The sequence below is a fragment of the Epinephelus lanceolatus genome, chromosome 1 (genome assembly GCF_041903045.1).
Source record: "Epinephelus lanceolatus isolate andai-2023 chromosome 1, ASM4190304v1, whole genome shotgun sequence".
Taxonomy (NCBI): Eukaryota; Metazoa; Chordata; class Actinopteri; order Perciformes; family Serranidae; genus Epinephelus; species Epinephelus lanceolatus.
In genome coordinates, this window is record NC_135734.1 from 43,634,686 (window position 1) to 43,745,126 (window position 110,441).

Consider the following 110,441-nt stretch of genomic DNA (forward strand, 5'->3'; position numbering starts at 1 on the left):
ACATCCACCAAACCAGAGTCATTCCATGAAAACTGTTAAGTTTGGGTTTATTGATTATTTAAGGGGGAAAACAAGACAGTATAAAATCTGTCAATATATTTTTTTACTGGCTGAAGACAGAAGTTCAAGTGTGCTTATTAGCATTAAGTAAAATAAAATAAAATAAAATAATACTTAAATAATAAAATTGTGATTTTAATTTTTTTGATGGTTTTGTTAAACCCAAGTGATTGTCTCATTTCCAATCTGACAATTTCTCAATAAATGTTTCATAAATCTCAGACTTCTTAGTTTTGAAGAATATCAAGGCCTCCCTCTTCAAGGGAAATGTGCAAATAAATTCAAATATATATTTTGGTTAAAATACCAATTTATCTGTGTCCATAAGTTTAATGTTCCACCCTGTCATGCAAATGTACCAAAACATCATCCTGTACCCTAAATTGACTGCTCACTACGAGGAAGAATTTTTTTAGAGATTTTCCTTTTCAATTTTTTTTGCAATATTTTTCTTTCAAAACCTTCTGTCAAGCATAACATAGCCACCATATTTTTAAATTAAATATTATTAAAAAATCAAAGATAAAAAATATATATAGTGCCTAAGCTTGCAAAATGTTTAATTGCAAGTTTAACATATTCTTCATGATATGAAATACAACATTCTACATTTGGTTATGACCAAAAATCTTATGTTCCAAGGTCCGATCTGAACAGTTTACATGAAGTGACCTTTCTACTATCAGCGTGTGAGAGGTCAAAGTGTTAAATAATTAACACGTTTAAAGGCGGCAAATGTGACGATAAAAAAAGTCCACATGCTGATTTGGACTTTCTTAATTAGGGAAAAATAAGGTGAGACAAAGTCACCAATGACAGCACCTGTTGAGGAACTACAGCCATTTTCAAAATTCATACATTATTCCTATGTTCTAAGACTGTCCAAAAATATAAGTAAACATGAACAACTCTCTCCTAAGTCCAAAAACTAGAGCGCTAAAACACAAATTTATGATGTCATAGGGTATCAAGTCTGGAGCTGCTCCACAAACAATGAATAGTGAAAGATATTCTAGATGACATTGAGAGCACTCAGAGGAATGTTCTGAGGATACGGGAACATCTTCTGTTTCAGAACTGAGGACTCTACCATAGAAATAAAGCTCATTTGGGTATAAAAAAAGAAAGCAAACATTCTGTGAATCCACAAAATCAGTCTCCCATTCATTGTCTGTGGAGCAGCTTCAGACTTTATACTTGAGGACATCACAGGTTTGAGACTTCTCTGGTTTCTGGCTTCCAGACAGTTCATGGCTCATGGTCACAAATATTGATTACACTTTACCAGGCCATGGAAAGTGTAGTGGAAGTGAAATTAAAGACCAGTAGACACAGGTAGCAGTGGGTAACATGAGAAAAGTATTGAATTAATCACTGCTGAATTTCTAGTGTGACAAAACGTGAATGGTTGATAATTGATAAATTCAACAATAAAACTGATCATTTGGAGTTTTTATTCCACACTTTACACAAACTACAGAGCAGATCTGACAAATTAAACATCTTAAAAATAAATCTCTGAGTGACTAACACGTCTCTCTGTTAGCTGCTCTGTCCAGCCGCACTTTTTGTTGTCAGCATTCAACTACGCGTTAAAATAAAAATCACAACTTAAAGCTAATTCCATTGTGTAAGCGCTGCAGCAGCCATTTTGTAACCACATCTGTCACTTCAGAGTGTCACTGCCCTCCTCATCTCCTCCTCCTCTCACTCCTTGTTCTGCTGGTCCTCGGGCATCATCACCATCACGTCCCCCTCCATCACCACCTTGTCCTTGACAGAGCACGTCACGGCAATGAAGGCGAACGACATCTTGATCTTGCGAACCTCAGCTTCAGCCAGCACCTCCTCGCCAATGTAGAGTGGTGCCGGGAAGCGTATCTCCTGGTACAGGAAGACACAGCCACGGCCAGGCATCTTGGTGCCGAGCACAGCTGAGATCAGGCCGTTGATGAGGACACCGTGGACGATGGGTGTCTCGAAGGCGGTGGTGCTGGCATAGGCCGGGTCAAGGTGGAGGGGGTTGGTGTCGCCCGTCAGCTTGGCGAACAGCTCCACATCCTGGGAGGAGAACGCTTTGGTGAGGGAGGCTTTCTGGCCGATGTGGAGCAGCCGGCAGGAGGGAGGGGAGAGGCGCAGCCCCGGATTATTAAAGATGCTGCTCCACATGAACCTCATCCTGAAGAAAATGAAGGTCCTCCTCTTTCAGTCCAGCTGAAGCTCCCGACTGTTTCCTGTCAGTGCAAGGAGATACGGAGACACCTGAAGAGACATGAGAGAAAGGAGGATGGTCTTTAGTATCTCAGAGAGAGATTTGTTTATACAGTTTGTACATAGTCTGCTGGTCATCTACAGCCAATCAGCTTGTAGTGAAAACAGCTGGTCAAGTCAAAATGACCAAAGACAGCGTGTTTGCTTGCCGCAGCAGGTGCTCCTTTCCTGCCAAGCCCTCTGTTTCCGTCCTCACAGTGTGCCGGTGTCGGACGGTGGTGCACTGTTGCTACTCGCTGTATGTGCTTATGCCTCCCTAACACACACACATTCTCATTGACTGATTAAATGACAATGGTTACTTCTATTATTGTAGTATATATATTACGAATACAGTCCATCTGACGATCATTTTGTTTCTGTTTTTCACCATTTCATCACTAATACAAATGCAGCTGTAGCCAGTATCTCACTATCACTATCCTCATTCATATTTTAAGAAGCTACAAATTATATCCAGCCACAAAATAAGCATGAAAAGCTGAAAATCAGAATTAAAGTACAGAGAGCTGTTGCATAGAGATGATACACTGTCTCATCTAGTTGCATTGGTGTGAACCGGGAGGTTTTTAGAACGTTGCAGAACTTTCAAAATCAAACACTCGGTCAAACTTCCAGCAGTGACAAGTCATACATTTAGAGGTGAGCCTCTGAACTGAGACACAGACATCAGTCAGAGTTAAACGGTCCCTCAGCAGCTGATACAAAACATGAAATGAAGTCTGCTGACCTGCAGCACTCTGAAGGCACAGGCCTGGTTCTGGTAGGAGCCCAGCAGAGTCAGGGAGCTCCACAGCTTCACTAAGCCCCTGAAAACACACACACAGATATACAAATTAAAAAAACATGTAGTGTAGGAGGAGTGAAACTTTTCTTTCCCATCCTGAAGCTGCTGAACTCACTTGCTGTAAACACGCAGAAGAGCAGTGAGGGTGTCTTCATCATACTTCAACAGGTCAAAGTTCAAAGCTGCTCCCACCTGAAACACGAATAATGACAAAACAAACAAAACAAACAAAACAAACCTTACTTTTACATTTTATATAATTTTGGAGACAAAAACATGACCTCTTCAATTCCAATAAACTAGGGCTTAAATTAGTGATTATTATTATATATAGTATATTGAATAATCTGCTGATTACTTGTGTATTTGTCTAAATGTTTAAATGTTAGGAAGTAGTGAAAATGTCCTTTATTAGGTCCTAAATTCCACTGTGATGTCATCAAGTTTCTTCTTTTGTCTGACAATTCAGTTGAGTTTTAATCTGCTATTACTACTACGTATTTTCAGAACTATCTTGGCATTTTCTGGTGGCTCCCATTCACAGGTCCTCACAGCCTCAGAGCAGATCACAGTGTGGGAATCAAACCATCAATACCCGGCTTTATTAATGATCTCACCTCTCCATACAGACTGTTCAGACCTGTGATGATGAACTGCTTCAGTTCGACTGCACTCAGTCTGGTAGACTCATCCTCCAGCACACTGAAAACACACAGAAGTATCACGCTGGATGGACGTACAGGTGTCGCAGTGATTGACAGACATGTACAGATATTGTGAATAAACCACAAAATCAATTTGAATAAAAAGATTTTATACACAAAAAGAAACAATAAATGGTGACTTACAGACAAACTTTCATGTAGTGGTACGGCGAGGCGTTCTTGGACACGACCCGTTGGTAAACTGCAGGTTCGTTCTTCCCTTCGACGCAGCTCATTATATCAAAGCATCAGCGACTCGGACTCCGACAGGTGACAAGCAGCAGGTCGATCAGCTGACTTCAGACTATAAAAACAAACCACTGAGGGTTAAACAGACATCACCTCAACTCGATATGATTTAAACCACACACTGTGTGTAACAAGGCTCAGACAAGTCAAATGTGATGGTGGGTGTGTTGTTATAAGTTTGATGCATTATTTATTTTGACTCAATCCCACACATACTGCCCCTTTTCCCCCCTTGTACTCATTAAAGCATCAAATGTGGATTAATCCACCGCTGAAAGTAGTCCCTAACAAATGCACTGTTGTCTTCTGTATGAGTAACGTTTGCTGGAAGTTACAGCCACCAGCTGTTTGAGGAAATGAATGATACTTTATATTTATATAATATAATACATATATATATATATATATATATATATATTTATTTATTTATATTTATATATTTATATTTAATTTATATTCATGAACCTGTCTAAAGATTTATGACATCATAAGTTCACTTGGTGCTACTCGGTGCTGCAGATAGAGAAGAGAAGTCTTTAAGTATTAAGAGAAGTGTTGCGAAACAGACGAACACATTGTTGCTTTTGGTATTTTCATGAAATTTGTTGGCGATAAGAAAAATAAAGAAAAACACCACTTTAAATTTGTGAAAAAAGGATCAGTGCAGTTACATCAGTGCATCCCTATACTAAACTCCCAACTAATATTTTGTGCCAAAACAATTAATCAATTAGTTGATTAATAGGAATTATTTAACAACATTCTTGATGACTGATCACTGATCACTTTAGTTGTTTATAAAAGGAAAAAAAATAAATCAAACACTGGTTACAACTACTAAAATGTGAGGATTTGTTGCACCTCTTTTCATCACTGCAAACTGAATATCTTTGTGTTTTGGGCTGTTGATTGTAAGGATGCAATGATCCAAAATGCTATATTGATATTGGTGCCTATACAGATCTATTGAGCGGATCAGGTAGGCTGTTGGCCATGATGGTGACTGTTCCACATCAAATATTGTTTCTTTGTTATTATACACAAATGATTATTGTCACACATGTATACTGCCAGATATTAATATATACAGTCAGGTCCATAATTATTTGGACAATGATACACTTGTCATCATTTTGGCTCTGTACACCACCACAATGGGTTTTAAATGAAACAATGAATACCTGCTTAAAGTGCAGACTCTCAGCTTTCATTTAAGGCTTTTTTCCAAAAATGTAGTATGAACCGTGTAGGAATGACAACCATTTCTTCACACAGTCCTCCAACTTTAAGGGCTCATAAGTATTTGGACAAACTAACATAATCATCAATTAAACAGTCAGTTTTAATACTTGGTTGCAAATCCTTTACAGTCAATGACTGCCTGAAGTGTTGGACAAATAGGCATCATCAGATGCTGGGTTTCTTCCCTGGTGATGCTCTGCCAGCCCTTTACTGTAGCCATCTGCACTTCCTGCTTGTGCTTTGGGTGTTTTGCCCTCAGTTTTGGCTTCAGCAAGAGAAACGCATGCTCAATTGGATTCAAGTCAGATGATATGACTTGGCCATTGCAGAACATTCCACTTCTTTGCCTTAAAAATGTCTTTGGTTGCTTTTGCAGTATGCTTCAGGTCAATGTCCATCTGCACTGTGAAGCATCGTCCAATGAGTTTTGAAGCATTTGGTTGAATCTGAGCAGATAATGGTGCCCCAAACACTTCAGCTTTCATCCTGCTGCTCTTGTCAGCAGTCACATCATCAATAAATACAAGAGAACCAGTTCCACTGGCAGCCATACATGGCCATGACATAACAGTACCTCCACCATGCTTCACTGATGAGGTGGTGTGCTTTGGATCATGAGCAGTTCCTTCCCTTCTTCCTTCTCGTCTTCCCATCATTCTGGTAGCTGATCTTTGTTTTATCTGTCCATAGTATGCTATTCCACAACTGTACAGGCTTTTTTGATGGTTTTTGACAAACTCTAATCTGGCCTTCCATTTTTAAGGCTAACCAATGGTTTGCATCTTGTGATAAACCCTCTGTATTTATTCTAGTGAAGTCTTGTCTTGCTTACAAGAGCAGCAGGATGAAAGCTGAAGTGTTTGGGGCACCATTATCTGCTCAGATTCAACCAAATGCTTCAAAACTCATTGGACGATGCTTCACAGTGCAGATGGACATTGACCTGAAGCATACTGCAAAAGCCACCAAAAACATTTTTAAGGCAAAGAAGTGGAATGTTCTGCAATGGCCAAGTCATATCATCTGACTTGAATCCAATTGAGCATGCGTTTCTCTTGCTGAAGCCAAAACTGAGGGCAAAACACCCAAAGCACAAGCAGGAAGTGCAGATGGCTACAGTAAAGGGCTGGCAGAGCATCACCAGGGAAGAAACCCAGCATCTGATGATGCCTATTTGTCCAACACTTCAGGCAGTCATTGACTGTAAAGGATTTGCAACCAAGTATTAAAACTGACTGTTTAATTGATGATTATGTTAGTTTGTCCAAATACTTATGAGCCCTTAAAGTTGGGGGACTGTGTGAAGAAATGGTTGTCATTCCTACATGGTTCATACTACATTTTTGGAAAAAAGCCTTAAATGAAAGCTGAGAGTCTGCACTTTAAGCAGGTATTCATTGTTTCATTTAAAACCCATTGTGGTGGTGTACAGAGCCAAAATGATGACAAGTGTATCATTGTCCAAATAATTATGGACCTGACTGTACTTTCAACATATTGTACCACAATAGCCAGAACTATAACTATAACATTATTACTTTCATTAATGTTGTTGTAAGCTACTGTCATTACCGTCTGTCCTGCATATCTCTCTCTCTCTCTCTCTCTCTCTCTCTCTCTCTCTCTCTCTCTCTCTCTCTCTCTCTCTGAAACCTAAACATCTTCTGCCCATCGTGACTGATAAATATTTAATACAATGAGTCTCAACAAGAATGCAGCCTTAAACACATTTCACAAGCTTCATTATGGGTCTCAATAGTGTGTAAGAAAATTGAGATGTGTTTTTATTCATTGCACTTTGTACTCAAAAGGTAGGATGATGGGCTTTAAATTTAGTGCACAAAACAAAGTGACCCGCCCCCTTTTTTGGGCGGTCTTTGGAAGACCTGTCTTCATTGGGACAGAACAAAACATGAGCGGGGTGTTTGAAGGGGTCACTGGGTGTCTTTGGATTTGAGACTGGTGGGGCAGAAAGTGATTTTAGGGGTCCTGCGTAAAAGAAATTTAGGATTAAAGAATTCAACCCTCGTTTAATTTATTTTCATTATTTACAAGATTGAAATAAAAACACGATAAAACTGGTAGTCCACAGACAGACAATGTGAGATTATCAACTTACTGTGTGTAAGAACTAAAGTATTTCAGGCGTGGAGCTTCCTTTAGTTTTAAATCTAGAGACTATTAGTGTGTCGAGTACATCAGAAAGACAATATGAGATTGAAGAATTAAAGTGACCTTTTAAAAGAAGCAGCAAACATAATGTCCCTCAAAGACATCTCTCTCTCTCTCTCTCTCTCACATACAGATTACTGTTAATTTATTATGTTGATCTGTTCTGTACATCATTTATTGCACGTCTGTCCGTCCTGGAAGAGGGATCCCTCCTCAGTTGCTCTTCCTGAGGTTTCTACCGTTTTTTTCCCCGTTAAAGGGTTTTTTGGGGAGTTTTTCCTTATCCGCTGTGAGAGTCATAAGGACAGAGGGATGTCGTATGCTGTAAAGCAAATTGTGATTTGTGATATTGGGCTTTATAAATAAAATTGAATTGAATTGAATTGTTAATGTCACTACAAAATTCAGTGTTTCCATGAGCAGTTATTTTTTAAGACGTCACGTTAGGCTCTGGCAGACTGTGCTGAACCATTTTACTGAACTGTCTGCCCTTTGATAGATTACACAAGTGATGTAATATTCAGAAAAGATAACAACAGTAATCACTAGTTGCAGCTAGGGGTGGGAATCACCAGAGGCTCCATGCAGTATAATCACAAAACTTAAGTCATGACATAATATTATTGCAATTTTAAATATGTTGTAATATGCTGAGTATTTCAATAAAATAGATTATGATTTGTTACCTTTTTCAAATGCAAATTATGTCCTTAAATGAAAACTTTGTCAGCATCCCTTTTATCTAGTTAGATAAAGTTTTAAGTCTTTTCATCTCACTGAAATTTTTTGAAGCAGCAAAATGTATCTAGTGGATTGAAAAAGCAATTGATCATATTCTTCTAGTAAGCTACCTAAAGTGTAACTTGTATTTGTCAGGGCTTGACGCTAACTTTTTTCCCAAGGAGCACATGTGCTCTTAAGTTGAAAAAGTAAGGAGCGCACAAAGAACTTAGGGGCACAATGTAAATTGATCAAATAATGTGTTTTCCGTAATAAACGTGATGCAAATAGACATTTACAAGCAAAATTATTTAATGAATTTGTATACAAAATGTACAGAAAGGTAAAATCATCAAGTTTTGAAAAAGTATTGCAATCTAATTTTGTCTTTAATGTTATCTTATATATATTATCTTTGCAATATGATTATCTTATATAATGTTATTACTATCCTAAAACATTCTCCAGGTCCTCTGAAACTCTGCAAGACTTATTTCCACCCTGCCCAGCAGCGGTACCGTGGCGAACGGTCCCTAACTGCAGGGAGAACGGAGCAGGCTTCCCTGGAGGTCCGCCGCTTTTCCCGGTCCCTCTTCTCCTCCACACTTTGACTTATTCCCACCCTGACGACAGTGGGACTTATATTCATTGTGCCGACAGTGGCTTGGAAAACCGCCCATAACCGTGGCACACGAGGAAGAGGGAAGAGGGAAGGCGGCTGGAGTTCCTCCAACATTTGCAGTAAGATTATCATATTTTTTACTGACAAAAACATAGGCTGCTTCGGCTGATTTTTTGATGTGCACGTGCCCCTAAATATTTTTTACAGTTTGCACACACCTATTTTTAGTCGCAAATGCGAGTGAAATGCTTGCACTGTTGAGCGCTGTTTGTAATAATAAAAACTTATATAATAAAAAAAAATCAATACTTGGCACCATGTGACGATATGATACTGCCACACAAAAATATCGCGATACCATCCTGTATCGATATGTCCCAGTTGCAACCCTAGATTCTACTCGGTGTTTATTGTTGTCCAAAACAAGTTCTTTGGTACCAGACCCAGCTTAAGATGCTGAACAACAACTAAACAGAGAAAAGTATATATATTTGTAAGAGAATGGTTTACAAATCCTCTACTTTTTAAAACTTTTCATTCAACTCACAGGTCAAAACCATTATGGCAGCAGTCTCACATATACATGGTATTTATGAGGTGGACCATAGCCACAATACATACATATGTATATTTTGGCTTAATAAAAATGAATGGTTATCCATTACAAATATCATCAGTGTTCAGTTAAAACAAACATGCTGTCTGTTTTCTAATAAGACCTTAACAAGAGGATTTAAGTCTCTCCAGTATTTTTGTATTTGAAGGTCACTGGAACAAAACAAATTAATTTAAACCTCCTCTGGTCAAATTTACATTTACAACAAAGAGGTCAAACATAGTCATTTAAAATTATTGATGTTTTGTTGCTGCACACTGACAGCAGAACATTGTTTTGACACTCAAACTTAGCTAGCAAGACACAGCTAACAGCCAGGCTACATCTGATAACTTGCTGCTATAGTCGGTCGACAAACGTCTCAGATATTACACTTTCATTTCACAGGCTCGACACGTCCGAGAGAATAACTGCTCCTCATAAAATATCAGATACAAACCTGAAACTAAAACTAGCTCACAGGAGGTCAAGCTGTAAACTAACGTTAGCTAACTGAAGCTAAGCTAGCTCGTAGCTGCTACACTGACAGCTAAAAACAGCGAACTGTAAATTAACTGCGCGTCGTTGTTGTTAAAATATTACAAACAGGTGGAGTTTTCCAGCATCTTACTCACCAACTGCATCAACGTAGAGAAATGTCAGCGTGTTTGTTGTGAACTGTTCAGCTTCAACTTTGAGACGAGCATGGCAATGGAGCCAGCGCATGCGCAGTCACTACAGCAAAGAGGGGTAAAATAGTGTGATGCATCACTCTGTCACAAGATCGAACATCCAGGAATCACAAGGTAACAAGGGAAAATAGAAGTCTTTGGACAGAATAAAGGCAGAAATAATTACACATAGACTGAGAAGGCATTTTTAAAAAGTCAATAACCGAAAGTGTACGTAAAAATAATGATAGAAATAAAAACTGAAACTATAAAAGAGCAATTAAACACATTACAAGAAAATTACAAGTTAGACCCAGTTTGTTTCTGTCATGTAGTTCTCTATTCAAAACTTGAAAATTGGTATTGATAACATTTTAGTCACAGAAACAATCTCTTGTTTTCTATATACACAACATAAGTCAAATTAAAATGTGGTAGGCAATTCGACAGCACTTTCTATTTTTGAAAACACGTTCAAATTTGAGTCTCCCATATGGAGGCCCATTTCCATCAAGAAAAGAAAATACAGCAAAAAGTTAGGTATGCTTTAAACAATAAATGCTTTGTATAAGAGTTAACAAAAATGCAGTTAAAGGAAAACATTATGTGAAATCGACATGAGAAGCAGAACTGAAGATGAATCTGTCAGAAGATGATACGCAGCAAACCTCCACCAGCTCTATAAAGATGTAGAATTTGGCAGGAAGAATATAATTCAATATTTTATCACACCATATACAATATATAAACAATCAGGTGAACAACAGCATTGCTGGAGACTCTGTGGGCAGGCGAATGCCAATCACTCACATGTATTTTGGTCATGTATAAAACTACATTCTGGGATCGAGTTATTGTAATTCTTGAGAGTTTTAGGTTACAAGATCCCAAAGGACCCACGATTTCAGTACTTGGGATTAACACCTGAGGATATTATTCATAAGACGGACATTTATCTGTTCAAAATCCCGATACTGGCCAGCAAAAAGGTCATTACTAGGAACTGAAACATAACCCTCCAACTCCAGGACAACCATGAATTAATTCAACTTTTGTCACACCTAACATTTTTATTGATTTCAAACTCAATAAAACCACTCTTTATTTCTGTATAAGATTTATTTCTGCAGTCCATAAACAGTCTCTGTGTCACAGTTACAGGTGCTCATTCACCTACAGTACATGATTTATTCCTTATTTCATTCTGCATGTGTTTTTATGAACTTAAATATGCAGTTAATTCACAGCAGGACACTTCACACACAAACGCCTGTAGTCACATGAAATAAGAGACTGAAATACAGTTGTTTTTTTTTTCAAAGAGAGAAATGTGCAACAATCCCAACGTGGAATGTTTTCATTCAACATTAACATCAAAAACAGAGACCACAGCCTCCTGCAGGGTGCCATGTGTCTAAAAACTTCAGGGACATCTGACTTCCTGTCCCACTTTGTGCTTTGAATCAATTTTCAATGAAGTAAGCTCTGGTAAAAATAAACTCTATCGACCTATAAAAGATTGTCATCACCACAATCAATGTAATTTCCTTCACTGTTTACATCATCATCATCATCATCATCATCATCATAATCTTCATGCTCCTTGCCTTCATCCTCCATCATGATGTCAAACAGATCAAAAGTTTTCTTCATGAAAGTTTCTTAGAGCTTTCACCATTGACTGCCTGTGCAGACATGAAGTTCATGATGAGCGAGGCAGCCTTCCTCGGCCGCTCCAACGCCACAGAGTGACCACAGTTTTCCAACACTGCCACCTGACAGTTTGGCAGCGCTGCCTGCACCACTGTTGCCCCCGACACATCCACTACCTGAGAGAGGAGACAGGTTTAATACCAGCTCAATATAACAACATCTGGTAGAGACATTCATGGTACCCAGAGGATAAATCCTGATGAGTTTGGTGATCTCCCGACTTTTCACAGGTTCATATTTGTGTTTTTATTTCCCATTTAGAGCCCTAGTCGGTTCAAAATCTTAATTTGTCTGATGCTTTATGACCAAACACCTGCAAAACTAATGAAACTCCATCAGCCTCAGCTCAGCTTTGTGTTTAAAAGCCCAAAGGACGACATCCTGAAGATGGATTTAGGGGTTCGGGCACAAATAAAATAATATGAAGCTGCTCTAATGATTAAAATGTGATCAGTATATCAAATATGACTCACTTTTATTGATTAACACTTTTAAACCTGAGCAACTTGGCTTGATTTCTTTCAAAAACATGGAAAGATGGCAGTGAGCAATGAAAGAAGAAATTATCCAAAAAGTTTACAAGAAATTAGTAAAGAGAGAAAATTAAAAACAAGAAGATTAGTTCAAAAAGAGAAAGTTAAAAACAAACAAACGAGGAAATGACCTGGAAAAGTGCTTAAAAATTATAGTAATTCTGTACCATAATTTAAAAAATGTAATAATAATTTTTATAAATGTAAATTTTCATAAGTTTTTTTCCCCTATTTTAAAAAATAATTCTTTATTTTTTTGCAATTTGTGGGACATTCCTTACCAGGTTTCTTATTGCCCTTTTTCCCCTGTTATGTGAAAGAAATTACACCAATGTGCTCAGCGTTCAAAGGTTTAAATACTTGCGAAAGGCACCTGAAAGCAGTACAAGAAAAGTGATGTCACTCGAGGTTTCAAAGGGTTAAACTACCAAAAAATATATAATAAAATAAAATAAAATGTGCTCCATCTTAACCAGCTATAACATTAAAGTACTGCTCCTGATGCATCAATAACAGAGATTCATTAATATAATGATATATGACTGTGACTACTTTTACTTTTGACTCTTCACCTACGTCATATTTTGAATGCTGTTTTGCATAACAACATTTTTTTTTTAATCTACTTTTACTGCACATGCACTCAGGTGAAATCCATATATGGAACTTGACGGTCACATGATGAGTGTTACCTGGAAAACAATACTCAATATACACAATAAATCTCTTAACAGGAAAATCTATTCAGCTATTTCCTTGAAAGGACTTTTTAAAATGACCACTGCTGTATCGCTGTGATTCAGTCATACCTGGTCCTCCTTCCCCCAGATGACTTGGATGGGTGATTTGATCAGATGTAAGTTTTCCTGCAGCGAGTGACGAGACTTTTCCCCGATAATCTCCATGAACACTGAGCAACAACAACAATAAATTTAAGGAGCATATTACAAACACATACAGTAATTGTGATATTTAAATAATGGACACGTCTTAAATTTAAAAAGGGGAAATGGATGAGGAGAGAAGGAGGAGGTCATAGAGGAGGAGAGCGTGCTGGTAATGTGATATGAGCAGACTGACGTTCTTTATAGAAACCATTATTGGGGATCCTGTTGGCAAGAAGACCTCGCAGGACCTGACAACACACACACACATTAGAATTACTAACAGTAACTAGACTGATATATTGAAAGTGTTGTTGTATGACGAGTCTAAATTTGGATTAAACACCAGGTAGCACGGCATGTACCTGTCGGGGGAGGTTGAGGGGGGTGTAGCAGCAGAGTCTCAACATGTCCTCCAGCTCCTGAGGAGTTGAGGGGATCAGAGGGATCGAGTCATCCTGCTGAGTCTTCTCAATCTCCCTCAGGCGACTGATGAACTCAGAGTCTGTGGGATAAACCAGACCTGGAGGACAGAGAGGAAGAGGAGAATATCTGTCAGTCTGCTTCATCAAACAGTCTCAGGTTTGAATCCTTGAGCGTCTGCTGAGTTTACCTGCCGGACAGACCAAGGTGACGCTGGACAGATTTGTCGGGTAATGGGCGGCGTACACTCCAGCGACATTCCCACCCATCGATGTCCCGACCAGGTGGAAGGGTCTTTTGTCCAGACCGATGCTCTGCACAAACTGCACAGAGACAGAGAGAGGGGTTATCCGTCCGCTCAGTGATTCTGTGCAGCGTCTCCGGCTGTAGCATCATTAGCCAGATACTGTGGTGAGCACTGGGCTGGTCATGGTCTCTGTTGGCCCTTTGCATACATCATTCCATACTTGGTTTGACTCAGTTTGACTGGGCTGCTTTGAAGACGTGTTTGTATGACATCTGTATGACAGGTGGTGCCAAAGACAGACTCCATGATGAGGAGTGAAACTTTAAAGATTTAAAACTAGAACAGAAATAGCAAAAAGCTTTCTGACATGCTCGTTTTTCATCGGGGACTTTGGTCCTGGCGTTATAAATAAGGAGAGGTTTCAGCACACACACATCTACACACACACACACACACACACACACACACACATCTTTACAGACCTGGTGGATTCGGGTGACCTGTCCCTGAATGCTGTAGTCATCTGCACAGGTGCGACTCGTCCCCCCGTGTCCCGGCATGTCCACACACACCACATGCAGGCTTTTGGGGAGATACTGGAGGAGAAAACAAACAGACCCAAGACTCATTGAAACGAAATGTGCTCCGTATTACTCACTAACTCTGGGAAGGTTTTAAGAAGGAAAAGTGACAAAATGAAATATATATTTAAAGCAGATAGTTTGCAGAGCTCACAAAGCTTGAATTAAAACAGCTCGAGGAACATCTCCGAAAACAAATCCAAAAACATTTGCATTCATTAAAACATATTTATTCAAAGCTGAAACCTTAACCACTCATTTGCTGCTGATAAGAATATTCTAACATAATTTACGCCAAAGAAATATGGCAGAGAGGGAAAAATGTGCCAACCAACCCCAGTCTCCCCTATTAAGACGATTAATAGTACATGATGTATAGAATTAGTAGAATGGATTTGATATGAAGACACTGACACCTTAACATCCTTTCCTATGTGTTTCACTCATCCCTCCTCGGTTTCTTCCATCCATCTTGCCTTTGATCATTTCCACCATCTTTAATACTCTCCTTTAATCATATTTAGTCTCTCTATACCTTCTGTCCTTTCCTCCTCCACTTGTTCCTTTCCTCCTTCCTACCTCTCTTCTATGTCTATGTCATTCTCTGAATTTAATTTCCATCTTCTGTCTTTCCACTGTCCATCCAACTACCTCTTCACTATGTTTGACAAAGACACTAATCATGCATACACGTGTATGTGAGAAAAACTGTGTCTGTCCCTGTATGCATGCGTTACCTTAATGACAGGCAGCCACATGTCCTTGGTGGCGGAGAAGCCGTGCAGCAGCAGCAGTGATGGCGTGGTGCCATTTGGCGTCCCGCGGCTACAATAACAGAAGCGGTAACATCCACTCTGGGAGTAGCGGACCACCAGGCCCAGACTGCGCCGCCAGTACCTGAGGAGGATCACAGCGAGATCACCAGGAGTCATTATGTGCACGTGACATCTGGATAATGTGTTCAAGAATTATGATTCATGCCAACATCACAGAGGGATGGGTGCAGTGATTATCACACTCCACAGCACATGAAGCAGGATTTAAAGTAGTGTATTATAAGGTTACAGAGTCAAAGATGTAGCTTCTGTCAACCCCTTGTACACAGTGTAAATCCATCCTGAGTATTTAACAGACACATAGTGGTGACTTAAATGTTTACAGAGCTGTAACAGTTCGTGCAAAATCAACAATAGCTGTATCTAAACATAACTGTGCACACAGACTTGTTGGTTGACTTCTGCTTCACATAAGACTCTACACTGCAGCTGTTTTTTATGAGACAACACATTTATAATTTCATATGTGACTCTTTAAATGTAAAGATTGTCCTGAGGGTGGTGCTACAGGAAAGGTCAAGGGGGTCATTAAAATTGAAATTGTTGATCCCGTGGAGAGCAGGAATGTGAAAAACTTGGAAATCTTGTTGAAATTTGCTCAGTGCTGCTCCTGGGGCTAAAATGCAACTCATTTCTCTGAGAACACAGTCGACCACACTTTCAAAATACCTGATTAACCTCTCAGAAAAACTTGTGAGAGACCATGTGCCTCTTTCATACTGGTAAATGTTCAACATTTGCTTCTCGTGAACATTTTCAGTTCTGTCTTTAGCGTTTCTTGTAAATTTTTATTTTTCCTAATTCAATTTCAATCTTCTTTCATGTGATGCTTCTGACTGACATTTTATGGACATCACTGAGCTGCTGACAAAACCACGATTACATCACACTGACTCAGCACTGTGCGAGAGTGAAATAGCAACAATAATCTGCCAAGTGGTCAACATGTAGCTCTTTTTTACAGCTTAGACAAAGTCCAGAAGGTCAGGTCACACACACAGTCCTGCTCCTTCACAACAAAACTGTATTTTAAAACTGTAAATTACAGCACAGCAACATGCTGTAACACACAGCTGAACACAAACCTGATAGTCTGTCACAAAAATATTATCATCTAAAAATTTAAAATAAGGCAGCACGGTGATGCAGTGGTTAGCATTGTCGCCTCACAGCAAGAGGGTTCCTGGTTCGACCCTGGGAATGGGGGAGCCCTCTGTGCAAAGTTTGCATGTTCTCCCTGTGTCAGCGTGGGTTTTCTCCAGGTGCTCCAGTTTCCTCCCACAGTCCAAAGACATGCAGGTTAACTGGTGACTCTAAATTGTCCATAGGTGTGAATGTGAGTGTGAATGGTTGTCTGTCTCTATGTGTCAGCCCTGTGATAGTCTACTGACCTGTACAGCATGTACCCTGCCTCTGTCCTAATGTCAGTTGGGATGGACACAGCGGACACTGCAAATTAAAATTTAATGTTTATTATTTAAACTTTGACTGACTAGACTAAAAAACACACATTACTCGATGATGACTAATGTTTTTTTTTAATCTAAATATCCACGTTCGTTTTCCCTGGACAGAGCCATGATCTGTTTGGATACCAATGACAAGGAAAACAAACAGGCATATTTAGATTTTAAAAAATGTCAGTAAGCATCACCTGTATGTGTCTTTTTTAATCCAGTGAAAGGATTTTTCAGTTAAAGTTAAAGGCTCTCGGGAAGTGACGCAGTAACTCAGTGCGCCCAAAAAAGTACATACTACTGTTTTACACAAAGGTATGTTGAGCGATGGTACACGTTTTGGTAATGTAGTGCTTAGTGTGTGATTTTGGATGCAGCGATACAGATTTGAGTTAAATATGTTCACCACAGCAGGACATTTTGTTTGGAGCACAACTTGAGGTCCTGACAGATAATTTAAAAAACCCTACAGGACACCTGACACTGTGCTGCTGATGAAGGAGGTGTAATGTCTAGTTTGTCCTAAGGGTGGCACCAGGGCAGGGGTAGGCACCGTGCAGCTCTTTAGCCCCTCTCCGGTGTCTCCATGTAGCTTTGACAAAAAAGTCAAATGGAAATGAATAATGGTTGGGTTTTTTAAAACATATTAATTGTTATTTATCAATGTCATAAGCCTAAAGAAATTCTTATATTCTCTAAAAGTAAAAAAAAAAATCCCAACAGTGTTCATATGAACTCTTTTCAAGAACACAAATAAACACAACTGATATTACCAGAATGTTTTAAATACCACTCCCCAGTCTAACCAGTCTTTTGTTACAGTATGAGCGTATTTACCAGTTGTAGACGTTGACGAGCACTCCAGGCCAGAACAGGAAGGAGGTGATGAAGGCGAGGACAGGGAGAACCAGAATACCTCCTGATAGCATAATCAGCTCCATTGCTGCAAATGCCTTTCAAAATAAAACACACAGACTCTCAGATCAGTTTCTGAAGTGTAGATGCTAAAGCAGTGACCCATCAGCCCTGCTGCATCTGACTTCACACCAGTGCACTCAGTACAGAAGTGGTGCTGTGATCTGATTTTAGCCTAGCTTAGCACAAAGTCTGAAGGCAGAGTGAAACTCACCCAGCAGGTTAATCTGGCCCAAATTTTCCAAAATGTCTGACTTCAGAATTGATTTTAATCCCGCTCATCAATTTTTGGGCCTTTATGTGTCCTTATAAATAAGTAATACAAGCTAACAGTTTATTACACATCAGCAAAAAAAAAATCAGCTTCTCACAGTTTTATTGACAAAAACAGATCACCTTATGTCATGATGCATTAAAGTAGCGTACCACCAAGTTTACACAAAAACTGTAACTGTAATAATTGGTGTTCAGTAACCCAAATATTCTCAGTGTGTGCTTGAGACTTTTATGTCTTTAACACAAGCATGTCCAAAGTCCAGCTCAGTGGCCAGTTGTGGCCCACGAACCGATTTCAAACAGCCCTTGGCTTGTCTTTCAAAATATACGATATGTGGCCCACTACACAATATCGGTTAATCAAGCAAGATCACTTTGCATTTGCTCCTTTAACCTCACAATGGCAGGACTACTATTCAGTTGGTCGGCAGGCACCAAGTAGGAACTACACAGGTAGAACTAATGTGTTTTCATGTACAGATGGTAAACGAGCTTTTCTAACAGCAGTTACTTCCTGCTAGGTGTCAGACACGACCAAAGCTAAGAAGCATTAAGTCAACAGTGAAGACAAATGCTTGAAGGAGCAGTGGAAAGCTGTCGCATTTGTATGTGATTATTTTTATAATAACACATATGATGTGAGAAGCAAATTCACATTACCTAATGTGGCCCCCAATCAAAAAAGTTTGGACACCCCTGCTTAAACAGGAAGCCTGCGTTAAATGCTGGAAGTATGGAGAGTTGAACAGGTAGTGAGGGTCTGTAAAGTTGCATTATGGGAAATACAGGCTCCAGTGTTTTTTGGAGTTTGACCCATACTAGGAGAGTAAAAGTCAGGATATCTCAGCTTGCGATGATTTATCTGCCACATTATGGAAGTGTAATATTAAATCACTGGACCAGCCCTTTAACCCTTTGAAACCTGGAGCGACATCACTTTTCTTTTGCTGCTTTCAGACGCCTTTCGCAAGTATTTAAACCTTTGAACCCTGAGCAAACTGGTGTGATGTCTTTCAAAAACATGGGGAAAAAGGCAATGAGCAACTTGGAAAGAAATGTCCCACAAATTATAAAACAATTATAAGATTTAGAAAATTATTTTAAATTATGTTACAGAATTAATATAATTTTTTTTAGCATTCTTCCAGGTTATTCTCTTGTTTGTTTGCTTTTTCTAAATTTTGTATTTATTTTTACAATTTTTTCTCTTTTTACTAGTTTCTTTCAAATTTTTGGGGGGCTTCTTCCCATGTTTTTAAAAGACAATTTGCTCAGGTTTTAAGGGGTTAAGCAGACTAACTTTTAGCTTCAGTCCACATGATCACAACTTTAACTATTTCACAATAATGTTAATAGTCTTTAAACAATGTACAGCTTGTTTTTAGAAAAAATGCATAACTGATAGAGTTAAATTTTTGTCAAATGATGACTTGCTTTAAACATGTAATATGCGCACTATCCTCATAAATATATATGAATTCATTAACAGTGGAGTTGAAAACTCTGAGACCACATTTAAAGTCTCATATTTTCATGTAAACCTGAAAATAATAAGAAAATTTGAGGATTTAGAAACATTTAACACCACAAGAAGTTATGACATGTAAAATGAAGAAGAAATATTTAACATCCTGCTCTATTTCTAGGTAAGTAATCAAATCTAAGCAAATATGTGACATTGGTCAATGTCACTCCTTTGTGCAATAGGTCAGATTTCCTTGAGTTGTCTCCCTTCTACTGAAACACGTGCTCAGATGACACACAGGTGGACTTTATCTACTCACCCGAGGCTCATTCAAGTTACCTAACTTGCAGCCAGTGTTCACTTGTTATACGTAAATATGGCTGTGCCTCATGTTTCCAGCTGATCGTTGACGAAGTAGCATTGTGATGGTGAGAAACATGGCATCAGGATTAAGACAAAGTGTCAGAAGTCAAACTGTTATTCTAAACAAATAAATATTTACTCAACCTCAAATCATGGCTACACTGAAGGTTTCTAAGGAGAAAGTGCATTGAACTCTAAAACGCTTTGCAACCCTGGATCAGCAGTTTGATCCCCAGCTACTCAAGTCCACGTCAACTGGACCCCAAATTGCTCCTGATGGCTGTGACGTCACTGTGTGAGTGTGTGTCAACATGTAACTGACTTGCAGGTAGCCCCCCTGTATGACAGCCTTTGGCGCCAGCACATAAATGAGCATAAACGAGAGAATGTGGTATGTAGAGTTAAAGCACTTTGATGGGTCGTAAGACTTGAAAGGCTCTATACAAGTGCAAGTCTATTCACCATGAAGACCAAAGAAGATGGAGAAGTCCTGACTGTCATGGACTTTCCTCCTGACCGCAGCTCCATTGAACGTTAAAGGGAGCACTTGAAGACTGAGAAAACCTTCCACTTTGTAACCTCACAAGGAGCTCTTTGTCAAATCATGCCGGGATAACTCGGGTCACCAGGTTTTCCACACACTTGTGGAGTCCATGCCAGCTCGCGTGCACGCTGCTATTAAAGCAAAATGGGGACAAACCAGATACTAAGATTTGTATGTACATCTCTAAAAGAAGTTTTTATTTGAACTGTTAAACCTATATTATAATTTGTGATGAATGAAGCAGCATTACATTTGAAACAAATGCAAAAGTATCCTGGCCAGTGGTCTCATGTATTGTAAAACTTCAATTAAACGCCCAGCCCAGTTTACTGGCCCAGTGTGGCTACACATTTTGACAAATAAACGCCTGTCTCAATTAGACACCTGGTCTGGTTGCCAAGCAGTTCATTTCTTTTTTATAGAAGTTCTTGGAAGTATAAAAGCAGGGTGTTGGCTGCCTCAAATTATGTGTCCATTCCTTTATTACCCTCATATTCCTTTAGTCCATAACAGTCCTCAGATCAAAAGAATTAAAAGGGATTTTCATAAAAATTAACCAAAGTTGTGAGAATTGTTTTAACAGGATAAAGTGTTGTGTCAGTATGCCAGGTGCTGTAATCTCTGAGTGCCGTAACGCTCTCTGATGCTCCGTCTGTGGCAGCTAGATCAAATGAAGGATTTATAATTACTACGTTATCTGAAGCCTAAATTTTTTTACAACTAATGTTCATAGAGGTTCGAATAAATAAATTGTATTTCTTGGTCTGTGCTGGTGAACGAAATTAAAGGCCTGTCCCAAATATAGGCCTGTTGAGTTCAGTGATGTAAGCAAATAATAGGCTATTAATTTTCAGTTTTACGGTATTTTTTAAATTGATCTATTTTTAACTTTTGGTATCACAGATTTCATTTAGTTATTTGTTGTCTGTAAAAAACTGTAATGGAGTTCAGTGTGTCTGTGTGTATGATTAATTATGTATATGAATAAGTAGACTAGGTTACATATAAGGTTGGGAATGATGAAGACCATGTGACGCAGCTGAAAGCACCTAAAAGTAAGTAGATACTGATTTGTAATTGTTTTGCCAGAATAACAAAGTTGCATAAAATGACAAATATCTATTCATGCTGGATCACAGTGAGCCGTCTGGACCAACCGGGAGGTGTTTAAAGGACTGTAAAGAAGCGGAAAACGGAACTTCCTTAAACCGGATCACCGCTTGTTTCCTGTTAGTTTAGAATAAATATTATATTTTATACTGAATGTTTAGAGGTAGAGATTAGCGTTGTGCACCGGCAGAGAAACACATTACATTTCACAGACACATGTGTCCTGGTTATGACTGTATAAGGCGAAAACATCACATCTCAAACATGAGCACAACAAGGACACAGTGGGTTACATAAACACACTGACTGGATCATACAGTCAGATGATGAAGTGAAGACATGTTAATGTCCATTAAAGCGTGTTTATTATCACGTGTACAGAAATAAACGTACCTGTCCGGGTCCTCTTCGATCTGTCACCGCAAGGTGTCCACCATTCAATCCACTCCTCCTCTTCCTTCTCCTCTTCCTCCTCCTCTTTCACCCAAATTACACAACAGCCTTTCATCTGCACTTAAAGGGGAAGTACAATGGCAGGACCGCGTTCAGGTACTGTCGGAAATATCAAACACATACAGACCTTTTCATTGCAATTCTGTTGCTAGGGCAACAGATTTGGTCCCATTTGGCACATGGGAGTGTTTTCCCCTGTAGGCTTTCTCCATGAAACCCTTTTCTGGCAGAAATCTATTTATTTTTATCCCCAAACAGGAGTTTTGTCCACACTTTAACCAAATGATCCCTTTCTGATAGAAAGCTCTGGAGAAGACTCCCAACTACCTGTTTACATCCCTTGACAACTGCTTTAACAAACCTGTCTACAAGAAATAATAAGGGACCCATTTAGGGACTGTTCATTACTTATGAGTTATAGTTTTTACATTTTGGCCTAGGAGAGAGATTTCTAGTTAAAATAGACTTATTTTGCATTTGTTTTAAATACCCTCTGAACCTGAACCCCAAAACTCACAAGTAGGTCTGAAAAGCATGTTTTCTTTAATGAAATATGTGTGATGTGTAGGCTTACTTCATTTTGTTGGTTTTCTGTGTGGCTGTCATGCACCCATATTCCACTGAAGTGCACACACAGCTTGTGTGATGATGTCATTTTTAAGGAGGATTTGCATTTTGTTGAATAAATTAGCTGTTTGTCTTGGTGATAAATCTCACTCCCATGCTGTTTGCTCATTTGCTCCATACCATTTGGTGTGAATATAGAAAAATATGGTTGTAAATGGTGGAGGGAGGGTCATGAACTTTCCCCCAGTCACTCAGGGAGGCTTAAGGGGAAAATATTTTATAGCTCCAGGGAGGGTCATGATAAAAAGTTAAAAAGGAAGTCAAACCCCAGCCAGTCCCTCCTCTGATAAGTAAAGTACAGTCCCTTAGAAACGTGTGTGCGAAAGTACAACATGTGTGTAGCGCCTCCACATGAGGGCGTCATCACCTCAGGTCTGTGTTGTATCCACACAGCTTCACATTTAAACATCACTGTTGATGCTGCAGCAGTTCAGGCAGCAACATCCAGCAGTGGAATATAACTGAGTACATTTACTCAAGTTCTGTACTTAAGTACAGTTTGGAGGTACTTTTATTTTACGTCAGTTTCTCTAATTTATGCTAATTTACACTTCTACTCCACTACATTTCAGTAGAAAATATTGTAGTTTTTACTGAGCTATATTTACTAGGGCCCTAAAACAAAACTAAATTCAACAATAAACCTAATAAATCATGATGCACTATTATAGATTACACTACCCAGCAGTGTATAAAGTAATTAAAATGAGCTCCATCTTTACCAGCTGCAACATTAAAGGGACAAACACATTAATGCATCAAAAATTATAATCCAGAAATGGGCTATTTAGCATAATGAGTACTTTTACTTTTGGTACAAAGTATGTTTTGATGCTAATACTTTTTACTTTTACTTCAGTTAAATTTTGAATAAAGGACTTTTACTTGTAGCAGAGTATTTCAACAATGTGGTATCGCTACTTCTATTTCAATAACACATCTGAATACTTCTTTCACCACTGGCCACATCTGTATATCTTAACTACAAATACATAAACAACTTAAACAATATCAGAGAGTGGAGATGAGATGAGACGAGACGAGATGAGATAAGATAAACCTTTGTTGATGCTCAGAGGAGGAACAAAGTTGCAGCAGCACAAGGACAGAAATAAGTTGCCTATAGATAAATATAAAAAGTAAAAATAACACCAAGATGCACTAACATATGTGTAATGTAACTATACAAGAGCAATTAGAGACAGAATTACAAGGCAAAAGTGAAAGTGATGTGATGTGATTAATAGCAGCAGAGCCAGCAGGTAAACAGCACACGTGTATATAACATGATTAAATGATTAAGTAATAATCCTCTGTGTTTGTCTGTTTGGGTAATCTGTATGGAATCAGAGGAAATACTGAGTAAGTCATACGGATCCTCTTTAAACCCTTCCTGATTACGCTGGGTGCTGTGAAAGGCCATAAAGCTCCACAAACCAAATAAATTTGTCTCAGTTTGGGACTAAAAATATCCTTTTCTGGGTTTTTTTCATGGTTCAGGAAGCGGCTGTCAGACGGTCAGTTGTATGATGCAACTGCGCAGGAACGCTGGCCGAGAAACCACAGGAATACTTAACATTCCTGCTGGGAGTAGGTAAGCACACACACACACACACACACACACACACACACACACACACACACACATCAATCCTTGTTCTAAAACCTTAAATAAATCCGACCTCTGCCACAAATCTGTTAAACGTTTTTACATTTCATTTATTTTTGGACCTCAGTCTTCGGCTGGCATTTTAACTCTGAAACAAGGCAACTTTCTGCAACTATTGATAATGAAGTAGGGAAAATTGTGTATTGTGTATTGAATATTTTACAACTACATTTAAGCTTATTGAATATTGTTTATTTTTGTGTATAAATGCTAAATGGAAGGGTTTATAACAGATCCAAAAGGGTTTCTATGTTTGAAGTCAATCATGTATCATTCATTTTTTGAGTGGCAGTGGTTAGCATTGTCACCTCAAAGCAAGAAGGTTCCTGGTTCCTGGTTCGAACCAAGCATGGGGGAGCCCTTCTGTGTGACCTTAGCATGTTCTCTCTGTCAGTGTGGGTTTTGTCTGGGTACTCCAGCTTCGTCCCACAGTCCAAAGACATGCAGGTTAATTGGTGACTCTAAATGGCCGTAGGTGTGAATGTGAGTGTGAATGGTTGTCTGTCTCTATGTTTCAGCCCTGTGATAGTCTGATGACCTGTCCACGGTGTTCCCCGCCTCTCGCCCAATGTCACCTGGGTGAAAGGCTCCTGCAAGAGAGTCAGCACCTCCAAATCTGAGGTCATGGTTCTCTGCCAGAAAGTTACTGCCCCAAGCAAGGGAGTTCAAGTATCTTGGGGTCTTGTTCACAAGTGAGGGTAGAATGGAGCGTGAGATGGATCGGCAGTTTGGCGCAGAGTCTGCAGGGATGTTGGCACTGTGCCGAACCATCATGGTGAAGAGAGAGCTGAGCCAGAAGGCAAAGCTTTCGATTTATTAGTACATCTATGTCCCAACCCTCACCTATGGTCATGAGCTCTGGATAGTGACCGAAAGAATGAGATCGCAGATACAAGCAGTAGAAATGAGTTTCCTCTGTGGGGTGTCTGGGCTCAGCCTTAGAGATAAGGTAAGGAGCTCAGACACCTTTGCGTCAAAAGGTACGGTGTGTGACTTGGTATGGTCATGTGATCACGAATCCTCTTGGGCGCCTATATTGGAGGTGGATCCCACTGGTAGGAGGCCCCGGGGCAGACCCAGAATATTATGGAGGTATTACATATTTCGTCTGGCCTGGGAACACCTCGGGGTCCCCCGGGAGGAGCTGGAAAGCATTGCTGGGGAGAGGGATATCTGGAATGCTTTGCTTGGCCTGCTGCCCCCGCAGCCCGACTTCTGATAAGTGGTTGAAAATGGATGGATGGATGGAATATTGCAACAGTTGGCATCTTAACTGTTGAAAATCAAGATAGTTTTGCTGATACTGTTCAAAGATACACCAGCAAAGCGCTCACTGTAAGTTCATCTCTCTCCAACTGTCTTTCCAAAAGATGTTCGACAACAGGGAGTTCAATCAGAAGTGACTTTAATTCCAACCAAACAGCTTTCAAAACATTATCAGCATACAAATACTTTCTTTGACATGTTATGATTTTCCATTGAAGAAAATGCTGATGCACAGACAAACATATAAACCATATCTTGGTGTGGGATTATCATTAACCCCTGCAGGTGAAGACATCATCACATTAAAACCTCTCATCTACATAAAAACATCATCACATCTGATTTAAAACAGTAAAATCTGACAAAGCCACATCATTTACTATTCACTGTGGAATTCAGTAAATAGTAGACCTATAATTTCATTGCGCTGTGATATATCCCACAGTGCAGTGGAAAAAGCACTGAACAAGTGATGGTTTCCTTCAAATCACTAAAACACCATCTGCATCCACAACTGTTACTGAAAACAGCACACAGTTAATTGTTTAACTGGGAATTCCTTATTGTGAATAATGACAGAACGAACACAGTACGAAATTGAAGTCCAAGAAGGTCCTGATTCTGGCAGTCTGTCAGTTTCTGATGTTTTTACAAAAACTTTGTGTCTCTCACAGAGCAGATTTTTTAGAAATCATTGTTTATCATGTTACCCAGACAAAGATTAATAACTCATCTCAGTGTAGTCATTTCAGACATGCTTTATTTAATAACTGACTGAGCTAGGCTAGCATTTGCCCAGGTCCATGTCATTGGTTCAACAGCCCATTGGTTCGACATCCCATTAGTCTGACTGTCCGCGGTGCTGAATGGCTCGTGGCAGGCGTATGGTGCGCCGCGACCAGCTTAGGCGGAGCAGGCTCACGGCTTATGTGTTTGTCACTTTCTTTTTCATTTTAACCCACACCATGATCTTTTCCTGACCCTAACCAAGTGCTTTTTGTGCCTAAACCTAACCAGACCTTAACCACAGGGCATCATGATGATTTCGGAACAGACTTCGGAACAATGGGTTTAATATGGTCAGACCAATGGGATGTCAAACCAATGGGCTGTCGAACCAATGGGCAGTTCCCCATTTGCCCTCACTTCCAGTTTCTGTGCTAAGCTAGGCTAAACATGTCGTAGGCCTACTGACACAAAGATGACACTATTATCAATATTCAAGTTAATACTGCTATATATGACACAAGTATAGCCACAGATAACATTAAACCATATTGTTGTCTTTAAGCTACATATTTAGCTGAACACGTCAAACAGTATTGCTAGCTACAATGTTGTTCTTGTTTGTAAAAGAACTAGCGTTTTGCTAACAGCAATCATTCAAAAAGTAACCCAGGGATTAAAAAGCATAGGCAAATATTAGCTGATGCTATGCTAGCTGCTTGATTTGATCAATTTTATTTCAGGGAACAAAAGTAAGCTAAAGCTAATTTTCCTGCCAGAAAACTTTGTGTAAATCACTTAACAGTTGGCCAACTCTCCTCTTGGTTGACTGGCATTTACCTAAATACAAAACTTTATCAGATAACCATGTGCTACATTTAGCTAGCTGATCAAGTCAAACAGTCTGCCTATTGCTAGCTAAAATATTGTTTTTGTTTTTTAACAGTTTACATTTTACTAACCGCATTCAATTCAAAAAGTAACTGAAAGATTACAAAACATCAGCTTGTATTGTTTGATTTTATTTCAGGGAGCAAAAGTAGGCTAAAGCTAAAAGCTTTCACCTACCGCACATTTTTATTTCTGACTAACCTTTTACAAGATTTTTTACAGCCTATTTCAAAGAAATATTTCAGAAAACGTTTTGTAGGTTACTTAACAGTAGGCCTACTTTCCTCTTGGTTGACATACATACATTTACCTTATTTAGGTGTGACAAAATACAATACTTTATCAGATATGTAACTATATGCTACTTAGCTAGCTGATCAAGTCAAACAAGGCCTATTGCTAACTAAAAAAGGTTTTGCTTCTAAACAGTTTGCATTTTGCTAACTGCAGTCAATCCAAAAAGTAGCTAAAGGATTAAAAAAAAACACAAGAAAATATTAGCTGTTATGCTTGCTGCTGTATTGATTAATTTGATTTCAGGGAATAAAAGTAGGCTAAAGCTTATTAGCGTCCATCTAGTACACATTTTTATTTCTGTCTTTTATTGCTAGCTAAAATGTTTTTGTTTCTAAACAGTTTGCATTTTGCTAACCTGAAGAATGAAAAAACGTGCTAATATTAGCTGATGTTATGCTAGCTGCTGTATTGACTGGCTTTATTTCAGGGAATAAAAGTAGGCTAAAGCTAATTAGCTTACATCAATGACACGTTTTTATTTCTGGCCAACTTTTTAAAGGGGCTTTTTTATATCATGTTGCAAAAATACAATGCAGCCAGTAAACTTTGTGTGGCTACTTCACAGTACTCTCCTCTTGGGTGACAAACATCTTTGTTAACTGTAGCAAAATACAAAACTTTATCAGGAGTATAACTAACATAAAGCAGCATTTAGCAGCAGCAGAGATCCATGTTTATCTAAGAGGTTAACTGCAAAATGGATCCACAAAAATAACACGTCAAAAAGAAAATTAAGAAAATTAAGAAAATTACATAATCTCTGCTTCTGTTTATAGCCTACAGTTAGTACAAAAACACGACCCAACTTCAAATGATGAGTATTAAAAGCAGATGGTTAAAATCTACTGCAGCAAAAACAAAAACAAAACAAACAAAAAATCCAGCAGAGTATTATTCATTTCTAATTAGTTACACGCCTTTTCCAGCCTTCTGGCTGTCCAGTTCTCTGATGTTAAAGTCAAATATCTAGTTATTTCTGCCTGAAATAAAAGTGATACACAAATGTGCACAGACTCAAACCTGACATGGTAATTAATTACAACTGCGTTAATATTTAGTAAAGTCTTCCGAGATATTTTCTGTGTTAAGATTACAACAACACAGTGTGACCCTTCAAAATCTAGACCTAATCTATGACAGTATGTTAAAATGCAATGTTAAAAAACTTTAACATCTACAGTTCCATGATTACTGAGCCCACTCCATCTGCTGATGAAGACTGTGTGATGTGATTGAAAGCTCTGAAACCAGTGAGTAAGTGGGCCTTTTTCTATCCTAGTTTACTAATAAATGTATTTGTAGTTTTATCTAATTAACTAATTTCTTCTCTAAACTGTCGGGTCTGATCCTCCGTCCTGTAGGCTGCTGTATGTATCTGAAACATCTGGCTCCAGTCACTGTCAGCGCTAAGTGCTAATAAATCCACCAAATGTTTCTAAGTACTTTAAACACTTTTGTGTCAACTAAACATTTCCTTAAGTACTTGAAACACCAGTAGGCTCAACTGAACAAGTCTTAAAGTACTTCAATGTCAGTTAGATGTCTTAAGTATTTTAAACATCAATATATCAGCCAGCCCTGTAGGATACAGTTTTTTTAAATACTAAATGTCAACTAAACATATAATTTAAAGACGTTAAGCACTAGTTATTAAGGATTATTTATCTTTCATGTATTTCTTTTGTTTATAGAAAAAAAGAGAATCAACATTTTTTTGTCTTGTCTGACCTTGTTATTCTGTTTTCTAGCAGTGCTAAAACTTCTTTAAACTGAACACCATATTGTGTTGAACACTGTGTTGCATGAGCGTCTCAGTGCTGACAGGGTGTATCCAGGTTTTGCCCGCACTTCCAGCAGCAGTAATGATGAGGATGCCACGTCTGTCCATCTTTAGCCGTGTGAAAAGACTGACAGAAGATCAGCTGAGGAAGAGAACAGGACAAAGGGGAGAACAGGTAATTAAATAAATAATGATGAATAAACGTGGTTTTTAAAGGATAACATTTCTAACAACAGATAATGTTACAGTATTCTGTGTGGTTACATTGATAGACAGACCTAGTCTTCACTTGTTGTACTCATCCTGTGTGACTTGTGTACACACTGTATACACTGTATACTGATGGTCTATGCAGCCATGCATCTTAATGAGATGCACCAGGCTTTCAACTAACTATCAAATATCAAAATATCAACATGTATCCCTACACAGGACGCACCCCTTCTTATTGTACTTTAGACAGCACAAAAACTGCAAAATATCACCCTTGACACACCACAACGTTCCTCTGTCTGATACTGATCAGTCTACTGTGATGTCTTCTCACCTCATCGCAGCCTGAGCATCGTGGCCGGACCGTCTGACAGTAGTGTCGTCCACAGAACAGCTTCTTATTGGACCAGAAGTAGACCAGGTCCACCAGACCCTGGCCACACTCTGAACATACGAAGCAGGTGGGATGCCACAGGGCGCTATGGTAACCTGCACGCTCGGCGTAAACAGCTGGACTCTCCTTGGCAACCTCACCTTGGCAACCAGTGCACAGCTAGAAGAGACAGAGAGGACAGAATATTACAGTGAGACAAGGTTGTGAACGAAACTACTGCAACAAAGTGTGAGTTTGAAATGAGTGAGGTCAGGAACATTACAGCCTGCTGGGAGTAAAACAGGCCCATACCACATGGTGTGACTAAAAAGGGGCACAGTGGGCGGGGTTTGTAACAGGGGGGTCTAAAGCCAAGCTATAAATCCCATAAAACTGACAGTATATGCTACATTATGTATACTTTTACTTGTGAAAATTTAAGTACATTTTGTTGATAGTAATTGATTAAATGCTTACATGAATTTTGAGGGCAGGACTTTGGCTTATAATGGCAAATCGATGGGTGACGTAACTGTGGCTATGTTCATTATTTTTATAAAGTGTATGGTCTGGTGCTTTGTCGGAGCAAAAGTGGTTTTCTTGAGTCTGTAACCAACATTACCAGGCATTAACCTTTTAAGATGTCGGATGCCTCATTTACTTACATGTACAGTCTTGGTGTTGTCATCTGTTCCGTTAGTGGAGCCAGAGACAGTGGCAGTGCTGCTGTCGGTCAAGCCGTGGTGCTGCTGCTCCAGAGCACCTTTCTTGTCGCTGTTACTACGGTCCTTGGCTTCCTTGGCTGTCCTCTGAATGGCTGCTTCCCTCAGAGCACCGCCCTCACCAGGTAGGGCCACCTCTCCGACTCCCAGCACCTCCTGTTTGTAGCTCTTCACAAACAGCAGCATGGAGGAAATCTGCAGGAGGACGTAGGAGAAGTAAGAGATCAGAGTCAACTTGTAACAAGGAAACACTTTTTTTTTAGACTTATGAATAAGTCTGATAAGAGTTATAAAACTTAATAGTGTTTGGTTGTGGCAGAGTACCTCCTCCTCACTGGCCAGGCTCTGACACTTCATGGGGTCCTGATCGTAGGCTGGGAGCTGACTGAAGAGCTGCCTGCGTCGCTCCAACGCTCCAACTGTCCCTGAGAGGGGACGTCGACTCTCTGGGATGAGCTCCATGTACTGCATAGCCTGAAAGGGATCAGGGGCATTTTACTTCTGTTTACTTCAACAGAAACTTGTTATATTTACAGCTTCTTAAATTTGTCATTGATTATGTTTGGGTGTGAAGCTGACATGTGAACTGTCTGATTTAACCTTTAACCACAAACTGACAAATTCACTTATTCACGTTTATCAGGCTGCAGATTCATTGGTCATTATCAGATCAGTTGCAACGTACACCAAAACAAGAAAGGAAAATAACTGCAGCAGTTTAGACCTGCAGATATAGACGTGCTGATGATTCCACCTTCAAAAAAAAAGAAAGAAAGAAACAGCTGCTACAGTTTTAACATGTAATGGGACAGGTGGAAACTGATGGGGTTGAATTACTGTTTCATTTGGTGATATTAGTTAAGCCTGGTTTAAGGTGCTTTTTAGATTTATTTTTTGTGTTATAATTTTTTAAGTCTTGCCATCAAATTTTTACTTATTATCTTATCAGTATTATTAATGTTATCAGCAAAGTCTGATGCTTGCTGTCACCTGCTAGTCACACTCATGTTTTTCTCATGTCCAAGGCTGGGTTCATTCTAGTCGTCTTTCTATGATACAACCTTAAAAGCCCTCAGCAAACCTGTGGTTCCTAGCCACTTCTATTTTTAGTGTTATTGAAGAATTTACATGTTTCACTGCCAAGGAGAGCAATATTATTGCTTTGCCTTTCTTGTACCCCACAGGCATATTTTACTCAGCCTGTATGACATGTTTTCGTGTTGTCATAACACTGTAAAATTAGGTAACATATACTTTCAGATATATTCATATTGTGTATTGATAATCCAATCAGAGATACTGTGAGAACTAGAATTACAACCCAGTGGTTGTCAAGCTTCTCTTACAGTTTACATCCATGTCTGTAAAAACATGGATGCTTCACACCCAGAGGATCTATACAATTAGCACAATTTCAAGGTGGACACCCAAGATTAGTGTCACCAATTCAGTATCTGACCAAATGTCTCCCCTTCTGTTTCTGAGATATGTTGTTGAGTAATGGCCAGAAAAGTAATTTATGCAGAGCATTATGATGTCACAGTGAAGTTGACCTTTGTTTGATCTTTAAGATATAAAATGTTATCACTTATCCTATTAGACATTTGTGTGAAGTTTTGTTATAATGGCCAAAAACATGCTTTGTGAGGTTACACTGACCTTGTCCTTTGATCTTCAACCACCAAATTCTAATCAATTTATTTTTCAGTCCAAGTGGATGTTTGTGTCAAATCTGAATAAATTCCTTTAAGGTATACTTAAGATATCGTGTTCACAAAAATGAGGCAGACAAGGTCACAGTGACCTTGACCTTTGACCACCAAAATCTAGTCAGTTCGTCACTGAATCCAAGTAAATGTTTGTGCCAAATTTGAAGAAAATCCCTTGAGCTTTTCTTGAGATATCACAAGAATGAGATAGATGCAAGGTCATAGTGACCTTTGACCACCAAAATCTAATCACTTCATTGTTCAGTCCAAATAAATGTTTGCGCCAAATTTACAGAAATTCCTTCAAGATCTTCTTGAGATATCGCGTTCACAAGAATGAAACAGACAAGGTGACAATGACCTTGACCTTTGACCTATGACTGCCAAAAACTAATCAGTTCATCATTTCATCCAAGTGGACATTTGTGCCAAATTTAATGAACTTCCTTTGAGGTATTCTTGATATCATATCACAAGTGTGTTCACATCAGTTCTCAACATAGAGGTGGCTGAGCCGGCGGCTAGTGGCTAACAGTGCTAAGTCCATACACAGGGCTTAACAACAGCCATGGGATGAGAGCTACACTTGCGTGATTACTCTACCCCAACATCAACGCAACAGTCAAATGAAAGCAGTGACAATGAACCAGCCAGTGGGATACACACATGCACTAACATGCACATGCAGCTGTACTAGTTTACCACAGAGAAGCTCAGATTACAGTACACAAAGAGGTAGCATGACTTCATCCTCTGCTCAAGACGCCATAACTCCACTTTACATAGTAAATAGTGCTGCTGCTATATTAATGTCCTGAATGCCACACAGAGAACATTTAAAGAATCAAAAGTAGAAGTAGTCATTATGCAGAATGCCTGCAGTGTGTAACGTGATTTTCTACCACTCGTTAACATGGTTGGATGACTCAGTTCAGAAGACTGTCTGAGTCTGAGTTTCGGTTGTCATCACGTTGTCCAGGTGTTGTCAGTGACACAGCTGTGTGTCGTCAGATGACTGCACCACTAACAGTCTGCACCGGCACACTCCACACTCAAGCTTTGGATGAAACAAACAACATGCTTAAGACTTTGGAGACAGATCCGGAGAACAGTCCCAGTTTTGGATCTGGATCTGTCTCCACAAGTTCAACCACAGTAACGTCCCCCACCGCACTGAAGTGCTCAATAATCACTGTCATCCTTATAATTATGGGTTGTGAAACCTAAAACATACTGTTCTTGTTTTAATGGAAACCAGATGGTGTAGACTGTTCGACACACAGAGGGGCTGCAGAAACTACAATATTATAAAATAAATAAAATGAGTACAGTGGTAAATCAAAATGGTGAACCTTAAGGATAAGAACAGAACTTTGTTTTTCATGTTGCCGACATAATCTACGATGCAGTCATCATATTTAAGAACGTACTGTGAGCTGAACACACACTCAGTTTCTTTGTTAATGAGAATGTGCATGAGAGAGAGGAGGTTAAAAACAAATACAGCAGAAAAACTAGGAATGGGTACAGATGACTGGTCTTAAATTGGTTCCAGTTACTGAGAGCCTGAATACCAGTAAACTCCTGGGCAGTCGATGCTGCTGTCAGTATTGTGTTTATCAGCATGTGTAACTTTGTGTCTGTGCTACATGTATGTGTTTTACAGGTTGTTGTTTTTTTTGGTGGTAATACTAATGAGACAATACGCCACATATGCTGTGTTTTGGATTGGGCTCCAGTTGGTGAGTGTGTCAGATGCCCAAAATAAAGATAGCACCAGTTTTCAGATAAAATAACTCAAAAGTTACTAACCTTAGAAATGAACAACAAGAACTTTATCTATCTATCTATCTATCTATCTATCTATCTATCTTGACTGTGCAGGCTGACACAGACCAACACACTGCAGCTCCACACTAACAACCAACCTCCTGCACTTCACACTGATCCTCACCAGTGTCTGGTTGAGGCCGGCCGGCGCCCAGTCGTATGTCGTAGTGTTGAAGGTCGGGTCTTTACGCGACACCACGGGATTGGTCACGATCATGCGGTTCCTCTTGTACATGCGAAGGCCGCCGCCTCCTTTGACCTTCGCTGTCAAATGGGAGCAGGGTGAGTCTGCGAGCAGGCGTCCCATTTGCTGGTCATCTTCGGCGTCACCTCCAGGAGCGTGGTCAACCGTGCTGCAGCCGCAGGCGATGCAAGCTTTCCTGCACAAGAAGGTCAACGAGAATGGTAGAAAAGAAAATAGATACAAAAATATGTCAAGACTTTAGGAGAATTAAAGGCTGTGTTGCCAGATTTGGCGTTTTCTGCCTGATTGAGGTGCTTTATTGCATATGTATATAATAAATGTATATACATTTATTATGAACATATTTGTATATGTCCTTTCAAGAGCAGAGAATAGTTGAGAGAGGGAGAAGAGGAGAAACCACTTGGACTGTATCCAGCACTTTGGTTTTCTCTTTCTTTTCCTTTCATTTTTCAGGCAGAGAGAAATAATAATAAAATGAAAAACAGGGAAGAGGCGTACCTCCAAGAATGTGGCTGGAATCCAGAGCAGCTCTCCTTACATGCATGACACTGTACCGCAACTCCTGCACGCTGCTTCACAGACATCTGAGAGGAGACAAGAATACAGCAAAAACACAGTGATGTTATACCTTCAAATCATTGATTTAACTCTGACCCTGTGAGGTATAGTCCATTTAAGTTTCTAAATTATAACCAGCTTAACAATGAGAGCGTAAAAAGATCCGAGGTCACAATAGAACAAGTGTAAATATAGCCACCATGAAGTCACCCAGTAGTTAGTGTACTTCCATTTTGAAGCTTCATGTTTGACATTTTTGCCATTGCTACCTTTTATTTGGAGCCAGAGGTGACCACATTTGGATGAGAGGGCGGAGCTCATGGATGTATAAAGAGAAGAAGAGATGATTGGTGATTGATGATCTGCATCTTTGGGCCCACAGAGCAGGCACACTAGAGACTACCATCGGTTGAGCTGGCTACTTTTAGTTTAGCCCTCTTCTAATGTGAATGGAGATAAACTGATTTAATCTTGTGGCTCTTCTAAACTTTCCAAATGTTATTGGACCGAATGGATCAAATCTCGATAGTGACACAAGTCATTTTATGAGGGTTGTGACACTTAAAAAACATGTATCCACTGATTTACAGACGTCTCTTTCCAAATGTAAGTCAGTGGGAAAAGTCTTTTGGGTCTTGATGGCATCATGTGGTGGTCTCGAGAGTTGCAATTCCACTGTTTGGCCACTATGAAAATTGACTTCAAAGCCTGATGCACTTCCTGGGGGTCTGTTGGAGCTGGAGAGGATACAAATTGCTGCGTTGCTATCCTGACTGGCAAGTCACTGTGTTAGCAACTAGTCAATTACCAGGTAGCCCCACCCCATACCCTGCTTTATCTATCTTTATCTATCTATTTTGCTTAAAATGGTACCTTAATTTACAAAATGAACATCCCGCTGTATTAAAGAGGACTTAAAACTAATGATTGAGGCCATGAAGTCATTAGGAAAATGTTTGCTGAGGTCATAAATTAGTGAGAGGTAGAGTCGCTTTCTCACAGATTTCTATACTATCAGATTTCTTTGTGTAACCAGTCACCTTCTGCTGGTCATCAGAAAGAATGCAGGTTTAAGGCGCTTCTGCTTGAATTTGACTTTTCAGACCCCGAGCCTACCTCCACTTCTTTTATAAAGTCTACGGTGTGCACATGCACATTTTGTAACCACAAAAAAATGTTAAGGAAGTTGGTCAGAGTAATTTGTTTACCACAACCCAATGTTACCTGCATCATACCAGCTGTGTCATGACTGGCTGTAGGCTGAGTAACCTGTTTATTTTCTGTTAAATTACAGGAACACTTGAGTCATGTCTGCTCTTACTGTGACTTCCACTGGAGTCACAATTAGTATAGTCACGGAAAAGAACATCATTAAACAAAATGTTGCCAAATTAGATTTCATTGGGTGTCTACTGTCTCCTTTTTCTGTCAGTTAAAATACTAAACTGAGACAAAGATGTCAAGCTCATTACCAACAGCAGAGGAATGTTCCTTTAAATTGGGTGTTTTCATACCTGGTGGTGTCAGCTCAGTAACATAATAATAAATACACACACACACACACACACACACACACACACACACACACATACTCTGTCCGTCAGTGTATTCCAGAGGGGTGTAATGAAGTCTTGTTCTTCATCAGCTGTTTCTGTTGCAGCCGTCATCGCTGTGACCTTTGCAACATGGGCCAATCAACAGCCTCTTTACTGTCACACACACTTACACACACTCACTCTTCACACCTCTAAACACACTCGTCTGTCCTCTCACAGCTAATGACTGCTCTGGTCTGGGTCCATTTTTCCTGCTGTGACTTCCAGTGAAGGAAAATCTCACAGGAATAGTTCGACACTTTGGGAAACATGCTTATTTGCTTTCTTGTTTAGAGTTAAACAAGAAGAATGGGCCTCATCCATCAACATCTAATTTTTTTTCTCTTAATTTTGTCCTTAAGAAAAGCCTATGTCGAATTCATGACATTTCCTTAAACCACAGAAACAGGGCGAGGGTTTCTTGAGCAACCTTGCTCACTTACAAGGTGCATGGAGAAGGGAGATAAATTAAAGACAAACTCCAAACTCCAGCGACACTTTTGGCATTTAGAATAACCTTAATGCAAGAACAACACATTTCGACTTGTGGCCTGGATGACCCTGATGATGGCCATGACTCATGAGCCAAAACATATTGGTCTGGCAATAAAGCTGTTCTACGTGTTGCTGGAGTTTTTATACCTTTGTTTTCTTAGACCGCAGACCTGTTCGCATCTGTGTTCCTTATATTGACAAATCCTGTTCCTCTGTAAGCTGAAAGTGTGTGCCAGTTGAGCCTTATTAATATCGGTAAACGCCCCACCAATCCCCGTAAAAGGGAATAAGACGGCAGGGCCTTGTGCACAGAAAAAGAAGGAGAGGAAGAAGAAGAAGAAGAAGAAGAAGGAGGAGAAGTGGAAGAAGTTGAGAGAATTAAGTTGAGAATGTCCAAATGAAGGTCTAAAGAGGGTGGAGCACCAGACTCCAACGCAAAGAAACCCCACTTCAAAAATTCTGAAGTGGAGGTACTTGTGAAGAAAGTGAGCGCCAAACAAGCTGCCAAATTTAGTGGTGCCAGTAGAGGATATAAAATAGCACAGAAAGATGCACTGTTTTGTTTTTTTTGTTTTTTTTCCCCGTTACAGGGTTTTTTTTGGGGAGTTTTTCCTTATCCGCTGCGAGGGTCATAAGGACAGAGGGATGTCGTATGCTGTAAAGCCCTGTGAGGCAGATTGTGATTTGTGATATTGGGCTTTATAAATAAAATTGATTGATTGATTGATTGGTTGCTAAACACACATTAATAAATCACCTAATTTGCAAAGCATGCTTTATAGTAGCACCATTGTCAGGACTGGGGACAGAAACAAACCTTGACATTTTAGACAATAGCGTTCTTCCAGCTTTGTTTGGACCTGCACTTGTTTAGCACTTTTGTAGTCATCTGACGACTCAAAGTGCTTTTTACACTACGAGTCACATTCACCCATTCACAAACACATTTGAACACTGGTGGCTGAGGCTACCATACAAGGTGCCACCTGCTACTTAGAGTTCAATATCTTGCCCAAGGATACTTTGAAATGAAGACTGGAGGAGCCGGGGATTAAGACACTGATCTTCTGATTAGTGGATGACCCACTCTACCTCTGAGCCACAGCCACCCCTAAGAGAACTTTGCTTTCCTCTGTCGTCTTGCACACATTAGCCCTTTTTAAATAGGAATTGTGCAAATTTGCAGGAAAGCCCAATCGGTCTTTTTTCAGCATTGGCAGTATAAAAACAAAATTGGGGAATGCAGCAAAATGCCGCCTACCTACATGTGTTCATACAGAATGTGCCTTTTTCGGGGCAATGGGGGGCGTGAGCAAGTAACAAAACATGTAGCTCAGCGTGTGACGTAAACAGTGACGTGGGAGGGAAGCTGCGGCTGGTCAGTCCTTCGGCAATTTTTTCATAAGTCAGCTCGTCCTTCACCGTCCCCGTCATTTGACGGTAAATGGCCTCTTCATTTGCGAGGACAAGGAGGGCACGCAATTCCTTGTCTCCCCAGTTGCTCATCTTTACTGTAGTGTCTGTCACGTTTGTGTTTCCCTCTTGCTACTAGTACTAGCTGCTCATTCCTGCTATCAGCTGTTTCCTGTTTATCCACCGTCAGTGGATCGCACGTGCAGCATCATCAACAGCTCCTCCCACAAGTCATCAACAGCCCCTGCCGTTGCGGAAGGGCGCCTCGTTCTTTTTAAACCAAAAAGGTTCCACCAATATGACTACCCTACGAGGCGGAAAATTGGGCACCTTGGATCAACTCGCCAACCCGGCTCTGTGTGTCTAAATGCTTGAAGCTTGCTGGCAAAACACCCAACATTCGCAGAAAATCTGGCAGTGTAAAAGGGGCTAATGTCATCTTCACATGGATGCATAAAATCTCCCAGTGCAACGACATGTTCTGGAGGACCGGAGTCTTGTTGTCTATTAAAACCGCCCCTGCCACCACCACGTCCAAATCCACCACTTCTTCCTCCTCCACCACCTCTTCCTCCTCTGAAAGACATTTTTCTTCACACCCTAAAGTTTACTGGATAACTATGGTGATTTACTCAGAGTGACTGGCATGCGATGACAACACGTGTGGCTATGGGTTGCTGTAAAGCTATTCAACAGCATCAAAACATCGTGAAACATCCTGTCTCTGTTTCAACATGACAGTGCCCTCATACACAAAGCCAGGTCCATAAAATATGGTTTTCCCAGTTTGGTGTGGAAGAACAAAGCCCTGACTGTAAGCCGACTTATTGCTTACATTCAGTGCTGGACCTCGCTGATGTTCTCGTGGCTGAATAGGATCAAATCTCTGCAGCCAGGCTCCAACATCTGATAGAAAACCTGCCAGAAAAGTGGAGGCTGGGACAGCAGCTTATTTTGTAGTTCATCATTTTGGAAGAGCTCATGTCACTGTATTATGTGTATATGAATGTCTCCCTGAAGAGAGATGGGCTTGTTAATGCCTGGTGACAGATAGACAGGTGGACAGTCCATCAGCAGCAGGTTGTTTTAGCAGAGCAGTCGTCAGGTTTCCTGGCAGAGGCTTTAAAAACAGTCAGTCATCCCTGAGAGTTGTTTCCTAGCTCGCACACACAAACACACAGACCATCACTCTGAGATTATTTTTAACTTTTAGGTAAGGTGAGGTAAACTTTAATGTCCCTGAGGGGCAATATGAGATACAGACAACACGTCAGTCATGAGTACAACAAAACAGACAGAATCCAGTATCACACACTGTCAGGGGTAAATCGTGGACATTAAGGGTCACCGCTGGTAAGCTAAGTGATAGCAGACAGGACAAAGGACGATCTGTAACGCTTCATGCTGCATTTAGGAAGGCAAACCCTCCACCCTGATGGAAGCATCTGAAACTCAAGTTGAGAGTCTGAGACAATAGACCGAGCTTTAGAGGTGATCTTCTCTTCATACAGATGCTGCACATTATTAAAAGTAACACCAGTGATCTTGCAGCACAACTTGACCACTTTTCCAACTTGTTCTTGAGAGAGTATACAAGAATAGAACATTTTCATGATAGTCCTATCTACAACAAAACTCTTAAGCTTCCTTAAAAAGAATAGGCGTTGGTTTGCCGTCTTACAGATGCCGTCAGTGTTCACATCAAAATTCAAATCGTCATCTGAGAAAGTGCCCATACTTGTACTGCTGCACTGCTGCCACCGGCTCTTTCCTTTAATATAGAACAGCTGTAGAGCAACAGGAAAAGGACGAGAAAGACTAGGGATGACACATAGCAAAAGGCCACGGTTGGACTGCTAAGGACATGGACATGGACCATACACTCCACCTGGTGAGCTAAAGGTGGACCCAGACTATCAGTTTTAATAAGAGACCAGAGACCAACAGATCGCAAAATTGAACTCATCACAACAGCTCAACTTTAATAGTCTTCACCTTGGATATAATAATCTCTCCCTCCTGAAAATGACTTACTAGCTTGCCCAGCTTAAAGTTTAACAAATAATGACAAACTGATCACAAGACATGTCGTTATTTGTTCATTGTGACTGATACAAACAGTAAAAGACTACATATGGAAGAGGGTTGTTGGCATGTCGTTTTCTTTTTAAATATGAGAGGAACAAAGAAAAGAGAAGGTGAGGCACAGTGAGGATAGAAGGAGAAACAAAGGAGGAGTGAATAATAAAATGGAGTGAGACAGCTGAAAGAGACAAAAGAGGACAAAAGATTCAAAGATTTTAGAGCTGAGGAGGAGGAACAGGAGAAGGAGATGAAAAATGGAGCACGGGAACAACTGATAAGACTCTGTTTGTCAGTACTGAGGTGATGATGTCACCGGGTGGACCAATGAGATCATCCATCCTGCACGTGTGTGTGTGTGTGTGTGTGTGTGTGTGTGTGCGCAATCACTCCCTTCTCGTCCTCCCACAGAAAAGTTCAAAACAACATCTCTTCTTTCTCATCCAACACTTCCTCTCACGTCTGCAGAATCATCGTCACTTCTTTGAGGTGAAGTTTTTGGGATGACATTGTTTGGTGACTAAGTGTGTTTCCACACGTAGTCCTTTTTAAACAAACTGAATTCAGTCCTTTTAAAGTGCACCAAAAAGTGGACCGAGAGAAAAGGGACTCATTTCTCCTTCTGTTCACACTATAGCCTATATATATAATGACATAGTTTTGTTTTTACTTTGACGTGGCTCTGCAGTGCGGTTATGAGGCTCCTCGTTTTCTGATTAACTTAAAATTGGACGTAAACCTAAGTGTTCCTGTGCTGTAGACTGTTTCTGTTTGAGGTATTCTACATTCCACATCTGGAGACGTGCAGTATCTTCTGTAGACCAAACTACTCCTCGTCCTGCGTCCTTGCAAGCGCTACAGGCCAACATGGTTTTGTCTGTTTTTTCAAGCGTCCCAGTGCAACAGCATGTGATCTAGAGGGCTAAATACAATGGCAAAGAGCAAAGTGAACCTGGAGCGCTTTGTGTTCACAGTGCACAGGTAAAGTGAACGGCACTGCAGACTTGAAGCGAACCAAACTCAGAGGGGTCTGAGTTCTCTTGGAGTGTTTGCATATGCGCAAAAAATCCTGAGTCACTACTCTGAGTCCATTTAGAGGGCTGAAAAGGACCAAGTGTGAAAACACTGTCAGTGTCCACATACTGTACTAACCTTTCCCTGAGCTTTCATCAGTATCTTTCAGTCCTCATCAGCAGAGGAAGTTGGTTGAAAGCACAGAGAAAGCTAGTAAGAGGACCTTCAGAGCAGAGAAACAGCGGCGATCCTAGATTCTAGGGGTCCCAGGCAAAGAAGCCCATGAAAACTAGTTCTTGAACTAGTGAGCATGACACACTTTGTCACCATAACAACAAACAATAATCGCCATTTTCTTTTTTACTACTCAAATAACCACAGCAAACATTTTAATGTCCTTTCTGCTCACTCTATATCAATGGTAACAATAAGCTCCAGCTCCAGTGTGTGTTCGTACAGTATGATTAGCTGCTCTGACAAAGAGCCTCTGCCAAATGACACATATGACCCAAACTAGAAATGCTTTTTTTTCTTTCAGAAAGAGGGGAAATGTGTGGCAGCTCTATTTTTAGGGAGTTAGATAAGGCGGGTATGTCGTAGGTGGATCGGACTCAGCTCAGTCTCACTGAGTAATTCTAAACATGTCAACGATGTGACAGTTGAAATGCAGGAAATGATGTGAGATAAGAAGCAGGAGGTCAAAGAGGCGGCGAGTTGACCTGCTGCAGTTAACATGCAGAACTTTGTCACATGGCATCTTGGATATTTCCTGTCATTGTCCGTTTACAGCAACGTCAGACAAAATGCCACAAATGAGCTGATGTGTTTTGCTGCTATCACTGTTCAAAAGTTTAAACTAACGGGATATCAGACAGAGAAAGACAGTTTTATTGGATTGTTATCCTACATATATATTTAAATAAATATTTCTAAATAAACTGTCTGGAAATTAAACTGAAACCACTCTCAACATTAGTGACAGAAAATTAAGGAATCTCAGTTTTTTGGCGACAACACAACAGAACAATCTTCCAACAGAACTAATAACATCTACAAATTAACAACTGTCTCCCATCTGACAAAACATTGGATACTCACACAGCAGGGTCGGAGATATCGGGATCATTGTGTTTGTATACTCTTATTGACTACCTGAGAATTCTGTACTACTTGAATGTCTTTTTTCTTACTGATACAACCTGCCCAGGGACTACAGGCAGTAAATTTGCTAAAACCTGGTACACTACAGCTCTCTTTTTTTGGTTAATATTCTTTACGCACTGTCCCTTAAAATAAAGAAGCATATTAATTATGATAACTATTTTGATAATCCGTTAATTGTTTTAAGTCCTTTTTAAAGTAAAAATGTCAAATATTCGACAGTTCCAGCTTTTCATTAGCCAACACATATTGGCGTGCTTGGTCGTGGACTTTTCACGTCCACATGTGCAACGTACCCTGGGTGCATTGGTTGTTGATGTTCTGGGACACTGTGTCAAGGTCTGCCTGTTACATGCATTGTCTTCTTTCAAAATACACTTCCATTTTCACAGGAAATTCAACATTTACATACAGTCTGTTTCAAAATAAACGCACTCCCTTGGTACAACGCCACAAATTGACGTTTGTTTTCCTTCAACAGCAAAAGCATGTGGTTAGGTTAAGGAAAAAACAACAGGGTTTGGCCTTAGAATCTTATGGGGGCTTACGCTGCCTTAACTTTCCTGCTGCGTTCCCCCTGACGCTGCTGGGTGCTGTCAAACTCAAACGTCAACCGGCCGCGTATCATGCCGACGTTAAAGGATGCCTTTTTTTGGTTGGTTCCTGACACCCCAGCTACTGCCCAAGTGCAGGATTTCGACGACTTCGAAGTGAGACTATTTTCAATTAAACTGATATTTTTAATCTTTTAAAAATATTTTCATTGTTCATTAATTTCTCCATTAATTGATTAGAAAAAGTCAATTCCCAAAGCCCAAAAAGATGTCCTCATGTGTCTTATTTTGTCCACAACCCAAAGATATTCAGTTTACTGTCAGAGAGGAGTAAAGAAACCTGAAAATATTCACATTTAAGAAGCTGGAATTAGAGAATTGTTTTTTCTTTAAAAAAAAAAAAAAATCACTCAAACCAATGAATTGATAATGAAATTAGCTAACGATTCATCAAATAGTTGACAACTAATCTATAAACATAGTAATTTGTGAGAATTAGCTGCTTTTCTCAGTCCTCTGTGACGGCAAATTCATAATAATAATAATAACTTTATTTATATAGCACCTTTAAAAACAAAAGTTTACAAAGTGCTTTGACAAACAAAGCAAACGCAGTAATATCTATAGCAAGAGAGTCAAAACAGTGAGGGCAAACAAAAGCAGGACAAAATTAAGCTCAAATTGAGGTAAAGTTAAACAAAACACAGACAGAATGATAAGACAGAATGTTAAAAGAGATAAGAACAATAAAGGCAATAAAACTATTATTTCTAAATACTAGAAACAAACGAATAGAAGGATAAAAACACAACATTGCATACTGACAACAGAATAACAAAGAATAAACAATTAAAAGGAATAGAATAAAATAAATAAAAAGAATAAATAAAAAGATAAAAAGACGACATCACATAAAGGCAAGTCTGTAAAAATGGGTTTTAAGAAGAGATTTAAAAGATGTTACTGATTCTGCATCCATCCATCCATTTTCTAACTGCTTATCCTCTTGAGGGTCGTGGGGGGGCTGGAGCCTATCCCAGCTGACATTGGGTGAGAGGCGGGGTACACCCTGGACAGGTCACCAGACTATTGCAGGGCTGACACAACAGAGACAGACAACCATTCACACTCACATTCACACCTACGGACAATTTAGAGTCACCAATTAACCTATCTCCAATCTGCATGGCTTTGGACTGTAGGAGGAAGTCGGAGTACCTGGAGAAAACTCACGCTGACACAGGGAGAAAATGCAGACTCCGCACAGAAGGGCTCCCACACCCAGGTTCAAACCAGGAACCCTCTTGCTGTGAGGCAACAGTGCTAACCACCACACCACCGTGCCACCCCTACGGCAAATTCAATATAGTTTAATAGTTTGGACTGTTGGTTGAATAAAACAGGCCTCGGGAAACTATTATCAACATTTTTGACTGTTCCCTTTGGTTTGTATTTTGGTTACAGAGATACTGCACCTCCCTACAATCCTAAAACCCATTGTGTGTGTGTGTGTGTGTGTGTGTGTTGGAGGTTATTTCCATCCTGGTGATGGCAGTTTTTCCAGCTCCTGTATACAAAGAAGAGCAGGGGGGGGGGGATCAAACCCCCTGACAGGTGACACTGATCCGTCAGGTCATCGGCCTCAGACTGATGTGACCTCTGGACAGACAAACGGAGGATGAATTTCAGGACGGATCTGTGGGGGACAATGGCTGCCAGAACAGACCCAGCGGGGGGATCAGGTCCTCGTGGTCATGGATTATATTCACTGACTGAATTAGAAGTCTCCAGCTGTGTGATCCGGACTGGATGAGAACAAGCCTGAGAGATTTGTCCAAACTGACTTTTAAATGTCTTTAACTGTAGAGAACAGAGTCTGTGGCAGGTCAGAGAACCGATATGATGTATAAAAATCAGCATGTTGATAAGAAGTCAACTGTTTTTCAGGGTCAAGTAGTCCCTCAAGTGCTGCCATCACACTATCACTCAGTTAACTGTTGCACGTTCCTCTCTAGCAATGCATTTTGTTAGCAGACTTTCTTTAGACTTATCGACTCCAACTAATACGGTGTCGTCAACATCAGCTACTTAATTTGGCAGCTAAGTAGTTAATGTCAGCTGTGCAATAGAAATTAATTTGACAGCAAAGACGTACTTTTTGAATTTTAGTTCTTTGAGTCGAGAGGAGCATAATGAATGTAGTAGTTTTGTCAGAACATCACTTTTTGCTTTGTCTGCAAAGTTTCTCAAGGTTCAGAGCAACTCATGTATCAGTGCCGACAAACAAACCTCGGACTGAGAGGAGTTATGAAGTTATGTTGTTTCAATGAATACTGAAGAAGAGATAACAAATGGCACCCGACACAGAACTCTGTCAACCACATCACGTTGAATACACGCACACATAATTTCCTGTGAGTCCCCTGAAGCTGGACTACACTGAAAAATATATGCAGAGAGGCAACAGCAGAATTTAACTCATTCCTGTCATTGTTGTGTTTTTTAGATTAAAAACTAAAGAAATTATATGGTCTGATATCATGAAAATCTGATGAATGACCTTGTTAAGACCTCTGATTTGCTGACTGCATCTTATATCTTCTCAGCAATTTGGAAGTTGAGGTCGTTGATGCCTTTTTCCCAGATTAGAAAAATAACCAATCAATCACAGCTTAGTATGCAGGTTAAGAATGGAGTCAACTCCAGCTGCAAACAAGGTTGGTTATAATTACTCTATGTATTTATATTTCAACCTTTCCCACAGTACAGAAAAGCTATTTTTATCTACACGACGTGGACGTCATCTGAATGTAAAGGTTAGGGTCTGATGGACAAGTACAGTCAGTTCTGTCCCCAAGAAATTATGTTTGTTTACGACTTAAATTCAATGCTGAGGGAATTATGTTTTCTATTAACATAATGAGGAAATGTTGCTAATAAATGTACCTAGCAAATCGCAAAAATATTGATAGTAAATGAATCAGCAAAATGTTCACTGACAGAAAAGGCAATCTTGCAATACACAATATATTCGTAGTGACTATAATATTATCATATAATTGCCTTTTCTAAAAGCATTTAACAGAATTCATGATCTTTCCCTGACCTCAACCGAAATGCTTTTCTTGCCTAAACCATATGCTATGTACACGCTATGAGTAACACAGCAACAGGCTAAACATCATTTTCAATGGAGGGTGGTGACATTAAGCTACAAACTGATGCCTGAAACATGTCGCTGTGGACAAGTGATGTGCTACAAATAAAAGTTGTCTTTCTAGCTGTGGTATTGTGTTATTGAGCTTAGTTAGCTGGCACCATGCTAGCTTTCTGTGCACTGCATTGCACATGGGGATGCAATGGAGCAGTGAAATGTGATGTTAACATGGGGGTTAGACACTGATCAAAAGCATGGATATTTTTGACTAAATATTAACTTTAGATGACGTTCAGTCGAGGTGCTTTATTGCAAACAGACACACAAGCCTGGGACAATGTAACTACGTCAACAATCACTTGAGCCACACTTCAACGGCAACTCTGTGATGTCATGCTGTTATGTTGTCGCTTGTAGTGTGAACACATTATATTACAGGAGTCTGGATGCAAACCCAAAGTTCTGGTGTCACTGTCCTGCACTATGTATGTCTGTCATCCACCCTGACCACCTCCCTATGATGAAATGTTGTCTGTGAACGTAATTATGAATGTAATTTAGTAAAATACATAACAATTTGTAGGTGACAGGTTTGGCATGGTGCAGGGGTTGGCAACCTTTAGTATTAAAAGAGCCTTTATTGGCCAAAAATTATAAAATATAATAATAAATAGAATTAGATATAATATAAAATAGACCACAAAAAAATATTTGAATAAAGGTAACAGCATATCAAGTCTAAATTAGCCGATCAACATTATGAGTAGGTCTAAATGAGCATTCATTAATATCATTTACTACAAGGCGGTGACTCTTCAGTGGGATATTTATAATTATTTAGTACTTTAACTTTGCAGTGTTTGTGGTGAAAGCAAATGAATCTGTCTACACTCTATTTCCCTCCAAGAATTGAGAATCCATAGCCAGCTTTGCTAAAGAGACTCCAGGCTCACCACTGCTGCTGAAGTTCAGCAAAATTTAGAGGAAAAGACGTATGACGCACATTTTAGTTGATGAAACGTTAAATGTTTTTTTAAATTCTGTGTATAGGCTGCACATTTTTACAGTTGTAGAACGTAAAAATCACTTCAGGCCTACAATAATGACAAATGAAAATCTGAATGTTAAAAAAATAACTGTTTCATTTCCAGATAATTTTATGTCAAAGCCACAGGGAGCCACTGGAGAGGGTTTAAAGAGCCGCATGTGGCTCCTCAGCCGCAGGTTGCCTTCCCCTGGTATAGTGGGACGTGCAACACAGAGGCTAAACCCAGTGCTGAAAAACGTTCCTGGCTAATGCACTCGGTGGGCAATTTTTTTTCAAGTCAGCGGGCGTCATGTTTGAGTCTGGTATTCTGTTCTTACTGTACATGCCTATAAACTGCATCAAAAAAACACAGCTGTAGAGTTTGTAATAAATCAACCTATAGAGATAATAACTCCTAAGTAAAAAATAGTTTACAAATAAAAACATTAAGTTAACTTACTGATTGAAAATGACATTGACAGGACAGATTGATCACCCAATTTGTTATGGCAAAAGAAACAAAATAACCCCACCTCTCAAACTGAAATTAATCAACATAAACTCAATGCCAGCTGAATAATGGAGTGAAACAAACAGCCATTCAGTCTAATTATCAGAGTAGCTTCATGGACACAGAAAAACAGAGCAGAAATGTGAGAACTTTCTGGGAGCTTTTGGGTAAATCCTCTTCAGACTTTCATTTTATGACCCTACATGTTTGTGCATTTATACATATATCAAAGGGCAATAAAGTTAATTTAATTTAAACCCAGTAAAACTTCCTTATTCCAAGACAAGATTTTCTCTTAACCTTCATCAACACAAGACATCACATCAGACTAAGTGACCCCCTGACCCTTGACCTCCTCGTTACTGTGGTTAATCTGCAAGTATTTATGAATAAGACTTCCAGCTTTAAAGACGTAAATGTTTCTGTCCTACCTTCTCCATGGCAGAGCTCACGTCCATGTTGTCCAGCGTCTGCCTGTCAGCGGGTTCGACTCCTCCGCTCCTCGTCTCTCTCTGTCTCTGCCCTTCCAGAAAGAACAATGGGGCTTTAAATTCCTCTCCTGTCGACCACACTTCCTCTCTCCCCGCCCACAGTCGCTCCTGCCGCCGCTCTGCTCTGCCGGCTCTCCACAGCCCACTGCAATTTAACTGTCTAGACTTTCAACCCATTCCTGCTGAGAAACATCAGCTCACTTCTTTTCTTCTATCTCTCACTGCAAGGTATTTTTCTCACTTTCATCACTTTAAAACTTTTCAATCTTTCTAAACTCTCAACAAAACTCACCTTTCTTCTCTGCAGCTGAGGACTCTTTGTTTTCAGCTCTGTTGTTTTCCTCCACTCTTCCCTCCTGATTCGTCCTGTTGCCGGCTCTCCTTCTCCACCCTCTGCAACATAAACTCAGCAGGTTTCCTCAACTCCTGACTTTGCTCCAACACGCCGCTGAAGGGAACGCTGATAAGTCTCCCAATGCACTCTGCCCGACAGAAAAAAAGCAGCTACGCTCATTCACCTCTGTTTTTCTTTCTGACTCTGCTGACCAGTGAATTCACCCTGCTTTGCTAAATATTACAGGTACCTTCTATGTTGCAGCTGCAGACCATGTAGCAGCTGACTGGCAGTATTTAGGGAGATTTGTGGTCTTGAAAAACAGCAGCTGCACTACTCGCTTCCTGCAGACTGGGCTGTGAATTCAGTCCTGGTCTTCAGCATACTGGAGGACTACCTGGAGCAATGAGGCCTGACTGGACTGTTTGTGTTTTTAATCTGAGACAAAGACAGAGAGAGCCCTGAGGGATTCCCTGCTCACGCTCTGCCAGCCAGTCAGAGGGAGCCTGAAAAACTCCTGGGCCAATAGGAACATCAGGGATTCCTCCTCCTCCTCTCATTCTCCAGCTTTTCAGTGCCAAGCTCAGAAGAATGTGACCACAGAACTGAGCAGGGCCAAACTGGGCTAAACCGAGCCAAGCAAAGGTGTTAAACGAAGCCAGGCAGTCCATAGAGATTACACAAAGCTAGCAGGACCAACGGGGCTAAACAGACTCAGGGAGGTCTAAAAGAGGGATAAAGTGATTCAGGCAGAGCTGTTCAGAGCTTGGAAGAGCCGTGCAGGACTAACAGGGATTAAGAGACAAGGCCAAAAACATCTAAACTGAGGCAAACAGAACTAAACAGAGACAGGCAGATCATCCAGGACCAGGGTCAATCAAACCCAGACTGCGATGAGTGCTAAACTGACAAAAAAGGGGCTAATGCGGCAAAACAGAAGCAGGCAGGAACAACAAGGTTAAACAGAGCCAAGAAGAGCTATAAGCCCCGTTTCCACCGAGCAGTACAGTACAGTTCAGTTCGCTTTTTTTTTTCATTTACACTGTGAAAAGTTGTGGATGGAACCGTTTCATACTGTCCCCATTTTTGGTCCCCCCCCTGTTGGGGTACCTAGCACACAGATCTGGTACTAAAAGATGGAGCTGTGAACACAGCAGTCTGATTGGTCAGTAGAGGACGGTCACTCTGCTCAGACTGCAGTCTGAGGAAGAGCATCACGCTCGAAACGTCACGCATAATAAAATTGCATACGGGAGTTCTTTTGGTGTGTGGATCGCTTTTTTCTTTTTCCATTCATTTAGTGACAATCCACCTTTTTTTGAAACACCTAAAAGCTTTAAAATTCACAAGTGGGCTATTTACTGATGTATTTTATGTTGTAGAATAAAGTATAGACCCTAAAAACAGTAATAACTAGAATATTAATATTTATTGAACAAAATAATCACAAAAAGACAAACAGCAAAAGGACAAAACTAACAATGGCAAAGAAATGCATATGTAATTTTACTGTTGTGCATATAATATGTTAGAATCTACAATCTGTGCAGGTATAAAAAGAAAGTTTTTACACAAACACCTGCCTCCCTCCCATGCAAGTGTTACGGTATTGTCACACAGTTCAACGAGGAATAAACACCTACTTTTGCCACAACACCTTTATATAACATGGGTTCACTTAAGATGTGGTTGGATGCACCTGATGGGCGTATGCCCCAAGTATGTTCCTCATTCCTCAGATGTGAATGTCAAATGATATGAGCTGTGTGACACTGCTGCAGTTTGTGTCTTGCGTGTTCAATATTTACTACCAGATAAAACTCCACGGGGAGAAGCCACTGAGTCGAAGAAATTCTGGCAACACTGGGATTACCGGAGTACTGGAATACTGCCACTTCAACCTGCTGCTGATTCTACATTGTACAAGTAAGATTTAGAGGAACTGCGACTCAAAGTGAAAGTAACTGTAAGGGAAATTCCTCAGTTGACTGACTGCTTTCATTGTTCTGCCTTCTGTGTTTTCAGCTTCACTCAGAGGCAAAACATGTCCTCTCAGTCAGAAAGGGATCTCTCCTGTTCTGTCTGCTTTGAGATCTTTAAAGATCCTGTTGTTCTGTCATGTAGCCACAGCTTCTGTAAAGACTGCGTGCAGAGCTGGTGGAGAGAAAAACACATACACCAGTGTCCGATTTGTAAAGAAAGACATTTGTTTAGTGATACACCTCGTAACCTGGTGTTAAAGAACCTGTGTGAGGCCTTTTTACTGGAGAGAGATCAGAGAGGTTCAGAGACTATCCTCTCCTGCAGTCTGCACTCTGAGAAACTCAGACTCTTCTGTATGGACCATCAGCAGCCAGTGTGTCTCGTCTGCAGAGATTCAAAGAGACACAACAACCACAGATTCAGACCCATCGATGAAGCTGCACAGGAGCACAAAGAGGAGCTGCAGAAATCTCTGAAGACCTTACAGGAGAAACTGAAGCTGTTTGAACAAGTTAAAGGAAACTGTGACCAAACAGCAGAGCACATTAAGGTCCAGGCCCTACACACAGAGAGGCAGATTAAGGAGCAGTTTAAAAAGCTTCACCAGTTTCTACAAGATGAAGAGGAGGCCAGGATCTCTGCTCTGAGGGATGAAGAGGAGCAGAAGAGTCAGGTGATGAAGGAGAAGATTGAGGCTCTGAGCAGAGAGATAGCAGCTCTTTCAGACACAATCAGAGCCACAGAGGAGGAGCTGAGAGCTGAAGACATCTCATTCCTGCAGAACTACAAGGCTGCAGTGGAAAGAGCCCAGCAGCGCCCCCTGCTGGATGATCCACAGCTGCCCTCAGGAGCTCTGATAGACCAGGCCAAACACCTGGGCAACCTGACCTTCAACATCTGGAACAAGATGAAGGACATGGTCTCCTACACTCCTTTGATTCTGGATCCAAACACTGCTCGCCCTGAATACATCCTGTCTGAAGATCTAACCAGTGTGAGATTTGGAGATAAGCGGATGCTTCCTGACAATCCAGAGCGGTTTGATTATGACATTGCTGTCCTGGGCTCAGAGAGCTTTAACTCTGGGAGTCACCACTGGGACTTTGAAGTTAGGTATGACAATACCTGGGCCCTAGGTGTGATGAAGGAGTCTGAGAAAGGGAGAAAGGGAAAAATATCAACTGGATTCTGGGAAATTTATTTTCTTGATGGAAAATACATGGCAGCCTCCCCACCACTGCCAGAGAAAGTTCTCCCAGTGAGGAAGAAGCTCCAGAGAATCAGAGTTCATCTGGACTTTGAGAAAGGGAAACTGTCATTCTATGACCTTGATACTAACACACACATACACACCTTCACACACACCTTCACTGACAGGCTGTTTCCATACATTGCCACCCTGAGTGAACTCCCAGGGAAGATATTACCATCAACAGTCACTGTCAACACACAGGGACAACACACAGTCTCTTCATACACAGCAGGTGTGTCAAACATACAGCCCAGGGGCCAGAACCGGCCTTCCAAAGGGTCCAATCCGGCCAGGATCGTGCCTGACCAATTTGGCACCCTAGGCAAGATATTTGCTGGTGCCCCCTGCACTGGCCCCCCACCACCACCCACTCTTTACCGCCTTGCCAACCCCCCCCCACCCCCTTCCGCCCCCACCCCCAACCCCTTCCGCCTCGCCCCCAACCCCTTCCGCCTCGCCCCCCCCCCGCCACCCCCCTTTTTCTATTAATAGAAAATTATGTTGTATTTATGTATGTCAACTATGTTGATACTAAAAGAAGACTAAATTTGATAATTATGAGAAAAAAGTTTGTGGCTTAACTGAGCTATATCTCACAGAAGAGGACACATTTAAATTGCTTAATAACGGGAAAAAGATGATGATATACTGATGGTGGAGATACCACATATCATGATCAGATTTAAGGGAATATGATTCATCTTAAGAAATGATAATATATTTTTAAGCTTATTTCTTAGGCAAATGCTAGTTTTAATTCTTTAGAGTTTAAATCTTATTCTCAACTGTTTATGTATTTCTTTATTTTAAACCGTGGAGATTTTACTTTACATATAGGATCATTTCAAATTTACTGTTAATTACTGTGTAGGAGAAAATGGAACATGTAAACTGCACATTTGTGATTATGTGTGACAGATGTGATTCTAAAAATCAAACTATCTAACATCAACACACCTTAAATTTCACTGTGACAACTTTGACCATCACTTTAGTTTTTATATGACATACACTTTTTGTAATGAGTGGATCTTCAAGCGTTTGTATATATTAATTTCGACCAGGTTATGTGAACTGCATATATTCTAATCCTCACTTGGAGAGGCTGTTTCCATACATTGCCACCCTGAGTAAACTGCCAGGGAAGATATTACCAGTGACAGTCATTGTCAACACACAGGGACTACACACAGTCCCTTCTCGTGCAGGTGTATTGCTGAGGGTTAGGCTTTAAATCAATTTGAGTTGTTTGCCACAGGTTTCAAACAGGAAACCCTGTCAAGGTCAAACATCGGTGTATGTTTTTTTTTGTTTTTTTTAACTTATTTTGTTTTGTCAATATTGTGCCATATAATGTCCTAATTTTATACTCCATTCTAATTGCAAATAGTATGCAATATATATTGATCTTCATGGTATACTGTTACTGTTTCCACAGTTTGTGCACAAGAAATGAACAGACTTTACTGTTTTGTACTGACAGAAAACGACAGGAAAGACTTGCAAACAATAATCAGAATTTGACTTGGTCTGCATATTAACTGCCTATCAACTATGTTGATACCGAAAAAGACTAATTTGATTATTGTGAGAAAAAGTTTGTGGTTTAACCGAGTTATAGCTCTGAGAAGAGGTTACATGTAAATCGGGGAACAATGAGGAAAAAATTAGGGAGAAGATGATGATGATACTGATAGTGGAGGTACCATGTATCATGTCTGTATGCGTGATTCAAGGGAATATGATTCATCGTGGGAAAAAAAAAGCTTATTTCTTGGGCAAATGCTAATTTCTTGGAGTTTTGGTAACATGCTGTCACAGCCTGACAAACAGAGCACTTAAGGTCCAGGCCCGACACACTGAGAGGCAGATTAAGGAGCAGTTAAAGAAGCTTCACCAGTTTCTACAAGAGGAAGAGGAGGCCAGGATCTCTGCTCTGAGGGATGAAGAGGATCATTTTAAGTATTTTGCTTTTATTGTTTTTATTTAATTGTGCACTGTCATCCATTGTGTAAGCAGAGGCATTTGCTCTTTTGAAATTGTGAAGACTTTGACGTTATATGTAACTGTGTATGGGATAGTGGATCAGTTGTAAATGTAAATTGTACATTACTGATTACGTTGTGATTCTTTTTGAACTACTTTTACAACATGATTCTAAAACTAATAAAGAATAAATGGTTTCAGGCTCAAATGTGTCCAGAGAGTTTGAGCAGGAGTTAAATAAACTTGTGAATTTAAATACACGAAGGAGTATCATCGGGACAGTGTCAGGGAAAGGAAAAAAATCCAGAACATGCTATGGAAAGATTTCCATAATATAGTTGAAATATATTAAAAACAAAACAAATCATCATCCAGTAAAGTCAAACAAGAAAAATCATAATGTTTCTGAATTAAAGTCATTATATTTTGAGAAATAAATGCAATATTTTTTTTAATAAAGCCACAATACTACAGGAAATAAGAGAAAACAAGTCATATTTCTGATGTTTTCAATTTGTTGCTTGTATGCCACCACAGAAAAGTACAGAAACTTTCTATTGTTTCTTATGAGGCCACAGTATGACCGGCTTCACAATCAACTTTTCAGGGCATTGCTGTCAAAGAGCTTAACGCTCAGTCAATTTCCCTGAATAAATAATGGTTTGATTCAGTGATTGAAGTTACTGGATATTTTTCCCCATTCACAGTTTTGCAGTGGCGTTACAGAGACTGACTGATATTATTTTTAGCCACACTGGATCATGTCTCTGGCTGTCTGCCTGTCTCTCGGTTGGTCCACTATTTTGTTCCAGAGTCCAGACTGAAATATTTTAACAACCATTAGACTGCCATAAAATTGTGCACAGACTTCGACTGCTATTTTTGGCACAGCAAGAATGGAAACTAAGAATCTTTCAGGATCTAAACTCAAACTAAAATAATTTGTCACTTCATTAGCACAGCAGTTAATCCGTCTTAACTGGAAGAACCATCATCCACCGAGCTGGACTCAGTGGACGAGAGAAGTGATGCAACATCTCAAACATGAGAAACTAAAATTCACATCACCTTGACACTGGTGACACCATTCGAGTAGCCTGACTTTGGTGTCAGTTCTTTCAGTGGGGCGGCACTGCAGATCACATTTTAGTATAGTTTAGTTCATCTTTATCCATTATATCTTCATTGTTTCAACTCTGACTGTAGAATCATTTAATCAGATTAAAAAACATACATTATATGATCCTTACTGATGTTTTCTATCTAAATGTGCGTGTTTGTTTTCCTTGTTATTGGTCTACAGACAGATCAAGGCTCTGTCCAGCAGAGGCTGAGATGCAGCTGTGGTTATTTTGACTCAACCAGCAGACTTCACTACAGGCCAACTGGCTGTAGAAACAGGTGACCAGCCTTCTAAAACCACCCGCCAGTGATTTGACCAGCAGAGTTGCATGTGAAACCATCAGCTGGCTTGAGTTGAGCTCAGATGGTCAATTCACGCCACTGCAACTTTTCTCTGCATCGTAAAATGGTTTCATCTCTTTGCAAATCTTTGGTCTGAACTAGGCTTAAAACAAAATTATATGCTTTTTCTAAATAAGCTATAAAAATATGAATACACTATTAAAAAACTACTCAATTAAATTATTAATTTCTTACTGTCTTTGATATTTTTGTCAGATATGCATGAATAATGCATGAATAATTGAGTGCATGAACTAGTCTGCACTGAGGCCCGTCCAAACTTCTTTACGGCAGTGGAACTATCATCCGACCAGATATCACTGCGCAGGTGTTGTATCCGACATGACGTGAACACGCCGTTATTTCTCGTCTTTTTCACCGCCTTGACAGACAGGAGGAAACATTGGTAAGTCTGGGACTACTGAAGAACATGAATACTGTCTACTAAATCTTACTGATTTCACATTATAAACAGGAGTTTTGTTCGAGCTACGAGTTACGACTTAAAGTGAAAGTAAAACTTTAAACTTTTTTTGACAGGCCGACGCTCCTGGCTGTGTGCCATCTTTTACTTAACTTACAGAAAAATGGCTTCCCGACCAGAGGAGGATCTCGCCTGTCCTGTCTGCCATGAAATCTTTAAAGATCCTGTTGTCCTGTCATGTAGCCACAGCTTCTGTAAAGACTGTGTGCAGAGCTGGTGGAGGGAGAAACCAACACGTGAGTGTCCATACTGTAAGAGTAGGTCATTGAGGGAAGAACCACCCATTTGTTTGGCGTTAAAGAACCTGTGTGAGGCCTTTTTACTGGAGAGAGATCAGAGAGGTTCAGAGACTCTGTGCAGTCTGCACTCTGAGAAACTCAAACTCTTCTGTCTGGACCATCAGCAGCCAGTGTGTCTCGTCTGCAGTGATTCAAAAACCCACAACAACCACAGATTCAGACCCATCGATGAAGCTGCACAGGATCACAAAGAGGAGCTGCAGAAATCTCTGAAGACCTTACAGGAGAAACTGAAGCTGTTTGAACAAGTTAAAGGAAACTGTGACCAAACAGCACAATTCATTAAGTTCCAGGCCCAACAAACAGAGAGGCTGATTAAGAGGCAGTTTCAGAAGCTTCACCAGTTTCTACAAGAGGAAGAGGAGGCCAGGATCTCTGCTCTGAGGGAGGAAGAGGAGCAGAAGAGTCAGATGATGGAGGAGAAGATTGAGGCTCTGAGCAGAGAGATAGCAGCTCTTTCATACACAATCAGAGCCACAGAGGAGGAGCTGAGAGCTGAAGATGCCTCATTCCTGCAGAACTACAAGGCTGCAGTGGAAAGAGTCCAGCAGCGCCCCCTGCTGGATGATCCACAGCTGCCCTCAGGAGCTCTGATAGACCAGGCCAAACACCTGGGCAACCTGACCTTCAGCATCTGGAACAAGATGAAGAAGATGGTCTCTTACACTCCTGTGATTCTGGATCCAAACACTGCTCATCCAAAACTCCTCCCGACTATAGATCTGAACAGTGTGAGATGTGGAGAGAAACAGAAGCTTCCTGACAATCCAGAGAGGATTGACCATTATCGTGTTCTCCTGGGCTCAGAGGGCTTTAACTCTGGCATTCACAGCTGGGATGTTGAGGCTACAAATGACAAATTCTGGGGCCTAGGTGTGACAAAGGAGTCTGCTCGAAAGAAGGGAGAAATGGTGAGTGGATACTGGCAAATTCATTTCTCTAATGGAAAATGCGAAGCATCCTCTCCAACGCTGCTTACTGAAGTTCTCTCAGTCAACAAGAAGCTCCAGAGGGTCAGAGTTCATCTGGACTTTGACAAAGGGAAACTGTCATTCTCTGATCTTGATACTAACACACACATACACACCTTCACACACACATTCACTGAGAGGGTGTTCCCACACTTTGGCACATGGAATGAATCCCCACTGAAGATATTAGGCCTGCCTGTGAAGGTCTGTGTCAAACAGCCCATGGCCAGACGTTGTGCTAGACTTTTTCGTCGCCGGTCATTTTGACCGACAGGGTCATAAAAATCCGGTCATAATCTATTTTTACCGGTCATTTTAATTTTCCTTTAAGATATTCAAAGATATTTAGTTTTCATTCGTTCGTTTTTAATAAATCCAACAAGCAAGTTATAAATTGTGCATTAATAAGGACATGAACGAAAAGATGAACAGGCATACACACCCGTGCCATTCTGGACACACCGGACGCGGAACCGAAGCGCAGCGCCCAGCAGCGGAGGCAGTTTTCAATCGGCGCCCATGTTAACCTATCTGACTGTCCACACAGGCCGCTGAGCAGAGCGGAGTGCACGCGGAGGCAGCGCTTCAGTTCGGCGTCTGGTCTATTTTTCACGCGGGCCGCGAGCGCTTCTGTAAAGCTGGATAGAGCGGATCGTACCAAACAGGAAGTCGGGCACTGAAAAGACGGGAGAATCCGGCCAATTTTCAAAATAAAATAACAGCACGCACTGAGGAACGTGAGGAGAAAATACCAATTTAAAATAACACAACAGTGTATAACCGAACACATTTTCAATACCCTGATCACTTCATTACAATTTTAATTTTGTGTCACCGAGCCTACAGACATAACTACATAAATAAAATGGTCAGAACAATATGCCCTATTCATTCAGTGTTTATCCAACACGATCAATACATGGACATGCAATGACAAATTGTAATTAACTTATTACGTTATAAAAAACGATTAAAATATGGACTTACCCATGTTTAAAATGACCTGTTGAAATGAAAAAACGAGGAACAGACGAGTGGAGTCGATGTTTAACAGGCGCGGAGAGCGCAGGAGAAATGCGCTGCCTGTGTGGACAGTCAAGCGCCTGTGAGTACACTCGCAGGACTTCCGCGGCACTACGCGTCCGGTGTGTCCAGGGCTCAACAACGCTACATGAAGCAGATGAATGACTTTGTATGTATTCACTGAGCATGCTGTACATGAATGAACAGAGGAGTGTCAGTGTTTCAGGAACATAATTACCATGTTGTTGGGACAATCTGAGCTAGTTAGGAAATTATTGATCGACTGGGTTAAATAAAAAAAGGCTAATTTTCATGAATGTTGTCACTGGAGTTGCTTTTGTTTTTCTGATTTCCAAGAAGACTGTGATAATAATACTTGTGGAGGAGACAGAATGATTATGATGAAGTTCTATGTTGATATTAAGGTTACAATAGGCAAAATACTTGAAGTATGCATATCCTAGAGCTCATTCAATACGATATATATATATATATATATATATATATATATATATATATATATATATATATATATATATATATGTCTTCAGTTTTGGAAGTAATGAATTGTGACCAATATATGGCAAAACACAAGTAAATTGAATTGATCAAGGTGGTTCCAAATATATCTTGATTTGAAAATACTATTTGAAACATAGGTAAACCTTTTTAAACCTGTGCTTTCAATAATCCCTCTGTCTACCAAAAAGGTCTTTGAATGCAATGGGTTCTTAATAGAAACCTTAGTTTTACAAATAGCTCTTAAGGCCCTGACACACCCAGCCGACAGTCGGCTATTGGTCAATGTTGGGACGTTGCCCCTCATTGGCTTTTTTTATTTTTTTTATTTGACCGATTCAGCATGTCACATCAGTGATGGGGGAGTGTTGCTGCTAACTGACCTTTGGCTGACTGGTCTTTGTTTCACTGTTACAATCATTAAAAAGCAGAAGCAGCATGTGTATATGCATGTTTCCCTCTTTGAATGACGATTACAGACGACTGCCATCTGCTGATGTAGAGTGTTATTTCCTCTCACGCAGGCGCAGAACATACGTGCTTGTTGACCGTCAACTGTAGTCTCTGCAAGGCGACGTGAGGCAATGCAACAGTTGGCTTTCGTTGCTGCTAGTATTTTGAAGTCGGTTTGGTGTGCCTGGGCCTTCAAAGAATCCTTTCTTCTAAAGAGAGTTCTCTAAGGCAAATGCTTCTGGTTAGAACCTGAGCTCTTCAGGAAGGACCCTTTTTTCTAAGAGTGTATAAATTCTGTCGTAATGGAGACACTGTCTTTGAATTATTTTAATCGTGACTTAAAACATATTAATACAACTGTGATTTTTATCATTTACTTTAATTGTCTTTTTTTGGGTGGAGGAATATGGTTTCAGATTAAATTGTGTCCAGAGATTTTGAGCAAAAATTGTAACATTTTGAGAATAAAGTCAAGCAAGAGAAAGTCAGAATGTGTGGACATTGAAATCATTATATTTCAAAAAATATTTTCATCATTTATTACTTATTTTATTATTAATATTTTGAGAACAAAGTCCCAACATTAAGTAAATATGGTCATATTACAAAGAAAAAGCCATAATGTTTAGAAAAAAAAAGGTCTCAAATATTTCTAAACTTAAGTTGTAATATAACTTGTTGCTTATATGCCACCAAAGAAAAGTAGAGAAGCTGAGAGTATCTTTGGTTGTTGAGAATATTTTTAGGCCTGTTACATCTAGATCACATCCTCAATTATCTTAAAGTAAATAATATTTGCTCATGTTTAGTTTTGTGTCAAACATTGTTTTCTGATGATCAGATTATTGTCTCATCTTGAGATAACGACTGTCTGCAATTCATGATCTTCATAAAAAAGGTTTCATAACTAGTCTTTTATCTCAGCTTCCACAGAATAAAACATTACAGGACCATTTCCTCTCAAAAAAAAACAACAAAAAACTAACACGACATAAAATCATTTTACTCTTATAATCTTATAAACTGTCGGCTATTTTTAAAATAAAACTCACAAATAACTGCTGTAACCAGATCAGCAGATATCTTAATAATAATGCTCTGAAAACACTGGATCCTACATTTCCCACAATGCAACTCTATAGCATTTTTATAAGAAGCTCCCTGCTTGGTAAACTTGAACAACTTTCACACTCCACACCTCCAGTTTGTAACTCAGACTTTCTGTTATACGTTTGTAGTCTCCAAATTAAACCTGAGATTACCCTGATGACATCACTACAATGTCATCAGGGTTATTTTCTCCTCCAGAGTCAGGGACGACATCATGCAATTGTTTTCACAGAGTACTACAGTGTAGAGTAAAAATATTAGTCGCCTTACAGCAAGGTTTGAACCCAGGGTGGGGGAGCCCTTCTGTGTGGACTTTGCATTTTCTCCCCGTGTCACTCCGACTTCCTCCCACAGTCCAAAGACATGCAGGTTAATTGGTGACTCTAAACTGTCCGTATGGGTGAATGTGAGTTGCCTGTCTCTATGTGTCAGCCGTGTGATAGTCTAGTGACCTGTCCAGGGTGTACCCTGCCTCTCACCCACCCAATGTCAGCTGGGATAGGCTCCAGCACCCCTGTGACCCCCAACAGGATAAGCGGTTACAGAAAAGCCACTTCAACATAAAGAAAACGAGACGAGGTGTGAATGTGGTCAGTAGATTATATTATTCTCTTTAAAAAAAGACTTCATTACAAGAATTGACTTCATTCATTTAGACCCAGTCAAAGTCTTTACATACTGTATCACTAACTGCATAACAACATGGAACCACTGCTCAGAGATCAGCTCTGAGTGTCTGGACAGACAGACAGACAGACAGACAGACATCACCTGCTGCACGTGTTCACGGTCAGTAACAATAAGTCAATTGTTGGACATCTGAGCTACTGAGGTGACACAAACATGGACACCTGTGGTGACACAGGAAGCTCCAGAAACATCCAACTCTTGAGATTTAATAATTGATTTTACTGCATCAGGTGGATTTAACACTGATCTTGTTGAATGTTACAATAACACAACAAGGAGGACAGATATCAAGAGGTGAGGTTAATCTATCCCCTTTATTTGAGCAGGAGGAGTGAAATCCGTCTCAGGCTCTTCCCTCTATGTTCATTAATATACCCAGTACAAAACGTCTGGTGTTCAATTCTACAAAATTACTCACTCTGCCGGCCCAACGTTTTGGTGAAGAGCGAGATGTCTTAGAAGCTATCAGACTGATTGACATGAAATTTGATTCAGAAATTCCTGGTCCCCAAAAGGATAAATCCTGATGATTTTGACTTTTCATCCAGCGTCACTAACAAGACAGTTGTCTTCCATCGGATTCAGCTTGAAATGAATGCTAACACAACATGCTAAACGATGGCATGTTTATCACCTTTCAATTATGAGCTTTAACCATAAAGAGGTAGCACGAGGTTCAGTTCTACCTAGCATGCTAACAGGCTAAACATTACATGGTATCATTAGCATGCTAACATGCTATCTGTAGCTAACTGATTAACAGTTGAGGATGACAAAGTACAGCTCAGACTAATGAAAGCTGAGCTGAGTTTCACAAGCTGAGTTAGAAATGTCCTAAGATGGCCACCATACAGAGAATATACACTTTAGATTTAGGGAACAACATGACCCTGAAGGAACAGTTTACCTCCAGAATTAAAAATACATATTTCTCCTCTTAACCTGTGGTGCTATTTATCAGTCTAGATTGTTGGAGATATCAGCTGCAGAGATGTCTGCGTTCTCGCCAATATAATGGAGCTAGATGACACTCAGCTTGTGGTGCTCAAAGCACCGTAAAAAATACATCTGAAAAACTCAACAGGGATGAACTATTGTATGCAAGGAACTGTTTTCTGTCTACTAAACTGCATCCTCCAACTGTATCACAGCGCAGAAGGAAGCGGGCATCTACTCATGGACGAGAGGCTTGTGTTCAGGACAGCACGTGATGTAAACATTAATGACATCCTCCCCAGCTGAGTCGTAACCATAGATTTTAATAATAACTGGATACTGGATTCCAGTAGTTGCTCGCCTGGTGCACACTCCACAAAAGTTTTCGAAGCTTACAGGTTTACTTCGGTGGTATGCGGCCCACTGACTATGTGCAGTAGTGTTTCTCCCGCTGATCCCATCCGCTAGTTCCTGCTCGGCTCATAGACGTTACAGTGTGATGGCGTCACAGATTTTTACATCGCTTTTCTTGGCTTGAGGAAAGTTTTACAAATATTTAACCACCACGGCTCAAAAATTCAGAATAGAAAGAGTCATAACCTTGTTTGCAGTTCGAGGTGTCAGCTGCAATACTGCGAGTGGCCACTGGGAAAAATTGCTGCAAGGCTGAGTGGCATTCATGGGGGCCTGGCTGTAATGTTGTAGCTAGCTCAGTGGTGCTAGGTGAGCTAGCAGTAGATGCAGCTAACGTCTGTGTAGTGATAAAGCTGGTGGGTGTAGATGGTATAAAGAAATAGTTTCTACTACATCTTCTTGACAACAAAGGTCGAGGTTGAGTTTTTCTAATGTATTTTTTTGGCACTCTGAGCACCACAAGCTGAGTGGCGAGCTAAGAAGCAGCATTTCACTGCCTCTTCTGACTGAAAGTTACAAGCCTGTTTAACTTCTGCTGCACCTGTAACCACAACCAAAAATGATGTCACAGTGTACTGGAGTATACTGGGAGAGGTTAAACCACTAGAGGTCAGCAAAACAAGATCTTCAGGGAGCGTTCACTCTTGAGACACACTTACACATGACTGAAAAATATATTATTTCAAAGCAGAATGTCCCAGATGCAGCCTGACTCAGATATTTATAAATATACTTGATACACTGCAGTTTTTTAATAATAAAAAACTACATTTTGTTCACTTTTTACAGAGCAGTAACCGGTTTGGTACTGAAGCGCACAGTTTTTCATGATAAAAAGAAAGAGCAGTTCACCAAAGCAATTGGATACGTACTCGATTCCTACTCTACAACTGAGTAAAGCTGCACTAATCAATATCTTCATATAAAAAAATGATCAAATTACATTCATCAGGTGGACACAAACATGACTCCACACGGATGATCATGATCCTCTGTGTCTGCTGGATGTGTAAATAACCAAGTCTTTGTTAAAACATTTGCCTTAACAACTTAAAACAATGTGTTAGATGCTATGTTACAATTTGCTCTGCTGCCCACAAGAGGCCATGAGTTAATTAATTGATGCAGCTTTAACTATAATCATTGACTAACCATAACCACATACTGCATTTAGTTAAATCTGTCAGATCAGAAACCCCAGCATCATCAGTTATGATTTCAGACTCTGCTCAAGCAGAAAAACATTTAGAATGATCCTTCAGTGCCTGTTCACAATGCTCTGCAGCTGTCCAGGAAATGAAAATGCATAGTGAATCTAAACAGTGGTGTTCGTATCGCTCTGTAATCTGCCCCACCCACCTGAATACACTCCACATTAGTCCCTTCACCATCTGACAGAAAAATCCCCTCCCTCTAACCCTTTCTCCATTAACGCAGTGTTTATACGAGACATTTACCACCCGACACATTCAGGACATTAGCCTTTGATGTTTTACCTGCAGCTCTGACAGAAGTATAAACCTTCCTGACAGGTCGGGCAGCCTTTTGACAGCTCATGCTTACGCCATCATTTTGAATGATGGACGGTTCAGCCAAGCAGGGCTAAAAATGAGTCCAAATTAATAAGAAAAAAGAAAAACACCTTCTCTTTCCTCCTCTTTTCCTCCTCCTTTCCTCCACCCATCTGCTCCTCTCTCTCTCTGGCACAGTTTGGGTGTTTAGTCAAGTTCATATAAAAAGGCGCCAGGCTTTTTTCCTCCACCCGATGCTACATGATGATTCGTGGCTCTGGGACCGACTCGTTGATGGATTTGTGAGGCAGGACGTTGGCACCATTCAGGTAAAGCTCGTCATTCACGATCACATCCTCCCCCAACACTGTCACGTTCTCCATACGAACCTGACGACACAGTTTAACACAGACGTCATCACCAAACCAGACAACAATCCTATCAGGTATGTACTCTGTATATTTCCAATATGAGATAAGACAGGGAGAGAAAAAAGCAATATCTGATATAATTTGTTCATGCTGCAACAAAGCTCAAGTGTCATAACCCCAATCAACCATTTTTCGCAAAGAAACCGAGGGAGCAAGTGAAAATTGCTGCATTTTTTTTTGTATAATTCTTAAATATTGAGGCCAACCTTCCAGTGAGAATAAACCCTGTTCTGAATTTTTAATTTATACAACACTAACGTTACCACTAACAATGCATAATTCTTTGACTCGTTCAGCACATGCAACAGATGTGGATGTCCACTAATTGGAAGATCAGCGATTCAGTTGGTGGCTCCTCCAGTCTGCATGTCGAAGTATCTTTGAGCAAAATACTGAACAAAGATACTTCGACATGCAGACGAAGTATCGAAGTATCTTTGAGCAAAATACTGAACCCCAATTTGTTCCTGGATGCTGGTCTATCGGTGTGTGAGTGTGCGTAGCAGGTGGCACCTTGTATGGTAGCCTCGGCCACCAGTATATGAATGTGTGTGTGAATGGGTGACTGTGACCCATAGTGTAAAAAGGGGTTTGAGTGGTTGGATGACTAGACAGGTGCTACAGAATGTACAAGGATTGGTTGAATTTGGGTTAATTGTTGCGACATCCCAACATCCTGGTTGGAGGGGCTGACTATATTGACCTGCTGCCTGAGATCTGCTGTGTGTCTATTGGGCGGGTTTAGGAAGGAGATGAGTGTGTTTCATTTTATCCTAACACTTTTTAAATTCTAAATGGTAGATCTTGGCTTATATACACAGTTAAATAAGCCGGCATTACCGTGGTGGCATCTCATGTAAACCTAGGTATAATACTCTCATGTATATAAACGATTTTAATTCTTTGAGAGCTTTTGCCAAAAACTCTCTCCAGGATATCCAGCTCATCTGTCATTTTTTGCACCATGCAGGAGATGGAGGACCGTCCTACTGACAATATTCCAGCTGTTATTTGGGGTTAGGGAATGGGAAGGATTGTGATTTGATTTCAAGCTTTGTTCCCCATCATATATAAGCTTTAAGTTTGATACCTGTTGTAAACATGCTTTATGTAATCCTGTTAAAACTGAATAATAATATTCTTGATTAAAAAAAATCCACATTTGTGCTGTTATCAACTAATCCAACAATAAACTTCAACTACAACTGTCAGTGTAAATGTGTTCTGTTCCACATAAACACATAAATCAGACACCATCTTTACTGTGAAAAGCTTTTGTGACCTCCGTCCTCCACTCACCCACTGGCCGACAGAGGAGCTCCACCCCACGATGCAGCTCTCCAGCCAGGAGTGTGATCGAACCCGCGCTCCCTTCAGCACCGTGCAGCGTTTTATCCTCACACCGTCCTCCACGATCACGCCAGCACCGATGGTGACATTGGGGCCAATGGTGCAGTTCTCCCCAATCTGTGCCGTCGGGTCCTGCAGAGGGAAGTCAGGAGGATGGAGGGTTATCACTGAGCACGATTCTTTAATTGACATGAAGCTGCAAGGAGATGAACTCACCACCAGAACGTTGCCTAGGAAACCGGGCCCCGTGTGTAGCCTCTCGGGAGCGTGTTGTCGTAGCGACTGAAGGTACATACACATCCCTGTCAGGAAGTCTTTGGGCTGACCGATGTCCATCCAGAAACCTACAGACAAACAGACGGACAGACAGGCAGACAAACAGCATACAGAGATACAGACAGTGAGGGTAGTTAGTTACCATGGAAACAAGGTCACAAGATCAGAAGTTTCATTGTGATCTGCAGCAGGTGGGGTACTGAGGCCACATGAGCAGCCGACACTGACCTCCACAGCTCCCTTGAATCAGACTATAAATCTAAAACCTCCGAATGTATCTGTTATTAGTTTATTTCATTTTGTTTTTTAAGCCCATGTAGGATTGTCTTTATCATGGAAATTAAATAATTCCTCTGAGGAGAAGTCATGTGATCTGAAGAAATTAACACGTCATGTTAACTTAAACTTGTCTTCATATGGTTAAGAATCTGAAACAGCCTGCAGGTTTAAGGTTAAGGACTTGTTTATCTGACTCCAGATTAATTTGAAACCAGGCTGATGAACCGCTTCATTGTGTGTTTATAGTTCAGTAAATCTTCTGCAGGAAATCACAAGAAGCTTCTGTCACTCTCTCACAGTTTAACAAAGTTTTCTGAGCGAAATAAAGCCACTACGACCTGGACCACAGTCAGTGACTCAGACCAGAGTCAGTGACTCGGACCAGAGTCAGTGACTCGGACCAGTCCACCTGCCTGGACTACAGGATGGGAGGGAGGTTTAACTGCTCAGCTAGATGTTTCCACAGAGAGGGATGAGGACAGAGAGATGCACCGATTCCAGATTCCCTCTACTGATTTGGATCATGGCTGATTCTGATCACTACAGAATCCAGGCTGTCTGTGGATAAAGACTGAATTAGCTATCTAGAGACAGCCTTCCTCCAGATGTTTTATTGGTATCAGTGCTTCTCTACAAATGATCCCTCTCCAGAACTACGTGAGTTCAGGTGTGAAGAAAAGCCCAAACACTTACGTCTGGTGGAGGTGTGAGCTGTGAGACCAGAGCGAGGACACAGGTCAACTTCCCACAATATGATCCATTATCATTGTGTTTCTTACATTAAGAAAATAAATCACCACCTGTTTGCTTTCTTGTTAAAGTTAGACAAGGAGATTGATACCACTTTCATGTCTGTATGCTAAATATGAGGCAATCAGCAGCAGCTGGCTAACTTAGCTTAGCATAAAGACTGGTAACAGGGGGAAACAGCTAGGCTGGCTCTGACCGGGCAACACAACACTGGCAATGAAAATATTTGTTAGTTGCAGCTACAAATAAAGAACTGTTACAGATTGTGTTATAGTACTGCAGTAGTAGCAAGTAGTAGTAATAGTTACCCAGTAGCTCCATGGTGTACAGCTGTCCCTCCTCTGCCATGACAGGAAATATCTCTTTCTCTATGGATGTCGGTCTCAGCTGCACACACACAAAAAGTCACACACAAACACATAATTAAACACCAGCAGGAAGTATCAGTGCGTAGAAATGTCAGTGAACGCACAAGAGTTTTGAGGTTAAACTTCCAACTTATGAGGCAGTGTGGTTGTGTGTTTGTGTGTCTGTGTTTGTGTGAGACTCACCTGGATTCTGCTGAGCATGCTGGGATTGAAGATGTACATGCCGGCGTTGATCTTGTTGGAGACAAAGACCTGCGGTTTCTCAACGAAGCGATGTATCCTGCCGCTGTCCGCGTCAAACACCACTACACCGTACTTAGAGGGTTCCTCCACCCGAGTTACCTTCACACACACACACACACACACACACACACACGCATATCCAGCAGCTTTGAATAGCCGGTCTTACATCAAAAGTATATTTGACTGGACATTCAGTTATGTTGTTATTCTAAAGCTGGGCAGATATACTCTAAAAAAACAAACACTTTGTGCTGTCTCTGTCTGTCTCACCACAATGGTTCCCTCCTTGCCGTGGTTGTGGTGGAACTGCAGCAGGTCTTTGAAGGGAAAATCACAGATGACATCTGAGTTGAGGACGAAGAACGGCTCGTTGTCAACGTTCAGCAGCTCTCGAGCCAGCGCCAGAGGGCCCGCTGTACACAAACACACCGAACACACACACGTTAATTTCTCATTTTTATTGATAAAATCGAATTTTCTGGCCTAATGGATCTTGAAATATTTTGCTTCAGTTTGATGGAATATGCAAATTTAATGAGCTAAAATCAGACAGACTAGTTCTTTTATCTGATTTCTTGCGGTTGAATATCCCAAAAAATTACCACAGTTACACTTATAATTACAATGTGATAGAGGATTACCCCTTAGCACGATATTACACTGTAGTTAAAAAGTGTTTTTCCAACTCTCACCATTTCAATCACTTGACACTTAAAATGTGCTTTGTTGTAGCAGAGCAGAGACAGTTTCCTGTCTGTTGTGACGAGAAACTCACCTGTTCCCAGAGGTTCCTTCTCATGAGACAGAGAGATACGAATCCCAAGCTAAGGAGAGAACACAGAAACATTCAGGATACTGCAGACTGAGTACAATAATCATTTCTGGGATACTCAAAATATATCAGAGTTGATAAAAATGTTCATAAACAAACTGCCAGGAGGTGAGATTTACCAGAGTTACAAACCCACGTCACTCTGAGTCCTGAGTTTAATAAAAAGTGTTTTATATTACACAACTGACACCAACACATTTCTGCTGAAAGCTTTCACCACCAGATTCCCTTTTAATAAATGTATATAACTAAGTACGAACCACTTGAATTGCAACTAACGATTATCTACATTCCTGATTGATCTATGATTTAAGACTTTAGAAAACAGTGAAAATGTTCATCACAACTTTCAGAGCTGATGACTTAAATGTTTTTGTACAACCAAAAGATGAAAAGCTCAAAATGTTTCCTTTGCAATTATATGAATCCGCTTTTTTACGTCTGGAGGGGCTCTGGATTTCCAGGGGTCAAGGTTGGGGATCATGGGGTGGTCTTGAGAGACGATCATGGACATGGAGGACCCGCTGTCAGTGACACTGCAGTATAGCTTTAACTCTTATTTGCTGTTTTGCTCAATGTTGGGCATTTCACCTTTGCCTACGATGTCCCTGCCTGTTGTTATTTATTTTGTCTGTTATTGGTTTTTGTCTGGTCTTTTATTTTTGTAAAAACTAATAAAAATCAAGATGAAAAAAAGGGGAAAGTAGGGATTAGACTTTAAGATAATGTAACCTGCAATCTTCACTTTCACTAATTAAAAGCAGTATGGATTGTCAGACAACAGCAGGGAAAGTGCTGTACCATGTATCCTGAACATCACAGACTGACAGTAAGGCATTTAGAACAGCAGAAAAGTGTCCACGCTGGAAAGAGTTGTTGCTGAATTTTTAAAAAATGTTATGTTGTTTGATGCTGTCCGGCACAATTGTGTTGGAGGTAGAGCTCATACATCAGAGGATAAACACAAACTACCTGCATGATGTGATATGTTTTGTGTGATTTGTGTAGTGACCCTCGGTGTGATGTGTGTCACAGCTGTAATACTGTGTCAGTGTGAGACGGCTGTACATACTCTCTCCTCCTGGACTCTCATCTCTCTCTCCAGCAGCTCCGACATGTAGCTCACCGCCAGAATCACATGGTTCACCCCGGCCTGCACACACACACGTACAAACACAGAGCAAAGGTGACCAACTATCTTTAATAAACTCCAACATCAAGTTAAAGCCCTCTGTGTGTTGGCTTTTAAAACTTCTCTTAGTGAAAGTTTCAGCTCCACCTCCGCCGTACCTTCACCAGTGCCTCCACCTGGTGCAGCAGGATGGGCTTGTTGCAGAAGTCCACCAGCGGTTTGGGGACGCTCAGGGTCAGCGGTCTCAACCGGGTCCCGTAACCCCCGACAAGGATCAAAGCTTTCATGCTTCTGCCGTTAGCAACAGTTACCAGGGTGACCACAGCTCATCAATGGCAAGACAGCGACCAGCCTGAGCAGGACAGAGGAGACAGTCACTATACAGTAACATAAAATGTGACATGCTGGTTTCTGTGACGGATCAGCGATTTTAAGATCACATGACTCTGAAACCACCAGCTGCCTTGAGGGTTAAGAAAAAACATAGTGATCACATTCTGGCAACAATTAAATCGTAGGCAACTGGACTTTGATTTTGTCTAGAAGACGTTTCGCCTCTTATCCAAGCGGCTTCATCAGTTCTCTGAGAACTGATTCGCCTCTGTTCTCTGAGAACTGATGAAGCCGCTTGGATAAGAGGCGAAATGTCTTCTAGACAAAATCAAAGTCCAGTTGCCTACGATTTAATTGTTGCCAGAATGGAATTGACCTGGATAAATGAGAATATCCACAGACATAGTGATCACATTCAGTGTTTAAATTCCTGCCAACATCCTCCAGCAGCTCACATGTTAATTAGGCAACAACCTGCAAGACAAACGTGTTGCACAGGACAAACAGGTGTCTTATTTTTGTGTTTGCTCAATGTTACAGGTAGTTAACACTTGTGAACTAATGTTTACTTTATTACTACTTACATTGGTATACACTGAAGTTGTTTATATTGTCATACAAAATTTACATGTTATCTTTTTTGCTTGTGTTTTGCAAAATAAGAGCACGGGGCATTTCCAGTGACCATATGTCTTTAAATTAGGAAATAAAGTTGCAATTTGTGAATCCGGTTAAAAATGTTGTATCGTGAAACAGAAGGAATATTTTTCCACCCACATGGTTAAAAGAGTCTCAACATGAGGATATTGGAAATACCTTCAGAACCACCTGGGTTTTTCATTGATTGCTGGGTGTTAACATTTTGCTAAATCAGATGTGACTCAGATGTAACAGTAATACATGACGAGCATTAATTGTGCCGAGATGACTGACTCACTATGACAACAAACCCTCAGGAAGGGTCACTACACAATCATTTTTTGCCCCTGTAATCCGCTAATAGATTTATCAGTTTGTGCAAGTAGGAAGACTAAAAATGAAAAGTTTGTCTAAACAGTGACATTAGAGGAAATTATAAACAATCCCAAGGGAGCCTGACTGTTATGTTCCTCCACTTATTTATTCAGATCTTTACTTTAATCTGTAACCCATCATCATGTTCATGAAAGTTCATAATTTGGCCTGTGACAGGTGCTACTGAGATGACCTAAACACTGTCAGTTTGCCTCCATATTTGGGTCAAGAGACAGATTTGCATTAAATGACCTGGGGTCTCATGTATAAACATAGCGTACGCACTAAACGAGTCCTGAAAGAGGTGTATGCCACTTCCCATGGAAAAGTTGTGATCTATAAAAACACACTTGATGGGAGAAACTTTGAAAAATTGGCGATGCAGATGGTGAGGTGGAAGCCTGATTGAAGAAACTGTCAAATATTTTTTGGTGCATGCCATTAAATAATAGATTGATTGATTGATTTTTATTTGTGTCATGCACACACGTGTCACACACGTGTCCAACCTTCATGGGTTTACAAGATCACTGTTACAGTGACGTTGCAGTAAAAAACAAAAGTACATGTTATTTAACAACTCAGTCCAGAAACAGAACACTGCCTTCTATCACTGGCCTGGCAAAGAAATTCAGCCACAAAAAAAGGTTGCCCTCAGATAGAGGTTGTCACACTGAAAAGTACATCCCTTATGTTTTCATTTACAGGACAGTAAAACAAGAGGTGAACCTCATTCTCAACTTCACCTAAATTACACAACTCACATTCTGTCCTCCTTCCACTCTCTAAGGCTATTGGTAACGTTCCTGAGCGCATCTGTGCACACAGGGATCATTGTCTTTTGCTTAGATTAGTTAGTTAATTTTTGGCTTCTGGCCATACGCGCATTTTAAGTATGGGTCCTACTCACTGTTTTATAAATGAGACCTCTGGTTTGTGGTCTATATCTTGAAGATATTCTATAAACTTTCTGAAGATCTGGGGATCCTTTATCAAACATATTCGGAGGGAGAGGTGTCACTGTACTGCATTATATTGTGCTTTGAAATGCAAGGATTTCTTTGTCTTGGACTTCTCTTGACCTCTCTTGGTCTTTGTTGAATGGACTCCATTTTTGACCCTCAATGCACTTGTGGATATTTTAATCATCATACAATTGGACATGCATATCTGCACTTTTTTGTGTTGTAAAAGAAATTAAGAAATAAAATCTTAAAACAATAAAGAGACATATGTTTACGTTGTAAGACTTCATTGTATATGGTTTTAGTAGAAGGGGGACAGAGTTTGTGAGAATTAAAGGACATGGGTTCAAAAACACCTAGGGTTTGGTGAACGACTTCTTTATAACTTTGGACAAAATATTTGCTTATTTCACAGAGCAGAACTGTAATGATTCATTCATTCAATAGTTGGAACAAAAACAGGTGATCCTATGACAGAAAGAAACCATGGCCTCTTAGACACTGTGTCACCTCATCACAAGAGTTCATTCATTCTGTAAGGAAGTCAGTACTCTCATGTTACTAACTTCCATATGGTGTCTATATAGTATTAACAATACAGTGACTTACACAGGCAATAAAACGAGGGCACACCGATGAAAGAATATAGAATACATTTCACATAAGAATATAGACTATATTAGAGACTACAGAATATATTCGCCCAAATGTTTTTTTTTTTTTAGATTTCTTTTGGTTCTTTCATTTTAAACAGTTATACTGTATACATATTTTTGGTGTAAGTATTTTTTTTAAATTACTTTAGTGTGATTATTTATATTCTGAATTTATCTTTCTTGTCTATGCGCCAAAAAAGCAAATCCCCTGTAAGTTATGTGAAACCCTATTGGTGAATAAGCCGGATTGTGTTTCTGAGTGAAGCAGTTACAGCAGCAGCTCAGTTAGCCACATTAGCTTCCCAGTGATACGGTGCTTTCTTTACAGTCAAAGTGCTTCAATTTCTGAATGAATTCTGGCATTCTTCAGTATAAACTGTATCCCAGAGATAAATACAGACTGTGCTCATGTTTTCTGACACAAATGAACTTACAGTGATTGTGGCTAACTCATGTTAGCTCAGCTAAGATAGCTAACTTACTGCTGACTTGATTTACAGTCATTTTATTTAGGTGCTAACTAGATAGCATTCTGCTGCTGTTTTCAGTCTGTGTGAAAGTTAGTAAACAGGATGAAAACTTACTCACTCACGAGGATTTTGTCCACCAAAAATCTCCAGGATATTTCTGAATCACTCAGACTCTGGGAATGACACGTAAGATCGTTCAAATCCGAATTCCTTGTTTTGTTTCCGGTCGAGCCGAGAAGCGTCAAGTCAGAGAGCGTGACGTAAGCAACATCCGGTCCGGTGATTCAAAATAAAAGCACGTTTTGGCCAGTAAAGCTTCTTAAACCAAACCTTAAGTCAGTTGTTTTTATTTCTTTAATTTATTACTGACTGGTTCTGAAGCTTCCCATTAAAAAAATAGCCTGAACGACATTAGTAAGATCTCTTCAAAGGCTACTGGAGTCAACAGTATATTTCAAAACAGAATTTTTATTCAATATAACGTTTCGCACATCAGCAGAGGAAAGTATATAAATACAGCAATAGCAAAAAAGCCAGATGTAAATCCCACAATACAAAAATATTATAAACATACAGTTATATAGCACTTTATAGCCATTTTGTGAGTTGAATTAGAACATAGTTTTCACACATTTTTCAACATCCTTCAGAAAACAAATTATGTTATCATTGCTAAATATATATTAGTGTGTCTTGAATAAAAAAGGGGGATCTGATACCTACTACAAAATAAAAATACGCAACACAAATATGCCATGCAATAAAGCAAAATCTAATTACAGTTAAAATAAATTACAATCACCCAAACACAAAATAAAAGTAAACAACCTTGTAAATCTAAAATCAACCTTCTCTGTTGCACAATGTGATCTTTTGTGTTATTATTGTAATCTCTATGTCATATCTAAAGTTCTTACATTTTTAAATTGAACAGATACTTAAGACTGTACCATGTAGAGAAGGTTAAATATTCATGCTTTTATCTTTAAGGCCAAATCGCCCAGTTTCCGGTCATCCTGGCAGACTTTGGCGAACTTGACGCTCCTTCTCTCACAGCTGTCACTGACTCGGGGGTGTCGCAATCCACCTGAGTCTCACCCGAAAACACAGATCTCCCCAAATTCTACAGAAACAACGTTTAGGATCTTATATTAAATCCTAATTATCTACTCGAGTAAAAATCGTCACCACTGTTCAACCCATTCTGTCTATTTTACTTAAACTTTAACCTGCGCCCCCTACCATAAGACGTTAATGGTATGTCCCACAAACTGTGGTCCCGCCTCTTCGCGACTTCTGACCTATCAGAGAAAAACAGCGTGGCGACGGAGGGTGGACTCACCGCATTCCACGAACTACAGTTACAAGCTATGAATGAAAAATACATCAGCGGTTTGACAGCTGATTACCTACTTCCGGTTCTCCACCTACTTTAACATATTTGTTGGTATCCATGGAGACATTCCCCTGGTCTCGTGCTGCCTTTAAGTGCTGTTGGAAGTGCAAACTTCAAAATGTTGATTTACCCCAGGGGTAGGGTGGGAAATACCGGTAACAAATAAAAAATAAAAATAAGTTTTGAGGTAATATCTCACGATTTTGATACATTTAGTCAAAACGTTTGACTTACTTTAATATGTATAATTTTTATTTGTTTATAATTATTTTTAAATTAATTTTCTAAGAAATTATAATAAAGTATATTTTTTAATATTTTTTTATTTTTGTAATTTCTATCACAGCTATTTTTTCTTCTATAAGGGGAATGGAGTTCTATAGAGTTATGAGATGTGTCCCAGGTGATTATTTTGTCCCAAAAGAGAATAAATGGACCCAAACAGTCACCAGACATGAAAGCACCTTACTTTTCAGTCACGTCATCCATAGACAAAATCACATCCTCTTGTGCTGCCTTTACGTGTTACTGGAAATATATTAGACTTCAAAACAGAATGCAGAAATCCTGCACCACTTGCAAAATAAAATGTAAAATCTCAGTAGGAACTCATACACATGGTGTCTGGCTCTGTCCTAAAATTCAAGCATTATGGGTAGACATTCTACACGATATGAAAAAATATGGGTGTTGCTTTGTGTATGAATCCTGTCTCTTTACTTCTGGGTCACCCGCATCAAGATGCTACTGTTGGTTGCTCGAGCAGATTGTACAATATTCTTGCATGTGCTGTGAGGAAGATTCCTTTTTGTCATGGATAAGTGACAAACTGGCACAAGATAATCATTGAGTGTTTTCCTCTTGAATACCTGACCTGTTTGATTCACTCCACAAAGGGACGACTCATTAAAATATGGACTCCGTACCTCAGTTTCTAAAACAATACTGTGGCTTCAACACTTGCAAACATTTTGCTTGATTGACTTATAGACACTGCACCTATGGATTGTACTGCTGTTTTGAATTCTTATCTAAAGAGTAGACCAATGTTGTGCTGAGCTGTGCGATACTGTTTGTAAAAAGAAGTCAATAAATATACTTGAAAAAAAAAGAAAACAGAATGCACAAGAATGAGTTAAAAATCTAATTAATGCGTGGACTTCAGAGCTGTAGACCCAAACTTTATTTTAAAAAAACTAAAAGGACCACTGAGCAACTTGTTAGGCCAAAATTAATGTGATGTAAAAGTAATAATAAACACTTTTATTAAAATATTAATGTTTCTTTATTACCCATGTCACTGGGTATTGACACCAGTGTCCCAACAGCTGTTTTAGAGGGTGAGTGAGTTTATTCTCTTGGTAAAATGAGCTCAGATTACCAATAATTATCAACCTAGTATGGCGCAGAAGTGCAACTTCCTTTTCTGTATTTTATGTCCCAACCAAATAATTATTTCAAGAAAAATAAAAAGCATAATGCAGTAACAACCCAAACACTGAATATCAGTGATTGAAATTAATTATTGTACTTTAAATAATACAACATGAACTGCACACAGCATTTAATTTAGTGATTTAAAACAGTCTTTCAGTAAATATATCCAGTAAACCTGCAGGAACACGTTTCCATGCTCGGATTTCATTCAAATATAAAGAAATCTAACATTTAAATGTATTTGAAGGAGAAACTGACAGCCTGGTTCTTTAGTGTCTTTTGGTCTGAGGTCAGAGGTTCCAGCGCACATCACAGATCAGGGCGATGTGGTCAGAGGGATGAGCCACGCTGGGCAGAGCCTCGTAGGTGGTGACCTCCTGGTGGCTGGGCAGAGGAATCACCTGCTCCACCTGCACAGAAACACACACAGTAGCATGTTACCTTCTTGTTCAGGACCAAGAGGAAATCTCAAGGGCTGAATAACGAAGCCAACGCCAAGTGCCACAAGCTGCAGTTCCTCTAATGGCCACTTGAGGCTGCTCCGAGAGGGAGTCAATCCTCATAGACCGCCATGTTAAAATGCCAGACTACAGCCTGCTTTGAGTGGCAAGGTGCTGTCCTTTGACAAATGGCTATTATGACGACAACATTGATTCTGTAACGTAACCATGACCCTCTAAGGAGTCAGATATTTGGCTTTTCCTCAAAGTACATTTTTGTTTTATGGTATAAAGATTGTTTTTTGCTTGTAAAAATTAGCATTATCACAGTTAACCATTGCTGCAAATGCACTTTGCTAACTAAGCTAGCAGCTAGCTTTACAGTTAGCTACAGTCTCTTGTCCAAATATGGACACTTCTGGATCCAAAAAGAAAGATGGTGACGGCCAAACTGCCAGACTCAAGGCTCTGAAAGTGGAACCAACAAACCAGTGGGTGACATTTTGGTGGCTATGTCCATTATTTTATACAGTCTATGTACGGGACAAAAGGTTCCTCCTACTTTACTGAAAAGTCCATTCTCAGTCTATTGCGTACTGGAGGCTTCATGTTACTACATCACGCTTGAGTTGGCCACATATTGAACGACAGTTGGTTTCCAAACTAGCTGCGATGTCACAAATCGACTGAACGATTTCTGGTGAGCAGAGAGAAATTTTCCTCCTTCTGCAGATGATTTTGAGACCGACCTTTTGTTGTGTTCAGACTGACTTTGGGCAGTCCAGTCACATTTCAATCGAGAATATACCTAACTCCTGTTCTAGGTTTAAGCCACATTGGTCTGTCAGCACAAAGTAGAATCTGTCGCAATAAGAGTATTGGCAGCAGCAGTCCCAGCACTAGCAGTGTCAGTATTAGTACCTGCATGCTGTCAGGCTGTATGAAGATGTAGTCCAGACAGCCGTGAAATCCTCCCACGTAGTTTGTGTAAGCTGGCTGGCTGCAGGCGCTCAGCAGAGGGGGGAAGGCAGAGAGCAGTTCCATGCTGCAGGACTCCTCCGGCCCTGAGCTGCTCCAGTCTGCATGCTGCAGAGGAACCACCGCCTCACTGAGCAGCTGGAACACACCTGTGGACAGGAAGAGGAGATAAATACATCTTCATCAAACAGGAAATGTATTTTTAACATCAGTTGCTTCAGGTGAGGTTAATGAAAGACAAAGTTGATACTGCCAGTGCATAGTGCTACTGTGGTCTTGCCTTTAGTTATGGAGTTACCTGAGTTAGGGGTGGAGTTGAAGTCCCCACAAAAGACCAGAGGGGCTCCAGGTGCGACTTTGCTGATCACATGACTCAGGTGTTGCAGAGCCACGCCCATGTGGACCAAGCGAATGTTCCCTCCTTCAAAGGAAATGAATTCAGTTTTTAGAAGTGAAGGGTATAGATCATCACTCTGCTCTCTTGTACTAGTGACTTAGGTGTGTTCATACAGAGGGACGCGTTGTTCTACCTTTCGGGTGCCAGTACAGGTGAGTGTTGGCCACACAGACCTTCCTGCCTGGTTTATTCAGGTCCTCGAGCACACTGACCTGCAGAGAAATCAGTAAGGAGAATCGATTGTCACAACACAGATTCACAAAGCCAAAGACTGAGGGTTTACAACACCGGGGCTGCAACTAACCACTTCTTTCATTATCAGTTATTCTGTCTGTTATATATTTATTTTTTGATTCATCAATAAGCATATTAAATGTCACAAAATAGTAAAAACACCCAACACAATCTCCTGGAGCCCAGCTAGCTCCTCTCTCATAGGGCTCTCAGTTGGTAAAGCAGGTGAACAGCGGTACCTGCAGTGTGGTGGACCTCTTCACTATCAAGTCCATCAGGGCACTGTTAGCAGAAACTCTCTCCAGCAGCGTAGAATGAATGGGGTCAGAGGTCAATGCCTCACTCAGCACAATGTCATGGGAGCTCAGCAGCTGAAACTTTGACCTAAAAGAGAATGTGATGTCATGTTTAAATGATATGACTTATTCCTGGATTGAAAAGGTTTATTACCATATAGAAACAGTGTCGGGCTGTGAAAGAAAAGAGAGCTCTGATCTGTTCCTGTGTGATGATCAGCTTTAATGATCTACAATCCATTTTGAGTTCCAATCATCAAAAAACACATCAAATGAACTAGTTCTGATTGAGGATAGCCCGACCTGTGCTGTCTCACATTTATCAGGCTGCAGATTTTACACCTGTGGGACCTGTTCAGTAACCATCACACCAGTTCTACACCTGCCAGCCTGCTCCACCTACAGGAGAGGAAACCTACATCAGCAGCTGTTTAGACCTGCAGCTATCGACATGTTGAGTCCAGGGGACTTCTGAACACTCTCAGAAAGGTCCTAACTTATCCTAAACCTCTCTAGCAAGGAGTCTTAGCTTGGGAGTGATTCAGGAAAATTCTCAGAGCAACTCTGAGCAAGGAAGGGACAGAAACGTTTAGCTCAGTAAGGAGGAATGTTTGACCCTGTTGATAAGTCTGTTTGTTAGGTCTCCTGTAACGAGGGAAGATTTTCTAAAACGTGAAAACAGAGCCAAGAGGAGGTGCAGAAGTCTGGTTTTCTCTCTGTCAATTTGTAGTACAATATGCTCAAATGTTACCATGGGATTTTTGCCCAGTGAAGCCAAACTTAAACCACCTACCCCAGTTTTAAGTATTAGAAAACTCACATGTCCTATTTGCTTTGGTATCAAAACATTTTAAATGCCAGTCAGGCCTACCCATGACATAAAGGCCCAACGTCACTCCTGTGCTCTAAGAAAGACGACTTGATCACATCCTGAGCGCCCAAAAAAAACCCACTGAAAAAACACAGAAGACATTTTCTTCAGATTCTAGTTGCTGGCAGATCTGACCTGCGGTAGAAAGTGGCCAGCCCTTCATGCTGCTTCTCCTTGATCCTGAAAACACCATCCAGACCGAAGGCATCCAGAGCTGGAGTCAGACTGTCCACAAACACCCCTGAAGAGTCCAGGGAAGACATGAAGACAGTCAGATATCACATATCCACCAGCTGGTGGTTCTTTACAGAAAAGATGGACACTAACTTTTATAGCAACTAGTTGTTCCTGCACTAATTACCTTTGTCGACCTCCTGCAGACAGATGATGTCAGCGTTGTATCCGGCCAGCTCCTTCTTGATCAGGTTCTGTCTGTAGTCCAGCTGCAGGGCATACTGGGGGCAGTATGGGTAAAGCACCGTCTTGGACAGTTCTGTCTGGGCGTAGATATCAGCGAGGATGTTGTACGACACCACCCTCACAGCTGGCCACTCCGCCTCTTTCACTGTGTACGCGTGTCGGTTGTCGAACGTGCACACGCCTGGTCCTGCCTCCACAGTTCCCACAGAGACCAGCTCCTTGGTGAGACCACTGCGTTCTCCATCCTTGGGTGTACAGCGCAGTTTGAGCCTGCAGCCGATGTCCTGATTGGACGGGACGTGGACTCTTCCACATCCTACCTCTGTCCAACTGCTGTCCTGATCTGGAACTTCTCCAGCAGCTTCAGAGCTACAACGACAAGAAAGAGAAAAATATAAGGACAAAGGTGATATCTGAGAGCCAAAAATGAGGATGATATATATCGGCCAATACATGTATTTGTTTTCTACAAAAATATATTAAGTAATAAAGTATTTTTAACATGGATCCCTTAAATTTACTTAATGAAAAATATATGCTTTGCAGGACTTTTTACAGTGTAACAAAAAACCTGCCAGTGCTCTCTGGTGAACAAATTATGTATGGAGAGACAGTTTATAGGTATCCTCAAATATAATCTTTTATGTACTTCCTCCTTGTTACTTATCAGCCAACATACACCAACACATACATATTTCATAAACAAAAATCTTTCAGTAATATCAGCCATTCAGATCTATCAGTCAGGCTCTGCTTCAAGTGTCTTGCTTTGGTCGACCACTAGTCCAAATATATTCAATTATCAGTGACGTCAAACAGAAAAAAGCTGGAAATGTCTCTGCACTGCTGTTACTGCTGTTATTTACTGACCCACCTATTTACTGATACAGATATATGATTATTTTTATTCTCTTTTTCACCAACTTGTAGTATATGGACGTAATAGTTCTTAGTTTATTTTTACCTCTATTTTTTCAGCTTTTAGTTACCTGTCCTTATTTTTAGCTGTATGTCAATTTCTACCCTCCTATAAATTGTTCTTGGAAATGTGTGCACTGAGAGCAACTTAAAACCAGAGTCAAGTTCCTTATATGTGCACAAATAATTGATTGAAAAAGGCTAATTCTGAAACATGTGTGATAAACTATCGGCCCATGTATCATCCTGGCTAATTTATCAATCGTGCTTTAATTAAAAAAATTAGAAAGACTTAAGAAAAACAGATATTATGCACTGTCTACTACTCAAGTGAGGATGAACAATAAACAAACATGCTGTCTGGTATCTATCTACATGCATTAAGTGGGCAGATTATGAGAAAAACCTCTGAATATACTGCAGTCAAACACAACACCATCCATGCCTACAGACTCCAGAAATGAATCAACTCTTCTGACCCACTGTCAACAAAAAGTTAGCATTGTAAGCAGGGTTGGAAATGATCAATTTTGTCCACCTGCTTCCAGAAATCAGTTATCATTACACTACTTTTGGTTTTTGGCTGGTCATTGAAATAAATCTTGCAGCCTCTTGCATATTTAACCAGCATTTGGCTGTTGCTCCTCTCCAGCCCTGACTGTAAGCTTCACACAGGCACTGGATTTACTGCAGGGCTGTTGTACTGGATTGCAAGAAACTGCATACACTGCTAATAGCACCTCCTCTGTCAGTGTAATTACCTTGTGTTTGGGGTACTTTCTTTATACCACGTGTACTCGCAGTCCTGGAGGTTCCCAAACTCTATCTCCAGATTGGGACAGACTGGGAACCCTGCCAGCAGAGACACTGGGAGCTGAGCACTGGTGAAAGTGGGAGCGTTCCTCTGCACCGAGTATTTGACATCTCCCACGTGCAGCACGGCTCCGTCCTGCCATGCCTCTGAGTTCAGCACCGTGTCCAGCACCTCTTCCCCATCATAGCACAGCCTCACCACGGCGGGCTCCGGGGTCTCGCACGGCTGCTGTCCCTTCTTCTTCTTCGACTTCTTCGCCTTCCCTTGGCTCTTGGCGATGCCGTTGGAGATCCGGGCCAGGACTTTGCCCAGCGCCTCGTCCTGGTCCCTCAGCATTTGTTTGTTGATGCCGTCCAGACAGAAGGAGATGGTGAGTTTGGGCTCCCCGGGGAGACACCTCACCACAGCCGGCTCCATCCTGCCGAGGAGGCGGCAGGCTCTGGTCAGAGTCCTTGCTGAGGCGGTGAGCAAGCGGCGGGGGAGCAATGTGAGAGCTGCGGAGAGGTGGTTAAACATGAAGTCCCCGGCAACAGGAAGAGGGCAGCAGGACTAAACTACACTGACATTAAATTACACCGGTCACGGTCACGTCAACACTAAACCACGCCGGACCGGTGTGGGTAGTCAGCTGCAGGGAAGCGTGGTCCCAACTCCCGTACAGCTAGCTTCACCTGTTAGCCACAACGCTAACCCGAGGAGAAAACCGGCAAAATGGCGACTTTAATTCACCCTCCAGCGGTCTGATTTAAACGTAAACAACACACAGCCTTCTGAAATAAAATCGCTGCTTTACACAACGCGTATTTTTTTTATATTTACAAAAGTTGGTACATTATCGGTCAGTACTTTCTCCTGAAGTCAGGCTGAGCGTCTTCTTCCTCTACTAAATATGGCTGCTTCAACGCTTGTGCGCGAATTACTGCCACCCTCCGGACAGAATGGACATTACACCAAACTGTTCAACATGATATCGTCATCATTTTATTTCCTATATTAATTACATATATCTAGTATTCTTTTAATCTCTTAATTTTATGTTTTATATTTCTACTCTCTCTCTCTCTCTCTCTATATATATATATATATATATATATATATATATATATATATATATATATATATACATTACATATAATAAAATCATAAAGTAATCAATATAGCTTTTAAGCTACGCTCAGTATTATAAAATGAAGTTTATCCTGTATTTTTTCAAAATAACAGAGTTTATTATAGGTCATATTTTTTTTAATTCTAGCAAAGCCGATTATGTGATTGGCTGTCTTTACACTAAAGGCCAATTATATCAACATATTTTGATGAAAGGACAACATGAAATGAAAATGGGTGCAATGAAAAAATAAACTCTGTTATTGTAAAAAGAGGCAGGGTGTTTCAGAGCTGTGTATTTTTTATTTTGTATTTTTGCTCTGTTGTCTGTGATTTATGTTGCTGCATGTTGAAAAAAAACCTTGAAAAAGTTAGATTTTTAATGTTACCAATTTTTTTCTGGTTAAATAAAGGTTACATAAAAAATTAAACAAAATAAAATATTAGATTTTAATCATTTACCATTTTCCACTTGTGTGCACATGATGAGGCTGACTAGTCCGAGTGACTAACAACGAGCATCACCAACTGCATCGGAGGGTGGACGCAGCATTAATTTAGTCGAGTACTACATCTGACAATAAATCTGAGATGGCCTAATGCGCTCATCTCCATAACAACAAATACTGAATTAATCACAGAAAGGAAAATAACCAAACAATAGGCTACTATATAGAGAGAAACAGAGTAAAACAAAATGTGTTTTTTTATTTATATTTTTAATAGATTTATTATAAAGAAATACACTAACAGGCAAATTAAAAAAACACTAGAAATATATATTTAAAAAATGTAATAAACCACACCAGGGGTTTGGTGCCCGCGGTCAGCCTCAAATCAGCGGTGTGTCTCTCTGAAGTGTTGACAGGTGTTAACAGTCTCTAATGACCTTCTTGGCTACAGTACAGAATATTTTTCTCAGCCTCGTTTTCCACACAGCAGTGTTCAGACGGTTCAGGGCTTTGGGGGAAGTAGACATCGGCCTTGTGCTCGTCGTCGTGCTCGATGTGTTTCAGGTGGATGACCATGTGCAGGGCGTAGGCCAGGACCAGCAGCAGGATGAGGGATGTGATGAGGCCCATCAGGATGGCCGGTGTCAGGATGGTGGTGCAGACACTGGCAGGAGAAAATTTACCGGCGGTGACATTGAATGCCTCAATCTGAGGAGGGGACAGAGACATTTTGAAGATAATTAAGGAGGTAGAATTCATGATGTGATGGCTAAAATTGAAATATGTCGGCATTCATCCTTACAGAACTATAAAGTGAAAGAAATCCTCAAGGTGCATAAGAAAAACATAAAGAGTTCAAATCCAAACAAACATTTTAAGGTCAGTGCAGGTATTGAAATAAATAAATAAAACTATGTTGTTTAAACCTGCCATAGGTGACTTTTGCCACATGGGGAAAGCTGCAACAAGGTGTGTGAACCAAGAATTGATGTATAATCATCTTTTAAAGGTCCAGTGTGTAAGATTCAGGGGGATATAGTGGCAGAAATGGAACATAGTATGAGAAGCATATTTTCTTCAGTGGTTATCACATGGAAATAAGAATCATTGTGTTTTTGTTACCTTAGAATGAGCCGTTTATATTTACATAGCGAGTGGGACCTCCTCCACAGACTCTGCCATATTGCACTGCCATGTTTCTACAAGGGACAAACCAAACTCTGGGTGTTCCTCAAAGTCAAGCAAGGATCCTTACATGGCTGAATTTCAGGGAGGCTACATCATCAAATCCCACCAGGACTGTTCCAATGTCAAAGATCCTTCAAATTCTATTGAAGACAGAGTCCTTCATTCAGGGAATTTTCAAGGATGCATGTGTGTATCCTCAGTGGGTATAAAGTACGAACGTCTGGATCTTAATGTACGAACATCTGGATCTTAAGCTATCAGAGAATAAAGTGAGCACAGAGTAGCAGGAGCTGGGCTAGTGGCCTGTCTCTGATGAGCTGAGCAACATCAGAAAAGCACTGATTTGTAATGTGACACTCTTTTTTCCAGTGTTTTTACTGGTTTAAATCTCTGAGTTGATTTGTTTTGGCGAGGAGACCTCCACACATAATTGGCTCATGGTAAAAACCTCCTGAATAATGAGCACTGAAGGAATATTTACCAGGAGAAGTTTCAGCTGGTTGCAATCTGCAATCCTCACCACTAGATGCCACTAAACCCCCCTAAATCTTACACAGTGGACCTTTAAGTTGACACAGAAAATTTGTTGTAACAGTTGCTTATTTGCACATCCAGTAACAGAACATGATCATTTATTTGGAGTCTTGTTTGTGCCCACCTGATGAACCTTAGCCCACCATTCTCTTTTTGGTTTCGACCAACTCCTGCAGAAAATATCTGTCTCCTCAGCTGCTAAATGCTCCACTATGTTCACCAGCTAGTCTCCAACTGTGTCTGTCTTTGGCTTGCTACTGAGTACAGTGAGTTTATGGGGTTTTTTTAGCTGAAAACCACTGGGTAAACAAACAGGTACCTGGAAGTTAATGAAGGTGATGGTCCAGCGGCGGGCGCGGTCAGAACTGGGCAGCAGCAGGGCGCTGTAGCGCTGCAGGCTGCTGACATGTGGGCAGAGGTAGGAGGAGGAGGCCGGAGCGTACACATCGCTGGCGTTGAAGACAGCCTCTTCAGAGGAGTTGTAGAGCAGAGAGACGCTGTCCACCGAGAACCACCACTGACCTGCAGACTCGTAGAAAGTGTTGGACATCTGCAGTCTGACAGCAGAAGGACGAGAGGACAGTCAGGCCAAACTTTATATTAAACATTTCAGGTGGCACTAGCATGGCTGCAGACATTTTTGTCTTAAAGGTATCATGTGGAGTTTTGACCTCTAGTGGTGCTGTGAGCAGATTTTGTTATGAATAGACTGACCTGATTGACAGGCTTCTCAAGTCCTCCACATCTCCAAACCTCATGACCAGCCTGGTGAAGACAGACAGACCAACAGACAGACAGACAGAGGGTCAACTGTAGCCTCAATGACAAAACACTTGAGGTTGTGTGTTAATGTTGTCTTTTGGACCTGGAAAACATTAGGGACTGCTGATGGATTTTCTCATTAGCATTCTTCTTTCACATACAGTATGAGGAGTGTTCTGTGTAAACTGGACGATAATCTGGTTTTTGGACTTTGTTATTTTTTGTCTGAGAAGGAGGGGTATCTCTTTGAGCTCTATCATGAGTTGTTTCTCCCATTAACATCAGAAAACAAAGTTAAATTGTGAATATTTTTTGATGCTTTTAAAGCTTTGTGTACATAAAGGTATACAGAGGTGTCACTCAGACAGACAGGTGTACATACGTGGCCTTGTCCTGGCGGCAGACGGATTGGCTGGTGTCGACAGGTTTCTGCGGAGAAAAGGCTCTCTCCGTCAGGTCCAGCTGCCTCTGCTTGTCATAGCGGAGAGAGAGTTTCCTGGCCTGGAACAGGATGCACGGCTCCCCATTGGACAACACCTGGGACCCACAAAGTAAAACTCCAATATCAGCTTTTTACAGTCATAAACTGTTGAAGAGGAGGTGTTTTAAAAGTGGTACTTTGTATGTGTTATAAATGTATACTGTAATCATGCTGATACCATAAACTACAGCTACAGACTGCTATAATCCTACTGTTGGAAAACTTGTAGTTTTCTACAAACAGCAACATTTCCAGATACGCAAAGACGGGGACCGTTCATTTTTAAGTTCAAAAATACACCTAGCGCATGATTGCTAACACCTAACTAACTTGCTAACTGAGGTTATCAATTGTAAAATTATAAGGGATAATTTTGACACAAGCAGCGTTTCATTTTTGCCCCGCAAACATCGATCTTATGTTAAAAATAAAATGGAATAATAAGCAAAAATGTTCCTCATGACTGAAAAAAATAAATAAATAAAAATAAAATTAAAAAAAAAATTCCACATGACTCAAAAGAAATAAAGATATTTAAAAAAGTTCCCATGACTGAAAAAATAATAAATAATAAATTAAAAAAGTTCCCCATGACTGAAAAATACAATTTAAAAAAGTTCTCCATGACTGAAAAATTAAATTTAAAAAAGTTCTCCATTACTGAATAAAATTAATAAATAAAATAAATAATCTTTTTTTTTTTTTTTTAAAGTTCCCAATGTGTTGTTAACGATATGTTTTTTTATTTTTTCAGCTGTTATTCTCTCTTTCTGTGGTTGCAGTAGCTGGTTAATCGTCTGGAGAAAACCCCACCTTGAGGGGAGGGAAGGGAACTGAAGCTCCTGGCGTCTGTAGTAACTTCCTCCGAGACACATCTGGAGACTGAAGAGGAGGCAACACACAGGGAGAAACATGACCTTATGTTTTTTATGACATGAAACACCACAGTGCCTATGTATTAAACACCTGAACACCTGGAGGCACCTGGGGCTTTCTGGCAGTTCACATATCTTGTTTTTATTTGTAAAACACATGTTTATATGCTGTTATTATTACAAATAAATATTGATGAGAAACTTCTGACTGAATCAACCAATACCTGGCTGATGGATAGCTCTTGTTTCCATTCTTATCTTATTTGTATATGAATGTTATCACCTGCATCACCATAACCTCCTCCTCAAACCATATTTCCTTCCTTCCTTTTATACTTCATTCCTTCTTTCTTTCCTCCCTCTCTGTCACTGTGTCAATACTGACTTGCCTACTGTTGGGCTACTCAATGCTGAATGCAAAAACAACGAACTAAATAAATAAAAATAGTACTGGTACTTCTATTTGAACGATTGTTCTCCACTCAGAGTTTACCTGCAGTTGTCTGGACGGTTGGTCTGCAGGTAAACTCTCCTCCATCCACATCCCTCCATCACTCTGTGTCCTCCCTTCATCTGGAGAGACGGTAAATAACAGGATGAATTGTTTCATTTCATAAAACAAGTCACACAAAGGTTTTACAGTGTATATTTTTAAGCACCTTAAGCAAATACAGAGCTCTAAAAAACATGCACTGTCACCTAAATAAAACAAAGACTTTCTTTAGATCCTGAAAAGGTCACATTGTGAAGGCAGAAAGTTGCACCTGACGGGGAGGGTGGGGTATATATTTCTGACAGATCGGTAGATGTTACTTACCATGGACTGGAGAGGTAACAGCACTGTGAACAGAAGTGACAGGAAGATTAATAAATAATAATCATCTTTAATAATAATGTTTATGATCTTTTTTTTCATCTCACACAGTATCTTCTGTTTTCATTTAATTGATTCTATCTTTTTTTATGAAATATTTATTTCATTTTTATTCAGCATTTTCAGGGGACATATTTAATAAATGTTTCTATATATTATGTTCATAAATCTGCAATATTTTTTTTTGATATTTTTCTTACCAGTCTTTTCATTTCTCAGTTGTACGTTTTTCATCAGTTCTCATTCTAGTTGCTTGATTTGTTTTATTAATTATTCAAGTTTGTATTTATGAGCATTTTTTTCAGTTGTAAAAATATTGTAGGTATTAGTAGTTAGATTACTAGTCAGTGTTTTGTCAAGACAAATTTACAATCACACATCAAAATATTATTCTAACTTATTATCATTTGATAGTATGGTGATGTGTTATTATGGGAAAATATAAATTACACTGACAAGCTAATAGTTACCATCCACAGCAAAAGAGCTGTCTGATTCAGATTAAAGATTTAAATAAATATTATAGTGACAAAACCATAAAACCTCAGTTCAAACTTTTAAAAACAGTTAAGAAACCACAACAAAAAGAAATGTCAAACATAGCATTAAAACATCTTGTCCTTGATGCGTAAAACAGAATTGTGTCTCATTAAAGCCAAATTAATAACTAGTGCACATTTAGAGCTGAGAACTATAGTTACTAGTGATATACAGTAATTCAAAATATGAAATATAAATCCCCTGAAACAGATACAAATTATGAAAGTTAGGAACAGAGGAGAGAAGGAGGGTGAGCAGGCGATGAACCTGTGAGGTTTCAACTACCCAGAATGCATCTTGTTGGTCTAGTGACCCAGTCGTCCACCTGGTGGATTAGAGTTAAACGTTACAGACAGAGTGATCAGTCTGGAACAGAGATGTACTGTTACTGAGAGGACCCACTCTGACCCACATTACACAGACGGAAACTCTGGTAGCAAAAAGAATCGATGACCCCTGACTATGTAACACAGATATATCATATTATATTCAATGCACAAAAATCTCCAACCTTCGACTGTACAAGAAAACAGGTAGCCAGAGCATCACCGAGGAAATCATACACAGAAGTTTGAGATGGCTAGGCCATGTGCTAAGATGCCTTAAGATGGACACCACCAGGCAAAAGAAAACCCAGAAGGCCCAAAACCACCTGCCGCAGAACTGTGACACTGGAGTTGGAAAAGATAAACCTGTCATGGGGAGAGGCCCAACATGCAGCCAAGGATCGAATGCAATGGAATGAACTCATTTAAGAATAATGTCCCAGAGGGGATGAAGAGACGTACGAAAAAAGATAAGACATTTGATGTGTAACAATAACAGTACAGAACAACTGAAACAATAGACTGGAATAGTGAGCGGCAGGAAGTTTGTGTAAAACAAGAGATCTGGATGAATTTTGAGCAAAGATTTTCCCTCACTTACAACACAGTTTTTGAATGAAATCATGAGATTTTCTTACATTCCTTAAAATCAAGGAGGTCTCATGACCCACTGTGAAGCTTTGGCGACTCTCAAGTGGGTCATGACCCCTAGGTTGGGAACCAGTGATTTAGGTGACAAAAGCTTCTCCGTATTAAACCAAGACCATGATCTTTCCCTGACTTTAACCAAAAATGCTGCCAGTGCCTAAACATAACCATTCTTTCATTTTTTTGTAACCGCTTATCTTGTTAGGGGTCGCGGGGTGGCATGGAGCCTATCCCAGCTGACACTGGGTGAGAGTCGGGGTACACCCTGGACAGGTCACCAGACTATCACAGGGCTGACACATAGAGACAGACAACCATTCACACTCACATTCACAGCTAGGGACAATTTAGAATTATCAATTAACCTGCATGTCTTTGGATTGTGAGAAGAAGGAGGAAACCCACGCTGACATGGGGAGAACATGCAAACTCTGCTGTCAAAAATCAAATGTATGAAAACATCTGCGATCTATGTCCATGCCCACTTTGAAGTATAACTTGCCCCTAACAGAATACAATACTAAACATAGTTGACATTTCAACACGTAGTATGTTGAAGGGATGTCAAACATAACAGAAATCTGAAGTATATCCATGTATGTCTGTCAAAAGTCAAAACAAAACTGTTGTGTCTACATAGAGAGGAGAATGTAGGCTGATACAAAACAAAATAATCACTCAGTCTAATTTAAATGAGCCCAGTGCACGCTCATTCAGGGAGTTCTGCCTCTCAGTAAATGTAGAATAAAATGCTTTTCACATTTTCCCAGCACAAACTAATCGTATTAAAAATGTGCTTTGTTTAGGAACAGGAGTCATCAAATCCACCCCGACGCGCTGACAGCCAAAAAATGGGTTTAGCTCCCCTTGTTTATCGAGTCAGAGCGCAGGACTGTGGATTGTGGGATTGCACTGATTACATAATCATACCAACACACACACACACACACACACACACACACACACACACACACTGAGGTCATGAAGGATGGGGTGGATATCGGCCAAAACGAGATTTTGCAGCTCTCCCTGCTTTTACCATCAGCAGCTGCACACTGTAAAAAATGACACACCACAGACAGATTCCTGTCTGCACATCCAGCAGACACACAGCAACACTATCATACAACTTGTGTTTTGTTTGTGACAACAGTATTGACAAGAATGTTGATATGCAGATTTTTTTAGGTCCAATGCCAGTGTTTATACAGTTCTTACTTTGTATGGTATCTGCTACACTAATGTGGTTAAGATTTGGGAAAGACAATAGCTACGGCAAATAAATGGTTGAGGCATGGTTAGTGAGGCAACCAGCTGGCACTGGGCGTCAATGTGACGTCAGAGAGATGTAGGACTCTTACATCGGACAGATGTTAATGTTTTGTTGAAATGAAAATTGGGTTGATGATATTTTAAGTGTCTAACAATATTAGAATTTCATGTTGATTGGATGTTAGCATTATGACGTTGTGCACACAATGGGTCATCACCATCTGACGACACTAGTGTCCAGCTGGGATGAAGTTTGGGGGAAATCAGGGTTAGATTTACTAAAAAATGGGAATGTTAACTTGAGGTTTGCAACATGACACAAACACCTGCATAAAAATCAGATGTGCTAAAATGAAACTGGGGATACTGGTTTGTATCCAGTTCAGTTTTTGCTGACTGTACAGATCTGGTTCAGTGTACAGCCCACTGAGAATATTCTTATCAACCCTGCAGATTCACATTTCACACAGCATTTTTAGCCTCTTTCTAGCCACATTTACTGTCTGGGCTAGTCTCATCATCTCATCAGCATCATGTGATAACCCCACTGCACGCCACCTGCTCAGCAGCAAACAGCAGACTGACACAGTTAGAGAACAAAGTGGAACATTTGGCAGCTAAAGAGACAGATGTTTCCCTCAGGAGTTGGTGCAGACCAAAAGCAGAGCTAACAGAGAGTCAATATTAGACTCACATTCATCAGATAGACACAAACACAACTGCAGTGGGATGATCATGTTGCTCTGTGTCTGCTGATGCTAACACATTTGCCACAGCTGCTTCATAAGGCTATGTTAGATGTCGGGTTTTCAGCTCATTCCTCTGCTCCCAATGACTCAATTCAAAAAATAATCTAATGCAGCTTTAAAGAAATAACAAACACAGTCAATTAAATGACCTACAGATCCTGGAGGGGCTCACAGCAGAGAAGCATCAGTAATCTTTGAGCTGACCGCTTCAAGAGTCAAAGATTAGACAGACACGAGAGGTCAGAAACAACAATCATCAAGATAAGCATCGTCTGTGTCTCCCTGTCTCTCTGTGTCCTCGCCTACCTGTCAGCAGGCTGTCGGTGCAGGCAGATAGACGACTGCGGATGGAGGACGAGGATGGAGAGGAGGAGGTGGATGCAGCAGTGTTTCCATGGTGAAGCCATCGCTGTGATGACCAGAGTGTGATGCCAGCACACACACACTCCCCCTCTCTGCCCCTTGTAATCTACTTTAATCAGCCCACCGTCTTTAAGCCCCCCTGACAGAGTGATGAACCAGCCAATCAGGGCAGAGCAGAGACAGACACAGCTGAGAGAGCCCCGCCTCGGCTGAGACCACACTGTCTCATTTTCAATTCGGATCAGGCAAAACATATTTCATCTCAGCAGATTAAAGGTCATCACAATGAGAGGTGCACTAACAAAGCACTAAAGATACGCTTGAAATATTTTGCCAACATTTAGCAAATATTACAGAACAGTGAAATTCTCAAATCTATTTCTTCAGCATGGAACACAAATGAGCATAGGCATAAGTTTTGGGGGGATGCAGGGGACACGTCCCCCTCAATATTTAGAGCGTGCATTTGTGAACCACTATGACAATATTTAAGTAGAAGCTGACCTTTATTTTGACACAATTAAAGACATTTACACCACAGGTTAATGCAGAAAAGGCACAAACTGATGCATAAAATTGAACAGAATGCAGGAAATTAAATGTTTGGTGCTCAAAATTTTCTAGCAGAGGACACCCCCAAACCCCCTCCACAGTGAAACAAAACCTACGCTGCTCCAATCATGGGTGTCTTCTCTTTCATTTCTTAAGTAATTGTAATATACTACTGCCTGTTTTATGACGTAAGACACTGCACAAACACAGAATAGCACAGCCTGAAGTTGGGAATCATTTGGTTTCCTGTTTGTTCACATTCTGTGAGAGTGCTGATGGATGAATGAGAATATAGGGAGTGACTGATGGTCTGAGTATTACTGTGTTTAAAGAGTATAGTCTGAAGTGCTGCACTGTGAGGGGAAATAACTCTGAGAGTCTGTGCATTTAGAAAGACATAGTTTCATACAGCTACAGTTTGTCCATTGTAGAGAACTGACAAATGTATTTTTACGCTATAAAATGTCCTGCTTAGTGCCCATATTGGTCACAATACATATTTTTAAAAGTCTGTATATGCAGTGTGTATACATATTTAAAAAATGAGCACTGCTAGTATCAGATTTTTAACTGTCCAATATTGATTGGGCTAATACTGATGGCATCAAAAATCCAATTATTATTGTTAATATCATCTAATGTATATTGCTTAATTTCATATTTGATTTATGTTATATTATGTCCCTTATTTTAACTTGCACTATTTTATGTTTAGATTGTCACTTTGCTTTTACTAACTTGCGTTAACTTCTTGGTCCTCTTCTCTTTTTTTTTTAACACATATCTCATTTGAATTGTTGTAGGAAGCCTGAGACTTCAGACTTTCATTGCCAACGACTACTTTTTCTGTAAATGTGCATATGATAAATAAAAAAAAAACTTGAACAAAATCCAAATAATCCGCGTACATAGAAGTTACAAAATATCACAATAAGGAAGCAAAAATATTAAGATCCTTAGTTCTATATAAATAAAAGTACATATTGCTGTACTACACTTAAAATACGTAAAAGAAATAACCATTGTACCTTCGTGTGATAATTTCAGTCAGGCATTATTTATAGCCACGCCCGGCCGGGGTCCTCAGACTAGACATTGCCGCGGTGCATGCTGGGTCCTTCCTTTCCATCCCAGGCTCGCCTCAGCAATCATGGGTATGCCGCAAAAATGATCTTAAATACTAAATTATTCTCTTCACTGCTGTGATTTTTCTTATCGATGTTGTTTATGAATATCTTACAAACAGTTATCGACGTGTTTATGGTGGTAAAAATCCCTCGGTCTTGTAACAAACTGACCGTTTTGACGGTTCTCTTTTCCCGCAACGTGGAGCGGCCATAACACATCTATTCGGCGTGTTAGCATCGTTAGCTTAGCACGGAATACGTCCCCTTTACCCCTTTAACTGTTGCAATTCATATTTTGGCATTTACTTGCTGTGTGATGAAATAATTAATCTCCTGATGTTTAATATTAAATGATATGAGATTGTGAGTGTTTAAGGCCAGTTAACTTCATGCTACCGCCGCTCGCAGCTAATAAGGTTAAGCTTCGTCAACTTGTGGTACTACAGTTGTTATAATTTTGGAGAAATGCGGTCATAAAACGCCAGAAGGATACATTTGTCAAATGCTGATGATCGGTGAAGTCAAATGCTGTAAAGCGCAGTGTTGGAGACTTGTATTCATACTCACGGCGTACTAACCTGGAGTTTTTTTAAACTATTTGTAGGTTTTCAGCTGCTGTTGGTTATTTGTGATGGGTGTGAAATCGTGTTAAGTTATTTGTTTGTGGTGGATTTTGTCAGTAGGCAGTGATGCTGCTTGTGTTGCTGTGGTCCCAGTATTGCCTTAGTTAAACATTAACATCTAATCTCGAATTGAAGCATGTTTTTTTTTGTGCATTCCTGATCTTTGGAAAACCAGGTTCATTGTGTATCAAAGCACTTTGACTGATCAGTGAGAAAATAAGTCTTAGAGAAGGAACAGTGTCCAATTTCAACTCAAGTGTCTTAATTGTACAACCGGTTAAGGTGTGGGAACAGCCAACTGACTTACCTGGGCCTTTAGAGGCCCTAGAGTTAGAAATCGTGTCATTTTCTCATCTATTTGCATAAGAAATTGGAATACTGTAGGCAGTAGATCAGTAATTTAATTACTGAAATGGATGTCAGTCTAGTACTTGGTGCTGCTTTTGTTGCTGTACCAGGTCACTCAACTTAACAAAATCAGTAGAGAAGCTGTTCTTCATAGCAAAGTGATGGTGATGGTAATTTGATTTATAAGAAGATAGGTGTTGACTTTTACATCAGTCTGAGAATACCTACAAGAAACTATGATTCTTACATTATTTCCTGCCTGTATTTGCCTTTCAGGAAAGTGTCGTGGTCTGCGCACAGCCAGGAAGCTCCGTAATCACCGCCGTGAGCAGAAATGGCACGATAAACAGTACAAGAAGGCCCACCTGGGCACTGCCCTGAAGGCTAACCCCTTCGGAGGAGCCTCCCACGCCAAGGGCATCGTCCTTGAGAAAGTGTGAGTACCACAAGACCCTGCTGGACAGTAGACACACAAAGGTGGCATGATGGATAATCGCAAAACATTGTTCCTGATACAAAAGCAGACTGCATCATATTTAGGTTTCTTAGTCCCTTTTCTGTCAGTTAAGTTTGATTCAAACGCTCATGTTGGATGTTTCAAACTCCAGTTACCTGAAGGATGCTGGCAACGTTGCTCTCTGTCATACCTACTGGAAAGTTTGAAGTCATTTTGACGTGTTATTTCTGATATGTAATGCATTGTGTTTTGCTCAGTCATAACGCTCTTGACATTTCCTTCCAAATAATTTCAATAGTTTACATGTTTGATGTTGAAATGTGTTTTTTGTTTTCCATCTGCAGTGGTGTTGAGGCTAAGCAGCCCAACTCTGCCATCAGGAAGTGTGTGAGAGTACAGCTCATCAAGAACGGCAAGAAGATCACCGCCTTCGTCCCCAACGACGGTTGCCTCAACTTCATCGAGGTAAGCGCCTACCCTGTATACATCCTTGAATAAATGCCACACAAGCAGTTGTGATGCAGCTGGTGAGGTGTGGTTTATGTGCAGAAACATGAGGTTAAAGTAAATCGAACCGAATGTAAACCAATTGTTTTCCCTGCTTCAAAGCAGCCACAGATAATAGTTTGGACTTTCTTGGAGCTTTCATAAATATGTTTTGATGCAGCTCAGTGTGTGTAATGTGTATGCAGTTCCTAAAATGCCTTGATGCTACAGATAATTTAATTTGGTGTTAAGTGTTTTCCAAACTTCATAGATGCTGAAGATAGATTTTACCTGACCAACTTCTTCCTTTGGTCCTACAGGAGAACGATGAGGTTCTGGTGGCAGGATTTGGACGTAAAGGTCACGCCGTCGGTGACATTCCTGGAGTTCGTTTTAAGGTGGTCAAAGTGGCCAATGTGTCCCTGCTGGCTCTCTACAAAGGCAAGAAGGAGAGACCCAGGTCATAAACAGTTGATGCAGAAAGTAAAATAAACCCGTTTTCAAATACAGTCTGGTTGTTTTATGTCTTCATTTGTTTGTCACTCACATTTGTTACTTTGAGAGGGACTTCAAAATTATTAATTAGTCCAAGTCAGACAGATTATACTCGCTGGAAGTCAGCGACAGGAGGAGCCAACCAACCCTGCAATTAGTGCCACAGCTGCCCTTGTGGCCGTAGGTGTTTGTAGAATATCTCCATGTCAAAATCTGGTTTTAAGACCTTGATTTCATTGTACTGCAGATTAATATAAAATTGGCAATTTCATTTGTCATTTCTTTTCAAGCAAAAATGCCTTAAACTTACTGTGATTCCACCTCCACTGCGTTGACAAGACATTTGTTAACACTGGCTAGGACTCGGCGTTAGGGAATTGATTGTAGTCCAGTCAAATTTATCTATAGAGCACATTTTAAAACAACAAACGTTGACCAAAGTGCTTCTCACAAAAACAAACAAAAAATCCCAGGAAGGAACAAATAAAAACTCATAAATAGGAGAATGTAAGAAAATTAATAAGAGTATATGATATTTTGACATCACAAAAAGCACTGCACAAACAACAAAATGAACCACTGAACAAGCAGCGTGGTCGGATATGTCATCCTAATAATTAAAAGGTTAAAGAAAAGAGATGGGTCTTAAGGGGGTTTTAAACATGTTAATAGAAGGAGAAGATCCAACTAGCGGTGTCACCTTTAGATTTTAACTGGGTATATGGAATGGAGAGCAGTGATTGGTCACCAGATCTGAGGGGTCGGGAGGTTGAATAGGGTATGAGCAGTTCAGACATGTGAGCAGGTGCGTGTCCATGTAGCGCTTAACAGACAAATAAGTGAATTTTAATATCAATTCTATGATTACTGGTAACCAGTGAAGAGGCCAGCACTGGGGTGATATGGTCTTTCTCTCTAGTACCAGTGAGGGGTCCTGCTGCAGCACTTTTAGCAAGCTGCAGGCGGGACGGGGCTGACTGACTGACTCCTACATAGAGGGAATTGCTGTAGTGAAGAGTGGAAATAAAACTTTTACTATGTTTTTGGCTGAAATGATTACTGAAAACACTGGAAAACAGAAGCTAGATTGACTAAAAATAATAAAAGGTTGCTGCCCTACTGCTGTGTGTTCTGTGTTTTAAATTAGATATAATAATAAAAAAATGTCCCACCTGTTCACAGGTCAACAACCCAAAAAATAAAATGCACCAAGCATTATTACTTAGTTAGCCACATAACTAATAAAATAGCATGCAAGCTCTCTGAACGCTTGATAACAACTAATATAGTGTCATTAATAATAGTATAATAATATGACTTATTGTGGTCAAATGGTTTCAATTACAGTAGAAAACAAATGCCATAGAAATGATCTGAACTAGCTATCAATTCATTTAACTACTTGAGTCACTATATTAAAATGAATGTAGTTTAAATACCAGCAACATACTGTGAAAGGTAATTTAACACTACATGTAGCTCACTACTTCCAACACTACGTACACACACCATGCACAGTTTAATCCAGCCATTGTCTGTCCTGCAGCGTCAGACTGACTGACTGCCGATCAGTTCCCTGCATTAACATAGATGGAGGGTAAATAAAGTAAATTTAGCCAGAGGAGGTAAATATAGTAACAGGTATCAGATCTCCTGCCCCCCCTCAGCCAGACTGCTGTAGCTTAACAGCTGAATCATGCAGATCTGGGGCTCACATGAAGCTCCACTTTTCCCCTTGTGGAATTGTTACAGTTGAACAATGCTATTAAAAGACAGATGTGTTAATGTGTGTGAACGACACATTTATTTGCAGACAGGCAGCTCTCTGCTATTTAAAGACTGACAGAACCCATGTAGACATACAGCTCTGGTTTCAGTCACAGGTCAGAGACCTCTTTTCCTCCTGCCCTCTTCAGCAACAACAACAGACCCTCCTTTAATCTGCAGGGACGCCACAGACGAGTAGAGGGAACCACAACGACGACACAACACAAAACCACAAGGTAAAGAAACCCAGTGACGTCTGTCAGAATCCTCCAGAGAGTCTAGTCTGCTTTCAGAGACAAACAGTGGAAGTACTTGTACTTACCTAAGTATTTCTGGTACTTTTAACTCCACAACATTTATTTCATAACTTTAGTTACTCTGGAGATTGAAGCTTCAAGTTTATGAAGTAATGAAACTGAGCTCCACCTTGACCAGCTGCAACATTAAAGTGATGAACACATTAATGCATCAACAATAATAATAATCCAGTCATATTATATATATATATGACTCTGAAATGGGCCATTCTGCATAATGAGTACTTTCACTTTTTTCACTATAAATATATTTTGTTGCTGATCCTTTTGGAATTTTGCTTGAGTAAAGTTTGGATGCAAGGCTTTTACTTGTTACAGAGTATTTCTAAATTATGGTATTGGTACTTTTAATGAAGTAGAAGATCAGAGTACTCCCACCATGTGTTTTTTTTATTTGTTGTCTTAAGTCATATCCACAAAGATACAGAGCAATTAGCTAATATGCTTATATGCTTATAACTTATCATGTAAACACGTATTATAATTTCACATAAAAATGTTAAGGGTTTTACAGTGTTTATAGTTTTAACACAACAAATGTATGCAAAGTCATATTGATGCATTTGTGCACATAAACATGTTATATTTGTGACTTTCCTCCTATTTGTTTGTGGATTTTTGTCCATTTCACACTGCAGCAGCATGTTTGTGGTCAGTTAGATATTTGTGAATCATGGTACACTAGGGATGCATGATATTGGAATTTTTTTGCAGACACCCGATATACTGCTATGTAACAACTCATTTGACCAATAACCGATACCAATATTAATATATCCACTTTTTTCCCAAGTAGTGAAATAAAATAGTTTTCCATATATGTAATACTCATTCGTTGAGCAAATTAAGAGAAAAGATGTTGGCCAATTCCATCCATCCATTTTCAACCCCTTATCTGAAGTCGGGCCGCGGGGACAGCAGGCCAAGCAAAGCACCCCAGACGTCCCTCTCCACAGCAACACTTTCCAGCTCCTCCTGGGGGACCCTGAGGTGTTCCCAGGCCAGATGAGATATGTAATCCCTCCAGTGTGTTCTGGGTCTGCCCCGGGGCCTCCTACCAGTGGGAGGCGCCCAGAACACCTCTAACAGGGGGCGTTCAGGAGGATCCTGATCAGATGCCAGAATCACTTCAACTGACCCCTTTCAATGCAAAGGAGCAGCGGCTCTACTCCGAGCTCCCTCTAGATGTCTGAGCTTCTTACCCTATCTCTAAGGCTGAGCCCAGACACCCTAAGGAGGAAACTCGTTTCGGCAGCTTGTATCTGCAATCTCATTCTTTTGGTCACTACCCAGAGCTCATGACCATAGGTGAGGGTTGGGACGTAGATGGACCAGTAAATCAAAAGCTTTGCCTTCTGGCTCAGCTCCCTCTTCACCACGACGGTCCAGTTCAGCGCCTGCAACATTGCAGACGCCGGGCCAAACCGCTGATCCATCTCACGCTCCATTCTACCCTCACTCATGAGCAAGAGATACCTGAACTTCCACGCTTGGGGTGGTAACTCACTCCCAACCCGGAGGGGGAAATCCACCGCATTCCAGCAGAGAACCATGGCTTCAGATTTGGAGGTGCTGACTCATCCAGACCGCTTCACACTAGGCTGCAAACCACCCCAATGCATGCTGGAGGTCACGGTCATGTTGGCCGATACCAGTGTCTTGCTGATATTATCGTGCATCCCTATGGTACACATTTGTGAATTGTCTTCTGTTATCTACAGCTATTAAAGTTCAACAAAAACTTCCACAGATGGATGACAGTTATGAGTTAGAATGTCAACACACCTAAACAAGTGGCTTTTAAGATGCTTTATAAAGTTGTGCACTGATATTGACAAGATTTTACACCACCCTGTTCTAGAGCCAAGGAGCAACTTTAGACAGAAATGCTCGTCCAACTTTGTGGCAACAGTTTGTGTTTGTCCCTTTCCTGTTTCAACCTGACAGCACCCTCCGTGCACAGAGTCAGGTCCACAGAGAAATGTTTTTCCCAGTTTGGTGTGGAAGAACTTCACTGGCGTGCACTGAGCTCTGACCTCTCTGCTGAATGCGAGCAAATCCCTGCAGCCACGTTCAAATATGTGGTGGAAAACCTCCAACTAGCAGAGTGGAGAGTGATATGACAGCAGATTAATGCTCATGGGTTTGGAATCACACTGTTTCACTGCTCCAGGGTCCACATACTGCAGTGTACACAGTGTACAAACACTGACCCGCTGATCTCATATAAGTTCATTGAAATACGCATTTTCAAACAGGGCCAGGACGTTTATGGGGACACCATGGAGTTTGTGCAGATTCGAACAGAGGATGAGGACGAGGATGATGATGCAGTGACTCAGTACATGATTGAACAAAGTCTGCTGGAGAGCAACAAACAGAAAGAAACCCACAGAGACTCCACGACACGAGACAACACGAGGTCAGTCTGACAGAAACAAAGGTCACAAATTATTCTCTCAGATGTTTGGTGCTGTTGGGAGAAGTTTGCCTTTGGGGAGAGATTTAAGGGTTAAGGTCAGGGGGAAAAGGACTTTCTGACTAAAAAAGAAAGACTGCCCGTCACAGATTTCCGGCACAGAGTTTTTGTTTTAAGTGCCGTGTCCTGCTATAGAATGAAGGAATAACCGACAGCTATGGCCAAATGTAAGTATGATGCTGAATATATTAAACTGTGTGGACCTTGAGCTAATGACTAAGGAGAAATCTGGACCTCATAGCTGGACCAGCTGGGAACCACTAAGCTAAAAGACCCAAGCTGGCAGATCTGAGATCGGTCTTAGAGGACAATAAGGATTTAAAAGTTCAAAATCTGGTGGAAAAAGTGAAGCTGTTCTTTAAGTAAATAATAATTCATATTCTATAAGAGGCCGTGAGGCTTAAATGTATAAGAAACTATTATGTTCAGAGTTGAAATAAGTTGCACTGGATCTAAAGTTTGTGTTTCATGAAGTTTTGTAGCTACATCTACCTTTTGTACTGAATTATCCCTGGCAGGTGAAGCTCACATGATGTTTCCTGATCAGTTTAACACAACTTTGTTTAGTTAGTGTGATCTTCCTCACCCACAGCTCCAAGCCTGAGGCTGCAGGCAGCAGCGCGATCTTCACTGCTATAAGACAAGGTGAGGGGGGAGGATACAAGGCTTGTAACAAGGTGAATGCTTTTGCTGATTTACGGTAAACAAATATAAATTAAACTAAAGATATTTATATTCAAAAATATCCTTAGAAAGTTTTCATGACAGATTTTACAGATTTAGTGAACTTTAAGGTGTCTTAATAGTTCACTTCTTTCTGACTGTCCCTTAAAGTCCAACTAAAATTACAGCACATATCTGCTCTGTAAATCACCTGTCCTGTGTTCTTATTGTGAAAATTTAGAAACCACACGGGAGAACAGTACATTTACACACGTGGACATTATGTTATACTCCAAAAACAGCCTAAATGTAATTCCAGTTGGACTTTAAAATCTAGTTTGTTTGTTTTTTTGTCAGTTATTAAATGTCTGACACTGGCCGCTCCTCGCATTAATATGAAAAGAGATGAAAGCTGATCTATTTACTGTTACTGTCCCTTCATCTCTGCAGGTAACGAGAAGCTCCTGAAGGACCTGAGCGTCCGACAGAAAGACAAGTTTTCACAGACAGACAGCCGAGGTTGGACTCCTCTCCACGAAGCAGCAGCTCAGAGTAACCACACTATCCTGGAGCTCACGTTCAAAGGTCTATATCTGCTTTTTAATAATTCAGCTTCACATTAACATAAAACCCTGTTTATGAAACAGACGTTAATTAAATCAAACAGTGAAGCATCCTGTTCTGCAGTTTCAGGCCGAGACTCCATGGAGAGTCGTACTCTGCGTGGTCAGACTCCTCTCTACGTGGCAGTGGAAGCAGGTATGGTGGAAAACGCCTCCTTCCTCCTCCAACACGGAGCCAAGCCGGACAGCGAGGACCAAGACCAGGACTCTCCGCTGCTTGTAGGTACGCTGACCAACGATTCACTGCCTCAAAGCCTGTTAAGATCTTTTGTTTGTCTGTCACAGTGTGGTCTGAAATCTAAACATATGTCTTGAGCAGATCAAGGTGCATTTTTATTGATTGGCATCTGTCCATCTATACCAACTTTGTAAAGTTACTGTGACAGGAGGAAGTTACAGGCTTTTGTGGCCAATTTGGTCAATTCAGGAAGAGATTAAAGATTGAAACTCTTGACCTTGGAGACAAAACAAACTAATCTCACCACACGTAAGGTGCATTTACATGACCCTTAATATTCCCTATCATTCTACAGCAATCCGCTCAGAGCGCACTGACCTGATCAAGCTGCTGCTCCATCAGGGCTCCAGGGTGAACCAGCAGGGCTGCTACGGCCGCCGCCCCCTCCATGAGGCCGCACGGCTGGGTAAAGCAGAGCTGGTGACTCTGCTGCTGGATGCCGGAGCGCAGCCGGACCCTGCCAGCCACTACGGCCTCACGCCGCTCGCTCTGGCCGCTCAGGCAGGACATGTGGAGGTGGTGGAGACTCTGCTGAGGAGAGGTGAGAGAGCAAGGATGTCTTTTTAGTATTAGTCTCACTAGTCATATTTATGTTAACATTATCTCTTTAAAATCAGACATGATGCATTAAAATTTGAGCTGTTAAGTGATGGCAGTGGGATCTGGTGTTAGGGACTGTATGAAAATTATTAGGGTGTGGAGGGGATTGAAATATTCAACTTTTCAAAAAAGCCCTGCAGCATTGATATTTCCATGGGACCCTCCTGTCGATATTTTAAAATAATATTCTATACTCATATTGAGTCAATGCAATTGGTTTGGTTTTAGCAATGGGATCAAATAGGTATTTTCACAACGTACTGTCTCTTATTGAACTAAATCCCCTCCTGATGTTTGTCCTGCAGGAGCAGACGTCCTGTCCCAGGCGCAGGACGAAGCCTCCATCTTGTACGAGGCGTCTTTGACTGGAGATCCAGCTCTCATCAGTCTGTTGCTGGAATTTGGCGCTGACGCTAATGTGGCCAAACTCACAGGACATATGCCGATCCACCGCGTCGCACAAAGAGGGCATCTGCAGTAAATGTTAAACACTACATCATATCTCATGAGCTCAACATTTGTTTTGTTTTATTCTGCAAAGTCGTTAAAAACTAAATCATCAGATAAGGTTTGTGTGTGTGTGTGTGTGTGTGTGTGTGTGTGTGTCCCTCCCTCAGAGCTCTGAAGCTGCTGATTCCTGTCACTTCTAAGGAAGAAGTAAACGACAGCGGGATGAGTCCTCTACACTCTGCTGCTGCAGGAGGACACACAGACTGCATCAAGGTGTGTGTGTGTGTCTGTGTGTTTTATCAGCCAAGATCAGTGTTGGAATGTAACTAAGTATATTTACTTAAGCACAGCAGCTTACATACTGTAAGTAGAAAGATTAGGTACTTGTACTCTATGCAGAATGATCCATATTCTAAAATTGACCATTCTGCATAATCAGTACTTTTACTTTTGGTACTTCTTATATTTTGATGCTGATACTTAAGAAGTAGTAGTAGTGGAGCGTCGGTGGCTTAGTGGATAGAGCAGGCGCCCCATGTTCAAGGCTGTTGCCGCAGCAGCCTGGGTTCGACTCCAGCCTGTTTTGGAACCTGCAGATGTTTGTAATGTTTGATGACTAAAACTGAAAACCCTTGGCAGACAAATGATTATTAGCAGACTAATTGCAGTGTAATTTCTTGGCAAATGCTTGTTTCTGATTGACTAACAACTAAATGTCACTCCTCCCAAACTCCCATCAGACCTTGCTGGATGCAGGTTATGACCCAAACTACATGCTCCTTTCCTGGGTTCGCCGTAACTATGACGACGAGAGGAAGTCAGCGCTCTTCTTTGCTGTCTTGAATAACGATGTGCCGTCAGCCAAACTGCTGCTGGAGGCCGGGGCGATGCCCAACCAAGACCCAGTCAAATGTTTGCAGGTGTGTGTGTGTGACTTCCTTTGTAGCATTAGAATAGCTGCCCCCTTCACATATACACTGATTAGCCAAAACATTAAAACCAGTGGCTGGTGAAGTGAATATCACTGATCATTTTGTCACAATGCAGTGTTCTACTAGGAAACCTTGACATTCATGTTGATGCCACATGACACACTCCAACCACCCAAACGCTCTTGCAGACCAAGTGCACCCCCTAGTGGCAATGACACTCCCTGATACCAGCAGTACCCCAGCTGGGCAGTGCATCATATGACACCGTACAAACTGCACAGGAAAGGCCTGAGGAAAGTGGCAAATAGCTCAAGGCATCAAGCTGGCCTCCAGATATCCCATATCTCAATCTGATCGAACATCCATGGAATGTACCCTAGAGGTAACCCCGATACAAGGTAGGGCTTCCTCAGATCAGACTTGGCTCTGACCTTTCGAGGCATGGACCTAGGACTTCTGGGGGGTGTACCAGCATGGATGCTTGATCAGATTCGGATCTGGGGAATTTGGAGGCCAGGTCGACACCTTGAGCTCTTTGTTGCGTTTGTCGGACCATACCTGAACAGTTTGTGGCATGGTGCATTGTCCTGGTACTGGGGCCACTGTCAACAAGGAATGCTGTTGCCATGAGGGGGTGTTCTTGGTCTGAAACGGTGTTCGGGTGGGTGGAATGTGTCGAGTGGTATCCACATGAATGCCAGGACCACAGGTTTCCCAGTAGAGCGTTGTATTGTAACAAGATGATGAATTTTAATCACTTCAACTGTCAGTGGTTTTAATGTTGTGGCTGATCGGTGTATTGATCCAATAGTAAATCCTCATTTAGATTTAATTTACAAATGCATCACTTAAGCGGCTGATCAACGGTCTGGCACTGGTCACAACTTGTTCCTGCTCCCTGGTTGTGGCCCGTGAAGCTAATTCGTGGACTGATCACACGACTAGGCTAATTGAGTAATGACAATGTTATTGAATGTGTACATGTTATCAGTGTGGATGCTTCAGTGAACTTCTACCTACTCTCTGAGAGTAAGACGAGAACATCAATCTCATGTCTGTGTGTTTAGCTCAGAACTGCTTTTGGGTCCTGGTTAGCTTAGCTTAGCATAAAGACTGAAAGCAGGGGGAACTGTTAGCCTGGCTCTGTCTGCAGTTGAAAACTTCACCTACCAACACCTCTAATCACTCTGATTGTATCTCCTTTGTTTAGTCAGCACATATATACACCGATCAGCCAAAACATTAAAACCACTGACAGGTGAAATCAATAACATTGATTATCTTGTTACAATGGATTGTTCTGCTGGGAAACCTTTGGTTCTGGCATATATGTGGATGCTACTTGATACGCTCCACTCACCTAAACACCATTGCAGACCAAGCAAATCCCCTCATGGCAACAGTACTCCCAGACGGCAGTAGCCCCTCAGCAGAACAATGCGCCATGCCACACCGTAAAAACTGCTCAGGAATGGCCCAAGGAACATGACAAAGAGCTCAAGGCATCAACCTGGCCTCCACGTTCCCCAGTCCCAAATCCGAGTGAGCATCTGTGGGACATGCCAATACCCCAGATATACTGCACATCCACGGGGGGGCCTCTACAGATTGGACATAGCTTTGACATGTCAAGGTATGGACACAGGTAGTCTGGGGATGCCCTGTGGTGTCTGGCATCAGGGTCTTCACGGCAGATCCTCTGAGTCCTGTGGGTTGCAAGATGAAATACCAGCATGTCCCAAGGATGATTGATCAGATTTGGATCTGGGGAATTTGGAGGCCAGGTCGACACCTTGAACTCTTTGTCATGTTCTTCAGGCCATTCCTGAGCAGTTTTTGCGGTGTGGCATGACACACTGTCCTGCTGGGGGGGCTACTGCCATTGGGGAGTGATGTTGCCATGAGGGGGTTTGCTTGGTCCACAGTGGTATTTGAGTGCTGCGTGTCAAGTGGCATCCACATGAAGGCTAGGACCACAAGTTTCCCAGCAGAACATTGCATTGTAACAAGATAATCAATGTTATTTACTTCACCTGTCAGTGGTTTTAATGTTTTGGCTGATTGGTGTAAAACAGTTTGTGGCTTTATGTGCGGGGACTATTTTGTTTTAAACAATCAATCAACGCAGTGACTGTGTTCAGTTTTCCGAAAGCTTGCTGTCACAGTGACATTGCCAGGTTTGGTTCCACTGTGCCTGTACAGGAACCAACAACAAAACCTGACATAGTTCAAGAAATAGTTCCACCAATGATGGAGATGTTGTGAGTGCACCAGCTGTTGAACTGTGTCTTTCAGATTGCTTTGCGTGTGGGCAACTATGAGATGATCGACCTGTTGCTGAGGTTTGGAGCCAACGTCAACTATTACTGCAAAGTAAACACAACCCACTTCCCCTCAGCCATGCAGTACGCTTTTAAGGACGAGGTAAACTGTTGCTCTTATTATTATTGCTACTAAGGGCCAGTTCATTATTAATGAGAGGAGAGGGGGTAGTGCAACAAAGGGGAGGCTAGTCAAATATTTTTTTAAGCACTGGGGAGGGACTAATGATTTTATTTTGGGTAAGGGGAGGGGCATACAGCTTTAAATGGCTGTATCTTGCATTTAACAATTTAAAAAAAAAATCTGTGAGTACAGTTGTCACCATATTTCATCTGGCCTGCTTTGTGTTTGTGTTTGTATGTGTGTGCGTGTGTGTGTGTGTGTGTGTGTGTGTGTGTGTGTGTGTGTGTGTGTGTGTTAGGTGATTCTCAGGATGCTGTGTAAATATGGTTATGATGTGGGGCGCTGTTTTGACTGTCCCTATGGCAGCGGCTCCCACATCCCTGAAGACTACGAAGGATGGAGCAACTCTGTGATCAAAGACACCATGGTAATGAACACCAGTTTATCAGAGGGGGATGTTACACCACAAAACCAAAGAGTTGCCTTTGCATACCTTGCACGTAGTTTTTAAATTCCTTTTTGACATAGAAAGTACTTATTGGTGCAGGACTAAAGGTCCAGTGTGCAAGATTTCGGGGGGATGTATTGGCAGAAATGGAATATAATATACTAGTCCATACCCGTTGGTAGCTTTGTCACCTTCTACCTATGCCAATCCTCAATGCCTATGTGCAGTTTCACATAGATTGACCACGTCAGTGAGCAGAAAAACGTGGAACAGACAGAATGACACACTGACAGTTTCCTTGATTATGTACAGCATACCATACCATGACTTAGTCATACCAAGAATTAGAAAAAAACAACAACTTTCGGCCACAGGGGGAGCCACGGTCATATTTTAGCCATTTTTACGCATTTTTAGGCATTTTTCTGTTGTTATAGCACCACCGAGTTGCCAATTAGAGTTAAATTTCTCCAGTCACCTTGAGGCGGAAAATGGCGGAAATTCTATATAGCTGGAAGTTATGGGTTCTTGAAGCAGATTTGTTCCTCATGAGGAGAGGCATCTCTGTGCAAAGTTTCATGTCTCTACGACATACAAGGCATGAGATATGCCCATTCAAAGTTTGCAATTTCAATCTGTTGCTATAGCGCCCCCCTTTGGCCAATTGATGTAATATTGCTTCATTCACATCCTCCCATGACCCTCTACCACTGTGCCAAATTTCACATGGATTGACCAAGTCAGTGAGGAGAATGTTTTTGTTACCTTACAATGACATGTTTGTATCTACATTAGGAGGGGAATCTCGTCTATGGAGATCACCATGTTGCACCGCCATGTTTCTACAGTAGCCCAGAACAGACAAACTAAACTGGCTCTAGATGAGACCATTTGCATTTTCACAGTAGCCACTGTAGATAGCGCCCTGAGAATGTTAAAAAAATATATATTGTTTGTCAAACTGCTTTAGTCAGTGATTTTACTGATTTTATTTTGGAGAGGAAGAGACCTCTGCAGATAATTCAGCTCATGGGAAAAATATCTGAACAATGAACACTGACGAAATTCCAAAAAAAGTTTATAAACACCCAAAAAGACTTTGGGGAAAATCCGGTGCAGAAAGGGTGTCAGTTTTGTTTCAACACTGACACCCAGTGTCTTTTATTTCTGTCAAAATAAAGGACAAACGATCATGTTCTAAATATTGAGGGGTACGTATGACTTTTTGTACTGATATGCGTTCACAATTTGTTGTTTTTAGGTTTTCATTTTAATTTTCTGCATGTACTGAACTGCCTGTCACACATTTGTTAAACCAGATTCTCCATCATCTGAAACCATCTCTCCTGCAGAATGTACTCTCAGTCAGCAGCTGCTCCTGTTTGTTTTGTCAGATTCATTAATAATTTGAATCATGCAGTCATGACAGGAAGTGTGCAGGATGGTGTTGATTTAAACACACTGAAGCTCATCCAGACCCACCTTTACATGTGTTGACCTCCTGTCAGTGCAGTTCTGTGAGGTGATCACCGTCTCGTGGCTGACGGACCTCTCAGGTGAGGTGGTCCGCATCCTGTTTGACTACCTGGATCACGTGACCATGTGCTCCAAGCTGAAGGCAGCTGTGATGGAGCAGAAGCAGTGGCCTGAGATCTGCAGGCTGCAGGGTGAGTTCAGTTAAACTTCATCAGTCCCTTTTCTGACTGTGGTCTTCATTCACCTGTGTTTCCTCCTCTTCCTCTGCAGAAAACGCCCGCAGTCTGAAGCATCTCTGTCGTCTGAAGATCCGTCGTTGTCTCGGTCGCCTCCGTCTGAGATCTGCTGTCTTCATGAGCTTCCTGCCGTTACCGGAGCGATTGAAGGATTACATCCGGTACCGGGAGTACGACCTGTACAACCGGCAGAGCAGCACCCCGGGGTGACGGATTCAATTCAGAGACAGTTATATATGAACATATAAAAAAAATGCAGACTTTCAAAATTACACTTAAAGTCACTTTTTTTCTGCTTGTTAACTTATTTTCCGCACCTTACACCTATTTAAAAGTTTTTAATGTATTTTTTTATTTAAAAAAAAAAAGTTTTCCCCTCTCGAAAGACAGTGTGTTATAATTGTGTATGGAGTCATATGAGTGCCATAAAAAAATATAAATCTGTAAAAGAATAAGACATTCATTTTGAATTAAAAAGATAATAATTTTGATTTTTAAAAAAAAATCAAAATTAAAATGTGGAAATATATAGAGAAATAAAAGAATAAATAAATTAGGTAATAAAAAGACAAAAATAAAAACAGAATTGTGAGCATTTTCATTTATTTTCACTTTTTTCTTCTTTTATTATATATATTTATATGTTTAAAAAAAATTTACTTTTTGCATATAAATTGCTTTATTTTTTCTGTAGTTTATTTGTTTTCATGTTATATTTATTTTTATCACTATTATTTATTTTCTCCATTGCTTTTACTTTTTTGTAGTGCTTTCCCCATTTTTTCTTTTTTCCCTATTTATTTTTTTAAAATTGATTTATTTATTGGGCGGCACGGTGGTGTGGTGGTTAGCACTCTTGCCTCACAGCAAGAGGGTTGCCCTTCTGTGCAGAGTTTGCATGTTCTCCCCGTGTCAGAGTGGGTTCTCTCCGGGCACTCCGGCTTCCTCCCACAGTCCAAAGACATGCAGATTGGGGACTAGGTTAATTGGTAACTCTAAATTGTCCGTAGGTGTGAATGTGAGTGTGAATGGTTGTTTGTCTCTATGTGTCAGCCCTGTGATAGTCTGGCGACCTGTCCAGGGTGTACCCTGCCTCTCACCCGATGTCAGCTGGGATAGGCTCCAGCCCCCTCGCGACCCTCAAGAGGATGAAGCGGTTAGAAGATGAATGAATGAATGATTTATTGTTTTATTTGTTTCTCTTTATAGTTCCACTGTTAAATATTTTATTTACTCTTACTCTTATTTATTCCTCCTTTTATTTCCAGATTCATTTTCATATTCGTTTACAGAGATTTTTAAAGTTTATTGTATTTTATTTATTTATTCATTTATTTATTCATTTTGTGGCACTTCTATGACTCCATAATTTGTCTATATTTTCATAAAACATAAAAGCAACCAGTGTCTGAAAGTCAAATACAGAATGGGAGTGCACAATCCAATGTGAAGTCTTGTTTCCATAAAATGATTGAAAATAGAAAATAACAGAATGATGCCAACAACAAATAATTGTCTCATGTTTGTTGCAGATATAATTTTGTCAGATCGTCAGTGTTTCTATTTTATTATCACATTTGACAACACATGTGAATTACAGTTTGTCAATATTTCATTACACTTTGATGCTGCTGAAATGAAATAAATCATAATTTATTGACCTGTTTGTTGACTGTTAATAATGATGACACTAAGAATCTGCACAGGCCAGATATTTGCATCTGTTTTAAAGTAAATATTGTTTTACCATCAGGAGACCTTAACTACCAGCTGCTGAAAATTTGAATCCTGTTGATATCAGGACAAAATCCTCACTTTGTACACAAGAAAATGTCCAGATGGTTCAAAACAACACTAAGATAATGACAGAGGTGTTTTGTTTCAGGATGTTGTGGACTTCTTTCTCCCCCCAGTGGCCAAAAGAGTCATTTATATTCTCCTTTTTATTTTTCAGATAACATTGGCCAGTTTAAAATCCATTTTGCACCCCATGTCAGCATGGGTTTCCTCCAGGTACTCCAGCTTCCTCCCACAGTCCAAAGACATGCAGGTTAACTGGTGACTCTAAATTGTCCGTAGGTGTGAATGTGAGTGTGAATGGTTGTCTGTCTCTATGTGTCAGCCCTGTGATAGTCTGGGGACCTGTCCAGGGTGAACCCTGCCTCTTGCCCAGTGTCAGCTGGGATAGGCTCCAGCCCCCCCATGACCCCTAACAGGATACACGGTTACGCAAAATGAATGAATGAATGAATGAATGAATGAACAGGTGGAAATGGGCTTCCATGACAAAGTGCCCTGGTGGACTGCAGGCTTAAAGGTGAACTCTCAAGTGCTTCTACATATGGAATAAAAAGTTGTACAAAGCCTTTTATGGCTTCAGAGGGAGGTGTGCAAAGTCCGATAACTTGCCTCATGTGATGTCACTTGAGTCAGAGCAAGTTTTAAATTGAAAAAAACGAAACAAAACAAGGGGGTATTAAGGCTTAAGGCTCAAGCTGCTACAAGCATAACACAAAC

General features: G+C 40.6%; 11 protein-coding genes across 20 annotated transcripts; 4 read left to right on the top strand and 7 right to left on the bottom strand.

Moving 5' to 3' along the window:
- Positions 1-1,497: 1,497 nt before the first annotated feature.
- Positions 1,498-2,238, bottom strand: LOC117256521 (hydroxyacyl-thioester dehydratase type 2, mitochondrial-like). The gene has a single exon (XM_033625977.2). The coding sequence runs from the start codon at positions 2,236-2,238 to the stop codon at positions 1,768-1,770; it is 471 nt and encodes a 156-aa protein (XP_033481868.1). The 3' UTR covers positions 1,498-1,767.
- rpp14 (ribonuclease P/MRP 14 subunit) lies at positions 1,498-10,196 on the bottom strand. Its single transcript, XM_033625978.2, has 6 exons — positions 10,058-10,196; positions 3,967-4,126; positions 3,736-3,820; positions 3,234-3,310; positions 3,062-3,140; positions 1,498-2,322 (listed from the first exon to the last, which is right to left on the bottom strand). The coding sequence occupies exons 2-6, from the start codon at positions 4,056-4,058 to the stop codon at positions 2,266-2,268; spliced, it is 390 nt and encodes a 129-aa protein (XP_033481869.1). The 5' UTR covers positions 4,059-4,126; positions 10,058-10,196; the 3' UTR covers positions 1,498-2,265.
- A 997-nt stretch (positions 10,197-11,193) lies between these two features.
- LOC117256235 (monoacylglycerol lipase abhd6-A-like) lies at positions 11,194-21,946 on the bottom strand. 3 transcript variants are annotated; one of them, XM_033625529.2, is made up of 9 exons: positions 21,834-21,946; positions 17,605-17,720; positions 15,212-15,371; positions 14,376-14,489; positions 13,837-13,969; positions 13,589-13,746; positions 13,420-13,474; positions 13,149-13,249; positions 11,194-11,922 (listed from the first exon to the last, which is right to left on the bottom strand). In XM_033625529.2, exons 2-9 carry the CDS (start codon positions 17,706-17,708, stop codon positions 11,743-11,745), a joined length of 1,005 nt encoding a protein of 334 aa, XP_033481420.1. In that variant the 5' UTR covers positions 17,709-17,720; positions 21,834-21,946; the 3' UTR covers positions 11,194-11,742. The 3 variants fall into 3 exon arrangements, with proteins under 3 accessions (XP_033481420.1, XP_078027017.1, XP_033481421.1); XM_078170891.1 differs by lacking the exon at positions 21,834-21,946 and adding an exon at positions 18,619-18,757; XM_033625530.2 differs by lacking the exon at positions 21,834-21,946 and adding an exon at positions 16,702-16,759.
- Positions 21,947-25,577: 3,631 nt separating this feature from the next.
- Positions 25,578-49,028, bottom strand: lmcd1 (LIM and cysteine-rich domains 1). 3 transcript variants are annotated; one of them, XM_033625621.2, is made up of 9 exons: positions 48,847-49,028; positions 48,555-48,744; positions 48,203-48,294; positions 34,703-34,788; positions 34,121-34,376; positions 30,782-30,931; positions 30,401-30,652; positions 29,697-29,915; positions 25,578-29,291 (listed from the first exon to the last, which is right to left on the bottom strand). In XM_033625621.2, exons 3-9 carry the CDS (start codon positions 48,227-48,229, stop codon positions 29,181-29,183), a joined length of 1,101 nt encoding a protein of 366 aa, XP_033481512.1. In that variant the 5' UTR covers positions 48,230-48,294; positions 48,555-48,744; positions 48,847-49,028; the 3' UTR covers positions 25,578-29,180. The 3 variants fall into 3 exon arrangements, with proteins under 3 accessions (XP_033481512.1, XP_078026995.1, XP_078027002.1); XM_078170869.1 differs by having other exon boundaries at positions 48,555-48,766; XM_078170876.1 differs by having other exon boundaries at positions 48,203-48,289; positions 48,555-49,028.
- Positions 49,029-50,274: 1,246 nt separating this feature from the next.
- LOC117256922 (E3 ubiquitin-protein ligase TRIM39-like) lies at positions 50,275-52,320 on the top strand. The gene is made up of 2 exons (XM_078166159.1): positions 50,275-50,522; positions 50,622-52,320. Exon 2 carries the CDS (start codon positions 50,641-50,643, stop codon positions 52,318-52,320), a length of 1,680 nt encoding a protein of 559 aa, XP_078022285.1. The 5' UTR covers positions 50,275-50,522; positions 50,622-50,640.
- Positions 52,321-54,336: 2,016 nt separating this feature from the next.
- On the top strand, positions 54,337-59,740 carry LOC117256921 (E3 ubiquitin-protein ligase TRIM39-like). Of its 2 annotated transcripts, none has more exons than XM_078170881.1 (2): positions 54,337-55,687; positions 55,865-59,740. In XM_078170881.1, exon 2 carries the CDS (start codon positions 55,869-55,871, stop codon positions 57,300-57,302), a length of 1,434 nt encoding a protein of 477 aa, XP_078027007.1. In that variant the 5' UTR covers positions 54,337-55,687; positions 55,865-55,868; the 3' UTR covers positions 57,303-59,740. The 2 variants fall into 2 exon arrangements, with proteins under 2 accessions (XP_078027007.1, XP_033482550.2); XM_033626659.2 differs by having other exon boundaries at positions 54,340-55,687; positions 55,822-59,740.
- Positions 59,741-60,726: 986 nt separating this feature from the next.
- On the bottom strand, positions 60,727-73,014 carry gmppb (GDP-mannose pyrophosphorylase B). 3 transcript variants are annotated; one of them, XM_033627584.2, is made up of 10 exons: positions 72,905-73,014; positions 69,511-69,704; positions 69,293-69,373; positions 68,164-68,212; positions 67,659-67,801; positions 67,329-67,487; positions 67,086-67,164; positions 65,689-65,816; positions 65,422-65,604; positions 60,727-64,080 (listed from the first exon to the last, which is right to left on the bottom strand). In XM_033627584.2, the coding sequence occupies exons 2-10, from the start codon at positions 69,637-69,639 to the stop codon at positions 63,949-63,951; spliced, it is 1,083 nt and encodes a 360-aa protein (XP_033483475.2). In that variant the 5' UTR covers positions 69,640-69,704; positions 72,905-73,014; the 3' UTR covers positions 60,727-63,948. The 3 variants fall into 3 exon arrangements, with proteins under 3 accessions (XP_033483475.2, XP_033483476.2, XP_033483477.2); XM_033627585.2 differs by having other exon boundaries at positions 72,909-73,005; XM_033627586.2 differs by having other exon boundaries at positions 72,913-72,991.
- Positions 73,015-75,352: 2,338 nt separating this feature from the next.
- On the bottom strand, positions 75,353-81,900 carry pde12 (phosphodiesterase 12). Its single transcript, XM_033625634.2, has 8 exons — positions 80,939-81,900; positions 79,201-79,628; positions 78,975-79,080; positions 77,912-78,056; positions 77,572-77,650; positions 77,340-77,462; positions 76,985-77,190; positions 75,353-76,033 (listed from the first exon to the last, which is right to left on the bottom strand). Exons 1-8 carry the CDS (start codon positions 81,505-81,507, stop codon positions 75,914-75,916), a joined length of 1,776 nt encoding a protein of 591 aa, XP_033481525.2. The 5' UTR covers positions 81,508-81,900; the 3' UTR covers positions 75,353-75,913.
- A 900-nt stretch (positions 81,901-82,800) lies between these two features.
- Positions 82,801-95,180, bottom strand: atp6ap1la (ATPase H+ transporting accessory protein 1 like a). 2 transcript variants are annotated; one of them, XM_078170898.1, is made up of 8 exons: positions 95,047-95,180; positions 87,208-87,230; positions 86,884-86,963; positions 86,329-86,397; positions 85,417-85,571; positions 84,987-85,037; positions 84,592-84,829; positions 82,801-83,258 (listed from the first exon to the last, which is right to left on the bottom strand). In XM_078170898.1, exons 3-8 carry the CDS (start codon positions 86,932-86,934, stop codon positions 82,980-82,982), a joined length of 843 nt encoding a protein of 280 aa, XP_078027024.1. In that variant the 5' UTR covers positions 86,935-86,963; positions 87,208-87,230; positions 95,047-95,180; the 3' UTR covers positions 82,801-82,979. The 2 variants fall into 2 exon arrangements, with proteins under 2 accessions (XP_078027024.1, XP_033481594.2); XM_033625703.2 differs by lacking the exon at positions 95,047-95,180 and adding an exon at positions 91,106-91,285.
- rps23 (ribosomal protein S23) lies at positions 92,777-95,264 on the top strand. Its single transcript, XM_033625704.1, has 4 exons — positions 92,777-92,868; positions 94,089-94,248; positions 94,614-94,734; positions 95,076-95,264. The coding sequence occupies exons 1-4, from the start codon at positions 92,865-92,867 to the stop codon at positions 95,220-95,222; spliced, it is 432 nt and encodes a 143-aa protein (XP_033481595.1). The 5' UTR covers positions 92,777-92,864; the 3' UTR covers positions 95,223-95,264.
- Positions 95,265-96,979: 1,715 nt separating this feature from the next.
- On the top strand, positions 96,980-110,118 carry asb14a (ankyrin repeat and SOCS box containing 14a). 2 transcript variants are annotated; one of them, XM_033627510.2, is made up of 13 exons: positions 96,980-97,253; positions 99,593-99,756; positions 100,406-100,458; positions 100,927-101,061; positions 101,164-101,322; positions 101,633-101,878; positions 102,243-102,414; positions 102,555-102,660; positions 103,128-103,307; positions 105,615-105,743; positions 106,063-106,191; positions 107,726-107,879; positions 107,959-110,118. In XM_033627510.2, exons 2-13 carry the CDS (start codon positions 99,617-99,619, stop codon positions 108,132-108,134), a joined length of 1,779 nt encoding a protein of 592 aa, XP_033483401.1. In that variant the 5' UTR covers positions 96,980-97,253; positions 99,593-99,616; the 3' UTR covers positions 108,135-110,118. The 2 variants fall into 2 exon arrangements, with proteins under 2 accessions (XP_033483401.1, XP_033483402.1); XM_033627511.2 differs by lacking the exon at positions 107,959-110,118 and having other exon boundaries at positions 107,721-107,807.
- The last annotated feature ends 323 nt before the right edge of the window (positions 110,119-110,441 follow it).

What these genes read in the sequence shown, in the direction of transcription:
- LOC117256521 (XM_033625977.2), bottom strand. Translation starts at nt 2,238, where the DNA reads ATGAGGTTCATGTGGAGCAGCATCTTTAATAATCCGGGGCTGCGCCTC.
- rpp14 (XM_033625978.2), bottom strand. Translation starts at nt 4,058, where the DNA reads ATGAGCTGCGTCGAAGGGAAGAACGAACCTGCAGTTTACCAACGGGTC. An exon ending in CACTACATGAAAGTTTGTCT is followed by an intron (nt 3,821 to 3,966) that starts GTAAGTCACCAT and finishes GTGTGTTTTCAG; the next exon opens with TGTGCTGGAGGATGAGTCTA. An exon ending in CTTCTGCGTGTTTACAGCAA is followed by an intron (nt 3,141 to 3,233) that starts GTGAGTTCAGCA and finishes GTGTGTTTTCAG; the next exon opens with GGGCTTAGTGAAGCTGTGGA.
- LOC117256235 (XM_033625529.2), bottom strand. Translation starts at nt 17,708, where the DNA reads ATGGAGCTGATTATGCTATCAGGAGGTATTCTGGTTCTCCCTGTCCTC. An exon ending in CTCGTCAACGTCTACAACTG is followed by an intron (nt 15,372 to 17,604) that starts GTAAATACGCTC and finishes GATCCTCCTCAG; the next exon opens with GTACTGGCGGCGCAGTCTGG. An exon ending in CCCTCAACCTCCCCCGACAG is followed by an intron (nt 13,475 to 13,588) that starts GTACATGCCGTG and finishes GTGTGTTGTCAG; the next exon opens with GTCCTGCGAGGTCTTCTTGC.
- lmcd1 (XM_033625621.2), bottom strand. Translation starts at nt 48,229, where the DNA reads ATGGACGTGAGCTCTGCCATGGAGAAG. An exon ending in TTCCAGCCACATTCTTGGAG is followed by an intron (nt 34,377 to 34,702) that starts GTACGCCTCTTC and finishes CTTCTTGTGCAG; the next exon opens with GAAAGCTTGCATCGCCTGCG. An exon ending in GATGCTCAGGCTGCGATGAG is followed by an intron (nt 29,292 to 29,696) that starts GTGAGAAGACAT and finishes TCTCTTCCTCAG; the next exon opens with CTGATCTTCTGTCAGTCTTT.
- LOC117256922 (XM_078166159.1), top strand. Translation starts at nt 50,641, where the DNA reads ATGTCCTCTCAGTCAGAAAGGGATCTCTCCTGTTCTGTCTGCTTTGAG.
- LOC117256921 (XM_078170881.1), top strand. Translation starts at nt 55,869, where the DNA reads ATGGCTTCCCGACCAGAGGAGGATCTCGCCTGTCCTGTCTGCCATGAA.
- gmppb (XM_033627584.2), bottom strand. Translation starts at nt 69,639, where the DNA reads ATGAAAGCTTTGATCCTTGTCGGGGGTTACGGGACCCGGTTGAGACCG. An exon ending in AGGTGGAGGCACTGGTGAAG is followed by an intron (nt 69,374 to 69,510) that starts GTACGGCGGAGG and finishes GTGTGTGTGCAG; the next exon opens with GCCGGGGTGAACCATGTGAT. An exon ending in GTACACCATGGAGCTACTGG is followed by an intron (nt 65,817 to 67,085) that starts GTAACTATTACT and finishes GTTTGTCTGTAG; the next exon opens with GTTTCTGGATGGACATCGGT.
- pde12 (XM_033625634.2), bottom strand. Translation starts at nt 81,507, where the DNA reads ATGTTTAACCACCTCTCCGCAGCTCTCACATTGCTCCCCCGCCGCTTG. An exon ending in CCTGTACTGGCACCCGAAAG is followed by an intron (nt 77,463 to 77,571) that starts GTAGAACAACGC and finishes TTTCCTTTGAAG; the next exon opens with GAGGGAACATTCGCTTGGTC. An exon ending in CAACTCCACCCCTAACTCAG is followed by an intron (nt 77,191 to 77,339) that starts GTAACTCCATAA and finishes TCCTGTCCACAG; the next exon opens with GTGTGTTCCAGCTGCTCAGT.
- atp6ap1la (XM_033625703.2), bottom strand. Translation starts at nt 91,206, where the DNA reads ATGGCTTCACCATGGAAACACTGCTGCATCCACCTCCTCCTCTCCATC. An exon ending in TTGAGAAGCCTGTCAATCAG is followed by an intron (nt 84,830 to 84,986) that starts GTCAGTCTATTC and finishes TTCTGCTGTCAG; the next exon opens with ACTGCAGATGTCCAACACTT. An exon ending in TCACCTTCATTAACTTCCAG is followed by an intron (nt 83,259 to 84,591) that starts GTACCTGTTTGT and finishes TCCCCTCCTCAG; the next exon opens with ATTGAGGCATTCAATGTCAC.
- rps23 (XM_033625704.1), top strand. An exon ending in GGCATCGTCCTTGAGAAAGT is followed by an intron (nt 94,249 to 94,613) that starts GTGAGTACCACA and finishes TTCCATCTGCAG; the next exon opens with TGGTGTTGAGGCTAAGCAGC. An exon ending in GTTGCCTCAACTTCATCGAG is followed by an intron (nt 94,735 to 95,075) that starts GTAAGCGCCTAC and finishes TTGGTCCTACAG; the next exon opens with GAGAACGATGAGGTTCTGGT.
- asb14a (XM_033627510.2), top strand. Translation starts at nt 99,617, where the DNA reads ATGGAGTTTGTGCAGATTCGAACAGAGGATGAGGACGAGGATGATGAT. An exon ending in GGACTCTCCGCTGCTTGTAG is followed by an intron (nt 101,323 to 101,632) that starts GTACGCTGACCA and finishes ATCATTCTACAG; the next exon opens with CAATCCGCTCAGAGCGCACT. An exon ending in GACACACAGACTGCATCAAG is followed by an intron (nt 102,661 to 103,127) that starts GTGTGTGTGTGT and finishes AACTCCCATCAG; the next exon opens with ACCTTGCTGGATGCAGGTTA.